General features: G+C 33.1%; 12 protein-coding genes and 1 long non-coding RNA gene across 19 annotated transcripts; 7 read left to right on the top strand and 6 right to left on the bottom strand.

Moving 5' to 3' along the window:
• The first annotated feature begins 1,763 nt into the window (after nucleotides 1-1,763).
• On the top strand, nucleotides 1,764-4,366 carry LOC106352616. Of its 3 annotated transcripts, XR_001271641.3 has the most exons (5): nucleotides 1,781-2,209; nucleotides 2,291-2,721; nucleotides 2,807-2,923; nucleotides 3,493-3,558; nucleotides 3,665-4,366. It is a non-coding gene; the product is annotated as an uncharacterized LOC106352616 (long non-coding RNA). The 3 variants fall into 3 exon arrangements; XR_007322507.1 differs by having other exon boundaries at nucleotides 1,764-2,209; nucleotides 2,330-2,721; nucleotides 2,807-3,558; XR_007322506.1 differs by having other exon boundaries at nucleotides 1,775-2,209; nucleotides 2,807-3,558.
• Nucleotides 4,367-8,153: 3,787 nt separating this feature from the next.
• Nucleotides 8,154-12,278, top strand: LOC106406787 (endoglucanase 7). The gene is made up of 5 exons (XM_048754776.1): nucleotides 8,154-8,761; nucleotides 9,876-10,177; nucleotides 10,525-11,122; nucleotides 11,187-11,359; nucleotides 11,792-12,278. Exons 1-5 carry the CDS (start codon nucleotides 8,344-8,346, stop codon nucleotides 12,191-12,193), a joined length of 1,893 nt encoding a protein of 630 aa, XP_048610733.1. The 5' UTR covers nucleotides 8,154-8,343; the 3' UTR covers nucleotides 12,194-12,278.
• A 2,471-nt stretch (nucleotides 12,279-14,749) lies between these two features.
• On the top strand, nucleotides 14,750-16,858 carry LOC106403544 (2-alkenal reductase (NADP(+)-dependent)-like). Its single transcript, XM_048754772.1, has 5 exons — nucleotides 14,750-15,077; nucleotides 15,465-15,651; nucleotides 15,760-15,926; nucleotides 16,018-16,100; nucleotides 16,295-16,858. Exons 1-5 carry the CDS (start codon nucleotides 14,844-14,846, stop codon nucleotides 16,674-16,676), a joined length of 1,053 nt encoding a protein of 350 aa, XP_048610729.1. The 5' UTR covers nucleotides 14,750-14,843; the 3' UTR covers nucleotides 16,677-16,858.
• A 4,191-nt stretch (nucleotides 16,859-21,049) lies between these two features.
• On the top strand, nucleotides 21,050-22,152 carry LOC106402570 (enoyl-CoA delta isomerase 1, peroxisomal). Its single transcript, XM_048754771.1, has one exon. It carries the CDS (start codon nucleotides 21,252-21,254, stop codon nucleotides 21,969-21,971), a length of 720 nt encoding a protein of 239 aa, XP_048610728.1. The 5' UTR covers nucleotides 21,050-21,251; the 3' UTR covers nucleotides 21,972-22,152.
• A 2,751-nt stretch (nucleotides 22,153-24,903) lies between these two features.
• LOC106405243 lies at nucleotides 24,904-25,733 on the bottom strand. Its single transcript, XM_013845822.3, has 2 exons — nucleotides 25,377-25,733; nucleotides 24,904-25,190 (listed from the first exon to the last, which is right to left on the bottom strand). The coding sequence occupies exons 1-2, from the start codon at nucleotides 25,483-25,485 to the stop codon at nucleotides 25,057-25,059; spliced, it is 243 nt and encodes an 80-aa protein (XP_013701276.1). The 5' UTR covers nucleotides 25,486-25,733; the 3' UTR covers nucleotides 24,904-25,056.
• Nucleotides 25,734-35,332: 9,599 nt separating this feature from the next.
• LOC106402982 (protein FLOWERING LOCUS T) lies at nucleotides 35,333-38,492 on the bottom strand. The gene is made up of 4 exons (XM_013843803.3): nucleotides 38,215-38,492; nucleotides 37,349-37,410; nucleotides 35,866-35,906; nucleotides 35,333-35,789 (listed from the first exon to the last, which is right to left on the bottom strand). Exons 1-4 carry the CDS (start codon nucleotides 38,413-38,415, stop codon nucleotides 35,566-35,568), a joined length of 528 nt encoding a protein of 175 aa, XP_013699257.1. The 5' UTR covers nucleotides 38,416-38,492; the 3' UTR covers nucleotides 35,333-35,565.
• Nucleotides 38,493-55,139: 16,647 nt separating this feature from the next.
• Nucleotides 55,140-58,078, bottom strand: LOC106404973 (omega-hydroxypalmitate O-feruloyl transferase). Its single transcript, XM_013845601.3, has 2 exons — nucleotides 57,541-58,078; nucleotides 55,140-56,184 (listed from the first exon to the last, which is right to left on the bottom strand). The coding sequence occupies exons 1-2, from the start codon at nucleotides 58,006-58,008 to the stop codon at nucleotides 55,297-55,299; spliced, it is 1,356 nt and encodes a 451-aa protein (XP_013701055.1). The 5' UTR covers nucleotides 58,009-58,078; the 3' UTR covers nucleotides 55,140-55,296.
• A 13,482-nt stretch (nucleotides 58,079-71,560) lies between these two features.
• LOC106406465 (transcription elongation factor SPT6 homolog) lies at nucleotides 71,561-78,822 on the top strand. 4 transcript variants are annotated; one of them, XM_022687420.2, is made up of 16 exons: nucleotides 71,561-71,767; nucleotides 71,874-71,963; nucleotides 72,347-72,479; nucleotides 72,637-72,700; nucleotides 72,811-72,949; nucleotides 73,028-73,151; nucleotides 73,244-73,481; nucleotides 73,577-73,771; nucleotides 73,853-73,960; nucleotides 74,055-74,441; nucleotides 74,513-74,620; nucleotides 74,728-75,507; nucleotides 75,860-77,173; nucleotides 77,264-77,473; nucleotides 77,568-78,045; nucleotides 78,227-78,822. In XM_022687420.2, the coding sequence occupies exons 1-16, from the start codon at nucleotides 71,737-71,739 to the stop codon at nucleotides 78,646-78,648; spliced, it is 4,821 nt and encodes a 1,606-aa protein (XP_022543141.2). In that variant the 5' UTR covers nucleotides 71,561-71,736; the 3' UTR covers nucleotides 78,649-78,822. The 4 variants fall into 4 exon arrangements, with proteins under 4 accessions (XP_022543141.2, XP_013702594.2, XP_013702592.2 ...); XM_013847140.3 differs by having other exon boundaries at nucleotides 71,871-71,963; nucleotides 73,031-73,151; XM_013847138.3 differs by having other exon boundaries at nucleotides 71,871-71,963.
• A 3,261-nt stretch (nucleotides 78,823-82,083) lies between these two features.
• LOC106406373 (probable E3 ubiquitin-protein ligase ARI8) lies at nucleotides 82,084-87,038 on the top strand. Its single transcript, XM_013847013.3, has 15 exons — nucleotides 82,084-82,408; nucleotides 82,568-82,692; nucleotides 82,789-82,900; nucleotides 82,986-83,076; nucleotides 83,213-83,385; nucleotides 83,481-83,585; nucleotides 83,667-83,755; nucleotides 84,029-84,136; nucleotides 84,437-84,527; nucleotides 84,626-84,715; nucleotides 85,413-85,460; nucleotides 85,654-85,725; nucleotides 85,800-85,899; nucleotides 86,343-86,469; nucleotides 86,592-87,038. The coding sequence occupies exons 1-15, from the start codon at nucleotides 82,268-82,270 to the stop codon at nucleotides 86,812-86,814; spliced, it is 1,695 nt and encodes a 564-aa protein (XP_013702467.2). The 5' UTR covers nucleotides 82,084-82,267; the 3' UTR covers nucleotides 86,815-87,038.
• A 7,186-nt stretch (nucleotides 87,039-94,224) lies between these two features.
• LOC106406730 (ycf20-like protein) lies at nucleotides 94,225-95,191 on the top strand. Of its 2 annotated transcripts, none has more exons than XM_013847454.3 (2): nucleotides 94,225-94,529; nucleotides 94,594-95,191. In XM_013847454.3, exons 1-2 carry the CDS (start codon nucleotides 94,411-94,413, stop codon nucleotides 95,051-95,053), a joined length of 579 nt encoding a protein of 192 aa, XP_013702908.2. In that variant the 5' UTR covers nucleotides 94,225-94,410; the 3' UTR covers nucleotides 95,054-95,191. The 2 variants fall into 2 exon arrangements, with proteins under 2 accessions (XP_013702908.2, XP_013702907.2); XM_013847453.3 differs by having other exon boundaries at nucleotides 94,591-95,191.
• A 109-nt stretch (nucleotides 95,192-95,300) lies between these two features.
• On the bottom strand, nucleotides 95,301-97,594 carry LOC106406729 (protein TRIGALACTOSYLDIACYLGLYCEROL 3, chloroplastic). The gene is made up of 10 exons (XM_013847452.3): nucleotides 97,265-97,594; nucleotides 97,052-97,174; nucleotides 96,851-96,946; nucleotides 96,684-96,761; nucleotides 96,546-96,607; nucleotides 96,384-96,459; nucleotides 96,185-96,292; nucleotides 95,911-96,089; nucleotides 95,734-95,818; nucleotides 95,301-95,614 (listed from the first exon to the last, which is right to left on the bottom strand). The coding sequence occupies exons 1-10, from the start codon at nucleotides 97,406-97,408 to the stop codon at nucleotides 95,576-95,578; spliced, it is 990 nt and encodes a 329-aa protein (XP_013702906.2). The 5' UTR covers nucleotides 97,409-97,594; the 3' UTR covers nucleotides 95,301-95,575.
• Nucleotides 97,595-99,900: 2,306 nt separating this feature from the next.
• LOC106406728 (receptor-like protein CLAVATA2) lies at nucleotides 99,901-102,293 on the bottom strand. The gene has a single exon (XM_013847451.3). The coding sequence runs from the start codon at nucleotides 102,258-102,260 to the stop codon at nucleotides 100,047-100,049; it is 2,214 nt and encodes a 737-aa protein (XP_013702905.2). The 5' UTR covers nucleotides 102,261-102,293; the 3' UTR covers nucleotides 99,901-100,046.
• A 2,093-nt stretch (nucleotides 102,294-104,386) lies between these two features.
• LOC106404508 lies at nucleotides 104,387-105,921 on the bottom strand. The gene is made up of 3 exons (XM_013845232.3): nucleotides 105,711-105,921; nucleotides 105,248-105,525; nucleotides 104,387-105,172 (listed from the first exon to the last, which is right to left on the bottom strand). The coding sequence occupies exons 1-2, from the start codon at nucleotides 105,789-105,791 to the stop codon at nucleotides 105,259-105,261; spliced, it is 348 nt and encodes a 115-aa protein (XP_013700686.2). The 5' UTR covers nucleotides 105,792-105,921; the 3' UTR covers nucleotides 104,387-105,172; nucleotides 105,248-105,258.
• Between the last annotated feature and the right edge of the window lie 3,238 nt (nucleotides 105,922-109,159).

Raw genomic sequence — 109,159 nt, 5'->3', positions numbered from 1 at the left:
ATTAAACTTTTACTGAAATTCAACTAATTAAATTAATATTAAATTATTTAAGTCAAATTACAAATATTTTTTTTATATTTTTAGTTTTTAAACCAATAAAATTAAAGTTTAAAATTTATATTTATTTAAAAAAATTATTATTTCAAAAATTATTATAACTGTGCAATTTGAAAGAAGCCTCCTAGTATATATATATATATCTAATAAACTCCTAATGTTAATACATACTTCTACACATTCCTACACCTTTAAAATTGTGGTGTTTACCAATTAAAATCTCTAATTACGATGTACAATTGTCTATTTCTTTCATTTCTAAATAACGTAGGTTTTGGAGTTTTAACACATACTTCCTCCGTTCCTAAAAGTAGGATTGTTTTAGAGTTTTATGCTTATTAAGAACATATTAATGTTTATAATTAATTATATTATTTATTTCTATTATTCAGTTTCCAAACTATCAACCAATAAAATTTAATAAGTTTAAATATTTTCAATTAATGTTTCTTAAGAGTATACAATTCATTAACATCAATTAATAAAAGTACCTTAAAATCTTAATCTTTCTTTGTGGCACGAAAAGAAAACCTTAAAAAATTTATTTTTGGGGAACGGAGGGAGTATTAAATTTTTATTTTAAATACATTTTCTGATTAATTATTGCTTACAATTTTTAGTCAATCAATATTCAGTAAACATGATTTTTTTTTTCAAAACCTAGAATTTAGCATTATTACCTAATAATAAAAGTAAATCTTTTTGAAATATTTTTTTAATAAATCATAGATTATGATGAAACAAAGAGAGTATAGTTTTATACATAGCCACAAAGCTCTATTTCCTCTACCCCCAAAATAATGATTTTCTAGATTTATTTTTTGTTCCGAAAAAAAAATTTAGAATCTGAAGATATTTTAATGGTTAACATTGATAAGTCGTATACTTTTAAGAAACATTAATTGAAAATATTGGAATTACTTCAATATTATTGGTGATGGTTATTAGAAAATATATAGTAAAATAAAAAATAAATTCTGTTATAAGCATTCAATATATTCGTAATATGTGTAAATATTTTTGAAAAAAAAATTCTGGAAACGAAGGAAGTACTGTTAGTACAAGGTATAATTTTGACACATATTGATGTTTACATGTTTTTGTAACACCAGATGATAAGTCTCAAAAGCATCAAGCACGTGTTTTATTTTTAATTTATGCAGCTTTTTTTATTAGGTGAGCAATTAACGTAGACACAAAGTGTGGCTCTAAACAAGAGCCACACTTGTTGTAAAAATGTTTTTTTAGTTGAATAAATTTAATATTCTTTCAAAAAAGAAATATAAAATCATTAATATTAAGTCACAATGTAGTATTTTCTTAAAAGAAATTTGACATTTTGTAAAATTCAGATTTTTATTAGTATATAATAATATATGAGGGTATATTTTAAATAGAATTTATTTGACTATGTGTCACCAAAGAAGACAATTGTGTTCACAGATTTAAAAATAAGTTCAAAGTTAAGCATGCCTAATTTGAAATAGTGAAGTTATAATAAAGTGAATTGGTATACTATACAAGTGAAGTCAAAACAAGGAAAACAATCAAGTGATAATGCTTGAAGTCTGAAGCGTCGAACACGGTTGATCCATGGGCTTAGAGAGAGCAGTATTGGCACACGGAGGCGCATAAAGAAGCTCTACTAAATTGTTCTCCCTCCGTTTTGAAATATCTATACTAATAAAGTTGAGTTTTCTCTCACCTCAGGCCGCCACGTCAGCAGGGAGGGAGGAGCAATTTCTTCCACGTGTCAAAGCTCTCAGATGCGCGTTTTGCTTCTTTCTTTTTTGGTTATTAATGGACTTTTTGGACTTTATTTGTAATTGAAAATGTTGATTATCCAGCCCAATATAGAGAGTCAAATGAAGTCGACATTCCTTCTGGGGTTTCTTGCCTCCTGCAGAATCCGGGGAAGCTTAACCGTTAATAGAGCTTCTGAGATTCTTAGAGAGACTTCCCTTGGTCCGTAAATTGGCGCATCTGTGACTGTTCCCGTCGTTTCGTTGTTGCTTCTTCTCCTCACATGCGTTACAAGCCGCATTGATTCGTCATTAAGGAGATCTTAACTCTTGCGACCCACTGCAACCACAATCACTCAATCAATGAGTCTTATCCCTCTTCCAGTAGGTGGATCTCCACCTATAAAAAGGTAAGGCCCCATCCCTTGAAAATAATCGTCACAGTTTCAGTACAATTCATTTGTTTCATGTTTTCTGTCATGATTCATAAGGAAAATCGCCGGCCAGCTAACTCGAATATGCTTTTAAAGAGAACATATCTCGCTCCTCCACCTTCTAAGAGCATAACGACCTCTCCGGGTCAGCTTTTATCCATAAGAGGAAGCATATCAGCGAGTCCAGAAGAGAAGGAAAGCACATGGGTGATGGGTATTACGCGTAAGAGCTACACCACGTTGAAGATCTGAAGAAAATTTATGTAGACGCAGTTTCAGCCATTAATGGCGGCGGAGGGAAATCACTTGGTGGCTGAGGAGGGACCATGACATCACTTGGCGGTGGTGGTGGTCGGCGTTGGGTTTGTAACGGGTGCCTGCACCTCATGTCATGTCTCCGATGACACCGAGCGGTTTCAGTTTATCAACATCATAAGAAAAAGTCTGTTGGTGCTCATATCACACGTGTCATTGAACTCTTATTTGAGGTTTGGCTTCTTTCTTTCAGCCTTTGTTTGTGATAATTTTATATCATTCATATATGAGAAGTTGAATTTGATTTGGTTATTGCAGACAAGGCAAACCTTTACACCAGATCAAATAAACGAAAACTGTTATGTTATTATGCTTGCCAACAAGGCTGTTCTTGATAGTTTGAGGAACAATGATGAGAGGAGGTTCTCTTACAAGGTATAACCTTTACGTTTGATTAAAGTTGCTTTCTCTTTTTGAACAACAATACTCCTGCTGTAACATGCTAAGCACGATGTCAAAGATAAGAAGTAGCTTCTCGGACTGGTTATGAATTATCCTGCTGGGATTGCAGCAGTTGATCTGAAAGATGCTTACCTGAATGTCATGCAGGATTTACATGTTTGCTTTTTCTTATACAATTGGTCGGGACAAAGATAATGTTAAGTGTTTGATCACCTTAAATCCAGTTGGTTTTGGCTGGAAAAGAACTTATCTCAAGTTGTGTATTTATATGGATATATATAGTTTGGTTCTTGATTGTGTTTGTATTATGCGGGCTCTGAGAGCTTCGAAACGCTGATTCACAAGATGATATTGTGTACCCTACGTCCCTGACGACTTCAACCTCAGGTCGAGGTTGATGACGAGTTCAAATCTCTGCTCGGAGACATAGACACCCCACGGACCTGCTTGACGTGGAGAAGGAGCTGCTTAAGATTATTTGTGTGACCAATCCTTTGTGAACGTTTAGAGTTTTAACCGGTGATAATGTGTGTTGAAAACAGGATGATAAATCAGGAACCATTACTGAAGTACTGGCTGAAGATGGAAAACTAGCCAGCGTTGATACGGTATAGATATATTTATCTCTAACTCTCTGTCTCCTATCGGCTGATCCCAGTTTTCTTATTTGATTTTTGTTTTGAAATACTCTCTTATTATTTATCTTCTCATCAGGGACATCGTTACAAAAACTTGGATCAAGAGAGAAATAGTAAAAGAAGTAAGAAACGTTTGTGAAGCAGAAGCTAGAAGGTAAGATGAGGTTAATGATAAATCACAATTGGAACATATCAAACCACAGTGACAGGAAGGTTGTAGGGGAGTGACGATGTGATGGTAGGTCCACAGTAGCCAAAGTCAGCCTGTTAGAAGCAGCTTCTTGATCTAGACCAAGAAGGCGACACCTGATTTGGAATTGAACTTCCTTGACAAGAACATGTGCTGGTTTTAGAACAGAGGAATGAAGATGTGCATTCCTCTCCCTCCATAGAAATTATTAACTCCCTCAAAAATGAGCTTCAGAATGGGTTTACTCCCTGCAGCGTAACAAGTAACAACCACTGCAAGCCACGAGATCACATCATCAAGAGTTGAGGATGAACTGAAATGGTTCCTGATAAAGAAAGTTTGCAGCCTCTCTTTACCATCATGTAATAAACTCAGTCAGGTTGGTTTGGTTTCAATTTCCCATGTTTTCTTCTGAACTTTCTTTTGGGAATCATGTAATATATCAGTATGCATTAAGAAAATAATTTACTTTGTAGTATGTAACATATGGAAGAAATGTTAGATCAAACGCATTGGGAATCATGGAATCATGTAAAATAATTTCTCTGTATAATTTTCCTTTGGTAAGAATTGTTAGATCAAACGCAACCAATGTAACATATAAGCATTCTAACCTAAGAGGCTAAGAAAAATCGGTTATCAGAAACGAAACAACCCACCAAAAACTATAATATATTTTTAAGAATCTGATCATCAACAAGAAGTTAAATAATTACACTAACCATTAAACTTCTGAAAAAAATAAGCTGATAGACAAAGTCCTAAACAATGAGAGGGAACAAATAGGTACCACAACATCATTATAACTTAACTGAATTTTTTTTTGAAACACAACTTAAGTGAATATTATCCAAAATATCAACTTGAACAAGACAAGCTCGCCTATTCCAAGATTCCTCTACGCTCATTCTAACAGAAGATTATAACGTATGTATGTACCAATAAAAAATTTGATCCGTTATATGCATATATATACATATATTTTGAAAAATTGTATATAAGTTATTTAAATATTATATTTTATATAAGTTTTACAGTATTTTATTTATTGAATTATTAAGTTATTTATTAGAATTTTAAAAAGTAAATAAATTTTATTTTTGTAAAAAATATTATTATTTATATTATTTTTAGATTTTTATTTATTTTTTAATTTTTATATATTTTTACGGATCGAATCGGATATCTGGTCAATCTAAAAATTTCTGAATGGCTACGAATCGAATCGAAACAAATAATTGATTATTCGGACAAAACGAATCAGATCACCAAAAATATTTCTTAAAACCCGGATATCCGATTTGTACCCACTCATATTTTGAATATGTAAATTATATGTATATATATATATATAAATGTTAATCAAATTTAATAATATATATATAATATAATATAATATATCATTTAAAGGAAAAGGTAGCCGTTAAAACATATATATATCAAAGACGACCCTTCGTTAGGCTCCTATGTTCGACCAGTCCACTTTTCCCCATTACCTGCAGATTAGTTTTTTTATCACATAAATTTTTCAGCATGCCGTTTGCTTAATTTTTTAATGTTATAATTTCTTCTTCATTTTTAATTTTGATTGGAGATAAAGTACAGAACAATTTAAGTATTATTTTTTCTGCATTGGTACTGCATTTAGATTGCTATTCCTGGTGCTGTAATTTAGTTTCCGAGAAGTCATACCACTAATGCATCCTTCTTTCAAACCTTTGTCACCATTGTTGTCCTCATCATGATCTTTATTATATTTAATTTAAAATAATTTTCAATTTTTTTATAAAATTAAATATAAACTCACCCGCCCGTAGGGCGGGCAAACCACTAGTAAGATATATAGAAGAGTTTTTATGTTTCAATATGTAGGATATTCTCATATTTCTAAATAACTTTAAGTTTATCAAAAATTATATAACCAATCAAATTTAATAGTTCTATTTTGTACTTAGGTGAATAGTTTTTAATTTAAAATTTTAATAATAGTTTTTAGGTAAAAAATAAATTTCTTAATAAGTGTGTTTTACCTAAAACATCTTATATTTAGAAACAGAAAGAGTATTTATTAGCTGTCTTAACGACGGAGAGTAATGATATATATATATATATATATATATATTTGGTGTACAACAAGAACGTTACGCTATGCGAGTGGATGATTATAATATCTTGGTTTCTAGTATATTGAAAATCTTTAACTAAATTATTTAGTTATTTATATCATTAATTTTAATGCACATATCTTTTTGGTTATTTGTCTAGGACTTTTTTAAGATTAAACATATTTGAATTGGAATAATGGAAGGATCATTGATAAATAGGAGAGTTATTTACGATAACTATGGAAAACATCGTAGGGGTGATTATAAAATTAGAAAACACGTATTTCAAAACTCTTTTAAATTAACACTTCTCACCGTTAGAGAGGGTGAACAGATGGGAGAAGCGGACATGGACGTTTCCCATTTTGTGCTAAATAAAAAATAGGATCAAAGTTAAGGAGACATCTATTCTATTAAATCAACATCATGACTAATTGATAAATAATTAATCCAATTATATTTTTTCCATGTAACCTACTTAAAAAATAAACCAAATATTTTGTAACTGCATCTAAATAAAGCAAAATAAACAAATTATACAACGGTAATTACCTTTTTATTAATCAACATATAATTAGTAACTTTCATCCCAAAATTTTCGGTATCACACATATATATTACCGACGTTTTTTTTTTTAAATGTATTACAGACAGTTATATATATATATATATTAACAAATATTCCTTCTTTTTTTGGGTTTATATCAAACATGAATTGTATATTACTGACAGTTATATATATATAATAATAACAAATATCCTTTTTTGGGTTTATATCAAATGTGAATTGTTAACCTATATAATCTTAGATTAAAATTAACTTTGATATATTTTTAAAAAATCATTTTCACACTACAACAACATAATTTACATCTCAGCCCATGAAGTTATGATTTATTCATCGAGACATTAATTTATTCATATTCTGAATGTTTTACACAAACTTTAAGCTTATCAATTTACAAAACAAATGATGTTAGAATAGGTTTTTAACGGGTTTTAAATGAATTTTTAATAGAAATAAATATTTGCTTAAGCTCATTTATTTTAATAGATTTTAAATGGGTTACTCTGTTAAAAATTATTTTTTAAATGTGATTTTACTTAAATTTAGTGAAGAATATATTTAAAAAAAAATTAAACATTTTTCAAAAATTTTGTTTTTCTTTTTTTCCAAAAGATCTTTCCCCCACTTATTTTTTTAAGAAAACATTTTTGAAACTTAAATTCAAATATACATTCAAAATTTGAAATATTTTATATAAAACTAAAATGGGTCTAAATTCAAACATCTTGATTTTAAATAAAGCTAAAATATAATTCAAGTTAATTTCAAATGGGTCTAAATGATTTTACATTAGTCAATGTAATTATTGACGATGCAAACTGATAACTCTATTAGATCTTAAAATAAATCTAAAAGGGTTGAGAGTTAAAATGAAGTTAATATAAATAAAATGGAATTGAGTGGAATGTATTTAATCATTTGCATCTCTCTAACAAATTTTTTTGTGATTATTTAATTTTTGTAATTTAAAATATTATGCACATTTAAAACGCAGATCAACATCGTCACATCTTTTCCAATAATTTCATTTGGATATAAGGAAAAATAATAATAAGAGAAATAGCAAAATTTTAAAACGAACGAACATATTATCATTTGGTTTTTGGTGCAGGTCGGATTTGATATTGGTTTTCCAGATATAGCACTTTAAAACCCGTTCGATTATATAATACATGTCTAATCGGGTCTGAGATTCTGATTTTTTAGATAAATTTTGAGTCAATTTTTGGGTAAGAATATTCTTAATTAATTACGTTAATAACTCGAAATTCTAATAAATTCAATAAAATATATCCTGGTTTTATTTAAATCTGATTACATATTTTAAATCCTATTGCCTATATTTACGTATCATTCTGAAACATGATTACCTATTCAATAATCAAAATTGTTTTCATTAGAACAAAGAGGCATATAATAATTTTCAATAATATAACTTTTTTTGTAATATTTAAATGTTGATACACAAGCAAAAATGTAAATTTACATCAAATAAATTTGGTTTGTTTTGAAAATAAATCCGTGCTTTAAAAGCGCGGATCAAAATTTAGTCTATAATTAAATTCCAGATTATCATTTTATAATTTCCTAAGTAATTCTGCATAATAGTACGATTTATTAGAAGTTGCTACTTAAATGATATAAAAAGCATAAGTGATTCTGCATAACACCTTACCCATTTCCAAAATACCCTAGTAGTCAACTCGCTCTTCAATAAAAATCCCTCTAACCCATCATTAATCAAAATTCATTGCACTTCTTTTTTCTTAGGAAAAAAAAATCAAAACTCTTAGTCTCCGTTATATATATTTCTTTTCCAGAAAACCTACTCATTCAATCTTAAGAAACTCTTTCAAGAGTTGCCCAAAAAAAAAAAGAAACTCTTTCAAGAAATGCATCCAGGGAATCTATGGGGCGGGAGGCTCGACGCCATAGACAGCGACCGAGCCGAGGCTGAGGAGGAAGAGCGGCGGAGGAACATGACGGAGTGGGACAGAGGAGCCCTCCATTCGCAGCAACTATCTGCCGAACATCAGAGGAATCAATTGGACGAGACGCAACAAGGCTGGTTACTTGCACCACAAGATAGCTGGAAAAAGAAGAGAAAGAAGTATGTAAACCTAGGTTGTATTTCCGTTAGCCGAACGGTTTTTATGTGGACCGTTGGATCTATCGTCGTCTTGTTCCTCGTCGTTGCTCTTCCGATCATCATCGTTAAGTCGTTGCCTCGTCATAAGTCTACACCTCCTCCTCCAGATAATTACACTATTGCCATCCATAAGGCTATTCAGTTTTTCGACGCCCAGAAATGTAAGTCTTCATTATTGTATCTTAATTTTCCAACTTTATAATGTGTCAATTTCACCTTCCCCCCCCCTCCCATAAATAGGTTAAACTATAAACTCAACAAGATGACAAGAATCGGTTTTATTTAATTGTTCAAACTAAAGAGATGACAGGGGTTCTGATCTGACATCGAAATTTATTTAGATCTTTTATGGTGTTATATAGTGTATATATATATATATATACACAATTTATTGAATAATTCTTAGGATTCCATTCAGTTCTATAAAAACATCTATAGACATGATTTGCTATAAAGGTACTGTAAATCCTTTATCAAAAAAATAAAAAATAAAGGTAATGCCTAATAAATTATACTAATAAAGAATAAATAAATGTTCTCGAATGTCTTAAATATGAATATTTGTAAATTCAGAAAAATAAAAAGACTTAAAATATCAAAAAAAAAATTGAACTCTTGCTGATTAATTCAGTATAATAAAATAATGTATATACGATGCGGTGTAGTTTTCAACTAATTACGACTGATAAAAAAAGTCAAGAATTCATTGCGAGGAAACTCTGAATAGTTCCAAGTTCACAATCGTATTAATTAATTTATTAAAGGATAAATCGTAGAAAAAAGAACATTGTTAGGTAGTGATAAGCTTTCAAAAGATTATTACATAATTACGTTGACATTCCGTTAATACTTAAATCTTATTAACACGTTTATCCGACTAATTACTTGTAACGTCGCATTTTCCCATTTTGTTCTTGTGAGCTGGCTTTTGCTAATGCTCACATCTTCTTTTGGCTTTCCAAGGACTAGAATGCTTAACGCGGTTTTAATATTTGAGAAAAAAAGAAATTCATAACGAAACAAAAAAAATTTTTTGTTAAAAAACAAAAAGAAAAGAAACGTATTTTTCAATTCGAATTGTCTTAATTTATATTTAAAGAGATAAAGCTCAAACAATATTCACACCAAATGATCACAAAAACTAAAGCAAGTTAAAGGAATCACTTGATTATAGTAGCAAAAATAACAAGGATTTGGTCGGTGATTGAATATAGAAAATCTAATTATAGATGATATAGAAAAACAAGAATGATGAATAATGAAAACATCATGCAGCGGGTAAATTGCCGAAGAACAATCGAGTATCATGGAGAGGAAATTCGGGGCTGAAGGATGGATTGCCAGACGTGGTTGGAGGATTGGTGGGAGGGTACTACGACGGTGGAAGTAACACCAAGTTCCATTTTCCGATGGCATTCTCAATGACAATGCTAAGTTGGAGTCTTATTGAGTATAGTCAAAAATTCAAAGCCATCAATGAATATGATCACATGAGAGATGTTCTCAAATGGGGAACTGACTATCTGCTTCTCACTTTCAACAATTCTGCAACTCGCCTTGATCATATCTACGCTCAGGTTTTTGTTCTCCTACTTTGTTTCTTCATTTCGTTTGATTACGTAGTTCATTTGCATAATCATTTCAATTTTTCTGTTAATTTTATTGGAAGAAAATCAACTCATTAGCTATATATTGTTTGATATTTGATACTTTGAAAACATAAATATAAACTGTTAGAAACTGTAAAATATGATTCAGTATAGGTCAGTTTGCTAAACAGCTTAGGTAAAAAACTATGTAATCAAAAAAATTACTTCCCAATTATATTAACTTTATAATTAATGTATTTCAATTCTTCCTTGCGCACCAAAAAAAACCTAAACCTAAACCATTTTGATCAAACCCCTGTTTCCATGACTTGTAGGTTGGTGGAGGACTAAGAGACTCAGAATCACCAGATGATATCTACTGTTGGCAAAGACCAGAAGACATGTCCTACGACCGTCCTGTAATCTCTTTAACTACCGCCACTGACCTCGGTGCAGAAGTCGCCTCCGCCTTAGCTGCCGCCTCAATCGTCTTCAACGACAAACCAACCTACGCCAAAAAGCTAAAGAAAGGAGCAGAAACTCTATGGCCTTTCTTTAGAAACAAGAACAGACGCAAGCGCTACTCAGACGGACAACCAATGATTCAAGCCTTCTACAACTCAACAAGTATGTTCGACGAACTTATGTGGGCTGGCGCGTGGCTTTACTACGCCACAGGGAACCAGACTTACATACAATTCGCCACAAACCCAAGCGTGCCTAAAACGGCTAAAGCTTTTGCTAATCAACCAGAATTGATGGTACCGAGCTGGAATAACAAATTGCCTGGGGCTATGTTGTTGATGACTCGGTACAGATTATTCTTGAATCCTGGTTTTCCTTATGAGAACATGCTCAGTAGGTACCATAACGCTACTGGTGTCACCATGTGTGCTTATCTAAAGCAGTACAACGTTTTTAACCGGACTTCAGGTGATTATTTACTTTCTTTGTGTGTCTCTCATGAAAATGATTTCACTTTTGAGAGATTTTGCAGGAGGGCTTATACAATTGAACATGGGGAAACCAAGACCACTGGAGTATGTGGCTCATGCTTCTTTCTTAGCTTCTTTGTTTGCGGATTATCTGAATTCAACTGGAGTTCCTGGATGGTATTGTGGCCCTACCTTTGTCTCGACTCAGGTTCTTAAGGATTTTGCTAAGTCTCAGGTAAGAATAAATCTTGTTTTCCACATTCATATTGCACACATGTTACCAATTTTTGCAGTTTATGTAGACACCTAAATAGAGGTTAAAACGGTTTTCTTAGTTATTACAATACCAGAAATTATTTATAAAATAAACCTTCAACTATGAGTTAGGTGTCAGAACAATTGTAAGCAAGAATGTTATTTCGTAAATCTGAAATGTAAACTAGACAAAAGTTGTAACAAAAGAAATCGTCAACTTTAACATAGTTCTTATACATTTGTCTCGCTATATAAAATCGCAAGATTATGATCTTGTTTCTTCCAAACATTATGGATACCAAAATACCGCTTGTGCAAGACAATCGTACAATATTATGAATTTGTTTCTTATTTTTAAAAAGTTATTGTTTGTACCTAATAATTTTTTTTTTGGTTTTGCATTTATTATCAGATTGATTACATTCTTGGAGATAACCCTTTAAAAATGAGCTATATTGTTGGGTTCGGCAAGAAATTCCCAAGACACGTTTACCACCGAGGAGCCACCATCCCAAACGACAAGAAGAGAAGAAGCTGTAGAGAAGGATTGAAGTATAGAGACACAAAAAATCCTAACCCAAACAATATCACAGGAGCTATGGTTGGTGGACCAAACAAATCCGATCAGTTCCATGACATACGAAGCAATTACAACGCGAGTGAGCCTACTATGTCCGGAAACGCAGGTATCGTGGCTGCTCTCATTTCATTAACCAGCAGTGGAGGCTACCAAATCGATAAGAATACAATGTTCAATGGTGTTCCTCCTCTTTACCCTCCTGCCCCACCACCCCCTAAAGCTTGGAAGCCTTAAGAACGATTCTTATATATTATTATGTTGCCGAGTTTAAGCTATATAATATTTTTAATTGACACTTTCAATAATTTTGTTTTTTCAATGTCGTTTACTCTTTAACATGCTCTTCTTTCAAGAAAGAGGATTTAATTTTTGGAAGAACCATTACGAGTTGTTTTGGTGATTCCATGGATTTATTTTAAGGCAGTTGAGATGAAGAACAAGTGTTTTAGTTCAGAAGATCGATGCAGAAGGAACTCTTGGTGATGTTTGAACTTCGATTGCCGGTGGTTCTACGGATGGTGTTTCAGGCACCGTGGGCACTTTATTATGCGTGTTAGAACTTAGATTAACACCTTCTTTTTTAAACACAGAACTGAGAACACGTGTTGACGTTTTCTTATCTCTTTAATTTGGGATTCGGTTGGGTTTAAATGTAAATGAATTGGGTTTATAAGTATTAGGACATGAAACAATATGTCATACGCTATTCACTTGTCCAGTGGCTAGAGATACGTGGTCTGCAGCAGGGTTGCCTCTTCCTGGGAGAGGGTTGTCTCAAAACTCTGTTTTACTAAATATGCATCACCTAATAGCTTGCACCAAAAGCAAAAACTGCCATACTCAACTCCAACGTTGTATTCCGTGGGTGGTCTGACATATTTGGAAAGCTCGTAGTGTTCTGGTTTTTGAAAAAACAAGAGTGGAACCTCCGCATCTATTCTGAGGAAAGCTGAAGAAGAATCCAAGATCTGGTTTGAACTAAACTATCCTGAAGCTACTCGGCCAGTTCCCAACCAAACTCAGAGCTCTATCACACCAATGTGGAAGGCACCAGTAGATGACATTTTAAAATGTAACATTGCTGCTTCCTGGTCGAAATCTTCTTGTATGAGTGGCGCCTCTTGGGTACTAAGGGATAGCAGGGGTAAAAGTCATAATGCATGGCAGGCGCTCCTATTCCTTTGTACAGTCCAGAGAATTAGCGGAACTTTGGGCCTTTTACTGGGCGATCGAGACTCGAGAGCATGAAATCTATGTGCATGGATAGGGTCATCTTTGAATCTTCCAATGAGCGCGCAAGAACTTGTATTCTAAATCCAAACTCAGGCCTTGGATCTTTGGAACTTGTTGGAAAAATTTGTGACATGGTTCAAAGGTTTCAAAGTTGGTCCTTGGATCATGTTATGGCCTCGAGGAATGTGATAGCTCAGCGAATTGCCAATAGTGTCACTACAGAACGCAGATACCAGTCCTACGTTGCTGCAGGTGGCCCTAACTGGTTGAAAGATCTGATTGCTTTTGAAGCAAGGAATGCAGCTTCTCGTCCTTGAATGGAAACACCACTGTCTCACCTCCACTAGTGAATTGAGCGGTTTGTTATGGTGTTTTGTCTCTTTAGACAACCATTTTATTTTTCTTTGTTTCACCTGCCTACTGGTATGGTTTTTCTTCCCCCATGATGTGGAACTATGTTTGAATTCTTGCCTGAATGGTTTAATAATACTCAACGTTGTAAAAAAAAGGTATTAGTGTATCACCATTGTACTGTCCTCTATCGGATTACCAACCAAAAAAATAAAGAAACTATTTTCGAAAAAGGGTTATAGCACATTTTTGTATTTATTTGTTGTATACAGTAAAAACTCTGTAAATTAACATTATCGAGACTATATTATTTTACTAATTTTTAAAATTAATAATTTATACAAAATTCATTTTATTATTTCTCTACTTTAGAGTATTTTTTTTAATAAAATAAGAAAATAGTTGATTTTACTGTCTACATACATTAATTATGTTTAGAAATTTGACTTTCATAACTTTTGGTATACATGAAATATGTTTCATAAATTTTTTATTTAGTTGTTACATATAATTTTACTAAATATTATTAAAATATATTAAAATTTTTGAGAAAAATATAGATGAATTCCATTGTAAGTATAAAAGAATCAATACAATATTTATTATATTTATATAAACTGTATATGTTATTAATTCATAATTTTATTGGAATCATATATTAATAGTAGAATTATCAAAAATATTTGACTAAATTATTATATTGATCAAATATTAATTTACACTAGATCTTGACCCGTGCTTCCGCAAGGGTATTTGTTTTTAATTTTTGTAAACGTTTAAAAATTAAATACATACATTATTGTACTAATTAAATTAAAAGATGCTAATTAATTAAATATAACTGAGTTAGTTTTATTATTCTAAAAATTTTAAACGATTTTGATTAATTTAATTTTTAATAAACCAATAAATTAGTCTGATCATTTAATCTATTTTATAGTTTTTTATGGATTGTAAAATTGACCTTTTGATTTTTTAAATAAATGAATGATTGCATATCTTCTAAATTTATTATGTAGCTAAATATTAGGCAATTTCATAACAATTTTTATGAAAATTGCTATTTATAAAGTCAATGGCATTGGATTGTAATTATTGAGGAAAACTTAGGGTTAAGATTTATTTGTACTTGAGTTTTAATAGTTTAGATAGTTGAATGACGTCAACCAAACTAAAAAACCACAACGGCCCACAAACACGAGAAACACTCGACTTACCTAACTCTCCCCTAATAAACAACCATATTTGAAACGCATTCTCCACCACAAACTCTGAATTTACGAACGACTTCTGGAGAAAAATGGAAGAAGTTGCAGTGGTGGAGAACAAGAAAGTTATACTAAAGAACTACGTAGATGGCATTCCTACGGAAACAGACATGGAACTGAAGATGGGAGACACAGTTGAGCTCAAGGCACCAAAAGGATCCTCTTGTTTCCTCGTCAAAAATCTCTACTTGTCTTGCGATCCTTACATGAGAGGTCGTATGCGCGATTTTCACGGCTCCTACCTCCCTCCTTTTCTCCCTGGTCAAGTATATTATTCAAACTCCATTTCACCTGACTTTTTCTGTTTTTTTTTCTGGGTATTGCATTGTGCTTCGCAACAAAAAAAAATGTATTTTTTTCGTAAATGAGATATTACGCCGACAATGTGTTCCATGTTATGTCTGAATGCCAGGCAGTTCATAAACTTTTTTTTTATTTTAAATTTTCTGTTTTTGGCAATTGAATCTGTGATTTTTGTTTAATACTTTTTGTGTGATTGTATACAGATCTGATGCCTTAGTTCATAAGATTTGTCTTTCTTTTCTTCTTTTTCAGAGAACAAGGCAACTGTCATTGTTCATCTCAAGTTTTTTTATTTTATTTTGACTCTAAACATGCTTTGATAACAGATTAGTTTTCTAATCTTGATGCAGCGAGTTGAAGGGTTTGGTGTAGCAAGGGTGATAGATTCTGATGATCCTAATTACACGCCCGGGGAGTTAATCTGCGGGATTACTGGTTGGGAAGAATACAGTTTGCTTCGTAGCTCAAATGAGCTACAGTTGCGAAAGATTCAGCTGGACGATGCCATTCCACTATCTTATCATCTTGGCCTTCTTGGTACGACCCATCTTCTGTTTTGGCAAAAGAGGAATCAATTGGGATCACACTTTTTTACAAGAGTCCAGTGTTTAAATGGTTTGTATAATTTTCAACTTTCTTTTGCAGGAATGGCTGGATTTACAGCGTATGCAGGGTTCTATGAGATATGCTCTCCGAAAAAAGGGGAGAGTGTTTTTGTGTCTGCAGCTTCAGGAGCAGTAGGACAACTTGTTGGTCAGCTAGCTAAGTTGAACGGCTGCTACGTTGTTGGGAGTGCTAGTAGTAAACAAAAGGTAATTGTTTATTAGTCTCTAAACTTATCTTCAATAACTCTTCTTACGTAAGAGGATGGTAGGTATGTAACTTGTATGGGACATGTTTCAGGTTGATCTTCTTAAAAACAAGCTTGGGTTTGATGAAGCATTTAACTACAAGGAAGAGGCTGATCTTGATGCTGCTTTGAAGAGGTACGTAAATACATTGTTACATTCAGCTCAAAAAGTTACTCTTCTTAATAGGTTGTCTCAGGAAGTTCACATTCCATGTCTCCTTATGGTCTCAACCAATGTTCAAGAAATCAATGGGTGGCCGTTAGGCGGTTTATATTAGATTTTTGATTAGGCAGGCACTAATCAGCTGAATTGTTTATTCTTATTAACAGGTATTTCCCGGAGGGAATCAATATCTACTTTGACAACGTGGGTGGATCCATGCTTGATGCAGCGCTCCTTAACATGAAGGTCCATGGTAGAATCGCGCTCTGTGGAATGGTGTCTTTACAAAGCCTCTCAAGCTCATCACAAGGAATCAACAACCTGTACAACGCGATCCCCAGACGACTAAGATTAGAAGGGTTCCTGCAAAGCGATTACGTCCATATTTTCCCGCAGTTCCTTGAACATGTCAAAGGATATTACAAGGAAGGGAAGATTGTGTACATCGAAGATATGTCAGAAGGCCTCGAGCTTGCTCCCGCTGCACTTGTCGGGTTGTTTTCTGGGAAAAATGTTGGTAAACAGGTGGTTCGGGTTGCTAATGAGTGATTAATCTTGGAAGTATATTGCAGTGCTACGTTCAGAACAGACATTTCACGAATAAAGCGGTTTTGTGCCTAACACTCCTTGCTGAAGAGATGATGAATGTTATTGTAGATTTTTAATGAGCTTGCTTTGCAAATAAACAAAATGGTACTTTCATATAGCATTAAAAATAATTACTCTCAAAATAGCACACAATTTTTTTTTAATCAAAATATCCGTCATTGAAAAGTTAAAAGGGAAATAATTTAACCACACGTTTGATACCACTTTTCAAATGACAATTATGTTCTTGCTTATAACTAAATAATTAATTATCTTTATTTATTTTTAAAAAATAAATAATTAAGCAACATTTCTAAGATCACAATAAAAAGATCTTGCGAAATCCGCCAGCTGAAGAAGTGTTTTATGAATGTGGTATACTAGATTCTAATGAGCTTACTTTGCAAATAAACATAACTAGATTTTGACCCGCGCAACCGCGCGGGTGTTTGTTTTTACTTTTTTTATACATAAATTACTATTTTTAAACATTAGTGATATTTTTTTAACATTAATCATATACTTAAATATTTATATAACTATTTCAAATAAAATAATTTTATAATTTACATGTTATAATTAATCATTTGGTTAAAACCGTATGTATTTTTACTTCTTATTATATATTTATCTTATTGTATTTGCATTTAGTTATTAAGCAAATTATTATATTCATGAGAAAATATATTTGAAAATTATTCTGTATTTAATTTATGCTAAATTCTGACCCGTGTTTCAAAGCTGTATTTTTTTTACTAATATTTTTATACTTATTCATTTTAGATAATATATTATTCTATATACAAAAGTCTAAGGTATGTTAATTTTTAGACATGTATTATAAGGTTTGTTAATTTTAAGCCGTTCTATCATCATATTATATTTTTAAAATAAATAATTTATATTTATGAAAATAAAATTTATAAATTTATCAATTGAATATACTTTTATCATATTTATTTAAGTATAATAATTGTATTTTAACATGATCATGACTATAAAGTGGGTAAAATAAGATATAATTTATTTATTTTTCATTTTATAAACGATAACTTAAAATATATTAAATTATTGTTAAAATTCTTTTACACAGATTTATTAGAATTTTTAAATATAATATATAAATATATATTATATTTAAAATGAAAATATATTATGATTAAAGTAGTTACAAAGATTTATATTATAAGCTTTAAAGAAATACATGTTAATTTTTATACATGTATTATATATTTTGCTTAATCCATCTTACCAACATATTAGATTTTATTTTTGAACATAAATATTTTATACTTATGAAAAATAAAATTTATAAAACTTAATACAGTTTTATTATACTTAGCTCAATATAATAATTTTCTTTTAATATGATTGATTATGATTATATAATATATAAAATATTACAGAATTTTTTATTTTTTATTTTATAAATGATTACTGAATTTATTAATGTATAATAATATTTCAAACTAATTTCGAAATTAGTGAAAAATATTTAAATATAATTTTGAAAATGAGGATCTTGTAAAAATCTTTTAAAACAGATTAGTTAGATTTTTTTTAAAAAATAAATATATTTATATATTATTTTAAAATAAAAAGATATCAAAAGATATTATGATTAAAGTATTTTAAAGATTCTATGTATTATTATTCTTAATAAAATACATTTAATAAGATTTTTAAGTGATGGTCCAAATAAAAAAAAATCACACATGAAAGAAGTCATGACTTCTGTTTTAATATATAAGATTATTCGTAGTGAATTGCGTGAAAATTGTGAAGTTAAATAAGCCATGCAGTTTGCAGGAAGAATCACCTAGTTTTAGTTTTTTTTTGGGGTCAAAACCTAGTTTTAGTTAAAAAAAATAGCGTTAATCGAAATCTCTGGTGCAACTATTACACTTGGAATTTAATCTCAGCGCCACAACCTCAGCATAGATATTTACTTGTTATCTCTCTCTTCCATTTCTAGAAGACTCAAACTTTCAGATCTCGCACTGCTCCGGCGTTGAGAGGCCGGACCCGCGTCCGGTGCACGTTAGCCTCGACGCCGGAGGCTCCCTCTCTTCCTCTTCTCCGTTTTCCCTTTGCTTCTCCGCTGTTCCGCCCTCCCTCTCGCCTTGCTAGTGGTTTCTGTGTCTGAGGCTTTCCTAGATGCGCCTTCGCTGCAGAGAAGATCCGTTCTGGTGCGAGTCCTTTAGCCATGGAGTCACGGCACGGTTGGCTTGGGTGGTGCTGTCGGAGGAGTCGGCGTTTAGGGTTTCGGAGGCGGTCCCTTAAGCTGCCTCTAGGGTTTGGCGGCGCGTGGAGGCGTGAGGCGAGCATCTACTTCAGATCTGAACTTTGGTCTTCGGGATCTGAGTTTCTTTGGGTTTGCGGTGTTGCGATGGAGACGACGGTTCTTGGCTCTATCCTTGGTGTCTTGGAAAGGGCGGGCCCAGTTTGTTCTCTGTCTTGGGAGTTTCGGAGCTCTCTTTAGCTCGTTAGCGCGCTTAGCCAAAGGCGGTGGTGTGTACCTCTGTTTCCGGTGGTGGCTCGTGGTAGTTCCGGTGGCGCGGTGTCGGTTCCGGTCGTCTATGGCCGTTCCGAGGCGTTGTTGCGACCTCCCTCCCTTTCCGCCTCTCTCTTCCTCGCTCGTGTTCATGTTTGACCTCTGGAACTTTGTCGACTGGTTTCGTTGGTCTCAGCTTGTGGTGTTCTTCGTTTGATTGCCTTGTTGTCACCAGGCGCAATCTTGACAGTGATAGGCTAATCGCTTTAGGTTCTCTAAGGCGGCGGTTGGCGATGATCATGAAGACTTCGTATAGTCTGCGGGTCCTTGTGTATCGTCGGTGGCTCCTTCCGGTGCGACAATCATCCCAGTGCTGTGACCTCCACTTGGTTGGTCATGGTAGAGTTGGCGCACTAGTGCTTTTTTGCAGGTCTTCAAGCGTTTTCATGTTCACGAGCAGCTGCTTACCCGTTCCCGACTTCTTGCATACCGTTCTTAGTTTGGAATCTTAGTGTCTCTATGCCATTGATCGGTTGGGCGTTCTTGGAGAATGTATAGCGGGTGATGGAGCGTTTTTAATGGGTTAGTGTTCTATCTCCCTTCTTCGATTACGTCTGCGCGTTATGGAGGTGAAAGTTACAAGCTTCGAGGAGATCATCGAGACCTAGTTACTCCGGAGACGACATGGGAATTCCCGGCATCCGAGGTAACGAGGAGAACCTCACCTTCCTGTGATCATCGCTTACGGTAGAGAACAGGAATCGATACCTAGTGTTTACTAAAAACAGATTAGCGGAATGTGCCGGGTTTAGTGGGCGGGCGAAGCTAGTTTTTGTAATACGTAGACTTGGGTATTTTTGTTTGAATCGAACTTGTAACCGTAACTATTTCCCGGTAAAGCGGGTCTTTTTATAATATAATTTAAAAAAAAAAAAACTATTACACTTGGAGAACAAATTGAAGCTCATGTGTTTTAAGAACGTACACAAAAAATTAAAACATATAAAAAATGTGAGTAAAACGGATAGTAAACTGAAAAGAGAAAGATTCAAAGTCTAAAAATTGAAATTACATTAGACGTAATCGAAATAACTCAGTCGATAACTTAATCTCATTTTCTCTTTTTGTCAGTACTTTCGATGTTCCTTTTCTGTTAGTAGTATTTGTCAGTAGAGAAAAGACTGAGTATTGCTTTGTTATGTAAGCCCAACGTAAATTAAAATGGCTTTACGTAAAACAAAACATCAACAAACCTGACCCGAGACTTGGCAACTCTTTTTTTTGCCATCACTCGCAACTTTAAATCAAAATTCCATGACTCTATAGTCTATACATTGGTGGGCTTATGACACGATATAACTATGGTTGAACGATCAAAGTCAGTATTCAATAATTACTAGTATATACATTTCATCCTGCACATGTACGCGTGTAATCACCTAGTTAGTAGTTATTCCCTAATACCTTCATCGTACTCGTACATGTATCGTAATATCTTCTCATAATAAGATTATGTAACCTATTATATATGGTATTAGAGCCTTCGGTTCTAAATACCTAACTTTATTTTCTAAGTTGTCATCTTCTTCATCTCTTTTGCAAAACCGCCAATCATATGAGGAAACCTATCATGACAAGTTTCTTGATTACATTCTGTTGATTTCAGCATTACTGTTTTATTCAACAAGCTTTTATGGTCATTTTACTTGCATGTCAGTGGACCGTAACATGCAATCATATTGTTTTTCTTTTATCTGTCAAAGCATTTTACAACGCGTTGTATATGCAATAACCTGGAATTTTACATTTTAACCGTAGAAATTTTAGACATTATATAGTAGATTTAGAAATAAAAGTTTGATTTGATAGCATTTTAGGATATTCATCTAATTATTTCCGTATCAAAAAGATAGAGCAAATTAACATTTTATATTAAATACCCTCAAGCTCGAACATCGAGATATAGTTCTCGGTATATTAATCTAATACGCATAATTGCTAATCTGCCACTAAGTACTATCGTCACTGTCACAGACAGAGAGATGTGTACATTGGAGAAGCGTGGTCGACTTTTCTTACTGAAGCTCACCGGCGACGGCGAACACCGTCTCAACCCTACCTTACTCGACAACCTCCGCTCCGCCATCACACAAATCCGTTCCGACCCATCGTCTTCACAATCGGTCCTCATCACAACCTCCGATGGAAAATTCTTCTCCAACGGCTACGATCTCGCCTTAGCCGCATCGGATCCTCCTCTCCGCGCTCTCATGGCCGCCAAACTCCGATCCTTGGTCGCCGATCTCATCTCTCTCCCTATGCCGACGATCGCCGCCGTAACCGGCCACGCCTCCGCCGCGGGATTCCTCCTCGCGATGAGTCACGACTATATACTGATGCGTCGCGACAGAGGGTTTCTGTATATGAGTGAGCTGGATATCGAGCTCGTGCTTCCTGCGTGGTTTGTGGCTATGATCCGGATGAAGGTTGCTTCTCCGGCGGCGAGAAGAGACGTGGCGTTGACGGCGGAGAAAATTACGGCGGATCGGGGTTTGGAGATGGGAATCGTGGATTCCAGGCATGGTAGTGCGGCGGAGACGGTTGAAGCCGCCGTAAAGTTGGGAGAGGAGATAGTTCGACGGGGAGCTGATGGACACGTGTACGGTAGGATGAGAGAGACTCTTTTAAGAGAGGTTCTCCATGCGATTGGTTCAAATGAGAGCGCTTCCAATGGAGTGCGAAACAGCGGATCTAAATTGTAGGTTGTTCAACCACGGATACGTTGTTTGTACGGAAAATAAAATTAAAATATTATAAATAGGGACCAAGGGAGATTTGCTAGTTTTTTTTTTTTTACACATTGCAGGTTTGTAATAGTAAAAGATAAAATAATGTAATAAACAAAATTTATTCTATTTAGATTTGAGATTTATGTAAACATTACAAATAGTTTTTATTTGGTTTGTTTACCGCTACAGGAAAAGGAAAAAACAAAAGAAAACTTGCCGAAATAGAATGAAAAAACACCGTTTTGACCCTTTAGTATTAAAAAATTTGTCCATTTTTTTACATAATCACTTTTTCTATTTTTTAAACTTAATAAAATAAATAGTTTTAAAATTATAAAAATTATAAAAACTTATAAAAAATAGAAACTATTGATGAAATACCCATATATTTTTTTAGATTGAATTTTTTTTAAATAACATTTTTAATTTTGTTCTAAGAAAAATGGCATGGTAGAAATTGAATTACACGTTAAAAATGTTATTCTACATTTTCTAGAACCAATAGTCCATTGTTAAATAGAATTCTAAATACGAAGAATGCAATATCTACACATTATAAATGTAGTTACAATTATTTTGAATGTAACTTCTATTTGTATGAGCAATTCTAAAGTTTTACGAATATGAAATTTAGACACAAATCAAAAGGTTACATATGCTAAAATTTGCTTATGATTTAGTTGTATGTTTTCTACGAGGTGTAAAAGTTATAAGAATAACCATATTTCCAAAAATATGACAAGTTCATTTATAAAATATTTGAAAAATATTTGAAAATCTTTTTATTTTCCTAAAAAGTATTCAATGATATTCTTGTCAAAAAAATAAAAATAAACGATTTTCATTTTTTTTTATCTTCAAAAAATGATTTTTAGAAAAAAAAACAAAAAAAAACAATTTGATTTACTTTAATTTATAATTAAGAATATATATTCATATATTTAAAATTATAATTAAGATATATTTTCATTTATTTATTTTGGTTAATATATATTAAATCAAATTGTAGAAAATTTAAACAATGAAGGAAAATTTTATAATTATAACAAAAAACCAAAATTCATATATTATAGTGATTTGGGGATTTTGTTTCTTCCTTTTTTTGTTTCCACTTAGATTTTGTTTTAATTATATTTTGATTTATTTATTTTTTGTTTTCTTTTTGTCAAAATTCGTTTTTGTTTTTAATTGATATTTAAAAGTGAATTTTTAAATTGTTAATTGATATAGTAAGGGTTAGAATGGGGTTTTTAGCAAATATATACCAAATGAACTAATTTAGGTTGGTTTTATACTAAGGAGACAAAGAGTGTGTTTTTTGTTCTATTTTGGCAAATTTTCCAAAATAAATAAAATAAAACTTGTACATAACCCTTATATTATTTCTTTAAATATGATTTTCTACACAATAATAATATACTGAACTACAGGTTATTTGTTACTCTTTTACCTCAGTAGATATTACTATTCATCTCAAGTTATATTATAAATAAACAATTCTTGTTGTTACTCCAAGTCCAAAGCCTTTTTTTTGGTAGGAATATGGGAGAGTGACTCCCAATTTATTTAAAAAAGAAATCCAAACTTCAGTTTACAAGACGAGTTTGTCGTGGCCTCAACGGTCCAGCAACATCCTCATGAACTAAAACAGCGACCTCAATCGGTGCCACAACAAAACTATGAAAACCAAACGGAAGAGTAAATGCAAGGTTAGCCAAACCATCAGCTAAGCGGTTTGCTTCCCTATATACATGAACAAATCGGACTAGCCAGTCCCTTGTCAAGAAGCCATGGCACAAGCGTACCAGGAAAGACAGCGGATGAGTGTCCCCAATCCCTATCGTAAGAAACTCCATCACCATCATAGAATCGACCTCTACCTCCAGCCTTCTCACCCCTTTCTCCCAAGCAACCACTAAACCATAGTACACACCCCATAACTCCGCTAATGGTGCCGTACAGCTACCTATATTAATCGCAAAACCGCCACACCACTCGCCTTCTCCGTTTCGCAGTGCTCCCCCTGCAGTCGCCGGCCCCGGGTTCCCATGTGATGCCCCGTCCGTGTTCAGTTTCATCCACCCCACACCAGGTGGCTTCCATCCCACCATTATCTCAACCATATGCCTCTCCTTTATGTGAGCATTCTCTGTTCTATTGGCTGTTATAACTCCCTTAGCCAACTCACGTAAGAACTTGACTCTATCTCTCCACAGTCGGGTATCACCAAATACATTTCCACATCTCCACTTCCATCCCCACCATAGAGTCAAAGCGAATGTGGTAGCCCACGGAACACCACCACCTGCATTGTTATCACATAGGTTCTTATATAACCATTCCAGTAACGGCATTCTGAAGAAAGCCTCCCTTTTCATTCTCGGAACAAATCTCTCCCATATACCTTTTATCGCAGGACAATCACGTAACACATGTATTATAGTCTCAATTCCTCCTCTGCAAACCTGGCATAAGTCAGTCCCACTCAGGTGCCTTCGATGTCTCTCTGCATTTGTCATGATTGCTTGGTTTGCCACTAGCCAGAGGAACATTCGAACTCTCTCAGGTGCTACAACGCGCCACATAGATCGAAAGAAACTCCCCATCTGCGGTCTTGGATTTTCATCTCTTGTAAGCAAGGTGTATGCAGACTTCACCGTAAACTGCCCATTCGGAGTCTGCCCCCATGCCAAACGATCCTTTGCTCCAGTAACAGTATCCACTACTACTGCCATAAGCTCTAGTCTTCTCTCAGCTGTTACAAACGGGGTAATTCCAAGTCCAAAGCCTTAGCAATCTATTTTCTTACTAAATTAAGAACTAGACCACGTTTCTTTTATTAATTTAAAGTATATCGCACATACGACGAACATTCATTGAATTAGAAAGAGAAACCAAATCAAGAAAACGATCAAACATTTGATTTCTTATTTAGGATGCCAAACAAAAAACAAAGAAAATAACTGAAAATATGGTTCCAAGATTGGACTCATTCACAATCATGAAAAAAAGTGTCTTATATGATCTTTCCTTGTTTTGAGAAAACTGTCTTATGGTCTTATGGTGATTGGTAAGAAGCTGGTGCAGTTCTTGGAGGACGTCTACATGGTCCGCGTTTCTTCTTCTTCCATGTTGCGTGGGTCGCCCCGCAAGATTTTGAAGATGGAGTATACACGATGTTCCTTCCGGATGCTGCGATCAAGTATCAAATCGAGTTCAAGTGATCAGTTTATGTTGAAGGAATTCAATTAATCTATTTTGTTCTTATATAAAATAACCACATTAATTTTCTTTCAAAAAGAAAAACAGCCATCATTAACATATGCTTTATTTTTGGGTCTTGATGATTGTGGGAAATCAAGATTTAAAGATGCTTACCAAGTTTTCGGCTTGCAGCCTCGATGACTCTAGCTTGAGAGGAAAGTGTTAAAATCAAAAGGAGAAGAGATACCAGAAGAGCAACCTTATGTGATGTTTTTGGACCCATATTCTTTGTTTTTTCGTTATGGTTTGATAACTATAAGCCTTATGATAAATATATAGACCAAGACCAAATATAAATAATATTTTTGTTCTATTTACTTCCTTTTCAAGGCAATATTTTTAAAATTAGGAAAAACGCGGTTTAGACTTAAGTTACCAATTGTTCTCAATTGGTGAAAATGGTTTCAGAACAAGAAGAATGACCAGGTTTTGCAAGTTATTTGGAAGATATTAAAGTCCTGAAAGAAAGTTACTTCCAATCAGAGATTATTTATGTACCACGAACGCAAAACTCAAAGGCGGACAGCCTAGCACGCAGTGTCAGGCATCAACCGTCTTTTGTCGTTCACATGGATCAATATCTCCCGATTTGGTTTACAGAATCTGTATGAGTCTATATAAGTTGATGACAAAAAAAAAAGACTTAAGTTATCTACAAAATTCTTATTTAGTATTAGAACTACTGTAGGTTAAGATTACATATATTAATTATTTTTACATATATTATTTATTTTGTGTTCATTTACATATAATGAAATAATAAATATATTAAACAATGGATGATCAAGTAACTATTATGTATATAACTAAATTGTAGTAACACATAAATCAACAATCACTTTTCTTTATTTACAATTTTTTTATATGGTATATAATTAAATTTAAATAATATTGGAATAGATATATAATATATATAATATATGAATATTTATTAGTTGAGGGTTTCTACTCATATAATTTTATTAACATTTGTATAATTGCTGTAAAAAAAATTGTGATTAAATCATTAATCACAATTTTCTTAAAGTGAGATTTTTAATAGTTTTAGTAATTCATAATCGTTTTTAAAAATTTAATGCAAAATTTTTAAATAAGACATTAAGGTCTCAATACTTTTTCAATGTAAATTTATAAATTAACATATTTATATATTTTTATATAGTATATAGTTTAACTTAAATGATATAAATATATTAAAAATATATATATATATATATATATATAATCCGAATATCTATTAAATGAGACTTTATTTTTGTAATATTTTATGATCATATGTATCATGTTATAACAAAAACAATTAAACCATTTCTCACAATATTTTCAGTGTGGAGCTTTCAACAATTTTAACAGTTTATAGTGGTTTAAAAAAAATTCAAAATATAAGATATAAGAAAAAAATAATTTTTATTATATGGTTAACGTGGTTGTTTAATTTATTTTAATTATATAAAATTAAACAAAAAATGATAGAGGATACAAAATTGCTGTCAAATCTTTATTATTTAAAATAATTAATTATTATATATAAGTTAATCATATTAGGTAATTCTGTAGGTTTTATTTAAAGAAAAAAATATTTTTATACTACTAATCAATTTGATAATCAATTTAATAAATAGTATAATATATGTTTAAATAGAGTACAAGTTTGATATACTTTTCAATTAATATATATAAGGGATGAGTACAAGTTTGAGATGCTTTAAAGAAACTTAGGAAAATATTTTTTTATACAAACACATATGACTTCCTTTTACAAAACAAAACAACCTACGACTTCTTTGCCATTTCATATTTACTCGAGAATAAGAGTCATGACTAACCAAATAAAAGAAAGAGTCATGACTAACCTTTAGTCCGACTGATAGGTTTGAATACGTCCCGTTTGAATACGTCCCGTTTGAATACATATTCTTCAAAAGTTGACTTTTATCATCCCAATAACTACGATTATGGATGTTGTCAGCATACTATCTTCTTCTTACTTTAATATTTCTTCATTAGCCAGCCACTTATGTTATTCTATTGCAATTAAATAATGACGTTCAATCTAAATCACAAGAAAAAAAATGGTCAATACCACCATATACTTGACTCTTCCATTGTTTTTATTCACTGATCTTTGAATAAAGTGTAAAACACTATAAACTAATGAAATTATAAATTTGACATATAAAATATTTCTGTGATTGGTTAGGTTTGGTTAGTCTATACCGAACCAGTTTCATTTTTTTTGTAAGTCTAAATCATATTAAAAAGACGTCGTTTGTTATTTAATAAAAACTAGGTGATACCCGCGCCCTGCGCGGAGTAAATTTATTTGATAGAGTTTATAACGTTTAATCTGTATATTAATGAAATATCTATCTATGGATGATATTTTTAAAACGTTTGGGTTGTGATGAAAGTGTAGGCATAGTATAGGCAAAATATATATAGTCAATTGAGGTTAAGGTTTAAGTGAGGAAACTTGTCTTGAAAATAAAGAATTTAATGCCACAAATCATGTCTAAAACCACTAATTGATCATCTAATTTGGAAAGAATACAACATTAAAGGTATTTGACCACTAATTGTTAGTTAGTTAAAATCGAAAATAAAAAAATTCAACTTCTCATAAAAAAAGGTTTTCAAACGAATGGGAACATTTGTATATTGGAAAGGAAATGCGGGTTAGATCGAATATTTTATTCTCTTTCGTACCATTCATTGTCAATATTTGTATACATGAATAAGATATTTCAATTCTAACGCAAATTTCCCAAAACAATGACATTATTAGTATCTTTCTCATTTATTTAAATTTCTTAATCACAAAGTCTCGGTGCTTAAGTTTCGGGATTGCAACAACTTATTATGGCCTTCTTTTTTGAATTATATGTACTTTGAATCAATTCAAAATAACCGAATATTAATGACATGATATACATTTGTAATGTATCAAAACATGATCACCACCTAGGTTCAGGATTATTTGTTATGCATCAAAATGCACAAATTTGAATTTATCTCGGGCAACTAACCCGAACTTTATGAGGAATAGAGATGATTACGTTCTGTTTTAAGAAACAATAAATTATATTTTCTAAAATTAGAAAACACACTTTATTTTAATTATATATTTGAATTTATAGCGATGAGAACGAATCATAATGATATGATTATGATTTGTAATGTATTACAGAAAACTAAGCTAAACATTAAGAGCTACATAAATATCATACAAATACGAAAGTGTTAATAGACTAATTTCAAAGAGGTGTAGATAGGTCACTAACTTTTTATTATAACCTATAGATTTTTTAGAACATATACTTCACCCGGGTTTCCTTCCCCTCTAAAAGTTATAAACAAAAACCTTAATTAAGAAATTCCTAACATCATCTTATTCACATAAAAATGAAAAAAACTTATATCCAAAATTCCAAACTATAAAAATGAAAACAACAATCAAACAATGAATATGTTCATCACCTACAATATAATGGCCATCATCTACATTGAATATAAAATATGAATAAAATTTTAAGTAATGGCCATCATCTAAATTTCTCAAGTCGTATATGAAACTACATTTGGATGATCCCTGTTTACGTAAAGGCCAGCACACCCATCGAGTCTTCGATCATCGTTTCATCACCATCACCATTGTATAAACATTCCAGTGTATAAGCTTAAAGAATAGTTGACCAAAAAAGCTTAAACAATTTTTATAACGATTACATTATAGCAAAAAAATTATTTATTCCAATGTTACGATGTTAAGTTAATATACGAAACATTGTTTATATTAGTTTTCTTATTTTACGAATCATTGTTTATAAACATAACATGATTATATGTAACATTGTTTTCTTTTCTTTTCTTTTTTTCTTGTTTATATCCACCCATTTGTTTATATTCACGCATTTTCGTTAAGCTAATATACGAAACTTAATGTTACGATGTTAAGTTAAATCATTTCTGCTACATTGATTAGTTCCAATGCATGTTCTTTTAATCCGCCTTGAACATGTGCTTCATAGGCACGGGTATGAAATGATGCAAATAAAACATACACTATAATCAATTTGTAGATATATTTGGCAATGGCATGAGATGTAATTATTCTAGGCAATAAAGGGCTATTCTATAAATGATGTGAGGTGGATTCTAGTGATGACACATCAGTAATGGCAAAGTTGTTAATCATACATGAGAGTGAGGTTTATTTTTTTAAATGCTCCTCAAATAATAAGAAAGGGATTCTGCTTTTAACAATTTCATTTTAAAATCGTAATACATGTCAACCATTCACAATCATAATTCCGCTTAGAACAATTCGCAGTCATAATACAGATCAACGCTGAACTACTTCCGCTTATAGCAATTCATTTTAATGTGTGCTAAGGACGTCGGTAGCGTCTCCACATGCGGTGAAAAAGAAAATTTTATTAAAAAGAGTAATACATTTGTTTATCTCTGTCGCGAGAGACTGTTCCACCCACTCCAAAATGCCTAGCTTCTTTAGGAAACCCATCAAGGAAAAACCAAAAAAAAATCAGACTCTAATCCAATAATCAATGATGATTGTCCCACAATCTTGTTAAAAAAGACTTAAAAGAATTTTAACAAATTGCTTGCTTCTCTCAGCATCTGAACAAATTGGTTGGGTGGATAGAAGACAAATTATGAATCAGATCTGAAAATAATCTCGAACAATCATTTTCATGTTTGATAACGAAGAAGAAATGAATGGAAAGTGAAATAAAATGTGGTTCTTACACCAAAGCATAGCATCTAATGTGAAATTCATGAAACTTTGCAAATGAATCGGAAAAAGTGGAGGAACCTTTAATATTTTTATCTTTTTCTAAGAAAAAGTGGAAAAACCACTTAATTTTAATATACATGTCAAAAGGACTGTTCCATCCTATTTTATTTGTAAACCACTTTTTAGTTTTGAAGTTCTTTTTCATATTTTTGTGATAATTTAATTTTGAAATATATGCAAACATAATATTATACTTTTTTTATCTTGAAAAACTTATTTCATTAAAAACAACATTTAGTCTTGTATTTACACCATATTTACCATGTGTATGTTTAATTAACATCATAATTTATTTTTAACAATATGTAATTTCTTTTTAATTTAAATAAAAAAATTATTTTTATTTAAATTATATATATATATATATATATATATATATATATATATTCTTATTTTATATTATATTGTATTTTTAAAATGTGTTATTTTATTGTTTGGAATTTTTTAAAATATTTAAAAATTATTCATGTTTGATTAATTTTAAAGCTAAAAGCTTTAACAATTATATATGTATTAAATTTATTTTTATGTTATATTTTGAATATAGTTTTATATGTATCCCATTTTATAAATAAATTTTTAAAATAACAACTCTATTTTATTTAAATCTTGAAATAGTTATATATATGTTTAAATTAATTTTATATTATATTTTAAATAAAATTATATTTATTGAATTATGTATTACATATTAAAATAAATAATTTCTAATAATAAAAATAAATATTAAATTATATATACTCCATCTGCTCTTGAAAGTAGGATTTTATAGATTTATTTTTTTGTTTCAAAATGATAGATTTTCTAAAATTTTAAGATACTTTTAGTAGTTAATGTTGAAAAGTTGTATACTTTTAAGAAACATTAATTGAAAATATTTGAATTAGTTGAATACTATTGGTTGACATTTATTGGAAAATGTATAGTAAAATAAATAATAAATTCAGTTGTAAAAAAATAATTGTTTCCTTAATATACGTGAATACTCTAGAAAATTCTTCTTTCAGGAACAGATGGAGTATTATTTTAAATTTTGACAGTATTTTGAACCGCTTTTTATCCACTTTTACCATTCTAACATATGTTTTGGACCGATTGATCCACTCTCGATCCGTACGATCCATTTAATACGCTAGATCCGCAATGCTTGCTCTACTTTTTCCATTCGGAGCCGAAGACGAGTTGATGGGTTTGCTTCTCGAATTATGTATTATAATTATTACGAAAAGGAAATGTTAAAAGTTGAAGTATCATAGTGGTTGAATGTTGCTGAGATATAAGTTTAGAAATTGATTGCCATGCCATAAGTTGAATATCACTTAAAACAATTAATGAAAAAAATTTAACCTTTGTGTTTAGGGTTTGATGATTATTTTTTAGGGTATTTAAGGGGTGGATTGAGTTTATAAACTTCTATAAGTAATTTAAACATTTATAAATGATTAAGGACGTTTAGTTTAGTTTTTTAATCACTAACTTAAGCTATTTATGAAAATAATTATCCTTTAAAGATAAATTTAAAAAGAGTATCAATTTATAATAAAATTAGAATTCTCCCGTATAAGTTTGGTCTTGGATTCAATTCATCATAGACGTGAATTTTATACTTTTTTTAGCAAATATCAAACGATGTCGTTTTATTTTGTTCCGTTAAAACATTTTTAGACAGGTGCCAAACCAATCCAAACCTATGTTATAATATTTTCATATAAATTAATTTAATAAATTGATGCATGTTATTTAATAACTAAATTTTATTTGAATATATTTATAAAGTAAAAATTATTTTATAATCACTTCATATTTTTACACAATAATTTTTTTTTTTGATAATAAAATGGTTAAATCCGGGTCTATATATTTTTTTGCTCTAACACATGTATCATAACATATGCTGCATTTTTATATTTTGTTTAGTTAATCTTTTTATATTTTTAGGTTATCTTGTATATCTACATTCATTCAAATGAATTCTACAAATCAAAGTATGTTTGGAATCAGCTATATTTCAATGTAATATGAAAGTTTAATGTTACAAATAAGTTAGACTTATGTTTAATAATATTCAGTAAAAAAAGCGAACTGTTTTCAAAAAAAAAATTATAACATATGCATGCATTGTTTAATTATAATTAATATTTTTAACATTCAGTCAAACATGATGAGTTGGTAAATTAGTTAAATATATATTTGTTCTGCATAATTTATTTGATCTATATTTGTTTTGCATAATTCAATTGATTTGTATGTGTTCTGTTTGATTTTCATGATCAATTTGATCTAAACTTTTTGATGGACGTAGCCTAAAACTTTACGAACCCACCAACAAAAGCAGTCGAGGCATTACATTATAACCTTTTCAAACCTGTAAAAATACCTCGGTGGACATAACATACACGCAGAGGCGGACCCATGTTGGAGAATGGTGGGTCACATGACACAGGGTCCGCCACTGCATACACGAGGAGTGTATTGATTGGTTTGACAAGACTATGACGGAGAAAATCTTACGAAAATGGACAAGTGGTCTTTTTTTCTGACATTGTGAGTTGTTATTGACTATTGAGTATAGTTATCACATGCGAATGACCAAGTCCCAAGAGGTGGAGAATGGTGGGTCACATGACACAGGGTCCGCCACTGCATACACGAGGAGTGTATTGATTGGTTTGACAAGACTATGACGGAGAAAATCTTACGAAAATGGACAAGTGGTCTTTTTTTCTGACATTGTGAGTTGTTATTGACTATTGAGAATGTTGGGTCACATGACACAGGGTCCGCCACTGCATACACGAGGAGTGTATTGATTGGTTTGACAAGACTATGACGGAGAAAATCTTACGAAAATGGACAAGTGGTCTTTTTTTCTGACATTGTGAGTTGTTATTGACTATTGAGTATAGTTATCACATGCGAATGACCAAGTCCCAAGAGGTGGAACTTGTGCACCAATCGAACTACAATCAATCTTTCTTTATGACAATATTCTCTTCTTTTATCCCGTTTCTTTTTCAAAAAATCATGCCACCCTCTCCTTTTCTTTTCTTTTTTTGTTGAACATCGTCTATTGCTTTTTACCCGTAAATTACTTTGCTTTTCTAAACCAAGTCGCTTCCAGCTTTTTGGGATGCAAATTATTCATATGTTACTATTTCTGGTTTGGATTAGCATGGATGTTTAGGAGCATAAGGCCACCAGCAATGGTAGTCTATAGATAGGTTTCTTCCCAAATAAAATAAAAGAAGATAGAAGAAGAGAAAAAGGAGATGGTACCTTCTGGAAAAGACTCATCTATTGTCACAAATTCTACTGCCACATGTCTATTAATTAGTGGTTTAGTTTATTTAAAACAAATTGATAAAATCAAATTCATTGTTTATATTTTTAACCACCAAAGATGTTCTAAGACCATGATTAACCACAGTCTCTTAACTGGAGTTTTTAGCTTCAGTTAAGATACGGTTCTTAGTTTTTCTTAAATTTTAACTAAGAAAAGCTAATAACCGTTTCTTAAATAAGAGATATAAGAGCCGTTTCTTAGCCGAAAAGTGTAAAAAAAATGTGTTAAATCATGAGTTAAGAACTCCAGCTAAGAGATCGGAGTTAATCATGCCCTAAGGACACCCGCTTCCCTACGTATCTCAACAAAATTCTTGTAATAAAAATAATAAAACAAATCAAAAAGCATGAGAGAAGAAGAAATAACAGAAGAGATGTCTTTTGCCTGAGGTACTAAGAAAAAAGCAGAGAGACTCAGCTTAGTTCTGTCACACTACTATTGGCCTGATTTTTTCTGTATTAAAATTTAATCATTAAGACAAATTATACTAATATAATTTTATGAAAAACTTTGATTTAGAACCTTCGTCAATGCTGATGCTCTAAGATTCTGGCAAGGCTGTTGTTTTAATAATTAAAGAAAGCAGTTACAAGACATTTGATTTTTTTGTCATATTTCAAATATTATGAGTTAGTCTACCCCACAAACAAGTAAATAAACAAAGGAATATTATATAAACATTTTAAGTTTTGATGAGTATTTACAAAAGTAAATGTACTCTTGTAACATTAAATTTTTATTTTTATTTTCTTCTTAAATGTCATAAGTATATCTTATCATTAAACAGATTCACGAAAACGTAATTGTCTTATATATATATATATTTGTTCAATATTTTCTATTTTGATTATAATAGTATGTATATTATTTCAAAAAAATACTGCAATCCTTGAGTTAAATACGTAAAACACGGATTACTTTTCATTTTGCACGTTTATTTATTGTTATTTTATTTATTTATATATTTTTTCTTAAAATTCTTGATTTGAATGATGTGAAAAATACTCGATTTAATGTGAGAAAAAGTAGCTTGAGTTGGTTAGACGTTATAGGGAGTGATTGAAATGAACTGCAGCTTTATGTTTTTGGCTGTAGAATTTAAATTGTAGATTTATTTGATGTAGATTATTTTGATGTAGCTTTGTAAAACACTATTTTTTGCTCTCGAAATAAAGTTTTATACAACCATATTTTAATTTTGTAGAGAATTTTTTGCTGTGAATTTTTTAAAGAAAGAAAAGCTCAATTGGTTAACATATATGACTCTAGACTAAATTTTGACTGTCTAGAACATCTATAGCCCCAACCAATCACTCCCATAAAAACATTATATTAATCGTTACTATTAAGAAATAAAATTATTGAATCTTTATTTGTTGTTGTATTAGAAGATTAAGTAAGCCATACAATTTCTAAAATGATGGTACTAATTAAGTTTTAGAATATGTTCTTTAAAATTTACTTCTTTATCTTGAATTAGTTTAATTTGTAATGACTATAATTTGTTATTATTAAACAAAAAGTTTTTTTTTATATTTTCAAATTTATTTAAAATAAATTACTTTGAAATAAAACATTTTAAGATATATTTTTACTATAATTTTTGATTAAATAATATTTTTCAACCTTCGTTTTCTTTCTCAAATAAAAATGTAACATTTTTGTAAATGTATTTGGATTAAGCCCATACCAATCTTTTGAGCCTTTACTTAGAAACCAAACAAATATTCTCCAACAAGTTTATTGTTATAAATATGATGATTGGCTAGCTAAAAAGTGTATTATGTGATCATCATGATGAACTCAAAAGTAGAACAAAAAGCAGATTCCAATGCCACTACTGTATTCATAGTCCATCTTTTCCGAATCTTAAGATACTGTTGCATCAAAATGAATACTACATACGTAACATGCTATATATAACACTTTTATTTCATGTAGAATGATATAAAATATTGCATCACACACCATATAAATAAAAACACTCCCCCCCCCCCCTCGGATTTATTTAATACATATAAAACTACTATATTTATTATCACCGTTCATTGCTCGTATCGTAAAAGGCTTCTTATAAGACTATAGATGCATAAATCTCATTATGAGTGTGCAATATCAAGTTATTAAAAGAAGAAGAGGCTCATCTAACTTCTTCGTCCTCCGCAGCCACTCTCCCTCTGACAATTGTAGAAAACCGCAGCCACGGGAAGGCCGAGATTGTATAGGGAAGCAAACTCACGAGTGTTGAATTGTTGGCGCCATCCTGGTTCATACACTGTTTGCCTACCGAGCTGTCGGAACAATACGAGCACGATACGATGAATACCCGAGTTGGGCCTTGGACTCTCGTAAGACACAATCTCATTGCCTGTAAATACAACATCAAACACATGTGAATTCGTTCTATCGACTGTCTAGCGATCAATCTATAGAATAAAACTCACCAAAGTTTGTTCCAGTTGTCGCTGGGATATCAGTCACCAACCTGTAATAAGTGTACCCATATAATTTTCTAAGATATTGCACATAAACATAAAGTTTTTTTTAAAATGATAATAACGTAATCAATAGACTATTGGTGCTAATGAGATCCTTGGTTTTATTGTAATTTTAAACTAATAGATTTCCGGTGTAAGAGCAACATTATTGGACAATGGGGGTGATTGGTTGGACTGTAACTATAGAAAATTTACTTTAGAATTTAGTCTGTAGAATTTTTTGATTTAGCTTTAAGGGTTGTAGCTTTAAAATTTCCTACAGCTAAAAGGATGAGGCTTTAGAAAATAAGATTTTTACAACCATTTTTTGTCTGTTTTTGCTGTAGCTTTAGGTTTTGGGTTGTAACTTTAAAAACTAAGATAAATCATGATTGGTAGTATTTAAGGTTGTAGATGGAAATTAAAGCTAAAGTCACTTCCTACAACCCAACCAATCACCCCCTCTATCTCCAAATAAGTATCTGTCAGGTTTTATATTAATATTATATTGTAGTTTTGTTGAAAACTTAATTTATAATTTGGAGATTTAATTTGAACCATTCAAACATGGACATTTGGCTTGATCCTTTTCTAAAAACATCTGTGCAGAGATAGTTCTCTTCTTTATCTCTCCAACTTTTTGTTTTTGTAATCCTTGGTATTTATGAGATGCTTGTTTTGATACTACTAATGGAGCTGCTCTAAGTGACTCCAAAACATGCATCAACATTTAAATCGAGTCTTTGAAAGTTTTATATTGTGCATGCATATATAAAAGTGAGACTATGTATTAAAACATATATATATATATATATATATATATATATATATATATATATATAAGCTGAGACTAAAAACGAGATGTGAAAAAAAAAAAAAAAAAAAAAAAAAAAAAAAAAAAAAAAAAACGAGATGTGTTGTGTAGTAGCTGTGATTGAACAGAAGACCTAGTCCTACTCACTTCGAGTCATAAAGATATGTCATCAGGCTAAGAATGTTCATACAAACAACTTTAAAGTGGAAAACCAAATCTTAGTATAAGTCACGTCCTATATACTTAATAGAATCATTGTGTAGCTCTGTTAAGAAAAAAAAAAATATATATATATATATATGTAATATCTTAAAAAAAAGGGTTTTCATAACATTTATACATATCTTATATGCACATCTAAAGCTTTTGAAATCCCTTGAGTTTATCCTTGGTGTATGGGACTTGTTAGAAGAAAAAGTGATAAAACGCTTTCTTAAACCTGATTATACATGTTCTGGTCTACTAAACGGAAGATGTTTGACTTTTGTTATAACTGATTTACAAATTTTCAAAGTCTCCAACTGATATACATATCATGTTGCATGTGTGGTTCAGTGTATATATTTATATCTAACTAAAGCAAACATGTTTGTGGATAAAAAAACTTGAATAAAAGAGGTGAATTAGTGCACAAACCAGTGAAGATATTCTCGGAGGTGAGGATTGCTAGGACTTGGAACATCTGGATCCACCATAACCTACATTAAACCCATGAACACTAAAATCCGTTACAAATAAGACGAAGAAGAATGAAAATATAAGATTATCATTCTCAAACTTATCAAGAAAGCAGAAGTTACTTTTTGAAGTTTGAGAAACGAGATAACACAAAAAAGGAAGAAGAAGAAAGATAAATAGAAAAAGGTAGGTCCTAGCTATATGTCTTGTATAGCAGAGTATTTACAAGACTGACTTGAATATACCGATTCAAACAGTCATACAATAGAGATAATAAAATGAACATTATATATTTGTGTGAATGACCATTGAGTTTCTTTATTATTATTATTTTGCATATTCGAACCCAGATATTTTTTTTTTGCCTTTTTAAAAGCATCGAAGAATTAAAAAGAAACAAAGATACAATCTAAATTTTTGGAGGAACAAAGAAAAAACCAAGATTCTTACCCAAAATAAAAGAATGAGTTTGCAAAAAGTTTCTAAGGAAAACATCTGGGATTTAGAATCTTGGTTTTTTCTAATAATAATAATTGCGAAAGAATATAAAATTGTTTGTTCTAATAAAAACAAAAACTTGTTTACATTTAGTTTGGTATTTGATGAAATGATTCATGGGTATAATACTTTATGGTAAAAAGTGAAAAAGAAATACTTCTTAACATGGGTATCTAGAAGTTAAACCAATAAATCGTAAGAAAATAGAACAAAGGAAATATTATCTTAAGGCCTCCTTATGGGTCTGCATGGCCAAGTTATAGTAGAAGACGAATAATGAAGAAATGAAGAAGAGATGAGACAAAAGAGAGTTTAAATGTAAGAACCAAAGTATAGAAGTTCCTTAGGTCTTCTCCACCAATCTCAACTCTTGGCTTGTTGATAACTTGAGAAGGCCTTAGATCCAACCCATTTGTCACCTCTCTTTGGCCATAAGTAACCCTTAGATCGATTGATCTTGTGAAACATTCAAGAACGTCTCCTACAACTCTCCCTACCACAAGAGGATCTCTATTACTTAAAGACATCTTTGATCTAAAACAAACAGGTGGTTTCTGATTTAATTTTTTTATTCTTCGTTCTTGTGAACTAACCCTCTACTAGTAAGTGATATATATAGTGTCTTGGGAGTTGAATTAGCTCGGGTCGGTGAACTCATCACCACAATATATTTCTTGTCTAGTGATGTACGAGAATCTAAAACTGATTCTATGTACATCACATATTGTCTTTTTTTTTTTTTATGTTTGTGGTATTTTTCCAAAGCCACCACTCTAGTAGCTAGACTGATAATATTCCAAATTATATCTCACCCACTTGGTAGCCAATAAAATTTGAGTCATTTCTTTCAACTAACTACGTCTCCGACTTGTAACCCAATAGAAAAAGACCTCTCTCGACCATATACTCTAAATACTTTACAAGTATGTTATTTTTCGCAAATTAGTGCAAAAAAATACTCAACAAAACTATATATAACATCATTCCTTTAATATGGAGGAAGTATTGCACAACTTAGTTCGGATCGGTGATCATAACTTTTAAATAATATTATGATGTTTAACTTTAATAAAATAACCATTGTAAGATATATGTGATATAAATGAAGTGATATTGTATTGTTATGTGGAACAATATATGTTATTTTATTGGGTAAACTATATTTATTTTCGATATTTTATAATAAATTGTATTTACTGTATATAAATATATTATATATTATTACTTTTGAGAACTAGAAGATTATAGTTATATTCACGAGAGTCAAATTATAGCTATATATAGTCAAATTAGGTAGTCCGCATGTTTAACCCATCTCATAGTGTTTGTATAATCCAAATAAATTCATTTTTTCAATTTTTCTTACATTTATAAAACTTGATAATCGACACATCTAAATTTGAATGCCAGTCAAGTAATATACTTTACTTATGGTTTCTTATTTTTGTTTGTTTCTCATAATTTAAATTTTATTATATGCAAGATGTAGATATTCTGATTTTAAAATTAAAATAAATGATAAAGATGGATGACAAAAAAAATAATAAAGATATAAAAGAAGATATATATTAATGATTAATATAAGAAAATTTTGCTAATTAATATAATAATTATTACATGTGATTATTTTATATTTTAAAACACATATTATGTAAAGTATCTTTTATGAATTGATTAAAATTATTTAAAGAACATTCTTAGTAATATAACATGTGGCGTAATTTTATTTTTAAAGAAAATATGTTTTGATAGTATTTTGATATGTATATTTCAAATGGTATTCAATAATAATCGAAATTACACTTAGGCCATTTATTTGTTGTAGAATATATTTGTGATCGGAAAATATGAATACAATATATATAGCTTACGTTTAAAAAGTGCTTAGGTATAGCATTCATGTTTTAACATGGAATAATCGTTACATATAGTGACTTTTTTTAAGAATGTTACCTATAATGACTTATAGCGAGAGAAGCAGGTTGTAAAATGTGATTTAGCGTTCTTAATTCCAAGTTTTTTTTGGCGAACTTCGTCTTCTTGATTCCAAGTTGCAAAAGCAGCAGACACACATATGGCATATTTATCTGTGAGGTGACTTGAGATAGAAAGAATAAACATATCATCATATTTCAATCTACCATTGAAACCAATAAACAGAGAATATTTTTAAATAAAAAATATTATTACTGTTAAGTTATTTTAACTACTAAAAGTTAAAAGCTGATGTCTACTTCTGTTGACAAAAAAAAAGATGTCCACTTCTGAATTTTGATATCCATAAATTATGAAATATCAACCATCCATTTGTTCTCACCAGATGATGCCTGCGTCTATGAACAAACTTGCTAATTTGGGAGATTACGTTTTTGACAATGGATATATATACCATTGGTCCATTTCAACTAATCAGAGCATCTATTGATCTCCTCGAAGATGAATTCACAACCATAACCTAACAATTGAGGGGTTTATTCAATGACGCGTGTATATTGATCTTATTCGTTCCTGTTATTACTCCTAAAATTTGAATAGCAGGTTTTGAAATATTTCATTTTATAGTAGCATTATGTTCTTGGTACACTATATTTCCAAATTTAATATTACAAAATCATATAATATTGAGCATATATTTTTAATCTATAGAAGAATTGGACCATGGCATGTAGGATATATTTGTATTTAATCTGTAACATTAAAAAAAATATTTTAATCTGTAACATGAGAATATCTCGATAATACTATTCTGTTTGCTTACAAACTTTCGCATCATATAAACTGAAATTATTCAAGATACATCGTTTCGTTTGAACATGATTTTACCGTACGTGTTGATCGATTATTAAAACAGTATTTTGCATTTAATATTGTATATCTAACATAGCACATTTTGATAGCGAACAAAAATGAGTTCTCTTTGGCAAAAGAATGAAATGATACAAAAGTCATGCATGTAATTGCATACAAGATTAGTTTACATAAGAAAATTGTGCAATTACATGCATGACTTTACATAAGAACCAGAAAATTGCACTAAATTTAATTTACATAAGAACCAGAAGACTTTCTGATGTTAGAGAATGTTTAGTCGCAGACAAGATTAGTTGTTCGCTTCTGGGAGAAAGATGGATTGTCCCCCACTTGTCTTTTATTTTCCAAACCTTTTGATTTTACGTCTTCTGATTTATCCGATAAACGTATATATTTTTAGTTATCAACGAGTTTTCTTGCTTTCTTTTTGTTGAATTTTCTTAACTCAACAAGTCTCAAATCTTTTAATTTAGTATTGAGTTTTTTTTTAATCATTATCTAACGCCAAATCAGTTAATCAGAGTAATCAAACTATCAGCTTGTTGTAATTGGTTGTCTAGCAAAAAAAAAAACTTTCATGTCTCTGGTTTGAGTCTGATGTAAGTATATTTAGTAAATATTTTATTTTAGCTTTAGTAGAATGTAAAATGGTCTCTTCTTTTTTGGTCGTGTGCATATTTTTTCGAAATGTTGTTGTATGCTAAGTTTGCCAACCTAATTTATGGTGACCACCCTTTCCCAAAATTTGCAGCATTTTCTCATATTTGTTTTGCTATTTTATATTGTTCAAAAATGGTTAGGCGGTAAATATACACTTTATACAGAAATATTGATTAAGCGGGTGTTTAGATCGATTTCTGAATGCTTATACCCGATTTTGAAAAAACAAAATCATTATAAATCATGTCTTTGAAGGTACTTAGGTGATGACTGTTTGTTTGGTTTCTAGATTTTAGATTTTGGTTTCTAGATTTTAGATTTTGGTTTTTAGTTTTTGGTTTTTTGATTTTGCAGTAGATTTTAGTCTTTTGAAAAACATGATTGGTGATTTTAGATTTTGGTTTATAGTTTTACTTTTTCTTTCAAAATAATAAAACGAAAAATATTTTAAAGTAAAATATATTTTCTGGAAATAATAAAATATAAAATATCATTACCAAAACACACGTAACCTTGTTTAAAAATAAAAAAACAGCAAAAAAAAACAAAATAATATAATTCTGTATTTAAATTTTGACTTAAAATTTTAATTCTATATTTAAACATTAATTTATATAATATATATATATATACATCTATACTTTATTTTTTTTATTTTTCTTTTACTTATTCATAATATAGTAATATTTTTAGTAAGAACAAAGAAAAACTGAAAATCCATAGGACAAGTTTTGAAGAAAACCAATGAAAACCAAGATTTTATTTTATTTTTGTTTAGAAATAGATATATTTTTTTATTTCAATAGTTTCTCTGTATTTTTAATTGGTGATTTATGTAGATATTACTTTATGAATATACAACTATTTTAACAAAGAAAAAAAAACCAACGATAGTTTGCTAAGAGAAACCAACATAGATTTTAGTTTTTGTGTAGAAAGAGGTAGTTTTCTCAAAATTTAGTTTCTCTAAATTTTAAGGAATCTATTTTAGAAAAATCTTGATTTGATTGGTAAAAAAATAGTTTTTAGAGAATCAAAAACCAAAAACCATTTTAATACTTTTGAAGACACAAGTTTTACAAACAGAGAAGACTTCTTCCAGCAGACTCTCTCATTAGCTAGAAATATTATCAAACATGAATGCTTATAACTTCATAATTATCACCAATTAAGTTATGAATTTCATTCATAAGCTCCAATATTGACTGATGTACACAAATTAACAAGAAAATATTAAAAGTCATCTTAATTTTAAAGAAAATGAAAGTTCAATAATTATTGATGCATAAGACTTCTATATAAGTTTTCCATTTAAGTCATTTTTGCAATTACAAATTTACGTAGGAAGATTTCTTAAGAAGTCTACTCTACAACAAATTTATTGAGAAGTATTCATTTGTATATTTTGGATTACTTTTGTATTCGAAAAATTCTTAAAAATATCAAAGAGAGAAGTCTTCTTTGATAAACATGTTAGTTTTGCAATTAACCAAAGTTTTGGAGATATTTGACTTTTTCTTATAAGAATTATTTCTTGGAGTAGACTTTATAGAAGGCTTTTTACAGTCACATGTAGTCTTCTCACTATCACAAGAAGTATGTATGGGTTACTTTTTTGACAATGTTTTAACTTTTTAAGAGAAGACTTCTAGTTAATATTAATTTTTTTATTATTAATTTTCAATTACAAAAATAATCTATGCGGACTTCTTGCAACAGTGCAAAGACTTAATGTAACAGTATGAAAGTCAAATATTTACAAAACTTCGGTCAATTACAAAACTAACATACTTATCTAAAATTCTTCAATAGAAGTCTTCTACGATAAACAAAAAAGATAGTTAATTGAAAAACTAACCTAGCATTGACCAGAATACTTTTAGAGAAGTCATGTTTAGCTTCTCCAAGCACACATAACATCTTAATGAAAGTTATCTGCTCATTCTTAACCAAAAAAACATGAATTTGAGTAACTCCAGTAAGCTTATAAATTTTAAAATAAAATTTTGAAATTTTGGAATGAAATGAGAAAGAAAGTAAAAGAGAAATGGTTTGTGTGTGTAAAAAATGAAGATATGAAGATGTAGATGTTGATTTTAGGTGCATTTAGAGCTTGAAATTGGTTATTCATAGTGGCTGATGTATTGATGATAATGTGTTGTGAATTAAAGAGGAATATGAGGATGACAGAGTAATATAATCATTTTTGAAAAAACAAATAATGGTATTTTTGTGAATAACTTGAACTTCTGGGAGAATTTGGCAAATGCAAGTTTCAAAAAAACACACGTCATGTGTAAATGTAATTTAAAGTTTTTAGTCATATTTGCAAAAACTCCAAACTAGAATGCTTAATAAATAAATAATACAGTAGTAATTTTTTTTGTTTAATTATAAAATTTTGGTAAATCTGTTAAGTAAATAACATATAATTGTATATATAATATAGCAAATGTGCAAAAATCATTTTACAAAATGTATTGAATAGATATAATATTATAACTAGTGTACTGATAAAAAGTAAATAATCATATTTTTGTAAAATATTCTAATCAGTTTGAATAATTTTATTATTTGATAAAAGTTCAATAAGTATGTAAATTTTTTAATAAAAACGCTTTTGGCTATCAAGCTAATTTAAGGTAAAAAAAAAACACTTTCCACATTATTTGAAATCTATAGATTTAAAAGTAAATGTTAAAGAGAAAGGAAACTTAATAGTGGATTGAAAAAGAAAAGTATAGGAAAGAGAGAAATATTGAATGTTAGAATTATTGTTTACTAAGTGTAAACTAAATAGTTTTGAATGTACATTAAAATTTAAGATGTTTTTTTTTACAACAATAATAGCCAAACTAAGATAAAGGTCCTACCAATTCGGAAAGCCAAGCCGGTGGAGTGGAATCAACATAGAACACAGCTGAAGGAGAACACAGATGTTTTCTATTAGTTTCTTACTTGTTTACCCGCCCGTGAGGCGGGTTTAACCCTAGTGTTTATATTAAAATGTTAATTCCAAACTTTCAAATATACTATATACCATTAGAGTTTTTAGTTATTATCTTAGCAAATGTTGAAATTATTATTTAGGTACAAACTGTTTAAATATATACGCAACTTATAAATATGTTAATATAGTGAATGTAATACATATATAATCACTAAAGCTTTCTATTAATTATCAATAATATATAAATATCAAACTAGGAGGGAACTTTAAAAAATTTTCTATAATCCATATACTTTGGGAGAGTAATTCAGCAGTGAATTGTTAACGAAAATACCTGGATCTTTTTATAGAGAGATTTATTTTATGGATTGTTCTGTTTGGTCGAGTTATAAAGAATACCTCATGTTTGAATAATTAAATAACCGTTTGATTAAAAAAAATAGAAATATATTAATCAATTCATACAGTTTTTATCATAGTATGATTACTGGTATCAATCATCAATAAAATCATTCAGACACATTGAAAACACACTGAAAATAACCAGTTAACTGATTAAACAATTACAACTAAACATTCGACAATAATGTATAGCAATATTTGTTCCAAATTGTCAAATGTAAAAGAACTATTGATTATAGGTAACATACAATCTCGTTGACTGGTTTTTCTTAAAAGCTCTAGAAAATTAGCCACTTGGCGATTGTGTCCAACGATCACCGGCGAACATCCTGCTGTATTGATCAACCCAATAGGTAGATAACTCAACTCAAAATCGGCATCCGTTTCTTCGAAACCAAAATCCTCTATAACAATTCTCTGTAACTCTTCCAAATTGAAGCTAAATTTCAAAGCAAACAACCTTCCCCCTTTCTTTTCATCGACATAAAAACTCTATCCTGAAGCTGCAACCAATTTCCATACACCACAATAGGCATATATATGAATCATGGAAGAAACTTTGACATGTTTTTTGAAATTTTGTGAAAAAACAAGGGGATATGGAAGATAGGTGTTTGAAGAAGGCGTTTTTCGTTTATAAAAAATCAAGTTTTCAAAAATAGTAACAACAATTTTCCAAATATTTTCATAAATGCACTTCCAATATTTTTGGAACTGTTCATACTTATCCGTAGAATCTACATTCTACTCTGTGTAGAATACAATTAACCTGTTTGAAATTTGTTTCTACATGTTTTAGATTCTGAATAATGTGTAGATTGTTGGTTCTACTTCTACATATTTTAAAAAGATTGGCAAAGCGCATTCCAAATATTTTTAGATTACTGTTATTTCTGTAGATCACTTATTCTAATTTTAGTAGATTTAATGAAAAACGTGGATTTCATTTTCCACTTTGTAGAATGTACATTTTACAGTCCATAAAACGAAATCTGAAATTTTTATTTAAACATTTTTAGAACAAAAAAACCTCTACATTAGTATACATATTTACAATGCAGTTCCTATCAAAAATGACACACTAAAAATCACCAGAACAACTGAATAAATTGGCGTGTGTGTGTCTTGTAACCTAAGTTGGTGTTGGTGGCTATAAGTAGTCCATAAAATACGGCCCTCAACTTTTTATTTTCCTCATTTTTTCCTATGTGGAATATATCAACATCCATCTTTCTCTTGTTGTTGTTGTGAATTTGTACCATTTAGTATCTCGGGTGGAGGAGAAAGAAGAGTAAAATTAGGAAATATGAAGTTGTGTACAAATAACGAATCTAAAAATAGAAAGAACGCAACCAAGTAGAGACCTCTCTGTACTTGCTATTCATCCAATCTTTTTTGGAATCGTCTTCTAATGTTGGCGAAGATGTGTCACTTCTTTATCACCAACGTATCTATCTTATTTCATCTTCTCTTTTTCTTTTTCAATAATGTGAAAGATCTTATTATTCTTGATAAACGTCCAACTCATCCTCTCTTATTATGAACCTTATTGTAAAATAAAAATTAAATATAAATCCAAACGAACAAATTCCGATTATTTTTGTTGTGAGTTGTCCTTTTTTTTAACAACAGTTGTTGCGAGTTGTCCTCATCTTGTTTCAATGATTATAGAAATGGAATAAATAAATAATTGGCTGTAACAAAACGTAACTTTTGTGCTCATAGAAATCGAATTACTATTGATAGCTGATTTAAAGTGTAATTACGAGTCAAATTTTAATGAGAAAAATAAAACATGAAATCAGTAAAGGCTAATTATTATAAATAATTCAATTTTTTTTTTGGAAAACTCCATCAAACGTACTTTTTAAATTGTATAATAAAAATAGCACATAAGTAAGAAAATCTCCAAAATAGCATTCTTTTAATCAATAAAAAATTTAAATTACCATTCATCATAAAAATTAATCCTAATTTCACATTCTAACTACTAAACCATAAAACCTAATCACTGAATCATAAACCCACATATAAATTAGCGAATAATTTATTTTTACATATTAAAAACATTTTTAAACATTATATATATATAATTAATTAAATTATAAAAAGGAATGTATTTATATTTTGATAATTTACTGAATGCTATTTTGAGATTTTTTTTTTCTTCTCCTTTGTGCTATTTTTGAAAACAATGATTTTATTGCTATTTCTCTTATTATTATCATCTCATTACATTTTCAGTGTAAGGTTATTAATCTTTACACGTTGTCTATATTATTTTCAGATATCTTAATCTTGATTTCACTTAAGGATCAACAGCAATCTAGTTTTAAATTACTTTTTGTCGCACCATTGAAATTTAGACATGTGAATTTGAATAACTCTTTGTATATAAGTTTTAAAATTGTTGATGTTAAGTTTGTGATTTATTTCAAAAATAAAAATTGTTAAAAAGTGAAGAAAAAAAAACAAAATCAATCTCACGAATTTAGAAAGGTCCACCAAAACCGGTTACAAATGCCGTCATGAATGACATAAGCAGTATTCTGATTTTCTATTAAAACTCCATTCAATTTCTTTTTCGAGGAAATAATTCCATTCAAATTCTCTGTTAGATATCATACAAATGGCATATCCAATAGCAAAACAGAATGGATGATGTGGCATCTCAGTTGAAAATATGACCATGGGTGCATGAGGGCAACCTCGTGGGAAAGAATATAAAAGCTCACACTTAAGAATAATACCCAACAAATTGAATCATCCTCACCTTTTCTATTTCTTCGTTTTTCAATATAGATTCCTTTTTAGATTCCTATTACAAAATAGACTTATTTCTATTTTACTTAAAACTTAAAAGAGTCAACTATAAGGTTTCTACTATAATAAAAATATAATATCATATTTCCTTGTTAACGTGCCATGCCACAAATAGTCGAAGAAAAATCATACTGCAGATAGGCAACAAAACATACTGCAAAAAAAAAAAAAAAAAAAAAAAAACATACTGCAGATAGGCAACAAAACATACTGCAGATAGGTAACTAAAAATCTTGTATCTTAGAAAAAGACAAAAGTTAGTAGAATAAAAGAAGACAGGTTTACGAGTTTCGCGTATCCAAATATAAGGCCTTCTAAAATTAGTTTTAGGCTTAAAAAACTCTTGGAATCCCTACGGTTATAAAAAACAAACTAGATTTTGACCCACGTTTAAAAACACGGGTTATTTTTCAATTGATAAAAATATATGATATGAATTAGTATTTTAGTTTTGTTATACATTATTATGTTACAAAATTTTATTATGTCAAAAAAAATTATTATTATGTAATTATATTTTTAATCGTTTGATTACATTTTTCAAAAAAAAAATTATATGGATTGATCAGACTCAGTGCGTCTATTATTTTAAAATAAATTATTTTCAATTAGATGAGAACAATACTTTTATATTAAGTTTGGACCCGTCGTCGAACAAGTAAACACGATGACTTGTACATAAGCTGGTTTAGATTTAATGAAAACTCGTTAATTTAAAGCATGCAAACTTCGAAAAAACCTGCAATCAAGTGTGGCCCGACATTTGGTTTACATGGTAGGAAAAAAATAATCATCAATAATATTTTAAGAGATGAATGAAACTTCTAATATATTAATGTAATAAAAAATAATTTAACGTAAATATATATAATTTTGTTTTAACAAATGATTTGCTAAAGTGTTTTTTATTAAATTTGATTTTGTAAATATTTAGAATTACATAATGTTAGATGACATGATATAATATGTTGTATGATATATGCTTTTGTTTTAATAATTGATATCTAAATATTATATATCCATTTTTGAGCATAATATATGATGTATATAACGTTATTGAATAACAACAATAACATTGGATGATAATAAGAAAAATAATTAGAGAAGTGTATCATACCAAATGAGAAATAATAATAGGATTTATTTAAATTATTTATAGTTATTGTAGTTAATGATAGGATAAAAAATAAAGAGTTTTATATAGATGTTATAAATTCTTTTATAAATTTTTTAATTTTTTTTTTAATAATATAAAATTTCAATCGCATCTATAATATATTCTTATCAAAAATCATCATAACAATATATTTAGAATATATATATATTTAGAATATATTGTTAAACTAAATTAGAGAAATATAAGGTAATTGATTATTGCATAGTTAGAAAAATATAAGATAATTGAATATTGCATAGTTAGAGACATAAAAGGTGAGACCAAAAAAATAGTTTAAGTCTAATGAAAGGGTCCAACAACTTTTCATAGGTAGATTTTTTAAAACTCCTTCCCTTTTAATAGTATAGATATTGTAATTTATTTTTTGTACATTCAATATTTTATATGATTCCAATTAATATCTTTGTGGAAATATTTATTTAAAAAGATGTTTAAAAATGTAATGATTATAGCATTAAATATTTTGGGATGATATTATGATTTTAAATAATATTTTAATTGTGATACAAGTAAAAAAATTTGTGTTTGCCAATGCCCGTGAAACAACAACCCTACAAAAGAATTGTCACCCATTTGGATTACTTCCAAATAATGTTCTTTCTATGCTTGGTAAATTCAATATATAAGCTTACAGTGAGTTGAATACTTTCATAAATATCAATGCCTAGTAGTCAATTTGAATAACAAAATTATAACATCCCGCTTTTTGGTATATGTGGAAAAATTTTAAAGAATTTATTTGGTTGTCTATGTCACCAAAATGCATTTACTTTTTCCGTCACACATCACTTTAGAACTCCTAATTAAGCGTGCTTGAGCTGGAATAGTGGAAGTATGATTCCCCTATCGGAAACTGATTTATGATACCGTGTGCGTGAAGCTAAAGCACGGGAAAAGATCATGTGGTGATTGCAGGGTAAAAAAATAATGATTTCGAGCCTTCGAAAAATTAACGCACTATCCTTCGGATGAGATGGACCCACAGACCGAGTGAGCGGGCGTGAGTGCCCCATTAGCCATAGCCTATTGAGGCGTTACAAGTGGTATCAGAGCTAGTTATCCATCTCGGTTCTGACCCGAGAGGCGTTTTGAGACCTCTCATGGTTCGCAATGGGAGCGCTGCGCTTTGGGAGTAGGGGTGAATTGTAACATCCCGATTTCTGGTATATGTGGAAAGGTTTAAGAGAATTGATTTGGCTACTTATGTCACCAAAGTGCACGTACCTTTTCTGACAGACATCCGTTTGGAACTGCAGGGTTAAGCGTGCTTTAGTTGGAGTAGTGAAAGGATATGTGACCTAACGAGAAGTGATTGGTGATACCGTGTGAGTGATCCAAAGAACGGAGAAAGGTCATGTGTTGATTGCATGGTCTATAAACTACTGTGTGAGTGAGTCCAAAGCACGGAGAAAGGTCATGTGTTGATTGCATGGTCTATAAACAATGATTTTGAGCCTTAAAAAAATTAACACATTGTCTGTCAGATGGGGTGGAGCCTACAGGCCGAGTGAGCGGGTTTGGGTTTGGATGGTACATTAGCCGTGGACGGTCGGAGCGTTACAAATAGTACAGTATACATGATGTGTGATCTAGTCAATTTTAATAAAAAAAATAGTATAGATGCAACGAAAAGACACGGAAATAACGAATAAAGAAAAAAATCATATTTTGATATTTCGTGCTCATATCAAGATTTTTGCCTTGTTATTCCCATCATCCGGTAACCACATGATGATCTACAAGAAAGGTGGCAGGTCTTTCTAATGCCTTCTTCCTTCATTCATTTTCTTTTAGTTGCGGTAGCTTATGCGCCAGCAAGATACAAACAACGAAGCCAAAGCAATACTAAAGGAGTGACAGAAAAGGTTGGGACAGTGTCTGCTACCGCAATGACTTTTCAAGATTTGGATGTGTTAAGGCTAGCCTCCCAAAACTCACTAAAATTATACTGTGGAATGGGGGCGGCTAATCTTTTTTCCGCCGCAAGGCTGGTCTTACGCAGCAGCCTCGAAGACCCCTGGTCCTGGAAGGCACATGAGTCCGAACGCTATGTTGAATGTGCGACCGACACTATGTAGGTACCAGTGCAGGTGAAGTGCCAGTCAGTCCTGAAACGGCGGCAACAGCGCGAGGAGTCAATGGCCGGACATATTGAGAAAGAGATTGTCTTAACAGAATATTTCTCATGATTTCATAGTGTACAACGCTGTTATAGACAGTTTAAGAAAAATGCAACCAAATTGATTAAACAAATGGTTAAGATAAAATAGACTTAACCAGAAATTTAAACTATACAATAATTCAATAATATGTGGAGGCAAGAAGAGGTTTGAAATACACATCTGGAAAAGACAATGATGAGTATCCTTACTTAGAGTATGTTGATTAGTACTGTAAAGTTGGAAACATGAAAGAGTTTCCAAAATCCATTCTTGACTTGATTTCTTACCGTGTGACAACCAGTCTCTAGAAGTTTGGTTCTTTCATGGAAAAAAATGACTGGAAGCAAAATATACATATGCATCTCTTATATATTAATTGAGAAACATTACAACATTGTTTTGTAGCCACGTGCCACCGTGAGGATAAAATTCAGAATTCTTAGAGAAATAGGTTGGTCCATCTTAACTTATATTATATTTTTTATTAAACTAACTATTCAATTAATAAATAGTATACAAAATAATATTCTTGCATTTTCCTTAAATAAAAGCTACAGAATTGCCTAATATGATTAAAGTATATATGATAATTAATGATTATGAATAATAAATATTGATAACAATTTTTGTATCTTAGCTCTTTTTATTTAATTTTATATTATTAAAAGATATTAAACAATCACATTAACCATATAATAATAAAAAAATTATATGTTATATTTCAGATATTAAAAACAACTAAAATTACTAAAAACGTTAAATGTCTCACATTAAAATTTTGTGATCAATGGTTGAACTTTTTGGTAATAACATGATACAAATTATCATAAATCGTATTAATATGAAGTCTCATTCACTAGACATTCATATTATATATTAAATATAGTTTAAAATTAAACTATATAATATAGAAATTTTTTTTAAATATGGTAATTTCTAAATTTGTATTGAAAAAGTATTGAAACCTTAATATTTTAATTTTGAAATTTGAATTCAAAAAATAGCACATTAGCAATTTGTGTTTATCAAATGAGTATGAATTCTCAATAATAAATATTTATATCAGAATATACTATATATTTATGTTCAAGTCAATAAAATTTAGTTATATACCATATAAAATAAATAAAATGATTGTTTTGATTAATCTACCAAAACATTATCGTAATACTGTTTTGATTTATGTGCTTATTCAAATTTAATTATATACATAAGACATAAATGCACAAAAATAAATAATAATATATAAAAAATATTTTTATATATAACATTCATTTCGTGTAATTGCGCGGGTCTTAAGCTATATTTATTATCACAAAAGGCCTTAGTCTTAAACTCTTAAGTATTTACTATAATTCTGTGGCAAACCCAACTTAAGTATGTACTAAGAACTTAAGGAATAGTATCATTGATAAGAACCCAACTTATTGCGGCAAATAAGTGCCATACGAACATGTCAACACCATAAGTGAACATTATAACCCTATGTTAGCCAATCAAAGATCAGAATTAGTGATTGAAATCATGAAGAAAAATGAATTCTGATACTGGTCCAAGTATAGATGATTGCAATCAAAAGTCATTGTTTGATTTGGATTTGAAGAGCTCATTGTGAATTAGAAAATTAAAATGGGGAAGAAGATCATGTTGGATTAAACAATCAACGAGAAACAACAACAAATCTAGGTCAAAAACAAGTGAAGATTGGGAATAAGAAAATAAAAGAAATTCTAATAAAACGAAGATCAATTGAATATAAAAATTGATGGAGTGTTGATTAATCGAAATATTCATGGTGATTTTTGTTGAAACAAAGCTCAAATTCAAGAGAATCAAAGAAAATTGAATAAAGAACTAATGCGGAAGCTTTCGGTTAGCTTTGCTGTCATATTGAGAAAGAAATTGTTGTAACAAAATTTGTATTATTGATTTCAGAAAGTGTAAAAGAAACCAAATTATAACTGAATGAATGGTGAAAGTAAAAGAGATTTAACCAAAGATTCAAATTATATATTGAGATGTTTTTGTTCAGGTAAAAAAGTATATGCATGCTTTAAGAACTATAACTAGAGCTTGACCCGCACACCCGTGCGGGTTTTAATTTTGAATTTTTTTAAAATTGATATTTGTTTTTCATAATTCGTATCATATATTTTAGATGTTTCACTATATAACTAAATGTATATTGGTTATTTGAGTATTTTAGGTTCCTATACATCATACATCACTATATTCTTTTTCAAAAATACAATACAATGATTTTATTGATGTAATTTTCTATTTACGTATCTAAAAGTTAAATATTTACGGATTTTATGGCTTATAATGAAGGCTATTAATCACCCACATTTGATGGAGAATATTCTTAGTATTTATAACTAAATCGTATATAGCTGAAAATTCTAACTAAAAGGAAATTTGATATAATGGTGAATCAAACGAAGATAAATGGGAGGGATTAGTGATAATCAAAATTTTAGGAATTTGTTAGGAAATTTTTATATGGAAATTAGTGTTTATTATGAGTATTGAATATATGTGTTAAATTTGATTTATTACTGGTTATCTATATAACAACAATATAATGTTTACATATTTACCTTTGGTCTGATTAGTTAATATTTTCTTATATTTAAAATTTTGTATAAATAAGAGAAAAGATAACAAAAATAGATTACAAAAAAGGTTATACCAAAAAAACAAAACCAGTGAATTACTTAAACGGTATACTTTAGACAATCTAATCTATTAAAATAGAGTCATTTTTTTTATCTACTATACAAAAGTCATAGTAAGTCCATTTTATTAGTTACATGATAAAATATGACATAATAATCCAAAAACAATTAATTATAAATTAGTTCTAACTATAAATTTAAATTTTATTTTTAGTTATAACAAATATGTTAAGAGAAAATCTAACAAAATCTTACTAAACTTTTAATTTTTTTTAATTAAATAAAGCATAAAATAATTTCGTAATTAATAATTTATTATTATTTTAAAATTCATATTAATTAAGTTTTATTATAAAACAAAAAATAAAAATATATAATGTTTTTATAAATTTTGTTATAATCTATATTAATTAAAATAGAAGTATTATATAAATTAAATATGATAAAATTATATTAGTTTGGTAAATTAACCTACTTACTTTTGAAAATACTTTCATTTGATTAAATTATTATCTGCCATTTAAACGAGTTTAAATTTGTTAACTATGTAATATTCTTATACATAAAATAAAGTTATTAACATATGTTAAACTTTTTTATTCGACTACTATATATTTTCAAACCAAATCAAACTCTAATATTAATGATAATATTAACATTTAACATTTTTAAAATAAAAAATACCCGCACGAATGTGCGGGTTAAACTCTAGTTAATCACTAAAACATGACAGGATAAAAGCCTTTGGTCAAAAAATAAAAATAAATCAGGACCGGTTGTCTATTGCATCAAAATACTTACAATCAAAATATAAAAATATGTGCATATGAATTAAGAGGCCGTGTATTGTATACACGTTTTGATAGTGTAAACATTAAAAAATATTCAGAATATAAAGCTTTGTAATAAATTTTAAAATTATATGATATTACATCGGCTCATATAATAGTTGATCATCATGCTGTTATTGGGTTTCGGCTAGATCTATTAACAAAGGTTCGTTGAAATTTTATTTTTTAGTTATATGATAAAAAAAATTTAATTAAGATTGAGTGGCACAAGTTGGTAAATATTTAGAAAAAAACAGGGCTATTTCAAATATGTACTTCAGTTTTAATAGTTTAGATATATTTTGTATTCATTTTCATTTATAATATATTTTGTGCTTACAATACAACTTTTTAATTTATCTTAAATAACAGAAAATACATAAAATGGTATACAGTATTCTTTTCATATCTATTCTAAATACCATATCTAGTAGAAACGCTGGAGATAGGCATGAATGGGAAATGAATTAGTGAAATGTGTTTATAATCTTACTGAATTTTTTTTAAAAGAAAAGCCAACAAAAATCAATTTTAGTATAACCAACTTAAATAAACTGTTTAACATTTGCACCCCAAAAAGAAACTTAAATAAACTGAAATTCATTAAAACATTTATAGGCATATATATATATATATATTGCAAATACCTTAAACAAAAAAGATATACTCATATGATACAAATCTACTTTTATTAATTATTGTTTTTTTTTAAATTTAAAATTTATTATGTATATATATAACTGAATTCATTTTCAAACTGAACCAAACCATACTTTTTTTTCCCTCTTCTTGGGTTAACATGCATTATGTGGTTTTACTCTTACACCAGATCGTTCACCTTTGCCTCTTTTATAAAATGAAGTAGTACTTAGTAGAACTAAGAAAATACCAATGCAAAGTGAAGCCAAGGAGAAATCAGCAAAGGGTGTCTTCAAACCATTTCTGAAACTTGGTCATCTCCTTAGAAGGCAAAGCAGCCAAGACATAAACACCTTTACTATCTCCATCAATGTCTGGAAACAGCAAAACTATGTCTTTCCGATGGTACACAACGGGACAGCAATACTTTGGCTTTCCCCATGGATATTCAACCTCCGCAAATCCCAGTTTCCACCACGATGAAACCAAAACATCCCCATGTGGAAACCCTTTGTACATCTCTCCCCAATCTATAGCGGATCTGGCATACTCATCCGTTATCCGATTTGCACCTTCTCCTACCATTTCCACAATCGTCCCAAACGGTTCTTCGAGCAATGCCTTTCGTTTCGCCTTTCCGTACGCCGTTAAAACCGCGTTTCCCGTGTACGAAGAGGGAAGCTGAGGATCCAGCCTCCCTCTGATGTCCACCGCGTAAAGAATGGTTGATTCTTTTTCAAGATCATCCACCTCTTCTTCTTCTACTAAAGAGAGTGCCTTGCACCTCCAAACCAAAGCGGTAACGACGTTGAAGCCCGTCACACGAACACAAACACTACTAACACTCTCCGAGGCCTTCTCTTTGAGCCTCGAGATTTGTTGAGAGGATAGCTTGAAGATGTTGAAATCTAAGTGCTCAGAAGTGGCTTCGAAGACTGTTGTGTCCGAGTCTTGGAGTTGGACAAGCTCGTGGTGTGGGAATGTGACACGTGGTGGAGTACGAGCTTTGAGAAGAGTACGGTCGTTGCAAGGTGGTGTTGATAAGGGCTTATCACTTAGTAGAGAGGCTAAGTTGTCTAGAAATGTTTTGAAACTAAGTCCATCGAACGTTGTATGGTTTGTTGAGATTCCCATTGCAAATCCACCGCACTTGAATGATGTCACCTGCCAAAAAATTTTAAATTCTAAGATCTCCGTAATTCAATTATATGGACAACACCTAAGAAATGTTTTCACTTGTAAACAACATTTTCCCTAGTTAGTTATAATTTACTGGAAATTTATCGTAGTATTAGCTAAGTGCCCTGGGGCATAGCTGGCACAAATCCTCGGAATATGATTATAGCAGACAAGAGTAACCCACATAATAACTCTATATTTAGTCATCGTATACATGCGTACTAAAAGATGTAGACAATGACTAGTTCCTACTACCACATACGTTCATTAACTAGTTTCTTTAGAAAATGATTACATAACTGGGCAATAAGTAAGTATATCAAACAGAATGATGTCACTTTAATTCGGATTGCTTTATGTTTGGTGGGATTCAGTAAATGAGCAACCAATAAAGCCAGCGTTTTAACCTTACGCGGCACAAGTAGATTTATGTTGCAATCATATATATCATACAGTTTTATTAACACTAACAACTAAATAAATTGAAGGTAAAGCATTTTAATAGTTCCTTAATTTTGATAATTTTATATATGTTATTGTGTAAACCTCGATTATTGTGTTGGTTGAAAACATATACTTAGTCTTTCTATGACATCTTTCTATGACATCTTCTAGTTTCAAGTTTAAACATACAAAAGAAGCAAATATCTCTGTCAGAGATTTTGTGCACTGGAAGAATTGCAAACTTATTTGGCATATCATCTGTGTGCAGGAGAAACTGTAACATGTCCGAATATATATATATATATATATACGTCACATGTTACTTGTTTACATGTTTTGTTATACTTGAATGATTAAATTATATATATGTCACATGTTACTTGTTTACATGTTTCGTCATACTTGACTTATTATATAGTCTGTTAGAGATTTGAGTAGGCTTAGGAATAGATCTCTAAAGAGGTTTTTGATATGTCTATGAGTTTTGTTTGAGTCATCCAAGAACTCACGATCTTGTTTTCTTATCAAAGGCTAACGTTCTTTAAAACGCTCTGATTATTAAAAAAAAAAGTATTTGTTTGAATAATATTTTAAGTCTGTTTAAAAATAACGATGATAAAACCAATTAGGAAAAATCCATAATTGCCTAAATTCTGTATTTCAGAACAGATTTTAATAGTTCAGATAAACTAAGAATCCGAAACTTTGATATATTTGTACACAAGTATTAAATGTACATATGTTTATTCGTAACTACTAATTTAACTTCTGGCTACCTCCCTTTTGTGCTTGGATCAAGTATTTTATAAGATTCTAAGGAAGTTCTCTCCACAAAAAAAAAACAAAGTGATTTGGAAAAGTACGTATAGCTAGGTGTAGGAAGCAAACGTTGGTTACCTGAAAAGCAAACAATGGTTGATCATCTTTAGGCAAAGATTGAAGCTGACTTGTAACCAGTTCAGCAAAAGCTGGATTTGGATAAACCAAATCTCCAAGTTCCTCCAAAGTGTACTCACTCTCAGCCGTTACAAACCCAGCTCCGGCACCGTTACAGTCAATATTCAGTCTTCCAGAGCTAGGGTTCAGGCGAAGTCTCCCGGCCAAAAACTCGTAAACGTCCATTGCTCTCACCAACGCCATTCTCAGCATCTCCGACACAATCTCCGGAGGATAATCTTTGTTAGGTCGGAAGAAATGAACCGTTTGGACATCAAAGTTGAGAATTTGGTCGACATTGGACAAGAACATAGATTTGCTCTCATGGGTTAAAGTTTCTTCGGATGGGAAAATGAGATATGATTCTTTGATCGTCACTTTGAGATTTTGAAGAAGCAATGATGAACATTCTTGGTAGGAAGCACCCATTTTTCCGATCTCTCTCTCTCTAAATTAATTGTGTTTTGAGTGAGTTTGTATTTTTGGGTTTGAAGCTTAATCTATATTATATAGAATAACAAATGGTGAGAGATGGTTATTTGCATGTAAATTATAGTATAAAATTATCCATGGTTAGTAATATGGATCCCACAATCAATGTGTTTACTTACAAGCGTAAGATTTGATACCGGAGTTACAAGCAGTTTCGGGATACGTCGACGTCAGCTTTGTCAAACCACATTGAAACGTTTTTCTTTAAAAGCAAAAAATTGTCACTGATGTTACTTTTTCCGTTGTGTTTATGGATTTGGGTATAGTGATGGGCTCGCTTTGGTAGGTGTGAGGTAGGGTTGATTATTTATTTAAGGATTTGATAGAGGAGAGGCTTGATATGTCGGTTTTAGCTACATATAATGCATGTGATCAGCCTTTTTCGAGTCAAAATTTGACTTCATTTGCAGTTTATGGAATAACAAGTTTTTTTCAACATTTAATTTGCCGCATTTTATTACGGTTAACAAAAAAAAAATTATCAAGTTTTTCCTTCACAATTAGGCTCATTGTTGGCCAACACGTTTTTTCTCTGCAGATGATAAGAGCCTTTCACCGGTCGTCCAAACCATTCAAGCCTATGTCGATTACCTCTATTTCTATTCATATAGAGTTTCTTTTCTTGGTTTTTGCTAAATATTCATACAGAGTTTATAGTTACTTTTAGCTTATACTCCAATTTTCTTATATGTTGGTGCTTTTTTGTCTATCTCTTCATGGTTAATGTCAACCATATTTTACATTTAATTCTGCAATATTTTATGTATATTGTGACAATAAAAAAACGTCGTACTTGTAAATTAGCTAATTAGATTTTTGATAATTGTAATTTTCCTTTTCCAATTAGTTTTGACACATCAACATTTCTTATATATTTTTCAAAAAAAAATCGAATATCATTATATTTTAAGATGATTAGAATAATAATTTTTAAGTAACCTAGTCAAAATATTTTGAAGTCTAGAATATTTTAGAGATTTTTTTTTGAATAACCAGGAGGTGATCCCCCAGACCAAATGCAACAGTGATGATACCGAGATATAGCATAAACATGCGTTCCTAACGAGAATTAAACTCGGAAGTCGGAACACAATAAAAATGATTCTAGCGGTAAACCAATAACATAACGTATCGTTGGTACTTTAGAGAAATAGAACATATGTTTGAGGTTTAGAAACACTTTACCGAATATATTTGTTTAACATTCTTGTACTATATATATATATATATATATATATATATATATATATATATATATATATATATATATATATATATATATATATATATATAATATTAGTGTAAATCAACTATAATTTTTATAATTCTAAATACTATAAGATATTAAACAAAATTATTAATATAAATCTGGGGGGAAAAACAGTTAACGGACGGCGACGGCGATGGCGATCAATTTCTAGGTTTCGATGAAGTTTCGTGAATGGGATCCGGGGACTGGAGGTGCTAAAGGAATCTCGGATCATTACTATGGGTGCTTAGAGGCGAATCGCAAAGGATTCAAAGGATCTGATACTACAGATACGATTGAGATCAGACGAGATCTCGGAAAAAATGGAAAATTGGGAATTGAGGGATTTTGGTATTTACTGCGAGCTAGCTCTCGAGTTTGTTTCTTCGAAGATTGGTCGATAGTATCTCAACTACGGAATCTCCAACGTGTGATTCTAAACCAAAAAGAGGAAGTAGTTGGTTTGGAGATTAAGGAAAAGTATTACAGATCTGCTTTGCTCCGACTTTGGAAGGTATTGATCGTATGGCAGATTCATACGTATCATGACGGGGTGGGACTTCTCAGAGAAGAGATCTGTGGAATCAATCAGATAATTTGGCATTTAATTGGCTTAGATTGGTGGCGTGGGGTGGAGGAGATACCCTTAGTCTATATAAAGAGGATTGATACTGAGGTTTTTATCATACTTTCAATATCAAGTTCTATCAATTCTCTTTTTCATTTGGAAGTTTTTGGTGTTTTGGGTCTTCTGATTGTGATGTCTCAAAGTCAGCTTTTGGGCAAATCTGGTGAATTGAAGAATGCGGAGGGTACTAGGAAGAGGTTGAAGATATCGGTTCCCCACTTTGACAACACGGAGCTTATCAAACAGTATGATAAGACCATTATTGGCAGATGTATGAATCCGGCAGCGCAGGACGTGAAGGCTCTTATTGTGATGCTTCCCAAGATATGGAAGGTGGAGGATCGTGTAGCGGGCACTGATCTGGGGCTGGGAAAGTTTCAGTTTGATTTCGTGGAGGAGGAAGATATTGAGACAGTTCTCAAGTCTCAGCCTTTCCATTTTGACTATTGGATGGTTGCGTTAGCCCGATGGCAGCCAAAAATGCCACGGGATTTCCCAGCTGCAATTCCGTTCTGGATCAAAATCTTGGGGGTTCCTTTGGAGTTCTGGGATGCTCCAACTTTTCAGAGCATTGGTGATGCGTTAGGAGAGACTGTGGAGGTCGATCTTGACTATGGCAGAATCAAGGTGATAATTGACGCTACCAAGGAGTTGAGTTTCGATACAACAGTGGACTTTATTGGAGGAGAGTTTCACGAAGGGGATGAAGCGTTTATTTCATTGAAATATGAAAAGCTTTTTGGTTTTTGTGAGACATGTCTTAGTCTCTCTCACAGCGTGGACTACTGTCCGTTTACTGTGAAGAGTCCTCAGAAGAAGAAGGAGGTTCGCGCGCTACCGATCAGTAGACAAGAAGATCGTGCTAGGAGCTACAAGGGTGTGGTGATCAATGGAGATGGGGGACAGCATGGCAAGGGAAGGGAATATCGCGAGTATCTCGGTAAGGGTAAGGGGAAGATGTACGAGGAGCAAGAGACAAAATGGGTAAAGGTTCCAGAGAAAGGAAGTGCTAGGTATCACTCAAACCGCACAAGCTACAGAGGAGACGAGGATGGCTCACGACTCAGGAGCTCTCGTAGCGATCGATCACGAGGTTACACTGCAGAGGAACGTACAAGGCCGCATCGGGGGGCGCGGCGTGGATCAAGCCCAAGAGCGGGGGTCGGAGAGGAGGCTCGGGAGGAGGGAGAGATTCCACAGAAGGGCCAGGGTAGCGCTTCGAGAACTGTTCTAGAGACTTCACTTCCGCTACCGCAACAGGACAGCTCAGCTATCATCCTTGCGGAGGTTAATAAGGTACCATTGATTCCTGAGAGTGAAGAAAATGGATTAGATGTGGTGAATGATTTGTTAGGAGAGAACATTGTTGATGGTGAGGATGATGGTATGGAATTAGATGAGGAAAGTGTTAACGTAGTGGGAAATGAAGAGGATAGTGATGATGGTTTTAATAATCTAACTGATGGGGATGTGGGGGTGGAAGGGAACAATGATAAGATTCCAGAAGAATCGCATGAACTTGACGAGGAGGCTATACAGCCTGAGGTAGCTGAGGGGAAGGAACAAATTCCTGGAGAAGTGGATAAGAAGAAGGTGGTGCGCAAGAGTTTGTTTAAGTCTTCTGCTATTGCAGGGGGTTCTACTAAGGCAAGAATGGTCCAAGCCCTTGTTGCCACCCGCAAGCGCACAGTCAGTAAAACTGCACCTCGTCATGGAGAAGGAGCAAAACAACAGGAGGAGAAGGGTCCCTCAAACCCCAAACCTAATGTAACCAAAGTTTAGAAGTTCCATGAAGATACAAGAAGTGGAGCGGGTATGCGAGCAGTTGGTGTGCTCTATTTTTAATTTCCAATTTGTCTTTCAGTTTAATAAGCTCTATGAGCATATGATTTGGGTTTTTTTTGGTTTAATGTTTGGTCCTATTTGTTCCCTGTGTTTTATTGGCTTGCCCTACGAGGGATTGAATTGGAATAGAATGAGACTCTTTGGTTTTTGGTTTTGGTGTGGAGGTGACTGTGGTTCTTGTGTTCTTACTCTTACGGTTTTCAAGAAACAGACACCATGTTTGCAAGGTGGATTTTATTTAGAGGAGTTACTGTGTTTGGTCCCATTAAACCAAGCACAGATATCAAAAGTGTATATGGAGGCAATTGTTTTGGTGGAGATTGAACAACACGAAAGCAGGATGGTCTTAATTTTGTTTATGGTTTGGTCTTATAATTGGTTTTTTATACGAATGCAATGGTGCTCCTCTGTGGAATTTTTTCAATTATGGGAATCAGGGAATTAGGCTCAGGAGGTCCAACAAATATGGAGGGGTGAGGCTATATTTTTACGAAGAGTTTTGGTGATACAATATTATATGTTTATGAAGTTTTTATACGTCTCACAAGGCACACATAAGAGTTGGTACTTTCTCATGTTTAATAGAAAAAGGAGTTTAATTATATGTATTTTTCGGGGAAGGATTTCAGAGGTTACACGGGTGTTACAAACCTTTGATGATCAAGAGCTAAATTGGAGTGGTGTGGAGAGCACCTGGATACATGGGAGAGGGGAGAATATTTTCAATATATATATATTATTTGGGGCCGTTTGGTTCATGATACAAATTATATACTCGTATATAATGAAATATCAGTTTTCTGTCGAGTGCAGTATGGTTACCCAGGGTTTCTTCACACCCGATAATCTAGCTCTAAGGAGTTTTTTTCCAAATGGTTTTTATGATAGTATTGAGTTGGAATTGTAGAGGTGCGGGAAGTCACTGGACAATTAGTTATTTACGGGAAATATGGCATAAACATAGACCGGATTTTTTGTTTCTCTCTGAGACAAAACAAGATTTAGTTTACCTGCAGGGTCTTCAGTCTCATTTTGGTTATGACAATTTAGTTACAGTGGACCCGGTTGGTGCGAGTGGAGGTTTGGCGTTGTTTTACAATAATGAATACCAGGTTGATATTCTATATACTAGTAATCGTATGATTGATGTTGAAACTTTGGCCCTTGGAAAAAAAGTTTATATGACCTTTGTTTATGGAGAGCCGGTTCAACAGTTACGGGATCAAGTTTGGGAACGGTTAACAAGGTATGGCCTAGCAAGGTCAGAGCCGTGGTTTATTATTGGAGATTTGAATGAGATAACTGGGAATCATGAAAAAGATGGAGGGGCCATACGAAGTGCAGGATCTTTTGTACCGTTTAATGACATGATTAGGAATACTGGACTTTTGGAGTTCCCGGTCCGAGGAAATCAGATGTCCTGGCAAGGAAGAAGGAAACAAGGAAAAAAGAAAAAAGTTATGGTTCGGTGCCGGTTGGATCGAGCTTTAGCAAACGAAGATTGGCATACACTTTTTCCATGCTCTTACACAGAATATTTGAGAATGGTGGGGTCCGATCATCGACCGGTGGTAGCTTTTCTGGACAATAAAATAACAAGACGGAGGGGACAATTTCGGTTTGACAAGAGATGGATTGGACAAGAAGGCTTATTGGACTCGATTGCAAGAGGGTGGGGTGAATCCTCAGAGGCGAATCCGGGGGATTTCGTTTCAAAAATCACAAACTGCCGTCATGAGATCTCTACATGGCGGAAGAATAATCCACCTTATGGGAAAGAGAAAATTGGAGAACTCCAGAAAGCACTTGAAGAAGTCCAAACGGATAATGCTAGAACCCAAGAAGATATTCTAGAGGTCTCAAGGAAGTTACAGGAAGCTTATAAGGATGAGGAAGAGTACTGGCAACAGAAGAGTCGTAATATGTGGCACACTTCTGGGGATCTCAATACAAAATTCTATCATGCTCTAACAAAACAACGTCGTGCTCGTAATAGAATTGTGGGTCTATATGATTCTGATGGAAACTGGATAATTGAGGAGCAGGGGGTCGAAAAGGTGGCAGTGGATTATTTTGAAGATCTGTTTCAGACAACAACTCCTACTGGTTTTGATGATTTTTTAGATGAGATTACACCCTCAATTACACCACAAATGAATCAACGGCTTGTTCGGTTGGCAACTGAGGAGGAAGTTCGACAGGCTTTATTCATGATGCATCCGGAGAAAGCTCCTGGGCCGGATGGAATGACGGCTCTCTTTTTTCAACACTCATGGCATATAATAAAAAAGGATCTATTGGAAATGGTCAATAGTTTTTTGGCATCGGGAAATTTGGACACAAGGTTAAACACTACAAATATTTGTCTGATTCCTAAGAAGGAGAGACCCACAAGGATGACTGAACTCAGACCTATCAGCTTATGTAATGTAGGATACAAGATTATATCTAAGGTATTATGTCAAAGATTAAAGGTCTGTCTTCCATCACTGATCTCGGAGACGCAATCGGCTTTTGTGCCTGGACGATTAATATCAGATAATATTCTTATAGCTCAGGAGATGTTCCATGGTTTGCGAACTAATAAATCGTGCCAGGACAAATTTTTGGCAATAAAAACGGATATGAGCAAAGCTTATGACAGAGTTGAATGGATCTTTATCCAAGAATTACTAACCAAGATGGGATTCGGCCAGCATTGGATCCATTTAATGATGGAATGCATTTCCTCGGTTCAGTATAAGGTTTTATTGAATGGGCAACCAAAAGGACATATAATACCACAGAGGGGATTACGTCAGGGGGACCCTCTATCCCCTTATCTGTTTATTATGTGTACGGAAGCATTGGTCGCAAATATTAAAAAGGCAGAACGAAATAAGCAACTAACGGGTCTAAAGGTTGCTAGGGCCTGCCCCCCAATTTCCCATTTATTATTTGCAGACGATAGCCTTTTCTTTTGCAAAGCTCAGAAGGAAGAATGTCAGACAATTCTTAGGATTCTCAAGGAATATGAAGGGGCTTCAGGACAACAAATAAATTTTGAAAAATCTTCGATTCAATTTGGACACAAGATTGCAGAAGCTACACGACAGGAAGTTCGAGATATCTTAGGTATACATAATTTAGGAGGAATGGGGTCTTATTTGGGCATCCCAGAAAATCTGGGAGGATCAAAGGTGCAAGTTTTTGGATTTGTTCAGGAGCGTCTAAATAGCAGAGTAAATGGTTGGACTTTTAAGTTTTTCACCAGAGGGGGTAAGGAAGTGATTATAAAATCCGTGGTTACAGCCTTACCAAACAATGTGATGTCATGCTTTCGAATTCCCAAAACGGTAATGAAGAAATTAGTTAGTGCTGTAGCACAATTCTGGTGGAGTCCAGGGGGTAACAAGAGAGGTATGCATTGGAAATCATGGGACAAACTGTGTAGCTCTAAGGACGATGGAGGTTTGGGATTCAAAGATCTCACAGATTTTAATACAGCTATGCTTGGGAAACAATTTTGGAGATTAATGGACAAACCGAATACTTTATTTTCTCGTGTATTCAAAGGGAGATATTTCAGGAATGCTTCACCCCTGGAACCCATTAGATCATACTCGTCATCTTATGGTTGGCGTAGTATTGTCTCTGCTAGATCTCTGGTTAGCAAAGGACTAATCAAAAGGGTGGGAACAGGATCATCTATATCAGTATGGAATGATCCTTGGCTTCCATCCACTCGCCCGAGACCAGCAAATAAAAATCAACACAATCTTTACCCGGACCTAACAGTGGATGCTCTCATTGATGGAACATCACGATCATGGAACCTACAGGTTATTCGGGCTCTAGTGGATCCGCAAGATGTGAAAATTATTCAAAGTATTCCTATCAGTAGATCTCATCTAGAAGACCGGAATGGATGGCATTTTACAAACAATGGTAAATACACGGTTAAATCTGGCTATGAAGTGGAACGAGTATATCCGGATAGAGAAATAATGCCACCCCAGTTTGGCCCTTCGATAACACCTTTGAAGGCGTTTTGTTGGAAGTTACGCTGCCCACCCAAGTTGAAACATTTTTTATGGCAACTATTGACGGGATGTATAGCGGTTAAGAAAAATTTGAGGTCAAGAGGAATGCAAGGAGATACTGTTTGTGACCGATGTGGTGCTCCCGAGGAATCAGCTAATCATGTGTTTTTTGAATGTCCACCGACAGTTCAGGTCTGGGCACTTTCACGGATCCCGATGAATCCAGATATTTTTCCCACTCAATCTTTGTTTACCAATATGGATCATTTATTTTGGAGAGTTTCTCCTGAAATGGAGGATCATTCATTTGCTTGGATTCTCTGGTATATATGGAAAGGTAGAAACAACAAAGTTTTTAGCAATTTGGATATGGACCCGAGAGATACTCTCAAACTGGCAGAAACGGAATCGTTACTTTGGGTGGAAGCACAAAATTCTCAGGCTCAAGACATGGAACGCACCCAAATTCATGTATCTTCGATAATAACGAGTATACCAGGTAGATGGTGTTTTATAGACGGATCTTGGAAAAAATGAGGATAGTTTTTCAGGACAAGGATGGTATAGTACCCTGGAAGGCTACGATGGACTAATGGGAGCAAGGAACACGAGAGCGAGTCAGTCGCCACTACACTCAGAGATAGAGGCCCTTATATGGGCAATGGAATGTATGAGGAATCTTAGACAAGCATGGGTTACTTTTGCAACGGATAGTGCTCAATTGGTGAAGATGGTGTCGGAACCAGAAGAGTGGCCAGCCTTTGCAAGCTATTTGGAAGACATAAAAGTTTTAAAGAGGAGTTTCAACAGCTCAGAGATCATTCATATACCACGGACACAGAACTCAAAGGCGGACAGTCTCGCACGCAGTGCAAGAAAGCAACCGTCGTTTGTCGTCCATATGGATGCAGAGCTACCGGAATGGTTCGCAGAGTCTACATGAATCTGTTTTGTTTGCTGACAAAAAAAAAAAAAAAAAAAAATATAAATCTGGGAATAATGTAAAAAGAAAAATCTTAGTATAAAATAAATAAGAAAATCGCAAAAAATTATCGAAATGTAACTTAAAGGTAGAACAATTGTTACTGTTTGGAATATGATTCATAATTTTGTTTATCGCTCGTAAATTTTGGATAATGGTTTTGGTGATGACGAAGCTACAAAAAATGAAAATGCACATTAACTTCAAAAAGGAAGTAGTCGTGGTCTGTGAAGAGGTAGAGACATCAAAAACCATTCAAGTTATCATTCAAATAACTAAGCAAATTATCATTCATGTTTTTAAGAATCTTAGTTTTGTAATCAAAAGCTAAAAACTAAAAAATCAAAAAAATATTTTAATTAGTTTCTAATTACGAACGGTTATTACATACGTTTCATGTTTTTCGTGTGATAGAGATATAGTCGAATCCAAATTCGATAATGGAGTGGAGCGGTTTCCCAATTGTCCTGCTACTACATCGTCCAATCTCTGTTATGGGCAGGGACCGACGCGTATACAACATTACGTGTGTTCCCTACTGATTATTGATTTTTCTTAAGCAGCTGAAGTTAATTTGATTAAAAATCTTCGGTTTAGATAGAAGTGCCTCTAGTTTACTATTTCCTCTTGGGTTAGTAATGAATGGATTTCATTAATTTTTATTTTTTTGACAAAACAGTAACTAAACTAAAGCTGTAATTGGTAACCATGTTTTATGGAAAAAAATATGATGAATTTGTTATTCCTATAAAATGATACCAGTTAACTTGATTTTCTTGTCAAATTAGTAATATGTGGATCCCATTTCATTCCTCACTTTTCCTCATATAAATTGAATTAAAGAATAAACATTTTCCTCCTCTAATTTTGATATGGAACATTTGTTCCTCTTTTTTCAATTTTTTTTTCAGTTCATTTCTTCAAATGAATTTTTGTTCAACTCTTTTTCATTTATTCCATTCAATAAATGGTCACCAATTAAAGCCTAAATATATTGTCTTACCGGTTTCCGAACTGGAGGTATACAATCGAACATAAAATATATCAGGAAGAGAATTTTTAGCATCATGTGCAACTTTATCCATCATTGTATTTTGTACTTTTGAAATTTGTCGTATCTTGAAATTAGATTCTACTAATCTTAACTGTCAGTTTTGTTAGATGATTTTTAGTGAAATTAACTAGATTTTAATCAGCGCATCTATATTTTTACCATTTTGATAAAATTTAATTGATTTATAACTTTTATTAGAAACAAAAATTTAAAACTTGTTCTATTAATGTTTCAAAATTTTTAGTTATACTATAGTTTTTAATTTTCAAGCAATATTTTCATATTCGACCCAAAGATTGGTTTAACTGATAGATCTGACAACCTGTGTATAATTTGGTTAGGATTTAATAAAATCTATTAATTAAAATTTTGAAAAAACCTGTCAAATGCAAAAACCCGCTATTATGATCCCGATATCTGATGATCCGCTAAAAAAATGATAATACTTTTGAATTTTTTGGTTGAATAACTCATGCTTTTTAATATTATATAAAATTGAGAACCTTGTAATTTCTTAGATTTTGATGAAATTTTTATTATGTCATTTGAAAAAATGAAATAATGGTAATAGAAAAAAGCAAAATTTATTGATATGACAATATTAGGCTCTTTTTCGTTATAAATAACTTATGATAAGTTTGCATTTTTATTTATTTTGGATCTAAAATTTAATTTTATGATAAGTTTAAAATATTTTTGAACATTCAAATTATCATATCAGTATTAGAAAAAATGACATAGTAAATAATATTTTTTAATTTTCATGTATATATTCATATTTGATCTTTAAATAATACTATTCATGAAAAATGATATTAAATTGAGAGATAATTTGCATAAAATTTTGAATTCATATTATTTACAAAATATGGATAGTGTTTTTTTTTGTCATCAACAAAAAGACTCAAGGAAAACTCTGCAAACCAAACTGGTAACTCTGAATCCATATGGACGACGAAGAGCGGTTGTTTCTGAGCACTGCGTGCCAGACTGTCCGCCATTGTATTTTGTGTCCGGGGAACATGTATGATCTCTGAGTAACTAAAGCTCTCCTTGAGCATGTGAATGTCTTCCAAATATGTTGCAAAAACCGTCATTCTTCTTGTTCCGAAACTATTTTCATCAATTGAGAACAATCTTTTGCAAACGTAAAATGAAACTAACATGTTCCTTATGCATTCCATTTGACCATATGAGAACTTCTATTTCTGAATGGAAGGATGATAAACCTGTTCTCGTATTCCTTGTCCCCATTAACCCATCAAAACGTTCCTGATTATTATATCAGCCTTGTCCCGAATAAATTTTTCCTTTTTTCCATGAACCATTGTCCCGGTATCTAAGGTCAATTTACCGGTTCCCTATCACGAGTGACACTTGTGTTAATATTGCCCGAGCTTCATTCCAGAGTGATGATTCTGTTTCCGCCAGTTGAAGGGTAACTCTTGGATCGATATCAATATGGATGGTATTAGTTACTATAAATACAGGGAATATTTTGTTGTTCAATTTAAATAATATTTATACTAAAATTAAATGATAATGATAAGACATTGTAATTATGAAAGAAAAGCAAAGACAAAATCGTTGTAGGGATTCTTATTAGTGGTTTTGTTTTGTTGTAACTCTTCAACTAAAGATGAATCGTAAAAAAAAATCTTAACTAAAAATCCGACGAAAGAAATCATCAACTTTAATTTCGTAAACATTTGTTACCATCCGTCCTGGTATTTTACACGGAGAGTAACATACATTAATGAAATTAAAGTTGAATGTTTTTTTCATCAAATTTCTTGTTGATGAGTTTTTTTACGATACATTTTTAGTTGATGGGTTTTATTACTATATGCGATTAAATTTTTTTTATCACTTATGCATTATTTAAACTTTTACACTCTATTTATAAGTCTTTAAACTAAATTACAATTTTTATACAGTACTTTATCAATTTTATAACCGATTTATAAATCTTTATAAATATTTTAACACTTTTACAAATGATTTTATAATGCTTAACAATGATTTTATAAACTCTTATAATTTATGATACTTGTTAGGATGAAATAAAACATAGTTATTCGTACGAAAATATGAAGTAAATCAATAAAGCTTTATAAAGGAGGAACATAAAGTTTTCTTTTATTAATATTGGCAACAAATAATTTAATATTTCTAAGTTATATTAAGTTGTAATTAAGTAGTGTTGAGGATAACTAATTAGCTTAGAAATCCACTCTTCCTGTTTAAAGTATGGCATCAGCCTTCTTCTCCTCTTTACATGATTTCTAGACTTCGAATCATACTTTCTTCCTGCTTCCGGGAAAACAAATGTAGAATTATTTTTTCTCTTTTATTTTCAAACCAATACGTTATACTCCTACCATATTAATCAATACAACTATATCTTTGATTTATTTTTCTTTCTTTATTTATTTTCTTCATGTTTTTGTAGTACGACGAACAACCATGTTTTTAATCTTATAAAATCATTGTTAAACCTTACTAACAATTATAAAATATTTATAAAGATTTATAAATCAGTTATAAAATTCAAAGTAATGTATAAGAATTTAGAAATTATTTTAAGGGCTTATAAATGATTGTAAGAATTTTAAATAATGTATAAGTGATAATAAAGATTGTAAGACATTTAATTGTTTTTAGTAGTAAAATCCCTCAACTAAACACTAATCGCAAAATAATCTCTCATCTAAAAATTCAACGAAAAAAACTCTCAACTTTAATTCCGTTAATGCCGTTCACCTTGCATTTAAAATTCTATGATGGATTGTGACAGACGTTAACGAAATTAAAATTAAGAGTTTCGTTCGTCAAATATTTAATTGATTTTTTCTACAATCCATCTTTAGTTGATGGGTTTTATCCAAATATAATTTCTGTTGATAAAACCAAAATTTGGATCCTTATTGGAAAAATATTTTTAGATCAAAATTGGGCATTAGCTAATGTAATACAACATATAAGGTTGGTAATAGCCAAAGATAAAAATCAGATCAAATTGAGTGTGAATATAAGGAAAATAACGTTGATTTATTATGATATTACAATTATGAGAAAAATTACATAAATGATTCGACAACCGACAATACTATATATCTTATCAGAATCTCCGTTCAACTGCATCAGCTGAGCTGTCCTATAAAGATCCACGATTCTCCAGATTTACTTGCACCATTTTAAAGATTTTTTATAAAGCTTTTCTTGCATAGCCTACATAATTGTTTAATAAATCGTTTTTTTTAGAAATTGAAACCAGGACCTCCTATAATGTACAATCTGCAAGAAATGACCCTTTCTTAGCAAATATAAAAGAAAAAAAATTGGATACGAATATTATTAAAATCAACTTTCCTTTTAAATTTTTTTTCAAAATTCTAATTATGCATTTAACAGTAATTTTATTATTTTCTGTATTTTTATGTAATTTTGATTTTTATATAAATAACAATTAATAATTTGACCCAAAAAAAATATAATAACAATTAATAAAAACTGGAAACAGGAAAATCAATAAAAAAATGTTAGCTTTTAGTTTATGCTAACAGTTTTGTAAAACAATTTTAGAAAAGAATGAAAATTTAAAAGATTTCTTTTTACGACCAAAAAAAATGATTTTGTTTTAAGTAATAAAAGAAACAATAATTTAAATGAGAAACAAAAAAAAAAAGGGCCGCAGTATAAATACAAGCTTGAAAATTGCATATAGAGCTCATTCAGATTGTGGTTTTCTTTCACGAAACAATCACACTGGTAAAGCCTTCTGCTCTCCGGCGCCGCTTTTCGCGAACCCTAGAATCGCCGACGTTTCCTCATCTTTCAGGGTTGGTTTCTGCGCCGTCGCACTTGTAATTTCTCGAAAGCACAATGGCAAGGAACGACATTTCCGACGAAGAAGGTACACAAATCACTTCCCACAAACCCTAATTTCGTCTCCGCGCCGTGATTTCGCTTGGGTCTCTTCCGATTTATCTAAAGTTTTGATTTTTTTCCTCTCCCAGTAGATGATCATGAGCTCGAGGATGAGGAGGGAGAGCCAGTTCATGGAGATCCTGTCGAGAACCCTGACAACGATGATGAAGATGAAGAGGAGGGTAAGCGCTTTGTCCTTGATTTTGGGTTCTTCCTGTGTGAATGTTTGTTCTTTCATCTGATTTCATAATGTGAAAGATCGTCTGATTACACAAGGGCATGCAGTTCATTGTCTGTGTCTGTATCTGCGGTAGGGAATCATATTGCGTGTTCTTAGATGTTATCTTCTGCTGGAAAGTTTTCTCCTTTAATCACTTGGTGTTTATATATTCTCTGTCTCTTGGGGAAGCATCGTCAGTTTACTATTAGACTAAAGGGTTTCTCTGTATGAATCTATGAGTTTCACATTTTATCTCACTCTGAGTTTGAGTCAGTGGTGTTTTTGCTACACTTTTGCACTTAAGTTTTCTTGCCGTGATGTGAGAATCGTATATTTGTTTTGCAGGTGATAATGAATATGATAAGAATGATGGTTTCATAGTGAGTGATGAAGAAGAAGAAGATGACGAGGGAGAAGAAGAGAGGCAAAATAGCGATGGGGAGAAGAAGAAAAAGAAGAAGAAGAAACGAAGGAAAAAGTATATATATTCTTTCCCTTCTTGCTCCCTGAAATTTCATCCTTGCGTAACTTACAAAACATTAATGCTAGTGCAGAGAGATTCATGATAGATTTGATAAACTTATTTGTGTTGGGTATGTATGTCATAAACTACTCCACATATGGTGATTAAACAGGGACGAAGATCTTGATGAAGAGGATTATCTGCTGCTCCAAGATAACAACCCGAAATTCCAAAAGGTCAGCCGTACTTGTGCATAACTATATCAAGATTATTATGTACATGCACTTAAGCAATACATTTGCAATGCTAATAAATATTGATTTTTGTTTTTCCTGAACCATGACAGAGAAAGTATAAGAGGTTGAAGAAAGCTCAAAGGGAGTTTGGCCAGGGAGGATCATCTGATGATGATTTTGATGGGAGTAGTGGAGCTGGGAGAAGTGCTGAGGACAAGATTAAAGACGATCTGTTTGATGATGTTGATGGTATATTCTTTTTAGCTTTGTGATACTCTTATTTTGGCCGTTGATGCATATTTTTGGTTTTGTACTCTTTGTGTCTAGTAGATCTGCCTGATGATGATGTAGGCGATGAGGAAGAACTAGCTGTGGACGAAGATGTAGTTGGGAGCGAGGATGAAATGGCAGATTTCATCGTAGATGAAGATGGCAATGGTCATCGTAGGAAGTACAATTTTTCTGTTTTTTTATCTCTCTTAATCTTATGGTTGTCTATGTCACGTTTAATTTTTCTGATTCTAAACGACTCATTTTTTTCAGGGGCGACCATAAGAAAAAGAAATATAGACAGGGATCAGATATCAGTGCTCTGAGAGACGCTAGCGAAATATTTGGCGATGTTGACGAGCTTTTGTTAATTCGCAAAAAGGGTTTGGCATCAAGTGAAAGGGTGGAAAGAAGGCTTGAAGATGAGTTTGAACCAACTGTTCTCTCTGATAAGTACATGACAGGGAAAGATGATGAAATCCGCCAACTTGATATGCCTGAGAGGATGCAGGTGCGTTCTCTGCTTCAGTTTTTTCTCTGTGTGCTTATGTTAAGTTTATTTGGTGTTCAATGCTGGATGTAAAGATATCTTGTCAACTTTGACAGATATCTGAAGAAAGCACTGGAAGCCCTCCGATAGATGAACTCAGCATTGAGGAAGAGAGCAATTGGATATATGCCCAATTTACTTCTCTACTAAAAGATCCTGATGGACTTCACATTTTTGGTGGTCAAGGTTTCTCGGTTAAGAAGGATGACATTGCAAAGTTTTTGGAGCTACATCATGTGCAGAAACTAGAGGTATTTAAATTCATTTCTAGTTAGATTTTCCTAGAACTGCTCATTGATTGTTATGCTAATTTTTTTTATGCTCTCCTCTAGATACCATTTATAGCTATGTACAGAAAGGAGCAATGCCGGAGCTTGTTAGATTCTTCTGATATCAGTGAGCTCTATATAGAGAAGAAACCGGAGACCAAGTGGCATAAGGTAAGCAGTTTTCTGGGAGAAACAACAAGCACTCAGGTTAATATATTGTTTGCGGAAATTGGTGGATTAATGTAAAAAGTATTTGCCCATGTAGGTCTTCTGGATGATTCAGGACTTGGATAGGAAGTGGCTCCTTCTTCGAAAAAGGAAAATGGCGTTGCATGGTTACTACACAAAACGTTTCGAAGAAGAGTCCAGGAGGGTTTATGATGAAACTAGGCTTAACCTAAATCAATATCTTTTTGAATCAGTCATTAAGTCTCTTAAAGTGGCAGAAACAGAAAGAGAAGTTGATGATGTAGATTCCAAGTTCAACTTGCATTTTCCTGCCGGTGAAGTTGGTATTGATGAAGGGCAGTACAAGAGGCCTAAGAGAAAATCACAATATAGCATCTGCAGCAAAGCGGGGCTCTGGGAGGTTGCAAACAAATTTGGGTATAGTGCTGAGCAATTGGGACTTGCATTGTCCCTTGAAAAACTGGTTAGTAGGATTTTTTCGTTTGGTCTACATTTTGTTTTAAAATGAGAATTCTAATGCTGCTTGAGTTGCAGGTTGATGAGCTTGAGGATGCAAAGGAAACACCAGAGGAAAAGGCATTGAACTTTGTGTGTGCAATGTTTGAAAATCCTCAAGCTGTTCTAAGGGGTGCACGGCATATGGTACGTTCTGTGAACAAACCTATATTGTGGACTCTTAAGCTGGACTTACTACTACAAAAATTTCTCCTAGCCTCAATGCTGACATACTTCTTGTTTTTCTCTCTCAGGCTGCAGTTGAGATAAGTTGCGAGCCATCAGTCAAAAAGTATGTCCGTGGGATTTATATGGAGAATGCAGTAGTCTCAACAAGTCCAACAGCAGATGGGAATGGAGTAATAGACTCTTTCCATCAGTTTTCTGGGGTTAAGTGGTTACGAGAAAAGCCACTGAGCAAGTTTGAGGGTTCGCAGTGGCTTCTCATTCAGAAGGCAGAAGAGGAGAAACTTCTTCAAGTAACGTTCAAGCTGCCCGAGAATTTCATGAACAGGCTAATTAGTGACTGCAATGAACACTATCTAAGTGTTGGGGTCAGTAAGTATGCTCAACTCTGGAATGAGCAAAGAAAATTAATACTGGAGGATGCACTTCATACTTTTATTTTGCCATCAATGGAGAAAGAAGCAAGATCCTTGCTAACTATTAGAGCGAAGAGTAGGCTGCTTTCTGAGTATGGACAGGCTTTGTGGAACAAGGTGTCTGCAGGGCCATATCAAAAGAAAGAAATGGACATTAGCTCAGATGAGGAATCTGCACCAAGGGTCATGGCATGTTGTTGGGGACCTGGAACGCCACCAAATACGTTTGTGATGCTGGATTCATCGGGAGAGGTGCTTGATGTCCTTTATGCTGGATCTCTCACACTGCGATCCCAGAATGTCAGCGACCAGCAACGTAAAAAGAATGACCAGGATCGTGTTTTAAAGTTTATGGTGGACCATCAACCGCATGTTCTGGCTTTAGGAGCTGTCAATTTGTCTTGTACTCGTCTGAAAGATGATATATATGAGGTAAAGATTTCATATACCATAAGCTTTATTTGCTAACCCATGCTAATGATACAAGTTCCGAGTTTGCTCTTAAAATGAAGGACTTATGTTGATACGTTCCGGAAAACTGTGATCACTGGTTTACCTAATTAGTTCCTCAATATCTACTCTGTAGTGGCCTGGATTTGTGCGCTTATCATAAAAACTATTAAACTCTCTGAACCTTGATTCAAGTTTGACTGCCTTCCAGAAAAGGAAGATGTTATATCTGATCAACTAAGCTTGAATTACTGCTTGTGTAGCTGATTTTTCATTGCTATTTCTTTTGCATAGTAAATTTTGGTCATGCTTTTCCTCTTATTTTTTATTTCAGGTCATATTCCAGGTGGTGGAGGAAAAGCCTAGAGATGTTGGACATGGGATGGATGATTTAACCATTGTTTATGTAGACGAATCACTTCCTAGGCTATATGAAAACTCTCGAATCTCAGGTGAACAGCTACCTCAACAGTCAGGGATCGTGAAACGTGCAGTTGCTCTTGGACGCTATCTCCAGAATCCTCTTGCAATGGCTGCGACTTTATGCGGTCCAGGCCGGGAGATATTGTCTTGGAAGCTTCATCCATTGGAGAATTTTCTTCAGGTTGACGAGAAGTATGAGATGGTTGAGCAGGTTATGGTTGACATAACAAACCAGGTTGGAATCGACATTAATTTGGCAGCTAGCCATGAGTGGTTTTGTTCTCCTTTACAGTTCATTTCTGGACTTGGGCCTAGGAAAGCTGCGTCATTGCAAAGGTCACTTGTTAGAGCTGGATCTATATTTGTCCGCAAGGACCTGATAATGCATGGTCTTGGTAAAAAGGTGTTTGTAAATGCAGCTGGTTTCTTGCGCATCCGAAGGAGTGGGCTGGCTGCTAGTAGCAGTCAATTTATCGACTTATTGGATGACACCAGAATACATCCCGAGTCGTATGGTCTTGCACAAGAATTGGCAAAAGATATTTATGATCAAGATGTAAGAGATGATTCGAATGATGATGAGGATGCAATAGAGATGGCAATAGAGCATGTGAGAGATCGGCCAGGCTCTTTGAGGAAAGTTGTCCTTGAGGAGTATCTTGCAAGCAAGAAACGAGAGAACAAGAAGGAAACTTACGGTAATATCATGAGAGAGTTAAGCTGTGGTTTCCAGGATTGGCGGATGCCTTATAAAGATCCAACTCCAGATGAAGAGTTTTATATGAACTCAGGAGAGACTGAAGATACCATAGCTGAAGGCAGAATTGTCCAGGCCACTGTTCGGAGATTACAGAGTGGAAGAGCCATATGTGTCTTAGATTCTGGATTAACTGGGATGCTTACGAAGGAAGATTTCGCAGATGATGGGAGAGACATTGTCGAGTTGTCGGACCGACTAAATGAAGGCGAAATTCTTACATGCAAGATCAAATCGATTCAAAAGGAGAGCTATCGGGTGTTCCTTATTTGCAAAGAAAGTGAAATGAGAAACAACAGGCGCCAGCAAAACCAGAATCTTGATCCCTATTACCGTGAGGATAGAAACAGTCTCCAGACTGAAAAAGAGAAAGCTCGAAAAGAAAAGGAGCTGGTGAGGAAGCATTTCAAGTCTCGGATGATTGTCCATCCCCGTTTCCAGAACATCACTGCTGACCAAGCAACCGAGGTATTCTTTTACTCTGTTTGGTACTTGTTAAGATGCTTACATTAATAGCGTCTTGTTATCTTTCTGATGAGGTTGGTTGTTGGTGCTCAGTATTTGTCTGACAAAGATTTTGGAGAAAGCATTGTTCGTCCAAGTTCTCGAGGACTCAATTACTTGACATTGACGCTTAAGATCTACGGTGGAGTCTATGCTCACAAGGAGATAGTTGAAGGTGGAAAAGAAAGCAAGGACATCACAAGTTTACAGCGGATTGGGAAGACGCTGACAATTGGAGAGGACACCTTCGAGGATTTAGATGAGGTTTGTCTCTTTATTTAAATCACTGTCAACCAGAACATGTGTTTGATTCTTTTACCATAATTATTTTTAATCTTACCACACTTCATAATTGCAGGTCATGGATCGGTATGTTGATCCTCTAGTCTCTCATCTCAAGACGATGCTTAACTATAGGAAGTTCCGGAAGGGGACAAAATCAGAAGTTGATGAGCTTCTCAGGATGGAGAAGAGTGAAAATCCTGCAAGGATAGTGTACTCTTTCGGGATATCAGACGAGCATCCAGGAACCTTTATACTGTCTTACATAAGGAGCACAAATCCACATCACGAGTATGTTGGTCTATACCCCAAGGGATTCAAGTTCAGGAAAAGGATGTTTGAAGACATTGACAGGCTTGTGGCGTACTTCCAGAGGCATATTGGTGACCCGTTGCAGGAAACAGTTCCATCTATCAGGTCTGTTGCGGCCATGGTGCCGATGAGAAGCCCAGCGGACCGTGGCTCTTCTGGAGGTGGTGCTGGTGGTTGGGGTGGTTCTCAGAGTGAAGGAGGCTGGAAAGGTAACTCGGATCGCTCATCTGCACCAAGACCAGGTAACACTTTTAACTTGCTTCAAAGGGTGCTTGTATGATCATGGTTCGACTTCTCAGGCTTTTTTTTTTAACTTAAATTTTTGGCAAGTCTGACGCAGGTAAGTATTTGTTTATTAATATTGTGAGACTATGATTCTGCATGTTCACTTTTTAAGAAATTGTGAAAATGTATGTGTGTTAGGGAGAGGCGGTGAGTACAGAAATGGTGGTGGACGTGGTGATGGGCATCCAAGTGGAGCGCCTAGGCCGTATGGTGGTCGTGGTCGAGGCAGAGGACGGAGTGATAACAACAGAGAGAGGGAAGATGGAAACCGAGATTGGGGAAATAACAATTCCGGAACCGGAGATGGAGGTTGGGGAAGCGAGTCTGGTGGTAATAAGAGTGGCGGGGCAGGCGGTTGGGGTAGCGAATCTGGAGGTGGTGGTTGGGGAAATGATTCTGGTGGTAAAAAGAGCAGCGAGGATGGTGGTTGGGGTGGCGGTTCTGGTTCTGGTGGTGGCGGCGGTGGTTGGGGAAACGAGTCTGCCGGTAAAAAGAGTGGTGAAGATAGTGGTTGGGGAAACGAGTCTAGTGGTAATAAGAGCGGAGGTGGCGGGTGGTGAAGGATCATAACTAGTGGGTATTTGCAAATGCTAAGACAAAGATAATTAGCTTAATGTTCGTCGTTTATGCTTACTCCTTTTGTTACCTCTTAACCTGGTATTAGTATTTTATGTAAAGACTTTTTATGAACTTTCCAGGAAAGTCTTTAATTAATAGTAATTAACTAGAGCTAATCGTAACAATACTGAATTTTGTTTTTGGATATAAATTCTTTACGAGGCTGAATAACACAAATAGCAATTTTCTTTTGTTTTTTTTTTGGTTGAGAATTGAAATTTGTTGATCAACAAAAGAACTCATTTATATCTATGAAATATCAGAAAATAAATTTGTTATTAAGCTTGTGGAACTCGTAGAAACCGGTGTAAAGAATAAAAAAATGTTGAAGTTACATAACTTCTATTCATTTTCGAAGCATGCATGTCAATCGATGGGGAAACTTGTACCTAAGAAAAACGAAACTATCAGCCGTTCAAAAAAAAAAAAAAAACGAAACTATCATGCTTTTTACCGCCTGTACAATCGTGAAGTCTTATTGTCAACCAAGCAATAAGGGAATACCTCGGAACGCACGCTTTGTGCAAATAAGATCGGCCTGTCTGATGCAGCAGCATCCGAGTAGCTTCAACGTCAAGTTTTCTTTTTAAGTTATTTCCTTTTTACTTAGGGTTTATGTTTTGTCTTTTCTATTAGATTAAAGATTTTAATGACGGTTTAAGAGTTCTATATAAAGAACTCTCTTATGGCTTTTGTAAGATACGTTTTTGATAATTAATAAACTAGCTTTGAGCTTTATACTTTGATAGAGATTTGATTCAATTCATCTTGTTCGAGAAGCCTTATAAGAGATTCGATTAAATTCATCTTCTTCAAGAAGCAGGTCTCTAGAGTTTTCAATCGAAAACCCTAGATTGAGCTGATATCTTGTCCGTACCCTCCATCACTGTCTCATCTCACTTTAGGTTTGATCCTTCTGAGTTGCTCTCAATTTTGAGATGCACAAAATCTGTCTGGCTAATCAGTTGAAGAGTGACGCCATAGGATCTCTTCTTTTCCATTAGCTGAGCGCTGCTGTATTGTCTCTAATAACCTTGCTCGTAAAGTCTGGAAAGTGTCCTCTTTGGTTACAACGAGACAGCCATCTCTGGTCTCCGAAATCGCCAGCTACTTTCGCGTTAAGGGGCACTCCAAAAAAATTTGGGCCTGCCTGTCCGGTAACATCTATTAGAGCATGTGTAGTGGTGAAATTTTGTGAGTTTCTTGTGACTTAAAATAAAAAAATATAAAAATAAATAGAAAGTAAATGTGAAAATAAGAGAAAAAAGAATCATTTACTCATAATGCACATTTCTTTACAAGAGCTTATTCTCTCCATGTCAACATCATATTGGTCTAATTATTTTAAAAAGAAATAAATATTGTTATATAATTAAACAATAATATTTGAGAGGCCCAACTATTTTACCTCACTGCGGATGCTCTAGCAAGCCCAGCGATACGTATTCATATGCATTTCTTGCTAGAAATTTTTTAAGATATTGAACAGTAGGAGAGAGGATTGAAAGACTACTAGAACCGTCTCGTCCTAGAGAGACTTTTCATTCTTCTAAAGATACCATCAATCTAGCTATCGCTTTTTCATTCACATAATTTTAGTTCAGTTTTTTTTCTTATTCAGTCATATATTGTGAAAATACTAATATATTTATGTTTAGAAACATTTAGAAACATGTTTTGAGAAAGCGTCCCCATTTGTAACTCAAACCAAAAGAAAGTGTCTTGTCCATCATTAAATTCAACTCAAATGAACTGATAAGCTTGATTTTTGACTTTTTAACAGCTTTTGTCATATCGAGAACCCTTTCCATATATTTTTAAATAAAAATTATACTATGAAACATATTAAACTGAATCGTTAAAATGCAGATCGTTTTACTTAAAAAAAATTTTGAAAAATATATCACGTAAGTTTTATTCGTTATAAAAAAATACCCAAACTATTTTGATTTCATGTTTAATATACAACCTTATTTTTAGTAGCCAATTATCAAACATTTAACACCCAAAATTCTTACACCATAAAATTAAGGTAAAATTTTGTTTTAGGTAACTTTAAAATTTGGTATAAAAATAGTGTCATTTTAAGTTTTAACGTATGAAACAAAATTAGAAGCGATGAAAGATGTATATCGGTGCTAAATTTAAAAGATATAACTTTAAGTTTTGTAGTAACGAAGTATGTGATTTCAAGATTGTAATGATAATGTATATCGGTGTACATGTTGAAATATAGAATTTTTCTTGACTATTGTCTCGATGAAAGATGTGTTTCCGTAAAAATGTGCTATTGGCTTAATGATGGAGTAGCTGATATGAATGGGAAGAGAGGTGAACAATACATAGGCAACAACACAAATTACAGAATTTTCAGAATGGTTCAAAAGGCAGACTAATCGGCCAACTTGTTTGTTACATTCATGGAGTTTGTTTGGGCGAAATTATATTCTTACGACAAAATGAGAGGTTGTTTTATAAATTGTTTGAGAAAGCATAACATCAGTAGATGTAGCTGGTCGCAGAGAAATGCTTGACGACAATATTATATTGAAACATGTAGAAACTGCTTATGTTTGAGATGCACAAACGTTATCATCAAAGAATGGAAACGATAACGAAAAAGATAAGGAAGATGACAAAGACAAAAATAAGGAAGACAATCAAAACAATGAGAAAGAGAATGCTGAGGATGAAGAAAAGAATGAGGAATTTGATGACGATTATGACCACTATTACTGAAATAATTTTGTTTTAAGAAACAGTTGGTCAGATGACTACAAAGGTGACGAGGGAGGTCCATCAAGACGTGGTGGACGAGGTTCTCCAAACGTATGTAGGTGGAGGAGAAGAGTGGAAACAACTGTCTTTCAGAACAACACACCGGTTCAAACCAAAGAGGTCATCCCCACTCAATAGAGCATCATGGCAACTGGAGAAACAAGTCACACTCACACCCATGTGACTTCCATCAACCCTGGATCAGTGACACCCGTCATTTTGGTAACTCCTCCGACCAAAAAAGTACTTCACCATCGGTTCCTTCAATAATCCAAAACTGGCAACCGTCCTTTCTAATCGGTCTAACTCACGAATATATGGACGACAATTCCGACAATAATATTAGTGTTTTAAAATTTTAATGTTTAAGGACTGTTTAAATGATCGTATAAAACTTTTCAAAAAATATTGGCTAATATCACTGAATTTTTCAAATTATTAAAATATGTGTTAAATTGATCAAAATGAACCCTACAGATGCAAATCGAGAAGAGAAAAAAGGTAAGAGAAAAGTTATTAAAAGAATAGAGATTTAACTCGATAAAATTAGAATGAAATCTTCTTATATATAGTATTAAATTATTCATGATCAAAAACGAATTAGTTTTATTGGCTAATTTCGTAATTCACCTTTTTGCTAATTTCCATTTGCCTTGGAAAACGTCGTCTGAGAGCCTTTCTTTCTTCATTTCCTATTTTTTTTTAATAGTTTACAAAAATCGAAAAAAAAAGAGAGAGTGTTGAGAACCGAATCGAATCGAATCGATCGCGAAAGAAATTTCGATGGATGGTGATGAAGATTTCTACAGCGGCAACGAATTCGCCGACAACGACTCCGATTACGCGGACAGCGTCGACGCCGATTACGAGTTCGTGGAAGACGACGTTGATGATTCTGATGACCTCCTCTTCCGCCGCCGCCAGGTTTGTTCTTCTTCATCTTCTCGATCTCGTTTTCAACCACAGACCATTTCATTTTGGTGATTATTATTGAATAACACAAATCTCAATCGTTCGTTAATTACTTGTCTTTTTCTTTTCTTTTTTTTAATATTGTTTTTCTTTTTTGTTGTGAACAAATAGCAAAACTATAGTGTGTTAAGCGAGGAGGATATATGTAAGCTTCAAGAAGAAGACATCTCGCGGGTTTCTTCTGTTTTGTCCATTTCAACTATCTCTTCTGCTATCCTCCTTCGTCACTACAATTGGTCTTTTTTTTCAGATTTAAAAATCACTACTTTTTTTTTTTTACTGTCCTTAGTATTGAATATTGATAGCATCATTTTTATGGGTATTTTTTTTAGGTGTGTAAGCAGAGTTCATGATGAATGGTTTGCTGACGAAGAAAAAGTCCGACATGCTGTTGGCTTGTTGGACAAACCTCTTGTTCATTTCGTATCTGATGCTGAAGCCGAAGTATGTTTTTTTTTTTTTTTAATTTATTTCTAGTATTGTAAAATTTGTCTGAAATAATTAAACTTTGCTTTTCTAATTTTGGCAGCTTACTTGTGGTATTTGTTTTGAGAGTTACCTTTCTGATAAATTGCACGCTGCTGCTTGTGGTCACCCTTTTTGCGATTCGTGCTGGGAAGGTTTGTTTTTCTGCTGGCCTGCTAATATTGAGACATATCTCTCAGACACATGTGTAGATTATACTTGCAAAGTACTATCTTGAATGATGGTTCATTCTTGTTTGGTTATCTGTCTGATCTTTCCGCACATCCTTAGGTTATATCTCCACGGCGATTAATGATGGTCCAGGGTGTCTTATGTTACGATGCCCGGATCCTTCTTGCAATGCTGCTATTGGTCAGGATATGATCAATGCGTTAGCTCCTGAGAAAGATAGACAGAAGTACACAAGTTATTTTGTTAGATCATACGTTGAAGACAATAGAAAGGTAAACTATCAATCTTCAGTTTCATTATTCTTCAGGCATGTTCATGATGTTTAGTTGTCTTCTAGTGCATAATCTTAGTGTTCTTTATCCTTCAGACCAAGTGGTGTCCTGCTCCAGGCTGTGACTACGCTGTAAACTTTGTTGTTGGGAGTGGTAATTATGATGTGAATTGTCGATGTTGTTACAGTTTCTGCTGGAATGTAAGTCGCTCCTTTCATGTAAAATTCTCATCTTTCCATTGCCTAGAAAGTAATTGACTCGAACGCGACATGTGACCGCAGTGTGCTGAAGAAGCTCACCGTCCTGTAGATTGTGACACCGTATCTAAATGGATAATGAAGAATAGCGCTGAATCTGAGAACATGAATTGGTACGTTGATTTGTCCGATATAGATGCTTAAGATGTTTGGCATGTAGCTCAACCTTAAAAGGATGCTTGAAGTTCTTAAAAATATATGGATTCTTTATATTGTATTGGTATTGATGGTGACCATTTTTTATATAGCCAAAACAATGGATACGTTTTCGTTTTTAACTCTTAGAAGAATTTATATTTGCTTTCTTCTCATCAGTCTCCTAGAAGTATGGTGCACCATTCTTCACATTCTGAATTGGTTCTTCGAAACTCTATATTGACTTTCAGGATTTTGGCAAACTCGAAGCCCTGTCCAAAATGTAAACGGCCGATAGAGAAGAACCAGGGTTGTATGCATATTACATGTACCCCGCCATGTAAATATGAGTTTTGCTGGTAAGTTGATAAAGCAGTTGATTGTACATAATGCCATCATATCATGAATTCTGCTTATGTTCTCTCTGTGCGTCCTGGAATCATAACTCAAAGAGTTGAATTTTTACGTCTATTTTCAGAAGCAAGATAGAAAATAAGTTGATTATTTTATTTTAGGTTAGGAATTAACTGTGTTAATATTGTTTCTGCATGTTTCAGTATCTTTTTTAGTAGCTGGTCCTCATATGAATTTGGTTGTGTTATATTTTGTTTTGCTTCCACTCAATATTCATCATAAGTATTTGTATTATGTAAATGTAGGCTCTGTCTGGGAGCATGGACAGAGCATGGTGAAAAGACAGGTGGCTTTTATGCTTGTAACCGTTATGATGCAGCAAAGCAAGACGGCATTGTATGAGTTATATACTTTGCTTTTGCCCCTGCCTGACAACAGATATGTTAAGTCTATCTCTGAACGCAGTTTATGTCTTTCGTAATCTTTTTGTGCAGTATGATGAGACTGAGAAACGCCGAGAGATGGCAAAAAATTCTCTTGAGAGATATACCCACTACTATGAAAGATGGGCAACCAATCAATCGGTATGTCAACTTTTGTACATTTAGTTTCCTTTCTGTTTAAAAGGGGAATTATAAATAAATAGATTTTCAGCAGTCTTTGCTTCTTGGAAACAAAAAATCTATTCATGTACCAAGAGAAGTAGACTAACTATTTTAATGACTAATCCTAAGTGTATATGTTTATCATTTTTTCGAAGTAGAGTAGTATTAGATATGAATATATATATATATATATATATTTTTTTTTTTCCTTGAGAATTTTGAAAAATTAAGAAAGTGAAGCTGGCTGATTTTGGAATGCATAGAGGCTATGTAACATAGAAAGAAGTGCATGTAGTGTGTATGATGTATTTTTGTATAAGGAACCTGTCCTCTAGCTGTGAGAATTTAGCAACTAGTATGTTTACTTGTTGGTTTATGCTCGTTGGGGATTGGGTACTGTGAGTCTGTGATTGTTAACATTTAACAAGTCGTGTTACTGCTAGAGGAAAGTACTGCTCTAAAATTCTATGGCATATTAAGCATATCAACGAAATTAGTCGTTAGGGAGGTTATAATAAACCTTGGAATTTTTCTTATCCATATCATTCTGTCTTAAATTTTTCATTTACTCTTTGTTGAATAATAACCCTACAGTATAAGAGGTTTTGTATTTGCAAAAAGCCCATCGGCGTTTACTCTAAAATGATTTAAAAGAAATTTCATCTGCTTGCTGCAGTCTAGGCAAAAGGCGCTGGCGGATCTTAAGAAGATGCAAACAGATGATGTAAGCTTACATTGCAATACTTTCTCATGTAAATAAGAACCATCAAAGAAGTATCATGATGATCTTCTACAATATATAAAGCATATATGCCCTTGTTGTTTGTTATCTAATTTGGCATGCATGACACTTCTAAATTTTGGTGAATGTTCTAATGTTTGGTTTCGCTAAAGTTTTTTTTACATTGACTTGACAGATAGAGAAGCTTAGTGACATACAATGTCAGCCTGAATCACAACTGAAGTTCATTATAGAAGCGTGGTTACAGGTAATATTCCGCTCCTCCTGTGAGGTATCTCAGACTTCTGGACTTGGCTCACTAATTTGATCTGCAATCATTAGATAGTCGAATGCAGACGAGTTCTTAAATGGACATATGCTTATGGTTTTTACATACCTGACCATGAGCATGGAAAGAGAGAGTTTTTCGAGTACTTACAAGGTAACTTGTTTCTAATCCTCAAATCATACATTTAACTCTTTTTTTGTTCTTTCAAAAATCTTTGTTTTGATTCCTTGATTGCATCACTTCCTGCGTGTTTTGCTTCCTATTTATAGAACATCTTGTAGTCTAGTAAGATAGGGAATGGTTTAGAAAATGTAATGATGGATCCAAATTAGCCAGACATCATTAGTTTTTTTTTTTGTAAGATAGGGAATGGTTAAGAGAATATACCTTATCTGAAATAAATTGGATTTTATGTTCAAACGTCTTCATAACAAATTGGTTCACCTTAATCTGAAACTTAAACCAATCTGGTCAGGGTTCAGTATCATATTTGGCCACTAATTTCTGTTTGTTAATTGGAATGGGGACTTTTGTTGGTAACAGGCTTTTATTGTGCTTATCATTTGATTTATTCTCTTCTGTTTCCATGTATTTAGGCGAAGCTGAGTCGGGCCTTGAACGACTTCATCAGTGTGCTGAAAAAGAACTGAAGTTGTACTTTGAAGCCAAAGGTCCATCGGAAGATTTTAATGAGTTCCGCACAAAACTCGCTGGTTTAACAAGGTAATTTCTATACCTACAGAAAATACTGATAAGCCCCAAAAAAAAGTTTCAAGAATTTGGTGTGAACTATAAGGAAGTTTTCATCCATCCCTTTTTTTTTTTTATGACTGGGGATTGAGCAGTGTCACCAAAAACTATTTCGAGAACTTAGTTAGAGCGCTGGAGAATGGGTTACCGGATGTGAACTCGCATGGTGCATATGGTCGAGCGGCAAGTTCAAAGAATAAGGGATCCACTTCTCGAGCCAGCAGCTCGGATTCAGGAGGCCAATGGGCTTGTGAACGTTGCACTCTTGTAAATCCAAAGTCCGTCACCATTTGCCAGATTTGTGAACATGGCCGGTGAATAAAAGGATGCCAGCAAGAAATCTTCATACTTGCATTAAAAGACTGTATTATTAATGTTTTTGTCCCGCGGCTATGGTCAAGTGGAAGTGTATTCGAAACTTTTTTGCATGTTTTTCTGTTGTTGGAATATCAAAGCTGAATAAGTCTTTACAAGATAATTATAAACTGGTTAAATGCCAATTTATGTAAATTAGTTTTATACAAAATCTTTCGGGACCAAAATCTTTCTCTTCTCTGTTCTCTCTCCTAAATCTTTCACAGAGAAAGAGATGAGAAAAACTTTTGTTTATGTATGTTTTTTATTGTATTGATCGAAATCAATTTTAATCTTCAGCTTCGTTGGATTTTAGTTCCGTTAGGCAACTCTGATTGAGTTTTACTACATTTTCCGAATAATTCGGTAGTATTCCGTCTCTTTTTTAATCCTTCATTCTGAAACAATTTTAGAATGCTTGATTTCACTTCAGTTAGGAGTAGTTTTTCCATTTTTCCGGAAGCAATCCTCTGTTTATAATGTGGAGTATCTTGTAGAATGAAAATTATGGGGGTAAAAATTGATGAATAAAGAAGACCGAGTCTTTCGGTGTTTGTTTCAAGTATTTCTTGTTGTTTAAGTTATTTGAATAAGTCTTCCTCTGTTATAGGAAGTGGTTTAGTTGTTAACGAGTTTGTAGGAAGTAGTTGTACGCTTTGTTATTTAAGCAACGCTTACGTTGTCTTTGTTGAATAAGAGAAAACAGAAGTTTCAGTTTATAAAGAGTTTCAAGTGGTATCAGAGCTCTGACAAAATCTGTTGTGAGTTCTAGGTGAAATCAAAGTGAGAAGAGATGACTGAAAAGGAGTCCTCGTTGAGAATTCCAAAGCTTGATGGAGATTATGAGCATTGGGCAATGCTCATGGAGAATTTGCTGAGATCCAAGGAGTGGTGGGAGCTGATCGAGACCGGGATCACTCAGCACGGAAGAAATGTGACGTTGACGGAAGATCAGAGAACCGAGCTTGCAGATCAGAAGCTCAAAGACCTCAAGGTGAAGAACTATCTCTTTGCCTCCATTGACAAAAATGTTCTGAAGACGATCGTGAAGAAGGACACGGCAAAGGACATATGGGAGTCTCTGAAGGCAAAGTATCAGGGCAACACAAGGGTGAAGAGTGCACAGCTTCAGAGGCTGAGAAGAAACTTTGAAGTGTTGGAGATGAAGGAGAGTGACTCAATCACGGACTACTTCTCCAGAGTCATGGTGGTGTCTAACGACATGCGGAATCTTGGAGAAGAGATGTCAGATGAGAAGGTAGTCGAAAAGATCTTAAGAACACTTGTGGAAAAATTCACCTATGTGGTCTGTGCGATAGAAGAGTCGAAAGATATCAAAGACTTGTCGGTGGATGAGCTGCAGAGTTCACTACTTGTCCATGAGCAGAACCTGAGTAAACACACTGGAGAGGAACAAGCACTGAAGATGGAAGGAGGAAGAGGACGAGGTGGCTATTCTAATGGACGAGGGGGATATCAGAACAGAGGTAGAGGCAGTTACAGAGGGGGTCGTGGAGGACAAGACAGAGGAAGTGGAAGCTTTGACAAAAGCAATATCGAGTGCTACAAGTGCCATAAGTTGGGACATTTCAAAAACGAATGTCCTAGCTGGGAGAAGGCGGCTAACTATGCGGAACTGGAGGAGGATATCCTGTTGATGGCTCAAGTTGAGACTGAAGAAAGACATGTGTGGTACTTGGATTCCGGATGTAGCAATCACATGTGTGGAAACAAGGGATGGTTCTTAGATTTTGACAACAAGTTCAGACAACAAGTGAAGCTTGGAGATAATAGGCGGATGCAAGTGGAAGGGAAAGGCAACTTAAGGTTGGAGATTAATGGTGTCATTCAAGTGATCACTGCAGTCTACTTCGTGCCGGGGTTGAAGAATAATCTGTTATCTGTCGGTCAGTTGCAGCAGAAAGGGTTGAGGATAATAATCGAGGAAGATACGTGTGAGATTTGGCACAAACAACAGCGCAGGCTGATCATGCACTCTGTAATGACCACAAACAGGATGTTTGTAGTAACTGCTGTCGTCAAGGAGCCCAAGGAAGCACTAGAAGCAAACCAAGTTCAGAGTATGGTGGAGACGTTGGAGGAAACTTGGCACAAACGCTTCGGACATCTGAATCACAACAGTTTGCTAACGTTAGCAGATAAGGCAATGGTGGAAGGTCTACCAAAGATCAACATCAATGGGACAGTGTGTGAAGTATGTATGAAGGGGAAGCAGATTAGAGAAAAGATACCAAAGAAGAGTCTATGGAGAGCAACACGACGACTGGAGCTGATTCACAGCGACATCTGCGGGCCTATCTCACCCACATCTGAAAGCGGCAAGAGGTACATAATTAATTTCATTGATGAGTATAGCCGAAAATGCTGGACCTTCTTTCTTGCTGAGAAATCAGAGGCGCTGAGAACCTTCAAGGAGTTCAAGAATGCTGCAGAGAGGGAAAGTGGGGAGCTGCTTGTCTGTCTCAGAACAGACAGAGGTGGAGAATACAACTCCAAGGCGTTTCAGGACTACTGCGTGGAACACGGTATCAAACGGCAACTGACAGCCGCATACACGCCCCAACAGAACGGCGTTGCGGAAAGAAAGAACAGAAGCATCATGAATATGGTGAGGTGCATGCTGTTTGGTATGAAGGTACCGCTCAGGTATTGGACAGAGGCAACACAATATGCTGTTCACATCCTCAACAGAAGCCCAACAAAGAGACTAGGAGAAGTAACGCCAAGTGAAAGGTGGAGCAATCACAAGCCGACTGTAGAACATCTTCGTGTGTTTGGCTGTGTAGCTTATGCGCTTATACCTTACGAGAAGCGTGTGAAGCTAGATGAGAAGAGCGTGAGATGCGTCATGTTTGGTGTGAGTAAGGAGTCGAAAGCTTATAGACTTTATGATCCTATTGGGAAGAGGATTATAATAAGCAAAGACGTGAGGTTTGACGAGGAGATGCAGTGGAGTTGGGAAGGTAATGACGATGAAGAAAAGTTTGTGGAATGTTTGGATGATGAAGCTGAAGAAGAGAAGAGTCAGGGTGAGAATCTGGAGGCAGAACCGGTAGCAAATGAAGAAATGGTAGAAGAAGAACATGTTCCTGCATCAGAAGCGGTAGAAGAAGAAAATGTTCCAGGAACAGGAGAGAGATCAAACACAGGCAGAGCAGGAAGGAGCAAACTCAAACCAGTCTGGATGAAAGATTACGTAGTTGATGGGAGGGGTCTGATTATGGAAGAAGATGGTGAAGAATTGATTGCCATGTTTGTCTCCGGTGATGATCCAGAGAAGTTTGAAGAAGCGGTCAGATATGACATATGGAGGAGAGCCATGGAAGCCGAGATTGAATCGATAGAAGAGAATGAGACATGGGAGTTAGTCAGTCTACCTGAGAACGCAAAGGTGATAGGCGTAAAATGGGTTTTCAAGACCAAGCTGAATGAAAAAGGAGAGGTGGATAAGTATAAAGCAAGGCTTGTGGCTAAGGGATTTCACCAAACCTATGGAGTAGACTTCCATGAAGTCTTTGCACCAGTGGCCAGATGGGACACAATCAGGTTGATACTTGGTCTTTCGGCTCAAAGGGGATGGAGCATTTACCAACTAGATGTGAAGAGCGCGTTCCTGCACGGTGAGCTGAAGGAGGATGTTTACGTGGAACAACCCAAGGGGTTTGAGTCTCAGGAAGATGGTGAGAAGGTTTACAAGTTAAAGAAGGCTCTATATGGTCTGAGACAAGCTCCTAGGGCCTGGTACAGCAGGATCGAGAGTTACTTTATGAGGGAAGGCTTTGTGAAGTGTTACTGCGAACACACATTGTTCGTAAAGACAGAAGGAGGGAACTCGTTGATCATCAGTCTGTACGTCGATGATCTCATCTACACCAGCAACTCGGAAAGCATGCTTGATAGCTTCAAAAAATCGATGCAAGAAGAGTTTTCAATGACGGACTTAGGGAAGATGAAGTACTTTCTAGGTGTGGAGGTTGTACAAGATGAAGCTGGGATCTTTATAAGTCAGAGAAAGTATGCTCTGGAGACTCTGAAGAAGTATGGGATGCAGGATTGCAATGCTGTGAGAAATCCGATGGTTCCAGGCAACAAACTGACAAAGAGAGGAGCTGGAGAAGAAGTGGATCCAACGGCTTACAAGCAACTTGTGGGAAGCTTGAGGTACCTAACAGCTACTCGACCTGATTTAATATATTCTGTGAATGTGGTCAGTAGATACATGGAGAATCCAAGAGAGGAACACATGATGGCTGTCAAGCGTATCATGAGGTATGTGAAAGGGACTGCAGGTTTCGGAATTCAGTACTTGCGTGGTGGAGAAGAAAAACTTGTGGGGTATGTGGATAGTGATTATGCAGGCGATGAAGACGATAGAAAAAGCACATCAGGTTTTACATTTATGTTTGGAGGAGGAGCTGTGTCCTGGAGCTCAAAGAAACAGCCCATCGTTACTCTTTCTACCACGGAGGCAGAGTATGTTGCTGCAGCAAATGGAGCTTGTCAAGCTGTATGGATGAGGAATATGTTAACTGAAATCGGGTTTGATCAAGGTGATGGTACGGTTCTTTTCTGCGACAACAGTTCAGCTATCAAGTTATCAAAGAATCCTGTGCTACATGGAAGAAGCAAGCATATACATGTGAGGTTCCATTTCTTAAGAGAGCTCGTGAATGAAGGTATCATTTCAATGGAGTATTGTTCAACTCATGAGCAATTAGCGGATATCATGACAAAACCGGTAAAACTTGAAGTGTTCGAGAAGTTGAGGGCAGACATTGGAGTAACAGTGAAGGAAGGTTAAACTTGAGGAAGAAGTTCAAGTTTAAGGGAGGGATTGATGAATAAAGAAGACCGAGTCTTTCGGTGTTTGTTTCAAGTATTTCTTGTTGTTTAAGTTATTTGAATAAGTCTTCCTCTGTTATAGGAAGTGGTTTAGTTGTTAACGAGTTTGTAGGAAGTAGTTGTACGCTTTGTTATTTAAGCAACGCTTACGTTGTCTTTGTTGAATAAGAGAAAACAGAAGTTTCAGTTTATAAAGAGTTTCAAAAATATATTCAATAGATCTAGGCCGGAATAAGTACAGTTGGGGTCTCTTGACGTCTCAACATATATTCTAATTCTAGTTCCAACCATCGACTTCTGGGCTTAAAGCTCTGGCAGTATTTCATGAAACGATTTTATGAAACGATTTTATTGAAAAAATTAGGAAGGCTTTCTGAAATATGTATGATACCTTCTTGAATTTAAGTTATAAGCCATATTTCAGCAAATAAAACTGAAGAAGTATAATATTTTATAAATTTAGGAATATATCACTACAAGAAAACAACGTAATTCTGACTGACATTCTGACGGAAAATGAAATCCTCGGAATATTTCGACGAATTTCCGAAGAAACCCAAATTTTGGGTTTCCTCAGAATTTCCTCGGAATATACCGATGAAATACCGAGGAAATCATATTCCTCGAAAAACACCGACGAATATCCGATGATATATTATAGCCGTTAGAGAACCGTTGGGGGATTTTAAAAATTTCGAGGAAAAAGCCGTTGCCGTCGGGATTCCGTCGGAATTTCCTCGGTACTGTCGGCAGCATTTCATCTATAAATACCCGCACCCCCATCCTCTTCATTCACTCCATTTCTTCATCCTCTCTCACATACTATATTTACACACGAATTTAATTGAAAAAAACATGTCTTCTTCAAATTATTATCGTTCTTGGATCGATCGACCTCATTTGGATCCCAACACGAGATTGCTTACGGAAGAATACCAACGAGGTATAACCGAATTCATGGGGTTAGTTCATCGACAATCGGAAGCAAAAACGGGTATGTTAAGATGTTCTTGCTCTAATTGTAAAAATAGAAAGATTATTAAAGAGTGGGATGTTTAGACTCATATATATTTTCAATAAATTTTCATGAAACGATTTTATTGAAAAAATTAGGAAGGCTTTCTGAAATATGTATGATACACCTTCTTGAATTTAAGTTATAAGCCATATTTCAGCAAATAAAACTGAAGAAGTATAATATTTTATAAAATTTAGGAATATATTGATAACTATGTATAATCTTTATAAAATTTAGGCAAACTTTCATAAATGTGTATTTTAAAAATACATTCATAAATGTATGTTTAGAAAGACTTTCATGAATATATGTTTATGAATAACTTTAATTCAAGAAGATATCATACAGATTTCAGAAAGCCTTCCTATTTTTTAAAAAAAAAAATCGTTTCATAAAATAATTTTGAAACAAAAAATTTCGGAAAGTTCGATTTTTGAAATATCTATACATTTAGTATATTTTTAGGAATTGTATAATTTTCATTTAACCTTTAATGAAACATATTTTGGTCAAATTGATTTTTGTGGGTTAGTTTGTAAACAAAAAGATGTTTTAAAACTATTTGAAGCTATTTCTCTTTCTTTTGTGTTCTTATAATCTTTTTAATCTTCAGTTTAATTTTATTTACCAATTTAGATAATTGTAATTTATTTTATTAATTATCTATCTATCTCAAGATGGATTTGAAGGATCCAAATTTCTATAAACTTGTTATGTTACCAAAATTTATGCTTTCGCGTCTTAACTAAACCGATTAAAGTTGATAGTTAACCAAATAAGATCGATTTAAACACGATTTGAGACCCAGACTCATTAGAAAAAAAAAAGTGATCCAAATCCAGACCTGTTATTCCTTCGAAACTTTTAACTAAAAAATCCCCAATTTGTTGAGCCCTATAAAACAAAATCTCATTCGATTTGGAAGCAGAAATCAATGGAGTCATCTTTGGAGCTTTACAAAACATGGAGAGTCCAATCGTGGAAGATGAATTCGACAAAGATGTTGTGGAGAGAGACAAATTCGAAATCGAACAACTAGTTGAAAACTTCGTGAAAAAGCCTTCAATTCAACTTGACGAGGTTCCAGAAAGTGAATTTAGGATTCTTATTTTAGTTTGAGGATTACGGGGTTTTGTGTTTTGGGTTTAGGAACATATGTAAGGGTCGGGTTGATTTTTGTTTTTGCTCGGGTGTTACTTTTGGTCGGGTCTTACTTATGGTCGTAAATTCAGTTTAGTCTCAGATAAAACAATAAATCGATATAACTGTCTAATTTGATCAATGTGGAGAAATAGGTCTCGAACTATGAATTCGAAGAAAAATAGCTATAAAATATTAACAATAGTTTCGGAAAGATTTGACATTATATCATAATTTTCGTGGAAAAATAGCTATTCTGCCCATCTCAAAATGGATTTGAAGGACCCAAATTTCTGTAAACCTGTTATAAACTTGTTATGTTACCAAAATTCATGCTTTGACGTCTTAACTATCCTTTCTCTAATTCCTTGTTGTCCCCATGCCAAAAAATGGTAAGACGAATAGAAGAAGAATTTTAAAAAATCTCCATCCTTGTCTCCAAGCAAGGCTTCTAGCATTTTCGTCTTAAACCCAACTTTCTTATCGTCCGTCACTCGCTGAAAACAACCCTAAATCTCACAAACCCACTTCTCCTTCTGATGGCATCTCAAATTCAAGCTTCACGCATCTTAACACCATCAATCATCGAAATTGATAAAGGTCGACCCTTTATGATAAATGTGTTCCACTTCCACACAAGGATCAATCCCATCAAAAGGTACCCACTTTTAGGGGAATCTCTTAATTTTGCTTTTTGGCACTGAAACATTCTCTCTCAACAGTTTTCAGATTCGAAGACCGAATCAGAGAGTAGCGTTTGCGTTAGACACGGGCTCTTCAGTTCCTCCTCCTGGTCCTGGAGACAACGGAGGGGACAGAACAGGTCTAGGTAGCACTAGATTAGGCAGAATCGCGGCTGCGTTAGGCAAACAGCTGCTTGTGAAGATAAACTCCGCGAGACAAAACTTTCCCATGAAGATATTTCTACTGCTTCTTGGTTTCTACACTGCTAATGCATTGGCCACGATTCTTGGCCAAACCGGTGATTGGGACGTGCTGGTTGCGGGTATCGTCGTGGCTGCCATTGAAGGAATCGGTATGCTTATGTATAAGAAGAAGAAGAAGGAGACATCTGCCTCTTCTTCTGGGAAGAAGTTTCAGTCTTTTGTTGTCTTTATGAATTTCTGGAAAGCTGGTGTTTGTTTGGGTCTCTTTGTTGATGCTTTCAAGTTGGGTAGCTGAAAAAATTTAAAGTCTTTTCTTTCTTTTCTTCTACTGTATGAATATAGATATATAGAGAACCTTTGATTAGAGTCACAAGTGTATCAGTTGCAACTAGAGTTTCAGTTTTGTCTGAGAATGCAAGTCCTTTTCTTTGCACTAACGTCTGCATTAAACTTTGTTTCAGAACGCTTGTGAATCAATTGCTTTGCTCTAGACAGTTTCTTTAGAATCTTACTGAGAGTTAGAGGAGGCATACACAACTTAATTTGAGGCATATGTTTGCCACCTTAAAACCCAATTCTCATATATGATTATACTGTTACTTAAAACAAGAAACCTCAGCTTACAATCCTTTCCTGATCTATGCTCTACTAAGATAAAATAGTGTTTACAAGTAGGCTTAAAAGGTTTGTTTTGGAAGAAATAAAGAATCTAGTTTCTTTAGAATCTTAATAGGAGCAAGAGGACTCTTCACACAACTCAACTCAGTGTTGCCATGAACTAGACAATGTACCGCCGCCACTTCTTGGTTTGTGTCCCTTAGTATCTAATTGGTCCGTCAAGGCTGCCTGTAGCAAACTGAGAGATACCACAACAAAAAGATGAATGACACTCAAAACTTCAATTGAAGTACTTCCCTGTCTTTTGACATACAATTTTGTTTGAAATTAGAAGTGAAGATGTAAGAGAAAAAGGACCTGTTGAACTATTGGATTTGTTGAGGTTGTAAATTCATGAGTCATTCCTTGCCAGACGATTTTTCCTTCATACAGAAACAATAACCTGAATAGAAGAAACCCAAACTTCTCAAGGGATGAAAGAAAAAAACCATATCATGTTATGTATTTCAAGAATGTGGACTATATAATCAGGACCTGTCTACAGCTCTTTGAATGGTGCTATGTTGATGGGTAACAACCAAATAAGAGGCGATCTTCCCAGGTTTCCCAAGTGAATCCTCCTCCCCCGTCAAGTGAACAGATCGTATAAGATCTTCAACTACAGTTGATGCAATGGGATCAAGTCCAGCTGTTGGCTCATCGTACAAGAGCACCTAAGAAGAAGAGAAAAGCAGTGCATGATAGAGTTACATACACTTTTATCAAGAACTATACAAAATGCAGGAGCTAGCATGAATCTTTGGGTTACCTCTGGCTCTATGACCTCCTTTGTTGTATCGAAAATAAGTGAACGAGCTAAAGCAACCCTTTTCTTCATCCCACCAGATAGCTCAGAAGGCAGTCGATTCTCAACACCCTGATCTTATTAGAAAAGAATAAAATCATAAGGAACAAGATGTTTCTAGGTGAAGCAAATCTTTCATAACTGATGTGATAAATTAGGGTACCTTCAAACCAACAGCTGCCAAGGTCTGTGTCACAAGCTCAGATATTTGATTCTCCGACATTTTTGAATTCTCATAGCTGAAATTAGTTATAACATGGAAAGGTTAAATCAATAAAAAGACTTTCTGGCTAGAGACAATGAGTGGTGATGTATAACAACTTACAGTAGAAAACCAACATTTTCACGAACTGTAAGAGAATCAAAGAGAGCTGCACTCTGAAAAACCTGTAAAACAAAACCCATTAGATACACAAAACTCCAAACCATAAAAAATGCACGAGTCATGAGGAAGAGCACTTACAAGGCCAATACGAAGCCCTGATATCTCCTCATCACTTATCAAACCAGCTCGCTTTTTCCCTCGTATATAAACCTCTCCCTGATCATTAGAGACAACCCATAACCTAAAAGGATACCATCATCTAACTAGAGAGAGAGAGAGAAAAAAAAAGGAAAGACTTGTCAGACCTTGTCTGGAGCAAGAAGACCAGCCATGATCTTTAAAATGGTTGATTTTCCAGTCCCAGAAGGACCAATCACCCCAACAGCTTCCCCATGTCTAATCTACATTACCCAAAAAAAAAAAAACAGTTTAGAATGTGTTTTGAACAATCCTAAAATCTTGTCTAAAGGTAGAAATATCCTTTAACAAAACATGAACAGCATTACCTTAAAGGAAACACCTTTCAAGATATGTTTATCCCCAAATGATTTGTAGACATCTCGACATTCTATAAGAACATCAGAATCGTTCTCAGGTTCACGCAAACCTCCTCCTGACTTTGATACACTCTGCAGATATCAAAAAAAAAACTATTAGACAACAACTACAATTGCATAAGATTTGATTGCAGATAAAAGGCAGAAACTTTGAGAAATTACATCGAATTTGGTGGCGGTGGAACAGCAAAAGAGTTTCCGACGGAACGGGCTAATACTTGTTCTAGACATAGGGACGGGTTGGTGGGAAGAAGCATGGAAGTGTAAACTTGTACGAAGCAAGGAAGAAGAGGAAAAAGAAAGCATGATTCTGGGTTTTGAGATCTTGAAGAATGGGATCGAAGATGCACCACCGTTTTGGAGAAATTGACACAGATGAATCAAAGGTGTGGGCTTTGCTGGGAATATAGTTTTTTCAACTTACATCGAAAGCAGAATTGGTGAAAATACCAAAAACTAAATAAAATAAATTTATTGAAAATGATAAAGAGAAAAGTAGAGAGAATGGGTTTTGGTTAATAAGTGATGAAACTCATTCGAAAGTGAAATACAAATTTTAATTTTACTACTACATAAGTTAGCAGCATCACCACAAAACTCTATAGGAATTAAGAGCCCACAAAAAGGTGGTACCTAGAATCCACATTGGAACAACTTACAGAAACAAACCATAAGAACTAAAATCGCCACTAACTCCAGATATACAATTAACAAGTAGTACACATGAGCATTAAACAAACTAACTTAGCAAACTTTAAAACTGAGTACATGCCAATGATCGAGATATAAATGGTGATGATTGGTTCGAATGTGGCTTTAAAAATTTAGCTGTGTAGATGTTTAGCTGTAGATAAATGGGTTGTAGCTATAAAGTTGTTACTGTAGACTTTTTTATGCAGAGACTTTTGTTGTAGTTAAATTTGTTGTAACTGTAAATTATATGCTGTAGATATTTTAAAATAAAATATATGAAATATGTGTTGTATATATAAAATTATTATTTTATATGAATTAAAATAATTTATATTAATATATTTTTATAAATTATCAAAATTTATTGTAATTTAAAATGTGATATGTAAATAATATTTATATTATTTAAATATCTTAATTATTAAAAACACTCAAAATCAAAATTAAAATATTTATAAAAGTTTTTATTATGATTATATAATTTATTTGATATTATAGATATTTTTTTTATTTTACAGATTCTACAGCCTATAAAAAGATGATGTAGTATTTTTGTCTAAAATACATAAGAAAAAGTTTTGCTTTATTTTTTTTTGCTGTAGCTTTAAAAATAAAGCTAAAGCATGATTGGTAAAACTAAATAAAAACTTGATGTAGACTTTAATTTTTAAAAGTAAAGCTACAACTTGATTGATAAAATTTAGTGATTTAAAAATAAATAAAGCTAAAGTAGGGAGATAAAGCCCACCAATCACCCCCCTCCCCCCCTATGGCCAGCCACACGACAATTTCCACTTCTTATCCATACCACGACTCATCACTGCTGCCTACGCCTACCAAACAATAATGCCCAAAAACAAAGAACATAGGAGATTTCATAACCCGACAAGAAAAACCGCTACTCTATCCACACAACCTTCGGACCACGGATACGACACACTCATAAATGTCCACTTTCCCTTAGACATAAGTCACCAAACACCACGAAGACAAAGTCTTGCCGACTGAAACTCTCTGAACACATGGCAGAAAAAACAATCAGCAAGCAATCGCTGCACCCATTACCCCTAAAAGAAAGTTTGCTAAATCAAGTGTCAAACTCCAAGCATAAAGACATCATAACCCTAATTTGTACGGAAGCAAAGAAAAACCGACAACATCAAACTCCTTTATCTATTTATTATATTTATTTATGTAATTTATTTAGATTATGATTTGTGTTTTATTGATTATGTCTGAGTAAATCACATATTAGATTTATAGTTCTTCAAAGGATTGATAAATTATTAGATTGAATGATTTGGGTTATCTTATATTATTCACTTGTTCTTAAAGCTAGATTTGGGTTGACAACCTAAAATCTAGATCTTATGATAACGGGTAGATACGAAAATATTATTTATTGCCTGAACTAATTTTAAATGAGCTAAATAACTAATTTTAAATGAGCTAAATGGGATTTAGTGAACTTTATAAACCTGATCTTAATGCTTGTCTGAACTGATTGAATTCTAGAATCTAGACAAAAATTATATCTGCAACAAAAGTTGATTGATTTGATTGTAGTGCTTTGAGTTCTAAAACTGTATTTCATGAACCCTTAGCATCTATTTGTTTACAATTCTGAATTACTTATAGATTTCTCTAAGTCTAGCTTTTCTCCATATGTTTATGTTTACTTATTTCTATTTGCTTGTTTAGCTTAATTCGAAATAGAAATCTATTCAGTGACATGAGTCTATTTTGATACGATTCCTGAATAGTACATTATATCTTTGAAATTGCATAATTACTTATTAGGGTTAATTTGAGCATATCAACATTTGTCCTATAATAATGTGAAATACTCCTGAAATGGCTCTTACACTCTTAGATGTGGGGATGGATCAATGGCATTGTTTCCATTGTCGTACATATTTTTAATTCTTCATATCGGAAGGAGAGGTTAGGTAATAAATGTAGATGGCTTTACTTTTACAGTTTCACTAAATTAAATCTGTCAACAATGAGTACAACATTCTGCCATGAACGAAAAGGTCTCTGGTTCATGCGTCAACGTAAAGTCGTAAACTGGTTAAGAGATATACACAAACAAACATTTGAGATAATAAGCAATTAAGCATAGGACTAATACTTTAGTAACAAAACAAGCATTTCTACTTTTACATCTCAGACAATGTTTTTTTAGAAACTGAATATACACCAAATCAGTCTTCTCTTTGCCCTTTGCCCTTTGCCCATGACTAAGTGTTTAACCTTTGGTCTGGAGAATATAACTCCGAGCACGAGATGAGCAGAAGATACCCAACACTCCAAAATCAAAGCTAATAAACGCGCTTAAGCAGAATATCCAAATCGATATCGGTCCTTCCACCAACTCGTTTTGATATATCTCCTCTTGTGATGCATCAATGTTTGCAGGATCACACTTGTTCCCTGAAGATTCCACACAAAGTTCCGGGTTCCCAACCAAAGCCCCTGGAAACTTTCCAAGCCCTTCTTTCTCAGTAACGATTCCAGAGAAACAGTTGTGAGACAGATTCAGAAGAGTCAGTCCTGGAGGAGTTGAGACATTTCCAGTGACTTGACCTGAGAGAGAGTTGTGTGAAAGATCTAAGGCCTTTAGCCTCGGCAGCTTCTCTAAACGTGGAAGCTGGCCTTCGAGGAAGTTGTACGACAAGTTCAAGTACTCGATGTTCTTCTGTCTGAACAAAGCTTCAGGTATTTCTCCGTGTAACAGATTGTCCGAAAGATCGATCCCAACCATTGACAAGAGATCGTAGCTGAAGGCTAGTTCCTCTTTAGCAACCACATTTGCTGATATCTTGATCTCCACTTTCCCTGGTGGCACTGAAGATCCAGCGGTCCGAAAATCCTTGAAGCGTGTGCTGTTCAAGTTATCGTCAGGGATGAACCAGGAGAACCTGTTGCTGGAGTAGTCCATCATTTGGATCTTGTCGAACTTGAACAGCCAAGAAGGAAGCGTCCCGCTGAACTTGTTCCTTGCGAGAGAGAGGTACTTGAGGTTGGACCATTTGGTAATGGCCTCGTTAAGGCTTCCCGAGAGGTTGTTGGAGCTTATGTCCACAATCTCTAGCGACTTCAGGCCGGCTAGAGTCAGCGGGATCTCGCCAGAGATCCTGTTGCTGCTTATGTCAAGTATCTTCAGGCTGTCCAACGCGTCGAGCTCCGGCTGGATTTCGCCGGAGAGGTTGTTGTTGCTGATGATCAGAGCTAGCAACTGAAAGCAGCCAACGATGTTGAGAGGGATTGGTCCGGTCAGCGCGTTGTGGGAAAGATCAATGACTTGGAGATAAGTCAGGTTCCCGATTCGCGCAGGGATATCTCCCGTTAGAAGATTGTGAGAGAGACGCAATGCTTGTAAGCTGGTTAACTCGGTGATCCTCAAGGGTATACCACCAGAGAACCTGTTGTAAGATAAATCAAGAAGAATCAGACCGAGTTTGTCAGTCGTTTGGGAGATCCTGCTAGGGAGACGACCAGAGAACCCGTTGTGGCTCAAGTCAAGCATCACGAGCTTCTCGGAGAAGATAAGCCTTGGAGATATCTCGTAGCTCAAGGCATTGAAGGAGAGATTGAGATGAGTCAGCTCTGATAAAGAACCCAAACAAGAAGGTAGTCCACCAACCAGAGAGTTGTCAGCTAGATTCAGAACACTTAGAGATGGACGAGAGGCGTAGAAACAAGGCAGCGTACCGGATAACCGATTCGAACCAAGGTTGAGAACAACCAACGGCTGTTGGAAGTCTCTAAGTGTACCGGTCATGTTATTGCTCTCAAGATTCAAAAACTTTAGAGATTTCAAATAAAGCAAGGTTTCAGGTATCTCTCCAAGAAAGGAACAGAAGCTTAAATCAATCCTCTCGAGATTCATCAAACCACCAAACCAGAGAGGAACCGATCCTCTTAAACCTCTATTCTCGCTTAGAACTAATTCTCTAAGCTCCTTAAGGTTAACGAACGTTCCGGGAACCGAACCAACCAAACCGTTCCGGCTAAGATTGAGTGTTCTGAGATCACGCAGCGCGCCGAAGCAAGCGGGGATGTTTCCGGAGAAATTGTTTCCGGAAAGGTCCAAGATTTGAAGTGAAGTGAGCTTACAGAGAGACGGGTGAATCTGGCCGGACAAATTCGAAGCGGGTATAGTGAGGGAGATGACTTTACCGGTCGGATTCTGACAAGCTAGACCTGTCCAGTTGGAACATGATGAGCCGTACCATGTCGATAAGCTTCGATTGGGGTCGTGAATCGAAACGCGGAGTATCAATAGCGAGGCTTTGTCTTGTGGGTCAATCTCTGGAGGCTGTGATTGAGCTAGAAGCAAGGAAGGAGAGAAGAGGAAGAAGAAGAGGGTAAGATATGCAGTCTTCACCATAGCGTTCTCTGCAAATGGAGAGTGAAGCAACGCGACCTTGAAGTGGGAGATAAAGACAGACCCCAACATTCTCTTTTTCGCTGCTTTTGTTTTAGTTCAGACACACATTATTTATTACTATTAATTATTATATAATATGAATATGATCTTTTTAAAAAGCAAATTAGTATTTTTGAGCATCAAAAGTAAAAAACTTGGTGGATTTCTAAAAAAATAAAATAAAAATATTTTTATGTTCATTTATTTATTTCTACAAATTTTAGAGTTGTTAAATCTAATTATTAGGAATCAGATACTATTTATATTCTCTCTCTTACTTATATTTATATTTTCCTTATATATTACTTAGAAATTAATTTAGAGACCATGAATATATATGTTCGAATTATATGTCTAGTTTTCAGATGTTAGATTTTAACCATGCCAATTATGCTGAGTTTTCTCTAGGATTTGAAAATGGATCTCAACCGCAGGAAATATCTTATACGTATGTCTAACAAGGCTTTTGACTCGTGGGTCAATCACCAAACAGTTTTAAACAAGTCATAATTTCTTCAGCTTCCTCGCAGTAGGCCTTGCATAGAAGTAGACTATCATCTGCGAATAAAAAATGATGTCTCGAAGAGAATTCTTCTGCAAATTTTATCCTATGGAGACGGTCAGCTTCTTCAGACATGTTTAAGTAACTAACCAAGGCCCCAGCGCATAAAATAAAAATGGATAGTGACAAAAAATTGCATTGCCTAATACCTCGCTCATGCTTGATGAAACTATGTGAATTCTCATTCAAAACCACCAGGAAGAATACTTAGCTCACACACGCCACAATCTATAAATCACATTTTCCAGATTCTACCAAAATCCGTTCTTGCTATGAGAGTCTCCAAAAAAATTCACTCAACACAATCATAATCATAAGCTTTAGACATGTCAGTTTTAATAGTCTTTCACCTTTCAGCAACCTTTGATTTTGTGTGTAAACCATAAATCATCACTTATCAGATGATTATATTGTCTGAGATAAGATGCCTTGAGACGAACACTCCTTGCGTTTATGAGATGATCTCGGGCAGAATCATTTTCAAACGATTACACAGAATCTTCAATATAATCTTATATTGTACTGAGCACAAACTAATCAGCCTCATATCTTTAATGTGAGATGAATTACAATCTTCGAGAAAACGCTGATCCGAGTATGGTTCCAGCCCTCAGGCATAATAGCGAAGCAAAAAAACTAAATGAGGCCCGAGCCAGCTATAAACTTGGATATTTCATTTTTAGGATTCTATTTCCCATAATATTAGGCCACACAAATTATGGCTAATAAGTCCTACGATATCTCATTAACCTGATCTCTTTATTTCTTTTATCAAATTGCTAGGGTAGGCACAAGAGAAATACTTCGTATTTTGATATATTCGGTAATTGGCTTGTCTTATGCGAGTAATCAAAATTTGGTCTGTTACTTGTGGTATATTTGTAAGTTACTTTTGTAAGTTGCGTTTTTTATGTTTGGTTTAGTGTGTTATAATCCATTTCAGAGATGAATTTCAGAGATGAATCAACACATTTCTCATTGGATGTTGTCGAGTTATCATCATATGATTTTTATATATTAGAAAAAGAGTAAAACAAGTTGAATCTTGAAGTTTTTAATCATATCATTTCTCTTACCGACAAATATTCAAATTATTATACTTGTTACTTGTCTCAAGAATGCCAATTATCTACTATTAACAGGCTGTGTACCAGGCAACTAAAGAGTAAAAACCAAGTATCAATTGGGCATTTTTAAATCCATTTTTTTTATTTAACTATTTTCTTCTTTATTCTTAAGTTTAGCTTATTTTCCAATACATCTTATAATAAGCTAAATACTTGTCCAAATGACCTTTAATCTCAAAGAGCAAGAGCTGGGAACATTGCTACTTTAATAAAATTTAATTTAGGGTTTTAATGGGAAATATGTTCAGATTTTGAGATATCTTATTTCTATTCTCTACACAATTTGTACTTTAAAAAAGGCAATCACTAAGAAACTGATATGATCAAAGTCATACCACCAACATTGACTAAATTCTCAACTAGACAACTTTTTGATGTGTCATGTGTGAGAACAGAGTAATAATGAACAATTAGTAAATTAATTCCAGATCTTGCCGATTAAAAATGCTAATAGAGGGGAGAGGGAATAGAATTAGACAAACATTTGATTCAAACATCTCTTATTACAATAACAATGTCTCTTCGCACTTCCAATAAATAATCATATTCAAAGATCATGACAAGATGTTCTCCAGTCCTTGCACTTGAGTCTGAATAATTGTTTTTTACTCAAAATACCTCTTTTTCATTTCAGTCTATTTTAAACTCTAACGAGCACTTAGATCTTATCAGATCAGAACAGAGCACTAATTACTTAACTTTATCCAATTCTTAATAATCTTAACATATCACTCATCACAAAAGGCTTAGCTTTAACAGCCAGCTTCAACATTACTACCAACACCATCATCATCATCATCATCATATTAATCTTCCAATTGCCAACTTAACAAAACAAAACAAAACAAAACAAAAGACCCTTCCCAAAATATGCTACAAGTACAATCCTGGTGATAAAATACTAACCCATGAGAAACAAACTGGAGTAAACAGAAGAAGGAAAAAAAAAACAGATACATAAACTGATTGAAGAGAGGCAAAGAAAAACAAATCTAGCTTGAAGTGTGAACAAGAACCTCCATAAAAGACCCTAATTTCTCTATCAGAATGGCAATGCAAAAAGAAGATAATTAATTAATGAGGATGATGATGTTGCTGAAGCTAGTAGGTAATGCAATTTAATGAAAGCTGAATATAGAATTATGAACAAAAATATAAAAATAAAGAACCAAACCAAGAACACATATTTATTTTTTTCTTCCCTTTCACACTTTGCAGATGAAATCAAGATGTCGATTTACTTTCCTCTATCCCTGATTAATTAAAACCAAAACATCAAAAAAGAAATTGAGAAGAAACCTAATAAGAAGTAGAAATTAGAAGCTTACAGTGAAAGATATCAGATGTGGCAACCAAAGCAATTGCAAGATTTGGGAGTGAAGGAGCAATAACCAAAGGGTCTATTTGGGATGTTGCAGTTGATTGCAAAGCAACAAGGTAAAGGCAAGCAAAGTCCTTTTGCACCTCCACAACAAGTGCAAACTGAACATATCTGGAAACTCCCAAGCTTCCTTCTTGTTTCATTCATCACCATAAACTTCTCCTCCAGTAATGGCACCATCCTCATCTCTCCTTCTTCTTTAGATGGTGTTGTTAGCTCGTTTGCCTAACAAATTCCACATAAACCCAATCAGAGCCCAGAATGCAAAATCTAGTACAATTCAAAGATTCAATTTTTCCAAACGTTTCAGACAAAATCAGAAATACCCAGATGAAAAGTGGTCAAATTGAGGAATAAAATGACAAGTAAATGGTCAGAGATGAGTAGCAACTAGAAAGACACACACTTACCTGGAGACTTGAAGTGAAGAAGATTGAAAAGCAGAGAAGCCACAAAACAATAGAGACCTTCGATTCTTCTAAAGCACTCATCGTTTTCTTTTTTGGTCTGTGAAAGAGTTGTGGGGTTTAGGGATTTTGCTCAAGTAGTGAATGACTTGATGCTTTCTCTTCTTTCACTTTCTTCGTGCTACTTCTCTTGAGCTACTTTCTCAATTATTTGTTAAACATTTATTATTATTCGCAGAAAAATGTTTTGTTTTCTGAGGGAATATGTGGGGTCCCGATTACTTACTTTATTTACCACTTCATTACCAACACCATTATCGAATCAAATATATTGAAAGACATTGCCAATTGTAATTAAACAGCTTAATTCTTCTTCTTTTTTTTTGAAGGATCAGATTCTTCTGCTGACATGATTTTTTCCCCCTAAAATCCGTTTGATTATTGAGATAATATGTGAAGTATCTTCAATTAAGGTCCAAATTTGCTGAATACCCATAATTATGGATAACCCAAAAAGAAGTAACCTTTTGATATTGTGCGGACGAAAATGCCCTTATGCTTTGTCGAAAACAAGTAACTCTAGATCTATCAGCTAAATATTTACATAGCAGGTAACAATCTACATACCAACTAACATATCCGCTAATAATTTCAGTATCATCTAACAATCTATGTATCAAACAAATGTATCGACTAACAAATTATATATCAGTTAATGAAACTATTAACAATTAATTAGTTATCTATTAAATAGCTCCAAATCTATTTGTAACAGCTAACACTTCATGTATCGATTAAGAATCCATTAAAATCTAAATAATAGCAGGTAAGTAATAAAATATCTATTAACGTATATATTATCTAAAAGTTGATTGTGATTCGAAATTGGAAACATTAGAATTGGGGTGAGATAATAAGATTAGCATTATGAGTGTCAAAAGAATCAGAATAAAAAATAAAGATTTGTGTTGAATTAGAAGATGATTTGAAGAATTTGTACGAGAGATAAAGAGATTAGAACACATAAAATAGAAAAGAGAGAAATAAAGATAAGGGTATTATAGTTATTAAAAATATTAAAAAGAAACAAGGTTATAAGGTAAATTACATGAGTTTTTGGGTGCATCTATGTCAATTACTCTTGATTATTTCCCTTAAAAATTGGAACAGTGCAACGAAGAAGATAAGAAATATAAAACTATATAACCCCATACAACTTCGTTGGTCAATGACAAAAACTATATAACCCCCATACAGCTTCCATATACAAACAGGTTTCAACAGAGAAATTGTAGAGGAAATTTTATGTTTACAACTTTCATGGTAGCACTTTTCATCTTTACCACCACTAAAAATACATTTTCAAAAATACATTATTCACTAAGTGGCAAAAGACTCTTATATCCTTGTTATTTATATATAATAAATCATTAATAAATAAATAAATAATTTTTTTATTTTTTCGAATTATAATTTTTTTAATTCAAATTTTTTTATAAAAATAAAATTCTGATTCTTTTTCGAAATTTTTTTGATTTAAAAAAAATATTTTTGAAAATCAAAAATTATGTTTGAAACTATTATATATATATATATATATATATATATTAGAATCCTAAATTTCTTATTCCAAAACCTCTACCCCACCCTCTCAACTCTAAACTCTAAGTCTAGATTAGTTAACCATAAGAATATAAGTGTCTTTTATCTTTCACTAAAAGTGATGGTAAAAGTGATTTATATATATATATATATATATATATATATATATATATATATATATATATATATATATATATCAAGGGTATAAGAGTCTTTTACCAATTAATGAAAAGTATATTTTTGAAAATGTTCCTTTAGTGATGCTAAAGATGAAAAGTGGTACCATGAAAGTGGTAAACATAAAACTTCCCCATTATTCTTCTTCTTCTTTTGAAGAATAAAACTTTTTTCCTAACAAATGAACTTTTTTTTCTAAAAGCCGTTGGATTATTAATGAATTTTAAATGTGTAATTTTATATAATTATTATTTTACCATGTAATTTTAATAATTTCATTTATAAAATTAATTATAAAACTATTAGTTTATGGAAGAAAAATAAATCCTTATAAATTTTCTAAAATTTTAATTTTTATAAAAACTTTAATTAATTTTTTTTTAAAATTTGAAACATATAGTTTTTTAATCTTTAATTTTGTTTCATATTATGCAAATTTTTTTTTTGAAAACAAACTTGTATAGTTTTTTTTTGGGAAATTTTATGTTTACCACTTTTCATCTTTACCACCACTAAAGAAATATTTTCAAAAAAAAATTCTTCATTAAATGACAAAAAACTTTTGTACCCTTGTTATCTATATATATATAATAAATTATTATTTAAATAAATAAAATCTTAGATGCCATCAAACTTGTCCATACATAAGAATGAGAGTTTAAATCAATCGCTCGCAAAGGCAAGCCTAGTCGATATTATATTCCATGTAGCACTCTCGTAATAAAAGACTTTGGAATTGGATTATTCTTCATAGTTGTTTTGCCAATAAATCTAGGTTAAATCCACAGATCATTTTGAATCTGATACCTCCTTCCTCTTTCGGGCAACAAAGTTTTTCCCACTTCGCTAGTCCATACCTCGTTTTAGAGGATTCGAGTTCCACCAGAAACATATAATGGCACTTGCTAATCATATACAATCATATTAATTTTAAATGATTGTCAATAAAATTAGGATTAAAAACCCCCCATGTATGTATTTTACCTTATACTTACGTAAAGAAATCGAGAAAAGAGTCAAATAAATACTGAATTTAGACATTTTTTTCCAAAAAAGTACGAACTCTTCATTAATCCAAAAAACATATTAACTTGTGTTGACTGAGACAAATTAGGTATAGTCAACATTAATTTTCACTTAACCGACATTTATTTTTAACAGAAATTAAAACGAGATCGCTTTACTAAAATAAAAAAAGATCACCGTAAAATATTGGAATTACACATTTTTTTTTCTAAAATGCATGAATGTTTCACTGATCCAAAAAATATAAACTTGTTTTCGGTTCAGATTTTGGATTCTTGGTTTATATATAATTTGTCTCAACAACAATAAGTTATATGTTTGGATCAATGAAAATTGCATGCATTTTAGCAAAAATTTGTTGTTTTAATATTTTTACGGTGAATTTTTTAGTTTTTTTTTTAGAAAAACAACGTCATTTTAATTTCTGCTAAAATAATAAATATTGGTAAGTGAAATTTAATGTTGACTAAAGTTATACCTAACTAGGCTCTGTCAACACAAGTTCATATGTTTTTGGATTAATGAAGAGTTCATGTGTTTTGGTAAATGTGTAAGTTCAATATGTTTTATTTATCTAAGAGCATGATTAATGAGGGTTCTTAGCGGAATATAAGAAACCGTCTCTTAACTTTTAACTAAAAAAGCTA

Source organism: Brassica napus, chromosome A2 (assembly GCF_020379485.1).
Source record: "Brassica napus cultivar Da-Ae chromosome A2, Da-Ae, whole genome shotgun sequence".
NCBI lineage: Eukaryota > Viridiplantae > Streptophyta > Magnoliopsida > Brassicales > Brassicaceae > Brassica > Brassica napus.
Note: the sequence above shows the minus strand (reverse complement) of the source record. Positions and strands in the feature narration are given on the sequence as shown.

Excerpts from the sequence above, each read along its gene's own strand:
- LOC106406787 (XM_048754776.1), top strand. The coding sequence starts at position 8,344 with ATGCATCCAGGGAATCTATGGGGCGGGAGGCTCGACGCCATAGACAGC. Across the intron at positions 8,762-9,875 it reads GTTTTTCGACGCCCAGAAAT|CGGGTAAATTGCCGAAGAAC; the intron begins GTAAGTCTTCAT and ends AACATCATGCAG. Across the intron at positions 11,360-11,791 it reads AGGATTTTGCTAAGTCTCAG|ATTGATTACATTCTTGGAGA; the intron begins GTAAGAATAAAT and ends ATTTATTATCAG.
- LOC106403544 (XM_048754772.1), top strand. The coding sequence starts at position 14,844 with ATGGAAGAAGTTGCAGTGGTGGAGAACAAGAAAGTTATACTAAAGAAC. Across the intron at positions 15,078-15,464 it reads CTCCTTTTCTCCCTGGTCAA|CGAGTTGAAGGGTTTGGTGT; the intron begins GTATATTATTCA and ends ATCTTGATGCAG. Across the intron at positions 15,927-16,017 it reads GTGCTAGTAGTAAACAAAAG|GTTGATCTTCTTAAAAACAA; the intron begins GTAATTGTTTAT and ends GACATGTTTCAG.
- LOC106402570 (XM_048754771.1), top strand. The coding sequence starts at position 21,252 with ATGTGTACATTGGAGAAGCGTGGTCGACTTTTCTTACTGAAGCTCACC.
- LOC106405243 (XM_013845822.3), bottom strand. The coding sequence starts at position 25,485 with ATGGGTCCAAAAACATCACATAAGGTTGCTCTTCTGGTATCTCTTCTC. Across the intron at positions 25,191-25,376 it reads GGCTGCAAGCCGAAAACTTG|CATCCGGAAGGAACATCGTG; the intron begins GTAAGCATCTTT and ends ACTTGATCGCAG.
- LOC106402982 (XM_013843803.3), bottom strand. The coding sequence starts at position 38,415 with ATGTCTTTAAGTAATAGAGATCCTCTTGTGGTAGGGAGAGTTGTAGGA. Across the intron at positions 37,411-38,214 it reads TAAGGAACTTCTATACTTTG|GTTATGGTGGATCCAGATGT; the intron begins GTTCTTACATTT and ends GGTTTAATGTAG. Across the intron at positions 35,907-37,348 it reads CTCCGAGAATATCTTCACTG|GTTGGTGACTGATATCCCAG; the intron begins GTTTGTGCACTA and ends CACTTATTACAG.
- LOC106404973 (XM_013845601.3), bottom strand. The coding sequence starts at position 58,008 with ATGGGTGCTTCCTACCAAGAATGTTCATCATTGCTTCTTCAAAATCTC. Across the intron at positions 56,185-57,540 it reads AACCATTGTTTGCTTTTCAG|GTGACATCATTCAAGTGCGG; the intron begins GTAACCAACGTT and ends ATTTTTTGGCAG.
- LOC106406465 (XM_013847138.3), top strand. The coding sequence starts at position 71,737 with ATGGCAAGGAACGACATTTCCGACGAAGAAG. Across the intron at positions 72,950-73,027 it reads TCTGTTTGATGATGTTGATG|TAGATCTGCCTGATGATGAT; the intron begins GTATATTCTTTT and ends CTTTGTGTCTAG. Across the intron at positions 73,961-74,054 it reads CGGAGACCAAGTGGCATAAG|GTCTTCTGGATGATTCAGGA; the intron begins GTAAGCAGTTTT and ends TTGCCCATGTAG.
- LOC106406373 (XM_013847013.3), top strand. The coding sequence starts at position 82,268 with ATGGATGGTGATGAAGATTTCTACAGCGGCAACGAATTCGCCGACAAC. Across the intron at positions 82,901-82,985 it reads TATCTGATGCTGAAGCCGAA|CTTACTTGTGGTATTTGTTT; the intron begins GTATGTTTTTTT and ends TAATTTTGGCAG. Across the intron at positions 84,137-84,436 it reads TGTAAATATGAGTTTTGCTG|GCTCTGTCTGGGAGCATGGA; the intron begins GTAAGTTGATAA and ends ATGTAAATGTAG.
- LOC106406730 (XM_013847453.3), top strand. The coding sequence starts at position 94,411 with ATGGCATCTCAAATTCAAGCTTCACGCATCTTAACACCATCAATCATC. Across the intron at positions 94,530-94,590 it reads AGGATCAATCCCATCAAAAG|CAGTTTTCAGATTCGAAGAC; the intron begins GTACCCACTTTT and ends ATTCTCTCTCAA.
- LOC106406729 (XM_013847452.3), bottom strand. The coding sequence starts at position 97,408 with ATGCTTTCTTTTTCCTCTTCTTCCTTGCTTCGTACAAGTTTACACTTC. Across the intron at positions 96,090-96,184 it reads AGGAGGTCATAGAGCCAGAG|GTGCTCTTGTACGATGAGCC; the intron begins GTAACCCAAAGA and ends TCTTCTTCTTAG. Across the intron at positions 95,615-95,733 it reads CAAATCCAATAGTTCAACAG|TTTGCTACAGGCAGCCTTGA; the intron begins GTCCTTTTTCTC and ends GGTATCTCTCAG.
- LOC106406728 (XM_013847451.3), bottom strand. The coding sequence starts at position 102,260 with ATGTTGGGGTCTGTCTTTATCTCCCACTTCAAGGTCGCGTTGCTTCAC.
- LOC106404508 (XM_013845232.3), bottom strand. The coding sequence starts at position 105,791 with ATGAGTGCTTTAGAAGAATCGAAGGTCTCTATTGTTTTGTGGCTTCTC. Across the intron at positions 105,526-105,710 it reads TCTTCACTTCAAGTCTCCAG|GCAAACGAGCTAACAACACC; the intron begins GTAAGTGTGTGT and ends GGAATTTGTTAG.